The sequence below is a fragment of the Ictalurus furcatus genome, chromosome 15 (genome assembly GCF_023375685.1).
Source record: "Ictalurus furcatus strain D&B chromosome 15, Billie_1.0, whole genome shotgun sequence".
Classification (NCBI taxonomy): domain Eukaryota; kingdom Metazoa; phylum Chordata; class Actinopteri; order Siluriformes; family Ictaluridae; genus Ictalurus; species Ictalurus furcatus.
In genome coordinates this window covers 6658359-6792255 of record NC_071269.1, presented here as the reverse complement: position 1 = coordinate 6792255, position 133897 = coordinate 6658359, and the positions used below count along the sequence as shown (strand labels likewise).

General features: G+C 40.2%; 8 protein-coding genes across 8 annotated transcripts; 5 read left to right on the top strand and 3 right to left on the bottom strand.

The window, feature by feature from the left end:
• Positions 1 to 29758: 29758 nt before the first annotated feature.
• On the top strand, positions 29759 to 35958 carry LOC128619891 (protein-glutamine gamma-glutamyltransferase K-like). The gene is made up of 13 exons (XM_053644390.1): positions 29759 to 29930; positions 30059 to 30250; positions 30337 to 30588; positions 30688 to 30806; positions 31103 to 31210; positions 31415 to 31592; positions 31754 to 31892; positions 32169 to 32361; positions 33157 to 33310; positions 33424 to 33708; positions 33998 to 34158; positions 34988 to 35124; positions 35435 to 35958. The coding sequence occupies exons 1-13, from the start codon at positions 29768 to 29770 to the stop codon at positions 35577 to 35579; spliced, it is 2226 nt and encodes a 741-aa protein (XP_053500365.1). The 5' UTR covers positions 29759 to 29767; the 3' UTR covers positions 35580 to 35958.
• Positions 35959 to 39904: 3946 nt separating this feature from the next.
• Positions 39905 to 45463, bottom strand: LOC128619410 (protein-glutamine gamma-glutamyltransferase K-like). Its single transcript, XM_053643584.1, has 13 exons — positions 45456 to 45463; positions 45105 to 45361; positions 44767 to 45018; positions 44549 to 44667; positions 44145 to 44252; positions 43763 to 43940; positions 43453 to 43591; positions 42984 to 43176; positions 42035 to 42188; positions 41637 to 41921; positions 41239 to 41399; positions 40911 to 41047; positions 39905 to 40624 (listed from the first exon to the last, which is right to left on the bottom strand). The coding sequence occupies exons 1-13, from the start codon at positions 45461 to 45463 to the stop codon at positions 40480 to 40482; spliced, it is 2136 nt and encodes a 711-aa protein (XP_053499559.1). The 3' UTR covers positions 39905 to 40479.
• Positions 45464 to 50558: 5095 nt separating this feature from the next.
• Positions 50559 to 60818, bottom strand: rabggta (Rab geranylgeranyltransferase subunit alpha). The gene is made up of 17 exons (XM_053643186.1): positions 60652 to 60818; positions 60305 to 60328; positions 59656 to 59766; positions 59366 to 59490; positions 59062 to 59249; positions 58008 to 58274; positions 57696 to 57779; positions 55922 to 56004; positions 55709 to 55801; positions 55299 to 55404; positions 55051 to 55102; positions 54785 to 54873; positions 54589 to 54677; positions 54241 to 54357; positions 53335 to 53448; positions 53121 to 53208; positions 50559 to 51706 (listed from the first exon to the last, which is right to left on the bottom strand). Exons 2-17 carry the CDS (start codon positions 60305 to 60307, stop codon positions 51558 to 51560), a joined length of 1758 nt encoding a protein of 585 aa, XP_053499161.1. The 5' UTR covers positions 60308 to 60328; positions 60652 to 60818; the 3' UTR covers positions 50559 to 51557.
• A 1065-nt stretch (positions 60819 to 61883) lies between these two features.
• On the bottom strand, positions 61884 to 76268 carry stxbp3 (syntaxin binding protein 3). The gene is made up of 19 exons (XM_053643185.1): positions 76166 to 76268; positions 73611 to 73660; positions 73289 to 73370; positions 72956 to 73032; positions 72724 to 72796; positions 71576 to 71676; positions 69875 to 70020; positions 69422 to 69515; positions 69202 to 69326; positions 68720 to 68818; positions 68298 to 68355; positions 68134 to 68199; positions 67362 to 67442; positions 66547 to 66682; positions 65779 to 65885; positions 65571 to 65672; positions 65282 to 65367; positions 63946 to 64091; positions 61884 to 63734 (listed from the first exon to the last, which is right to left on the bottom strand). Exons 1-19 carry the CDS (start codon positions 76209 to 76211, stop codon positions 63628 to 63630), a joined length of 1782 nt encoding a protein of 593 aa, XP_053499160.1. The 5' UTR covers positions 76212 to 76268; the 3' UTR covers positions 61884 to 63627.
• A 1634-nt stretch (positions 76269 to 77902) lies between these two features.
• Positions 77903 to 88645, top strand: LOC128619188 (fibronectin type III domain-containing protein 7). Its single transcript, XM_053643184.1, has 14 exons — positions 77903 to 78052; positions 78174 to 78186; positions 79120 to 79380; positions 80316 to 80576; positions 81779 to 82036; positions 82462 to 82716; positions 82921 to 83175; positions 83265 to 83525; positions 83595 to 83852; positions 84573 to 84827; positions 85036 to 85296; positions 86610 to 86639; positions 87044 to 87081; positions 87879 to 88645. The coding sequence occupies exons 1-13, from the start codon at positions 77999 to 78001 to the stop codon at positions 87073 to 87075; spliced, it is 2454 nt and encodes an 817-aa protein (XP_053499159.1). The 5' UTR covers positions 77903 to 77998; the 3' UTR covers positions 87076 to 87081; positions 87879 to 88645.
• Positions 88646 to 93854: 5209 nt separating this feature from the next.
• On the top strand, positions 93855 to 98417 carry LOC128619408 (fibronectin type III domain-containing protein 7-like). The gene is made up of 6 exons (XM_053643583.1): positions 93855 to 94249; positions 94489 to 94510; positions 96282 to 96545; positions 96929 to 97189; positions 98286 to 98373; positions 98411 to 98417. The coding sequence occupies exons 1-6, from the start codon at positions 94172 to 94174 to the stop codon at positions 98415 to 98417; spliced, it is 720 nt and encodes a 239-aa protein (XP_053499558.1). The 5' UTR covers positions 93855 to 94171.
• A 454-nt stretch (positions 98418 to 98871) lies between these two features.
• LOC128619407 (fibronectin type III domain-containing protein 7-like) lies at positions 98872 to 105792 on the top strand. The gene is made up of 10 exons (XM_053643582.1): positions 98872 to 98923; positions 99886 to 100146; positions 100384 to 100659; positions 100897 to 101157; positions 101476 to 101736; positions 102083 to 102346; positions 103179 to 103436; positions 103723 to 103983; positions 104913 to 105173; positions 105524 to 105792. The coding sequence occupies exons 1-10, from the start codon at positions 98872 to 98874 to the stop codon at positions 105790 to 105792; spliced, it is 2424 nt and encodes an 807-aa protein (XP_053499557.1).
• A 4987-nt stretch (positions 105793 to 110779) lies between these two features.
• On the top strand, positions 110780 to 119560 carry LOC128619406 (fibronectin type III domain-containing protein 7). Its single transcript, XM_053643581.1, has 15 exons — positions 110780 to 110941; positions 111123 to 111386; positions 111532 to 111792; positions 111948 to 112208; positions 112454 to 112708; positions 112797 to 113057; positions 113273 to 113539; positions 114679 to 114942; positions 115463 to 115723; positions 116083 to 116346; positions 116509 to 116766; positions 118152 to 118406; positions 118523 to 118789; positions 119154 to 119417; positions 119532 to 119560. Exons 2-15 carry the CDS (start codon positions 111191 to 111193, stop codon positions 119558 to 119560), a joined length of 3363 nt encoding a protein of 1120 aa, XP_053499556.1. The 5' UTR covers positions 110780 to 110941; positions 111123 to 111190.
• Positions 119561 to 133897: the final 14337 nt, after the last annotated feature.

The following is a 133897-nucleotide window of genomic DNA, read 5'->3' as shown; positions in this document are numbered from 1 at the left end:
TTTATCGCTTATTAATATGGCATTGCATCTCCTAACCACACCGCTGTGAGAATGTATTGATCAAATACATCAAGACATCAGGTCTCCTCCAGTGAACAGTGGACTAGTTCAACAAAACAGACTTTATATAAAAACCATAATGAACTTTCTTTTACTTTCACACTATCCGTTGTTACCCAGATGAGGACGGGTTCCCTTCTGAGTCTGGTTCTCTCAAGGTTTCTTCCTCATATCATCTTAGGGAGTTTTTCCTCATCACCATCACTACCGGTTCGCTTAATAGGGAGAAATTCACACACTTAAAATCTCTATCCTGTGTTTATATATTTCTGTAAAGCTGCTTTGAGACAATGTGCATTGCTAAAAGTGCTATACAAATAAAATTGAATTGAATTGAATTGAATCAAAAACAGCATCCAGAGCTGGATAATCCATGTAACCAAATCTCTTTGATGGTTTAATGGTTTAACACTTAAGATGTCTGTCCAATATGATATTTCAGTATTTTCATATTCAATGCCTTAAGTAACCTAGCAACTAAAGGCTTCACCTCTTCTGTTCTAGCCATTATTATCTCAAGCAGCAACTTTGATGAATTACTTTCACATATTGATGTGCGTGCAACTGAAAGCTCTGAGGTTAATTGTGAAATACATTCGCAGGGGTGGAGGGTAATAAATCACACGTATTCTTGTAACTGTACTTAAGAACATGGTTCACCATCATGGTATTTTGTTTGTATAGTTCACAGATTTCAAAACTTTCCTTTATGTCGAAAGTTCTTGCGAAAGCTGTGTTGCTACAGATGCATTGGCATGAAATACGTTGAATGATACATGTCAATCAGGTTTTCGTAATTTAAACAGTACAGAAACCGCATTACTCAAGGTAACAGACGATGTCTTGATGAAGGCTGATGCAGGAGAACGCGCTCGTTATTATTATTATGAGATCTTAGCTCTGCTTTTGATATGATCAAGCATGCCATTCTTTTAACTCACTTTAGGAAAAGGGTTGCGATATCATGCACATTTCTGTTAAAATTGAAGAACGTCTGTCTTCATTTTCTATACAAAAGTTTGGTTTAGACAAGGATCTATTCTTGGCCCAGTTCTGTTTTTTCTGTACATGCTTCCCTGGGGTGAATTGATTCAAGATTTGAAATGTATTTCTTATCATTTTGATGCAGATGTCACGCAGTTTTATCTCTCTTTAAACAAAATGATATCAATAATAATCTTGACATTGTTTTAGATTCTATCGTAGCTATCAAGAACTGGGTGCAGTTGAATTCAGACACTAGATTTGCATGTGAATAAAGTAGTCCAAACTTATTTTTATCAGTTAAGAGATATTTCAGAACGTAGACCGGTTGTGAAATGACTCCAGCCTTGGATGCACTTTGCTTTTTACCAATCAAATACAGAATAGATTTTAAAATCTTACTCATTACTTATCAGCCCGTACAGGATTCCACAGCCCGTACAGGATTCTACAGGTTTTCTTTTGCGATTGCCAAAATAGCTTGATTTTGCTGAGGCTTTGTTAAAAATTTGCGATGCAATTTCTAGAGTTTTTTTTTTTTGCAGAAAGCTACTTGAATTGGTGAAATTTCAATTGCACTAAATTGTTTTGCACGGTCGTTTGCAGTGATGTTCGTTGGTAAATGAGACTTTTTAACTGTACTGGTGTTCGATGCATGTGAACAGAAGAGGGCTTTGGATGAATGCATGTTGTGATGATGTTCTGCACGTGCACCCGTCTCTATGGACTCTCTGAGGTCTCCTTCGTGACAGTATTGCTTTAAACTTATTTTCGCGTGTTTTCAGTGTTTTTGAAACCGATCAAATGTCCCAGTGACAACAAAAAGTATCTTGGTGCCGCTATCAGTTATGTTCATTTGGCGTTGACTGAAAAATGTCAAATATGTCTGATTTCTAGATAACTGGTGAGACATTCCACTCATATCATATAATGACATACAATCCACATGTCTCGTCGATGTTTGCTTTTCTTTTTTCTTTTTTTTTTGCATGTATGTACTATGTATAGACTATCATGTAGGACCAAGGCATTAACTTTACTTGTTTATGAAGTCCATATGTCAGCCAAATGAATGCTTTTAGAATCTAAAACTAAAGTCTGTAATCAAATTTACATTTATAACAGTGATATAAAGCATTGTGTGTACATTGTACAACTTACTCAAACTGTCACGAACGAGCTGTAAGAACAATAAAAAACCTGCAATATAAGAATATTAACACTATTAAAAATTGAATTACAGTAGTAATCTTGATCCATGCGCCTATAACCTCTAATGTCACCTCAGCTGCTTCGACATAAGCCTTTCCTAAATTCGGCAGCATTGGTTTTTAAAAAGATTTATAGAATGCATTTAAACGTGTTATGTGTGTTTGCACGGCAGAAACTGACCGCAGGAAAAGTACGTAATGTCATCATAATTCTTTTGATCATTATTTTGATCAGCAGTGATAGAAGGCAGAGAAGCGTACTGAACAAAAGTGCATTTAAGTATACGTTTAAAAAGTGTACTTAGTATAAAAAGTACACGCTTTTAACATAAACACGTAATACATACTTTAACATATACTAAATGTGTTATTTCGGAACAACGTATGACAAGTGTATTTAAACTGTAATTGATTTATAGTTAAATAAATCTTAAATGCATTTAGTTGTACTTTAGAGTGCTTTTTTCCCCCCATACAACTGAATTTGCACTCAAGTAGATTTAAGTATCATAACTGCATTACACTTGAAGTGTATTATAAATGTATTACATATTGTATTCTACTTATATATATATATATATATATATATATATATATATATATATATATATGTGTTTAATATAATAAACTCTTTGGTGTACTGATACATATATTTGATACATTAACTTGCTACTGAATTTGAGCCATAGTGCAACTAAAATGCACTGAAATGTAATGTATTTTAGTGCATATATATATATATATATATATATATATATATATATATATAAAGATAACTATATATATATATATTGGGTGAAGTGTCCGGCTTGTCACTTACTGAGATAGTAAGTGATTATTATTATTTTGCATTAAACGTGCTAAGGCCATAAGCTAAGCTAAGAACAAAAATGGCCATGATGGCAATGGCAAAGAGCACACAGCGCTTCTCCTTCATCCTGTAGAATATGATGCATATATACACAGGTGAATTTTATATAAGATTGCTCTCCCTCCAGAATGCATCATTGTAGCAGCAAGAAAACTGGTTTTTGTTAAAAGTGGAATGCTACTTGCACCACCCATGTTACTATGGCAACCAGTAGTAGGAATGCCTACCGGCGACTTCATAGTACAGCGACTGGTGACTTGTAGCGATAGAATCGCTGTATGTATGAACGCACCTTGAGTTACACACACCGATGGTTTCTTTTACAATGAACTATTTTTCAAGCGAATAGTGTGTATATAGTGATAACAAACAGCATCGTGACACCCCTTACGATCAGTTCTGTTCATTTGGCTTTGACTGAAAAATTTTAAATATGTTCAGAAAATATGTCATGCGATAAAAGCCAGAGAAGCACGCTACATGTCGCAAAAACATGCAGGGAACATGATATATAACGTCTGAGAAAATCAAATCTGAATACAATCTGAATGCAACTTCTGCTGTATTGCTTTAAACTTACTTTAACTCGGATATTAACTGTTCAGTTTGCATGGTACGTCCAAAACATGTTACGCAAAAGCAAAAATACAATAAGGCACAAGCCTTAACAGTAAATATCTTTTTTTTTTCTTACTTTATCTGTGACCCTTAGCTCAGGCTGTAACCTGACAAAGGTTACGAGCGGTGTAATTAAAAATAATAATCATAATTAAAGATAAAAATAAAAATCTCAGTAAGCTACAAAATAAACAAACAAACAACAAAAAAAGAATATCTGAAACATTTGAATTTATAATGAACCAGAAAAAAGTAAATTTTTTGCATTTTTTCCCAACACGGTTCACCATAACAATAATTGTTTTAGTATAATTAAATCATAAAATAATGGTTTAATATTTACTCAAGTGTTGTAAAAAAAATAATAAAACATTGAACTTACCGCTACCGTTATTCGTTATCACCATGACAGTTGTAAGTGCAGAGCGTTTAATCCCCGGAAGACTGCAAGCCAATTAAAATACAGTATATGCTAATATTTGTTCGCAACCTCTTCTCAAATAGTTTGCTTTGACTTTTATTTGAGTCATTTCTCAATAATTTTTTTTTTACCATTACTCTAAAATAATTACATTAAATTTATTATATGGGGGGGGGGGGGGGTTACAAAGTAAAGTGATAATTATAGAATGATTTATTATTTAATTTTCTATTAGTATTTTCTATGATTTTTTAGATTTTTACACCTTGTTGTTAGGCGTTTGTAGACATGAGGACCTTTCAGGCTGACCACACGTTCACGTTCAGGAGTCATTGACAAAATGATCGAAATCTTATCGTGACTCAGAGACACTTTCATTGCTCTGAGGTTCATTGTGCAACTCAGTACCACAGAATTTTCACAAGCAGGTGAAGATCCGAACATGGCGAGGTGTAAAAAAAAAAATCAGCTGAGCTGACATAACAGAATGATGAAACGAAACACCTGACACAGTGATGCCGTGCAAGGACATGTCCTGAAATCAAGCACATTTCCTGGTGACTACAAAACAGTACCCAGTCTCCCCGCCAATTAGGTTAATTTGGCTGTGGTTGAAATATAATTACAGTGAAATGGGTGCGATTTCTAAATAATTGTTGACACAACCTACTCACGTCATGGAAAGGCTTGTCAATGTCTTATGCCGATGTATCATATTAGAAGACTTGCCAGCATGTGTTTGTAAAAAGTTGTCACCTTTTGTTCGCTTTAAGTTATTCAAAATCTAAGGAATAAAAAAATAAAAATAAAAAAAATAAACGTTTAAAGGATACACACAGAGTCTCCGTAACACATCTCGAAGCCTGAAATAAATCTTGTATAAAGGAATGCTGAGTGATTCATGTGAGGCTTTTGTCAAAACCCATGACATGAAATTAAAGTTCTAGAAAAATGCAGTGTATTGCTTTGTCTTTATGGCAGGGCTTCTCAAACTTCTCTACAAGAAGCAATGGCTAACTAGCTAGCTAGCTAGTATCATAGCTAGCTAGTTAGCCATGGCTACTGGTAGAGTGTTAACCGTAACCATTGAAATCTTCCTTGTGAATTGAGTAAATGTAAGTAGAGCTGAATAACTACATTTACTACCGTGACATATAAAATTGAGTAGATATAATTAGCATCCTAAGTCAATTCAATAGCAACCCTGAGTGAAAACCACTAAAAAAATGAGTAGATATAATTGAAAAGCTATGTAGATGTAACAGAAAATGAAACTATTATTTAACAAAACAAATGTGCTACATGTACTGAATGTTTTTAATTGAATTTAATTCATACTGGACTTTTATATACCAAAAATTATGTTACATTTACTTCTTTTCTTCTTTTTTTTTTTTTAAACCATATTTACCCTTTACTCCAGGAGTACTTTACTTTACATGAGGTCAATCTATCTAATGAAACCAAATAAACATATGTCACAGCTCAGTCAGATCAGAACTCAAATTCCCAAGATGCAACACTCACTTCTCATGCACGCATGCGCTCACCATCCCCGGAGTTCTGATCAGACACACCTGGCACCAATCACACACCCACACTCTCACCGCTAGTACTTAGGGAAGTCATTCACCCAGAATCTATGCGAAGTATACGCTCAGTCAACTCGTTTCTCTGCGTTACCAAGCCGTTCTAGTTAGTTTGTCTTCTTGTGATCCTCGACCCTTGTTTCCGGTTTCAACTACGCTCTCTGCCTGACCCCGTTTGTGTTGTTCGTCCGATCGCTTGACCTTTGCCTGTCTTACGACTATGTTTCTTGTACTTCCCGATACCACGCTCTACACCTGCCACCCGCTCCTGCTTCCGTGCCGATTCGAGGTTCGTGACAGAATACTTTGCCTTCCAATGGAAGCAGCGGGAGATCCCCGTTGGCCGCAAGCCATCGAGGGACATGGCCGGATGATTAGTGACCATGATCACCGTCTTGCAGACTTGACTGAGCAGGTAGCTCGGCTAAACCAAGCCGCGCAGCTTTCTACGGCACCGACCACACGCTTACCTCCCACTCCAGCGCTGGAGAAGTACGACGGAGATCCGGCACGCTGCCGAGGTTTTTTACTCCAGTGCTCCCTGTTTTTTTCCACGTGCCCAGACATGATGGAGAATCGGAAAATAATCCACTTCATGGAACTCTTAACCGGGAGAGCTCTCCTCTGGGCCACCGCGGAATGGGAACAAGAAGGGAACGTCATCAGCACGTATGATCAGCTGACATCACGTTTCCGCACTGTATTCGATCATTCTCCAGACAACCGGGAGACTGGGGAGGAATTATTATCCTTGACGCAAGGATCACGTTGTGTGGCGGATTACGCTCTCGAATTTCGTACTGTGGCCGCTAGGAGTGGATGTAATCAACCAGCTCTAAAGACTATGTTTCGCCGGGGATTAAATGCCGATATCGTAACGGAGCTGGCGTGCCATGATGATCAGCTGACTCTCGATTCACTCATCAACGTAGCTATACGTCTGGATCGTTTACTATGGAGCCGCCGCGCCATACGCAGCGATGTGGAAGCACCAGCGTCTGAGAGCCCTAGTGAACCCATGCAGCTGGGACAGACTCGGGTGAGCATGCAGGAGAGAGAACGACGGCGCCGTGAACATTGTTGTTTCTACTGCGGCGAGAAGGGCCACTTCGTGCACCAATGCCCTCTCAAACAGTGCTCTACCCGAGGGGAAACCAAATCTGCCAAACAACCTCAGCCAGGGGTGAGTTTAGAACCCACTGCCCAGTACTCAGTTCAGTCTGCGTTCGTATTACCAGTTATATTAGAATACTCAAGCATTTCCTGTATTTTAGAGGCGCTGATCGACTCTGGAGCGGCGGGGAACTTCATTGACCAAGAGACCGTACTCCAATATAACATCCCCGTTCGTCCTCTCAGCACCCCCTGCCGTGTCCAAGCCATAGATGGAGCCCCCATTGGAGATGGTTTAATCACCCACTGCACCGAACCCATTAACCTCCGCACCAGCGCTCTTCATCAGGAGAAAATTACGTTCCATGTCATTGTGACGGCACGGCATCCAGTGGTTCTCGGTGTTCCTTGGCTCGAACATCACAACCCACAAATTTCATGGAATCAAAGGGAGATCACTCGCTGGTCAGCTCACTGCATCAATCACTGTCTCCAAGTCCCTGTGATCTCCTTAGCATCCACATCCGTTGAGAGCCCTGACAAGGCGGACAACGTTCTGATCCCCAGTGTTTACCACGACCTCATTGAAGTATTCAGTAAGAAGAAGGCTAGTGGACTACCTCCTCATCGAGATTACGACTGCGCAATCGATTTGCTTCCAGGCACTACACCACCACGAGGGAGAGTCTATCCGTTAACGGTAACTGAACAAAAAGCCATGGAGGAGTACATTCAGGAAACGTTACACCAAGGTTATATACGACCATCTACTTCTCCAGCATCCGCGGGTTTTTCTTCGTAGAGAAGAAGGGAGGAGGTTTACAACCATGTATCGACTACCGAGGACTAAACCGGTGTTGCGTCAAGTACCGTTACCACTACCTCTAGTACCAGCCGCTCTGGAACAATTGCGCACTGCCACCATCTTCACAAAGCTGGACTTACGCAGTGCATACAACTTGGTGCGGATTCGAGAAGGAGATGAATGGAAGACTGGGTTCAGCACAACTTCAGGTCACTATGAGTATCAGGTCATGCCGTATGGGCTTTCTAACGCTCCCTCGGTCTTCCAATGTCTAATCAACGACGTGTTACGTGACATGCCGGGATGCCATGTGATCGCCTACATAGATGACATTCTAATATATTCTGACTCCCGCGAGGAACATGTTTACCACGTCCGCCAAGTTCTACAACGACTGCTCCGTCATCAGTTATATGTCAAAGCTGAGAAATGCGAATTTCATAAAACCACCATTGCGTTTCTGGGATACGTCATCAGCCCCGAGGGGATCTCCATGGACCAAGAAAAGGTCCAAGCAGTAGTAAACTGGCCCCCACCCACGACGATCAAGGAACTACAGAGGTTTCTGGGGTTCGCGAACTTCTACAGAAGGTTTATTAGAAATTTCATTGCCATCGCCAACCCCCTCACGTCCCTGCTAAAGGGGAAACCCAAACGTCTATCATGGAAGCCAACCACCCAAACCGCCTTCGACAAGTTCAAGAAAGCCTTCACTACTGCACCCATCATCAAACATCCGGACCCATCCAGACCGTTTATAGTGGAGGTGGATGCGTCAGAAACCGGAGTAGGAGCCATTTTATCCCAGCAATTCGGAGAGAAGCCAGAGCTCCATCCGCTGGCATTCTTCTCGCGAAAGCTTTCCCCCGCTGAGAGAAACTACGATGTGGGAAATCGTGAACTCTTGCCAATTAAGTTAGTGCTGGAGGAGTGGAGACACTGGTTAGAGGGGGCTACACATCCCTTTGTCATCTTCACAGACCATAAGAACCTGGAGTACCTTCGCACTGCAAAGCCACTCACACCCCGCCAGGCCCGATGGGCCCTGTTCTTCACCAGGTTTCATTTCACGTTATCCTACAGACCAGGGTCCAAGAACATAATAGCTATGCCCTGTCTCGTCTCGACCACACAGAACGTGTCAACGAGCATGAAGAGTATATCATCCATCCTTCATGTATTATCAATGCGCTAGAGTGGGATCTGGACCAGGAGCTAGAGCAGATTCCCCATTCACAAGTGCCCGTAAAGTGTCCCCCGAACAAACTATTTGTACCCACAGAGTACCGCCAAGAACTCATCATCTGGGCACACACGGTACTCGGTACAGGGCATCCAGGGGCACAGCGCACACACCATCTCCTAAAAGAGAAGTACTGGTGGTCCAATATGGAGGGAGATATACACAAGGTGGTGACATCCTGTTCATCTTGCGCACAGAATAAGGTACCTCGGACCCTAACCAGCTGGGAGGCTAAAGCCCTTACCCATACCCGAACGCCCATGGTCCCACATATCCGTAGACTTCACAACGGATTTGCCAAAATCCCAAGGAAATACCACAGATCTAGTCAAAGTGGACCGGTTTTCCAAGTCCGTACGTTTTATTCCATTACCTGCTCTCCCCACCGCCTTCGTGACAGCCAAACTTCTATTCCAGCATGTTTTTAGATATTACGGCATTCCGGAGGAGATTGTCAGTGACAGGGGCCCGCAGTTTACTTCCAGAGTGTGGTCCAGCTTCATGACTAAGATGGGAGTAACAGTGAATCTCACCTCCGGATATCACCCACAAGCCAATGGACAAGTTGAACGAATCAATCTGGAACTAGGGCGATTCCTCCGTACTTTCTGTGCCAATAACCCAGAAGATTGGAGCAAGTTTTTGCCATGGGCCGAGTACGCCCAGAACTCACTACGTCATTCGGCTACCAATCTTACTCCTTTCCAGTGCGTACTAGGTTACCAACCCCCACTGTTCCTGTGGAACGTGACCCCCACCGCAGCTCCTGCCGTTGACCAATGGTTTGAACGTAGCGAGCGTGTCTGGGCTGACACCCACCGACGCCTGAAAGAGACCACAGACACATACAAGCGCAAAGCAGATCGCCACCGCAAAGAACACCCTAATTACCAACCAGGCGATAGGGTGTGGTTGTCCACAAGGGACTTAAGACAAGCTCATAGCTGTAAAAAACTAACGCCAAGATACACAAGATACACAAGATCCTCAAGCGAGTCAATGAAGTCACTTACCGTCTGGAACTGCCACGACACAGCCGCATCTCCCCCTCATTCCACGTATCACGTCTCAAACCTGTTATCAACGGTCAATTAGCCACCGAAGTACCATCTGAAACTCCTCCGACCCCTCTGGAAATTGATGGACAACCGGCTTACCGTGTCAAGAACATCCTCAAATCTAGACACGGGAGAGGCAAGCTGGAGTATTTGGTTGAGTGGGAGGGTTATGGACCTGAGGAACAATGCTGGGTTCCCAAGCAGGATATACTGGATCCACAGCTTACTAAAGACTTTCACGCAACTTATCCTAATCTCCCTGGTCCACGACCCCGGGGGAGGCCAAGAAAGAACTCGGCTCCCGGAGTGAGCCCTTTGGGGGGGGTTCTGTCACAGCTCAGTCAGATCAGAACTCAAATTCCCAAGATGCAACACTCACTTCTCATGCACGCATGCGCTCACCATCCCCGGAGTTCTGATCAGACACACCTGGCACCAATCACACACCCACACTTTCACCGCTAGTACTTAGGGAAGTCATTCACCCAGAATCTATGCGAAGTATACGCTCAGTCAACTCGTTTCTCTGCGTTACCAAGCCGTTCTAGTTAGTTTGTCTTCTTGTGATCCTCGACCCTTGTTTCCGGTTTCGACTACGCTCTCTGCCCGACCCCGTTTGTATTGTTCGTCCGATCGCTTGACCTTTGCCTGTCTTACGACTACGTTTCTTGTACTTCCCGATACCACGCTCTACACCTACCGCCCGCTCCTGCTTCCGTGCCGATTCGAGGTTCGTGACAACATAAAGCAACTGTATACACGCTAACACTTTTTAATTAAGCATTTATATGTCAAATTTCAACCTGGCTTACTTTCAATTCAGTGATCTGAATCGAACAAACCTGTATGGATTGTTCCAAACCTGTATGACTTTTATCTTCATTGGGACACAAAAGGAGATGTGAGGCAGAACGACAGAAGATGCCCTCAGTCACCATTCACTATCACTGCATCTTTTTTCTGTAAAATAAATGAATGTTGAGTGAGACTGAATGCTCGGTCTCCTTTTGTGTTCCATAAAAGAAAGACATACAGGTGTGGACAACATTAGTGATAGTAGATGACAAGTAGATGACAGGATACCTTTATTCGTTATCACCATGACAATAAAAGTGCAGAGCATTTAATCACCGGAAGACTGCAAGCCAATTAAAACACGGTATATGCTAATATTTGTTCACAACCTCTTCTCAAATAGTTTGCTTTGACTTTTATTTGAGTCATTTCTCAATAAGGTTTTCTTTACCATTACTTTAAAATAATTACATTTAATTGATTATATTGGTTGCGGGGGGGGGGGGGGATACAAAGTAAAGTGATAATTATAGAATGATTTATTATTTAATTGTCTATTAGTATTTTCTATGATTATTTCTATTTTTACACCTTGTTGTTAGGTGTTTGTAGACATGAGGACCTTTCAGGCTGACCACACGTTCACGTTGATAAAGCATCGAGTCGTTGACAAAATGATCAAAATCTTATCGTGACTCAGAGGCACTTTCGTTGCTCTGAGGTTCATTGTGCAACTCAGTACCACAGAATTTTCACAAGCAGGTGAAGATCCGAACAGGGCGAGGTGTAAAAAAAATCAGCTGAGCTGATGAATAGAATGATGAAACGAAACACGTGACACAGTGATGCCGTGCAAGGACATGTCCTGAAATCAAGCACATTTCCTGGTGACTACAAAACGGTACCCAGTCTCCCCGCCAGTTAGGTTAATTTGGCTGTGGTTGAAATATAATTACAGTGAAATGGGTGCGATTTCTAAATAATTGTTGACACAACCTACTCACGTCATGCAAAGGCTTGTCAATGTCTTATGCCGATATATCGTATTAGAAGACTTGCCAGCATATGTTTGTAAAAAGTTGTCACCTTTTGTTCGCTTTAAGTTATTCAAAATCTAAGGAATAAAAAAAATAATAAAAAAAAAATTAACGTTTAAAGGATACACACAGAGTCTCCGTAACACATCTCGAAGCCTGAAATAAATCTTGTATAAAGCAATGCTGAGTGATTCATGTGAGGCTTTTGTCAAAACCCATGACATGAAATTAAAGTTCTAGAAAAATACAGTGTATTGCTTTGTCTTTATGGCAGGGCTTCTCAAACTTCTCTACAAGAAGCAATGGCTAACTAGCTAGCTAGCTAGTATCATAACTAGCTAGTTAGCCATGGCTACTGGTAGAGCGTTAACCGTAACCATTGAAATCTTCCTTGTGAATTGAGTAAATGTAAGTAGAGCTGAATAACTACATTTACTACCGTGACATATAAAATTGAGTAGATATAATTAGCATCCTAAGTCAATTCAATAGCAACCCTGAGTGAAAACCACTAAAAAAATGAGTAGATATAATTGAAAAGCTATGTAGATGTAACAGAAAATGAAACTATTATTTAACAAAACAAATGTGCTACATGTACTGAATGTTTTTAATTGAATTTAATTCATACTGGACTTTTAATTACCAAAAATTAATGTTACATTTACTTCTGTTCTTTTTTTTTTTTAAAACCATATTTACCCTTTACTCCAGGAGTACTTTACTTTTCATGAGGTCAATCTATCTAATGAAACCAAATAAACATAAAGCAACTGTATACACGCTAACATTTTTTAAATTAAGCATTTATATGTCAAATTTCACCAGTATAACATGAGCTTGAATCTAAATTCAACCTGGCTTACTTTCAATTCAGTGAGCTGAATCGAACAAACCTGTATGGATTGTTCCAAACCTGTATGACTTTTATCTTCACTGGGACACAAAAGGAGATGTGAGGCAGAACGACAGAAGATGCCCTCAGTCACCATTCACTATCACTGCATCTTTTTTCTGTAAAATAAATGAATGTTGAATGAGACTAAATGCTCGGTGTCCTTTTGTGTTCCATAAAAGAAAGACATACAGGTGTGGACAACATTAGTGATAGTAGATGACAAGTAGATGACAGGATACCGTTATTCGTTATCACCGTGACAATAAAAGTGCAGAGCATTTGATCCCCGGAAGACTGCAAGCCAATTAAAACACAGTATATGCTAATATTTGTTCACAACCTCTTCTCAAATAGTTTGCTTTGACTTTTATTTGAGTCATTTCTCAATAAGGTTTTCTTTACCATTACTCTAAAATAATTAATTTTAATTGATTATATTGGTTGGGGGGGATACAAAGTAAAGTGATAATTATAGAATGATTTATTATTTAATTGTCTATTAGTATTTTCTATGATTATTTCTATTTTTACACCTTGTTGTTAGGCGTTTGTAGACATGAGGACCTTTCAGGCTGACCAAACGTTCACGTTGATAAAGCATCGAGTCGTTGACAAAATGATCAAAATCTTATCGTAACTCAGAGGCACTTTCGTTGCTCTGAGGTTCATTGTGCAACTCAGTACCACAGAATTTTCACAAGCAGGTGAAGAACCGAACATGGCGAGGTGTAAAAAAAAAAAAAAAAAGACAGCTGAACTGACGAATAGAATGATGAAACGAAACACCTGACACACTGATGCCATGCAAGGACGTTAAATTGTTATGGATTGTTCCAAACCTGTATGACTTTTATCTTTACTGGGACACAGAAGGAGATGTGAGGCAGAATGACAGAAGATAACCTCAGTCACCCTTCACTATCACTATCTTTTTTCTGTAAAATAAATGAATGTTGAGTGAGACTGAATGCTCGGTCTCCTTTTGTGTTCCATAAAAGAAAGACATACAGGTGTGGACAACATTAGTGATAGTAGATGACAAGTAGATGCCAGGATTTTTAAAACTTCATAAAGAAATGTTACCCTTGAAAACAGAACACAGAGAAATATAGTGGATAAATAGTTTTCTTTCTCAACACTGTAAACCCGGATAAGTTGAATGTACTTAAAAATTTGAGGAAAGTGGTTAGTAGTTATATCATACACTTTTTGTCAAACTGTCAATCAAAGTAGTGTGTTTGATAATTTATGGCCCCTCTCTTTCCCTGACTGACAGGTCTGTAGGTACACTTTAATTTATGACAGGTCTGGGGGGTAACACTATCCACTGTATCAGTGGGTCAATCTGGCTAATTTGTGTCTGGTAGTGGTGGAGAGGGGTGTGTGTGGGGGGGGAATAGTCCCCCTCAAAACAAAAGGTGTTTTTGTTAATGGGTTTGGTTTTTTTGGTTTGGGTGAAATACGTCTGAAAAGAAATAATGTTTTAATATGGGCATGTGTTTGTGTTACTGTGTGGGGTTATTTCGTTTGTGTAAACACATTGTTAGAAAAGCATTATGATTGAAATGTGTACATATATGAGTAGAATATTTGTTTTGTGAAATAAATGAAAACAAATGTTGATTACGTTTAGGGAGGCTGGTCTGCCTTTGAATAAAAAAGTTTAGGAGGTAAAGCGTTTTTTTAAAAAATAATCTGTTTAAAAGAATCGCGTGAATTACATACCTTATGAAACATAAACCTTTAGGAACTAAAAAGATTAAAAGAGTTGTTTAAAAAGAAATCCGTATTACATGTCTTCCAAAAAAAACCAAAACCACATAAAACCTTTAGGAGGTAAAAATGTTTAAAAGAGTTGTTTAAAAAGAATAGCGCGTATTACATGACTTCTAAACAAAGATCCTTACGAGGTAAAAATGTTAAAGTGCTCGCTAAAAGAATCTTTTGTTTTCAATGTTTTCAACTAGGAGATAAGTTTTTTTGGTTTTTTTCCCAGAGGTGCATTCCATTCGCTGTGTTAAGCGTTAATGAGTTAAACCGAACACACCTCATTCTCTCGCTAAACCCCGCCCACACATAAGTGTTTTCAGACACATCTCTCTCTCTCTCTCTCTCTCTCTCTCTCTCTCTCAACACGCCCATACAAGTGTTTTCATCGTAGACAGTACGTTCTGTCAAGCTGTCAATCGTAGAGGTAGAAGTAGTAGGGCTAATTTATGGTTTGTGTTTTTCCTGACCGACAGTTCTGTAGGTACACCTAATTTATGACCAGGGGTGGTGGGGGTCGTGGGGGTAACCCTATCCACTGTATCAGTGGGTCATTTTGGCACCTGTATGTCTGGGTTGTGTCCTTCCTTTCCTGGGGGTGTGTGTTTTGTGTATTGTGGGGGATCTCCCCCAACAAATGTGTTTATGTTAATGACACTGTTGTGAAACGTGTTTCTCCCTGAATTAATCACACACAATGTATATATGTATACCTTTTTGTGGTATAAGAGAATGTTTCTTCCTGAAATTACTTTTGTGGTATTGTTTTATTTTGAAGCTTAAGGATGGTTTAGGTGAAATATGTCTGAAAAGAATATCAATGTTTAATTTGGGCATGTGTTTTTGTTACTGTGTGGTTTATTTCGTTTGTGTAAACACATTGTTAGAAAAGCATGATGGTTGAATGTGAATATATATGAGCAGAATGTTTGCTTGTGAAATAAATGAAAACAACTGTTGATTACGTGTTTGGGAGAACGGCGTGACTTTGAATAAACATTCACTGAAATAAAACCCCTGAAATAGATAAACCATCGATATGGCCAAAGAAATGTAAAAAATGTTTTTTACATACATTCTAAACATAAACCTTTAGGAGGTAAAACGTTTAAAAGTGCTGTTTAAAAGAATCGTGTGTTTTGTTTCAACTATAAACAAGATTTTGGAAAATGGTTCGCCAACGAGGATACTTATACAGAACTGCCGTTAAATACATACGATTTTGTCTATGCTTTGACATCCCATGTCCCCACTGGCTGACAGTCAAGTCGTGTACATTTAGGCCCTCTGTAACACTGTTTGATCTGAATGTGTGATCTTTCCTGGCGGTTGTCTGTCTGTGTGTGAGAGAGACATGTGATTTCTGGGGGTTTTGCTGACCAGAATGCTTACAAATGGGTTTATGTTAACGAATTAAGGAGAGAGTCGTGCGTCTCAGTGCTTAAATAATGGTTAAGAAGTTGTAGTTAAAACACAGAAGAATCTCTGCAACTTTCTGTTACAATGTCTGCTCCGAGAAATCCTAATACCCCTAGAGGAATGCTGTGTATTCACCAACAAGAGGACCTGTTGAAATGAGAGAGGACCTGACTTCTGTCCAAGAAAAAAAAACAAGATGTTAGTTTGGCTATTTATTCATGAAGATATTGTAAAGACGTTGTTGTTTAACCCTGAGCAGGGCGTCAACAACTCCAAAGATCGTGTCTCAAGGCCGAGGGTTTTTTTAGGAGGTAGAAAGACATTTAAAGATGACGTTTTAAAAGAAATGGGTGTTTCGTCCATAATGGTAAAAAAGAAAAAATGGTTGTACTGCAATGTGAAATAAATCGGTGGAGACACACTGAGTACATTTCTGTTCCACAGTCTATAAGGATCCCCACCATTAATGTAGTGTGAAAAATGTACATACCCCCCGTGACTTCATTAGTTAAGGTTTAAACATTTTTATTTTGTGATGGCAGAAAGACAAAACTGTTGTACATTTGGTATATGGTGATTTTAGAATTAGACCCCAACTGTCAAATATGTTTTGACATAGAATGTGAATTGCTTTGTCAGGCAAAGAGCACGATGGTATGGAAAGAGTATGATGAGGTGATCTAATGCTTAGGAGTTCTACAGTACTTTGACTTGGGAACATTCCAACATGGCCCTCAGAGAGGCATTATCTAAAGTACATATATATATATAATATAGATCAAATCACCAGTATGTCTTTACCCACTCCTGATCTGGAGTCAAAATGATTACTGTTTATTTCCTTGTATGGGTTTATGACAGTGAGCAGTCATATACACTATAAGCCAAAGTTATAGAAACAGGAGAGTTATTTGTAAAGGTTTCAAAATATTTTAACAGTTGAGGCATATTTCAACAGAACAGAATATTAGACATTTTGTGTAAACTAGGGTAAAAAAATTCTCTGAAATATATCGGTGAAAATATTTTACCGTTTTAAAGGCATCATATTAGTAACGATAGTACAGTCTTTGATGATAAGTTACAAACTCATACTTTAAAACAAGTTGTTTAGGAGCATCTCAATCTGGCAAATAACTTTTATTCCATTTAGGCATGCAATAAAAGTTAATAAACAAATTAGGAAGAAATGACTTGTACACTACTGCTGCGGATATTAAGTCAAACCATTTTGTTCAAACTTCAGTGTGATCCATAGAATAGCAGAAACTTATGGCACCTTATGAATACCATGTGAAGGATTAAGTTGACTAGTCACTTACAGTTACAAAGACATATCCTTGTGCAGGATCACTTTCGCACCAGCATTGCCCACTGACACGTCTTCTACCATGTCAACTTATAAGAAAAGGCAAAAAGTAATATGAGATGTATAAGAATATATTTGATCAAATATAAGACATTATAATGAAAAAACATAATAATATTATTTAACAAGGTCTTCCAATCAACCCTCTTAAGTGTAAGAGCATTATCAGTATTGTACGGCAGTTGGGACAGTAGTTAGCTTTCAGATGTCAGATGAAAGACAACTTTTTGAGTCACAGTGCCAAACTACTGGCAGAATATTTTGATCCTTCTTTTTCAGCGTGAAGGACTGGCATTTATTTAATAGACAGATGGCACAGCCGTATACTTGGTCAGAGGATTTTTTAAAAGAAAGGTTCATTGTTTATATACACTAGTAGACTAGGCTTGGTTGTCTAATGGACAAATATCAAGAGCAGCATTATCAACATGGCGTTGAGTATCACCAAAATACTGAACTGTTACTTGATCTTTGTTCATCAGACAACCAAGCCTAGTCTACTAGTGTCCTGGAGGACAATGTTGGAACACTGAATGAGTTTGACAGAACATTCTTTCAACCTCAAATTAGACAGTTTTAAAACATGCAGTTAGAAGTGTCATGCCCTCCTCCAGCAATCTCTAAACTTGTTCTGCTTCCACATCCTTCTGTTTACTGACTCCTGACTATGGCTATCACAGATAGTTGTGTGTTCGTGTAATTTTGTGCAGATGCATGTTGTGGTATTGCGTTTATGTTGTCTAAGAATCTGATTAGTCAGTTATAGGATGCATTTGGGTGTGTTAATTAACTGCAAATAAAGTTTTTTAGTTTACTGATTTTCATTCACTCAGCTCAAGCAGGTCATTCCTGCTGATATCATTATTACTACTTTATATGCCATGTCTTTATCTCCACCATCTCTCAAACAAAGTGATCCCCATGTATTGCCTAACCCTAACCTTAATGAGTGTACCTCCTCAAAATCCTTGTGGCCAGGCTGAACTGCAGGAAGGAATTGTTAACAAGATGAGGTTACGGCCTGAATTACCAAGTGGGGGTAGTGTAGTTACCTGAGCTACTCAGCTACTCTGAGAGCTACAGTACAGTAATGAGTTTATCTATATTTACTCAAACCCCTATACAGGAATAGTAAATTGGTGTGTGATTTCATGAAAAGAAAAGTAGGTTATGTGTGCATAAGAAACAGAGAAAGACCATTTTCTGAAAGGAGTCACATGAAAAGATTGCAAATTGCTAATTGTTTGCCTGTATTTGGACTGCTGGGTGCCAAACCTCATGAAATGTGCCTCTGTTGCTATAAAGTGTCATTATAATGCAAATTAGTTCCATCAATGAATCATCATGCTGTAGAGATTTGTTAAGTCAATTACATCACATACACATCACATGAAGAAAAAACTTAACTCCATACATTAATACATTAGATGTATTGTAGACTAGCATTACTGTCTGAAAATTAAGCTTAATTTCTAAGCAAAATGCTCAGGTACCGGTCTAATACACAACTCCCGAACTATTGTGGATGTTTAAAACTAGTTGTATGTAAAAGCTTGTTCAGAGAACTCCGAGATATAATTCCACAGCCTGTGATGAAAATATGGAAACACATGCCATGTAAAAAGTCATGACAATGAACTCATTAGTCTTATCTGGACTTCTGATACTTTTCTGGTTTAACAGATCATGGCCCTGTATGGTCACATTCTGTGTTTTGTTGTTCATAGATGGAGGAGGGTATGCCCCGGATTATATGGAATCCTTGGTGCCAAGGTTTGTGGCACATTATCTCCAATCATGGGAAACCTTTCATATCACAAATTTGCTCAGATTTTTAAAATAAATTAATTTAGTTATTTATCTATTTTTGCAATGCAGATTTAATGGATATATTTTGTGACATCAATCACACGCAGAACATATTTTTAACATGAATCCACCAAAAGAGTGTTCAAGTTCATTTGAAAAATCATCATCATTACAAATGCAGTAAATTACAAGAATATTGAGTCACCAGCCACTGTTCCACACTGTTTCATCTACTTGGTTTTCATATGGTTCGTATCCATCATTGCAAATATTATAAATTTCATTTCAAATATTCCTGTATGTCTTGCCTCTGCACACAATATCATACCTTCTGTATCTGCATGTGAGTGTTTATTTTAAATGGAGGCATAATGCCTAGGGAATCGGTCATCAATTTCTTCTGAAGACATCTGTGGAAGAAATAGCCTTAACATGAGCTTCATTTCTTAATTGAATGTGAATTTAATCATAGATATAATCTAAATAGGTGATGTGTTTTTATTTTCCTTACTCCGGAACTGCCTGATCTTTGAAGATTTGACATGTTTGACTTGCTTTTCAACTAGGGTGCCGGTGGAGCGCATGGTGAAAATCCATGTTCCTACATTCATACGTTATTATTAGATGACAGACTTTCCTAGGTTGAAGGTACTTCATAAAAAAATCATAATGAAATGAATTTTTTTTAAAAATCTGAATATGAAAATGAATCAAGACAGATCCAAATAAACAATAAAGTTCCAATGAACAGTAAAGCTACATGTTCTCTTCCTCTAACTTGTTCAGTACTCATAATACAGATTAAATACGTGTGAGCAGATGATGTAAATTATGGATCTGGTCCAATGTTATTTTGGAACAAAGAGCAAGCTGAATTTTCTCAGCATAAATTGTGTGTAGTTTGTTATCAGATTGTCTAGATGTACATCACACATCTGATGAACAAAGATTTCCTCTCCTGTGCTGTAATGATGGCTGGAAACTGGGACTTAATGTCATATACTGTAGGAAGGTCATATAGAACATAGAGAAATCTCATTTAGCGCTTTGGGAATTAAGTCACCTTTCACTTTGCTTTTTATTCTGATCACAACCAGACAGTTATATTGCTTCTGTTACGAAACGGGACTGGAGGCGGATGCAGGTGCAGGTCACAGTCTTTATTAGACACAAACTCAGGGTTAAAGTAAACGCGGTCTTCCCCGGGAAACGAGAAGATTCGAGGCATGGGAAAACAACCGCAACTAGTGATCCAAACAATACTCACAAGGCTCAACCAAAGACACGGTATAATACTGAGCGAAGTGCTCAGTCACCCAGGCATTTAAATAAAGAACATCATTAACTCAAAGCATGGACACCTGGGGCAAATCAAAGTCACTTAACACAAAATGCTCAATCAGGAAGCGAGCAAACAAAAACAATGTCACGTGACTCGTCCGGAGCCGAGCCAGTGCCCTCTGCTGGCCGTGGCGTAACAGTTTCTGAGTTTAGTCTTTGTTTAGACTTTGTTGATGCTGAAGAAGCAAAAGTCTAAGGATCCCTTAACCTTCAGACTAATGATTTGCAATTTCTGCACACAGTGCTTGAAAAGAACCACGTATAACGAAGTTGAAAAGGTAGAAAGGGGGTCTATGAATTAGTTAATGGGCTATTAATCGCTATTAAAGTAGTGCTTAAACAGATACATAGCAGACAAATATACATATAGACAGTTTTATTTTGTACATGCATATGAACTTAATCTTCACCTATCATCATTCCCTGTTAACCAAATCTGTCACCACCTAATAAAACAGTTTAAGACACTAACCAAAGTAAGTATACAAACTGAAGCTATGATAAAAGAACAAAAACAACGAACCTTTCTTTAAAAAAAATCCTAAATCCTCTGACCAAGTATATGGCTGTGCCATCTGTCTATTAAATAAATGCCAGTCCTTCACGCTGAAAAAGAAGGATCAAAATATTCTGCCAGTAGTTTGGCACTGTGACTCAAAAAGTTGTCTTTCATCTGACATCTGAAAGCTAACTACTGTCCCAACTGCCGTACAATACTGATAATGCTCTTACACTTAAGAGGGTTGATTGGAAGACCTTGTTAAATAATATTATTATGTTTTTTCATTATAATGTCTTATATTTGATCAAATATATTCTTATACATCTCATATTACTTTTTGCCTTTTCTTATATGTTGACATGGTAGAAGACATGTCAGTGGGCAATGCTGGTGCGAAAGTGATAATGCACAAGGATATGTCTTTGTAACTGTAAGTGACTAGTCAACTTAATCCTTCACATGGTATTCATAAGGTGCCATAAGTTTCTGCTATTCTATGGATCACACTGAAGTTTGAACAAAATGGTTTGACTTAATATCCGCAGCAGTAGTGTACAAGTCATTTCTTCCTAATTTGTTTATTAACTTTTATTGCATGCCTAAATGGAATAAAAGTTATTTGCCAGATTGAGATGCTCCTAAACAACTTGTTTTAAAGTATGAGTTTGTAACTTATCATCAAAGACTGTACTATCGTTACTAATATGATGCCTTTAAAACAGTAAAATATTTTCACCGATATATTTCAGAGAATTTTTTTACCCTAGTTTACACTAAATGTCTAATATTCTGTTCTGTTGAAATATGCCTCAACTGTTAAAATATTTTGAAACCTTTACAAATAACTCTCCTGTTTCTATAACTTTGGCTTATAGTGTATATGACTGCTCACTGTCATAAACCCATACAAGGAAATAAACAGTAATCATTTTGACTCCAGATCAGGAGTGGGTAAAGACATACTGGTGATTTGATCTATATTATATATATATGTACTTTAGATAATGCCTCTCTGAGGGCCATGTTGGAATGTTCCCAAGTCAAAGTACTGTAGAACTCCTAAGCATTAGATCACCTCATCATACTCTTTCCATACCATCGTGCTCTTTGCCTGACAAAGCAATTCACATTCTATGTCAAAACATATTTGACAGTTGGGGTCTAATTCTAAAATCACCATATACCAAATGTACAACAGTTTTGTCTTTCTGCCATCACAAAATAAAAATGTTTAAACCTTAACTAATGAAGTCACGGGGGGTATGTACATTTTTCACACTACATTAATGGTGGGGATCCTTATAGACTGTGGAACAGAAATGTACTCAGTGTGTCTCCACCGATTTATTTCACATTGCAGTACAACCATTTTTTCTTTTTTACCATTATGGACGAAACACCCATTTCTTTTAAAACGTCATCTTTAAATGTCTTTCTACCTCCTAAAAAAACCCTCGGCCTTGAGACACGATCTTTGGAGTTGTTGACGCCCTGCTCAGGGTTAAACAACAACGTCTTTACAATATCTTCATGAATAAATAGCCAAACTAACATCTTGTTTTTTTTCTTGGACAGAAGTCAGGTCCTCTCTCATTTCAACAGGTCCTCTTGTTGGTGAATACACAGCATTCCTCTAGGGGTATTAGGATTTCTCGGAGCAGACATTGTAACAGAAAGTTGCAGAGATTCTTCTGTGTTTTAACTACAACTTCTTAACCATTATTTAAGCACGACTCTCTCCTTAATTCGTTAACATAAACCCATTTGTAAGCATTCTGGTCAGCAAAACCCCCAGAAATAACATGTCTCTCTCACACACAGACAGACAACTGCCAGGAAAGATCACACATTCAGATCAAACAGTGTTACAGAGGGCCTAAATGTACACGACTTGACTGTCAGCCAGTGGGGACATGGGATGTCAAAGCATAGACAAAATCGTATGTATTTAACGGCAGTTCTGTATAAGTATCCTCGTTGGCGAACCATTTTCCAAAATCTTGTTTATAGTTGAAACAAAACGCACGATTCTTTTAAACAGCACTTTTAAACATTTTACCTCCTAAAGGTTTATGTTTAGAATGTATGTAAAAAACATTTTTTACATTTCTTTGGCCATATCGATGGTTTATCTGTTTCAGGGGTTTTATTTCAGTGAATGTTTATTCAAAGTCACGCCGTTCTCCCAAACACGTAATCAACAGTTGTTTTCATTTATTTCACAAGCAAACATTCTGCTCATATATATTCACATTCAACTATCATGCTTTTCTAACAATGTGTTTACACAAACGAAATAAACCACACAGTAACAAAAACACATGCCCATATTAAACATTGATATTCTTTTCAGACATATTTCACCTAAACCATCCTTAAGCTTCAAAATAAAACAATACCACAAAAGTAATTTCAGGAAGAAACATTCTCTTATACCACAAAAAGGTATACATATATACATTGTGTGTGATTAATTCAGGGAGAAACACGTTTCACAACAGTGTCATTAACATAAACACATTTGTTGGGGGAGATCCCCCACAATACACAAAACACACACCCCCAGGAAAGGAAGGACACAACCCAGACATACAGGTGCCAAAATGACCCACTGATACAGTGGATAGGGTTACCCCCACCACCCCTGGTCATAAATTAGGTGTACCTACAGAACTGTCGGTCAGGAAAAACACAAACCATAAATTAGCCCTACTACTTCTACCTCTACGATTGACAGCTTGACAGAACGTACTGTCTACGATGAAAACACTTGTATGGGCGTGTTGAGAGAGAGAGAGAGAGAGAGAGAGAGAGAGAGAGATGTGTCTGAAAACACTTAAGTGTGGGCGGGGTTTAGCGAGAGAGTGAGGTGTGTTCGGTTTAACTCATTAACGCTTAACACAGCGAATGGAATGCACCTCTGGGAAAAAAAACAAAAAAACAAAAAAACTTATCTCCTAGTTTAAAACATTGAAAACAAAAGATTCTTTTAGCCAGCACTTTAACATTTTTACCTCGTAAGGATCTTTGTTTAGAAGTCATGTAATACGCGCTATTCTTTTTAAACAACTCTTTTAAACATTTTTACCTCCTAAAGGTTTTATGTGGTTTTGGTTTTTTTTGGAAGACATGTAATACAGATTTCTTTTTAAACAACTCTTTTAATCTTTTTAGTTCCTAAAGGTTTATGTTTCATAAGGTATGTAATTCACGCGATTCTTTTAAACAGATTATTTTTTAAAAAAACGCTTTACCTCCTAACCTTTTTTATTCAAAGGCAGACCAGCCTCCCTAAACGTAATCAACATTTGTTTTCATTTATTTCACAAAACAAATATTCTACTCATATATGTACACATTTCAATCATAATGCTTTTCTAACAATGTGTTTACACAAACGAAATAACCCCACACAGTAACACAAACACATGCCCATATTAAAACATTATTTCTTTTCAGACGTATTTCACCCAAACCAAAAAACCAAACTCATTAACAAAAACACCTTTTGTTGGGAGGGGGACTATTCCCCCCACACACCCCTCTCCACCACTACCAGACACAAATTAGCCAGATTGACCCACTGATACAGTGGATAGTGTTACCCCCCAGACCTGTCATAAATTAAAGTGTACCTACAGACCTGTCAGTCAGGGAAAGAGAGGGGCCATAAATGATCAAACACACTACTTTGATTGACAGTTTGGCAGAAAGTGTATGATATAACTACTAACCACTTTCCTCAAATTTTTAAGTACATTCAACTTATCCGGGTTTACAGTGTTGAGAAAGAAAACTATTTATCCACTATATTTCTCTGTGTTCTGTTTTCAAGGGTAACATTTCTTTATGAAGTTTTAAAAATCCTGGCATCTACTTGTCATCTACTATCACTAATGTCCACACCTGTATGTCTCTCTTTTATGGAACACAAAAGGAGACCGAGCATTCAGTCTCACTCAACATTCATTTATTTTACAGAAAAAAGATGTAGTGATAGTGAAGGGTGACTGAGGTTATCTTCTGTCGTTCTGCCTCACATCTCCTTCTGTGTCCCAGTGAAGATAAAAGTCATACAGGTTTGGAACAATCCATAACAATTTAACGTCCTTGCATGGCATCAGTGTGTCAGGTGTTTCGTTTCATCATTCTATTCGTCAGTTCAGCTGTCTTTTTTTTTTTTTTTTTTACACCTCGCCATGTTCGGATCTTCACCTGCTTGTGAAAATTCTGTGGTACTGAGTTGCACAATGAACCTCAGAGCAACGAAAGTGCCTCTGAGTTACGATAAGATTTTGATCATTTTGTCAACGACTCGATGCTTTATCAACGTGAACGTGTGGTCAGCCTGAAAGGTCCTCATGTCTACAAACGCCTAACAACAAGGTGTAAAAATAGAAATAATCATAGAAAATACTAATAGACAATTAAATAATAAATCATTCTATAATTATCACTTTACTTTGTATCCCCCCCAACCAATATAATCAATTAAAATTAATTATTTTAAAGTAATGGTAAAGAAAACCTTATTGAGAAATGACTCAAATAAAAGAGAGGGGCCATAAATTATCAAACACACTACTTTGATTGACAGTTTGACAGAAAGTGTATGATATAACTACTGTGGTTGCCTTAAAAAAATTAAGTGATGTTTACTCGATAACTCAAGTGAACTTAACTTAAACATTCCAGCCCTTTCAACAGTTATTTTTAAGTTCAATGCTCCAAATTCCAAGTTGATTTAACTCAAAATCATTTGTAATATCAATTGTTCTGTCCAATTATTCAACTTAGTTTCTTAAGTTAAATCAAGTAAACTTTAAATTCATTAAATTATATAAAAAGGCAAGCAAATACCAAAAGTAAAAAAAAGTTTTATCTCAACTGAAATATTTTCATTTGAAAATACAATACACACAGTCAAAAAAATTCTGTGAAATGATTTGCCAAATTTTACTTTCTAAAGATGTGGTCTTCTGAACTATCGGTGTGAGGAAACTGTCTGTAAACATGTGTAGGGATTTTAGCCAGCGGTGGGCGGAGCACAGACACACAGGAGGCTGTTTCAAGGTTATGGGAGATTTATTGAAGGCAATCGGTGAGCGGGGCTGCGCGTGTGGGTTGAAGGGCGATCGGGCAGTGAAGGGTCTCAGCTGTCGGCGGTTACAGCCAAGGAGGCGGGGCGGAGCAGTCACTCGCGCCAGAGTCACCTGAAACCCGAAAAAACACACAACAGCGGTTAGCAAACAGGCCAGGGAAATGCGTACACGCTCGGCGATACTGTTCTCTCTGCGAGTGGAATATCGCCCGTTTATACTCTCCCCTCGCTAGCTGGATGGTGGAATTCTTCCGTACGGTGCACCATTCACGAGCCGTGAGTGTGTCGGCGGTCCCGCCCCACCGCCACGTGCTCTTTGGATGTCCAAAACATTTGGTGGCGCTGAAGCGGAACTGTCCCTTCTTCGCCACTGCGGCAGTCGCGCGAGGAGCGACTTTTGTTTCCTGTGCGCCGGCTACCGGCCCGGCGCCACACATGTTATTCAAAAAATGTCCACTGAACTCGCTGGGTAGGGGTTCAAGCGGGAGAAAATGTCCAAAATTGTTTCAAACTATATTTTTCTTACTCACAAACAGCCTCTCAATGGAAAATAGAAACAATAAAAACATATTTTCTAACCACTCATCAACAGCTCCTCGAATTCACTTGCAAACACAAGAAAAAATGACTTCCCCTGACTGCAACAGCTAACCAGTGGGGAGGTGTGTTCAGGACAAAAACTTAACAATTTTAATCCATTTAACTTAAAATTATTCATACATTGAAATATGTCTACAAATTAGTAGAATCTACTGATATTTTTTAGTAATGCACTCAAACGTAAATAATTTAAGTATGTTGTAATGAAATTGTTAAGTAGATATGAAATCTGGGCTAAAAGTGAACCCTGCCCCTAATGAACAAAAATGTGGAACCGTCATCAAATATTTCAGGGAGGTTCCTGAAAACTGCTCTTCTCTAGATAATACCTGTGGTTGTTGGCTTTTGGTGTGATTCAGTAAACTATTCCAAATCCCGTAATGTTTCTCCCAGTTTAGAGAGCTTCAAATATGTTGGAAAAATGAAAAAAGTTGATGGTGCAGAAAGACAGATGGGAGGCGAAGGACATGTTTTTTAAACGATAATGTTATACATTTTGTGCAGAGCTGAGGTTTGGGAAACTGCGAGTGGGAATGCCTAAACACCTGAGAACTGGGATTGCGAAATGTACAGAGAGTGAGACAGAACGAGACAAACAGGGATGGAGGCAGACGAATGCAGTTAGAGTGACAATGAGTAATTAAAAAGTCCATAACTAGAAAAAAATGAAGTAAACTGGGTGAAACATTACCGGATTTTGAATCATTTACTGAATCATACCAAAAACCAACAACCACAGGTATCATCTAGGGAAGAGCAGTTTTCAGGAACCTCCCTGAAATATTTTATGACGGTTCTACATGCTTGTTCATTAGGGGCAGGGTTGGGAGTGTTGGGATGTATTGCGAAAAGTTACAAATGACCTCATAATAAAAAATGTCATCAGTAACATAATCCAATGTAATCTGATTATTTTCGGATTGCTTCAGGGTCACATGTGTAAATAAAGTCAAGAGAAAAGCAGTATGACCTAAAATACTTTAATTTAGAGCTTAAAAACATGTCCAATGTTTGAATTTGTTTTAATAAAATAAATCAATAAAAGATTGATTTCCCGGATGCAGGTAACATTACAAAACATCACAAACACTAGGGGGACCATGTTCCCGGCTGAACGCTTTGTTAAGGTCCAAAAAGAGAGGGCATGTCCGGGAAATAGAGGACGAGGACGTATAGTCACCCCAACAAAAGCATTTCAAAGAACAATTTGTGTTCATTTCTACCAAAATGTATTTGCGCATATACCAGGAGATTGCTCATGTGAGAAATGACTGGCAAGAGAGAACCAGAGCTATAATCAAGCAGCTGTCTATATTGTGCAATGTCAAAAGATTTATTTCTTTGGTTTTAAATGGAAAAAAAAAAATTGTAATCCTGATAGTATTCCCATTTTTGTGTGTGTCTGCTTCCAAATTTGTAGCAACAGTTTAGGGAAGAAGCACATGTGTATGACGGTCAGGTGTCCATATAATTTTAGCCATACAGTGTTTTTTGCATGGCAATAAAATGTATTTATTAAGGTGCACTGAATGATTAAAAAGCAAATTTGTGCCATTACAGCTCCTACAACTGCCTGATTTTCATCCAGATTGTTGGAACGCACAAATATTTTATTATGATCTAGAAAGTTGGAACACACGAATAGAAAACAAATCAGTTTAGATTCAGACTCAGAAATCCTAACCCACAATATGAGTTTATTATATTCCCTGTATTTGGACTTGTTTAAAGATGGCAAATAAGGAAGAATTTGAGCTTTACAGGTCAGACTGGGTGGAATATAAATTAAGTGTGTAATTATAAGACAGAATTTTTTTTTAAAGACATCACACCCTGTATTTGAGACACTTGACTGAAAGGGAGTGACAAATTTACAGTGAAAGTGTGAGTGTGTGTGTGTGTGTGTGTGTGTCTGTGTGTGTGTGTGTGTGTGTGTGTGTGTCTGTGTGTGTGGGTGTAGATATATATATAATTCTAGATAGGGATGTGGTAGTGAGAGGAGAATAAAACCCGGGAGAGAAAGGTACCTCGGTCCACTATTCTCTGCAATCCACCCAGACCCAAAGAGTCAGGTAAGAGCAAATCTTTATACCTGTATTTTGAATGGTGAGGAGAAACTTCCTGAGATTGCACAAGGGAGAAATCTTGAAATGAACTAGATTTAAAAAAATAAATAAATAGAAAGGAACAAACCTCATCCATTTCAGAGTGACACCGGATCGTACTCTCGTTGTGAGCATTTATGATTGAACAGTAATAAACAGCCGCCTGTGATTGGGTCATGTTGCTCTGAACGATAGGAGAGAGAAGAAGCTGGAATTACTATAAGTATTAGCTCATTTCGATTTAGTCTGCCTATTTATTTAGCCTTGATGTTACACTTGGTAAAACTACTTAAAACGTTTACTTTCAAGTGCAAGTTTTCCAGTGCAAAACTAACTGCATTAAAATAAATAAATACATCTGAACTATTAAGGTAATATATATATATATATATATATATATATATATATATATATATATATATATATATAATCTTTATATTCTTGCTGAAAGATGTCAGTAATAAATATAACAAGATGGTCAGAACTTAACTGTCACTTCATTTATCAAAGTGCTGACACAGGAGACGTTAAATGAAGGTCCGCTTATGGAAAACAGTTTTTAATTGAGCTTGGGTAAGCTGTTACTATAACGCATATAAGACATTAATAAAAACCTGTAATTTGCAGCCACAGTCCCGTCATAGCTGCTGTTACAGAAATCAGAAACAGTCCCCACTTTTGAAATCTCTGAAAACCTTTGAACAGAAGAAACACAATTTAAAAGTTTTTAAAAGAGTCATTAAACTGGTGAATTAATATACAGTAGTGTATGGTTACCTGTCACTATTTAAGTTTTATTTATGCTGTACTGACCGTGCTGCTTTGCTCCTAACCCTGTACATTTTAATGGCATTTTAATTGTAAAAACATTTTAATAGTAAAATTTGTGGTCTGGGCATGGTTTGGTAATGATCAATTTGGGTAATTATATCCGTACACGCTGTTTCCTTGATCATTAGGTTTCCAGTCATCTGAGAAGGCAATGTTTTACTAATAGATGCTAATGATATAATAAATGTGCAGTGGGATTACTGCGTTGTGATTTTCATACATGAATTTAGAATGCATCTGTGAATTATATTACATTTCCTCTATTCCACACATGAGTTTGTTTTACTTTGTCTTCATTAGAATGTCTGCAAGATCCAGCAATGTTGGCCGCTTCCCCATTGCCACGAGTAATGATGACTTCGTAAAGCCACCACTGTCTACCTGTAAGCAGCAAAGAACTGAGAGATCATTTGTGTACTTAAAATCAAGTCACTTACTGTATGTGCATATTCAAGTAAATATATCTCTTTCTTTTATTCTCTCTCTCTCTCTCTCTCCCTCTCTCTCTCAGATGGTCAGTTATCAGTGCGCTCTATAGACCTCCTCAAGTCCAAATCAGGCCAAAACCGCCTGGAGCATCACACGGACCGTTACCAAAGTGATAACCTCATCATCCGTCGAGGGCAGAGCTTTCAGATGTGGCTCGAGCTCTCACAAGCTTTTGAGCCCAAATCTGACAAACTAACCCTCGAGTTCAAGCTAGGTAAGGTGTACTGAGAGGCCATTTTTCATACATTTATACTTCCTACACTATGACGATGAACATAATTGTTTGTGTGTATGTTACAGGCCTTCTTCCAGCGTTATCAAAAGACACCCTAGTGACTGTTCCTGTGGTCGACAAGTTAGAGAACAATAGCTGGGAGGCCAAGATTATCGAACAGAAAGACACCAGGATAAAACTGTCCGTCAACACCTCTCCAACTGCTCCCATTGGTCGTTATGAGCTCAGTGTGAAAACATGGACCCCAAAAGGAAGTAACACATATCTTCGCAAGCCTGAAAATGATATTTACCTGCTGTTTAACCCCTGGTGTGAAGGTAAGCATGAGCAGAAATATGATAGGATCACGACTTCTATCAATTCCAGTGCACATTTCCAGAGCAACAGCACTATTTCTCCCTGTCTGCTGTGTTCAGATGACTCGGTGTTTATGGATAAAGAGGACGAGAGGAACGAGTATGTTCTGAACGATGTGGGAACACTCTACCTTGGAAGTGACAGTCAGATTTCATCCAGAACCTGGATCTTTGGACAGGTATTACCCGTTTCCCCTACTCATTCTACCACTTCACCTCATTCTCACTTCAGGTTCAGAGTTACTACTACTACTTAGGCAGTATTTACAGACAGAAAGTGTTTGTGATTTTGAGATAAAGTGTATCCTATGCTGTAGGCAGGATAATCCCAACTGTTAGCATTGCTTACTGTGAACTAGTACACGTGTGCTGTAATGCCATCCCATTATTCAAAAATTTATATAGAGGTAATATATGCATTTTTTTTCCATGCTTGTTTGTGTTGGAGTGTAACTGTGTGTCCTCCTGTGTGCAGTTTGCTGATGGGATTCTCGCAGCATGTCTGTTCATACTGGAGAAGAGTCAAGCACGTGCTTCAGGTTGGGGAGATCCCATTAATATTGTCAGACTTGTGTCAGCCATGGTGAGTGTCTTTTACAGCCACAAAAGCCAACATTAGTGAATGTATAATCATTATTACGGCTACATACTGCATTCTTAAATATTACATACACATTCGCGTACACATTTATATTCACGGAAACATACAAGATAGCAATTGAGTTGTTTCTGGAATTTCGAAAAAACCTATGAATGACCCTCAGTGTCTTTGATTTCTTGGTGCCAGGTCAACTCTCCTGATGACCAAGGTGTGTTGGAAGGGAACTGGTCGAGTAATTATGCGAACGGGACGTCGCCAACGTTGTGGAACGGCAGTGTGGAAATTCTGAGGCAGTACCACAGAACTGGAGGAAAGCCTGTTAAATACGGCCAGTGCTGGGTCTTTGCAGGGGTCACCAGCACGGGTATGAGTACATATCTTTTTCGTTTCTCTCTAGTGTTAGTTTCTCTATTCATTATTGTGCTTAAGGACATTTTAAAATGACCTCCACATTGACGCATTTCTCTCTCTCTCTCTATCCCTCTCTCTCTCTATCCCTCTCTCTAACTCTCCCCCCAATCCCAGTTCTCAGGTGTTTAGGCATTCCCACCCGCAGTATCACAAACTTCAGCTCTGCCCACGACACTGACGTTTCCTTGACGACCGATGTGTATCTTGATGAGAAAATGAGGCCCATTGAAAGCCTCAACGATGACTCAATTTGGTACAAGCACACACAATTCTCATTTCCCACATTTCACAGCCATCATGTGCAGGGTGTAGTCCAGTCTGAAAGCAAAAAGAAAGGTTTCTACTCAAACCTGCAGCAGCCCAGATACTGTATGCGGTGGCTGGGGAAAACCCTTCATGGAATGAATTTGAAAATGGTTTTACTAGTTGTGAACACTACATGTTTTCCTGAACTGTAGTATAATTCTCATCTGATTGTATCTCAGCCAGAATTATATTTCTTCAACTAACACTTTCACTCTCTCTGCAGGAATTTTCATGTGTGGAATGAGTCCTGGATGGCCCGGCCTGATCTACCATTAGGCATGGGGGGTTGGCAGGTGGTGGATGCCACACCTCAAGAGACAAGTCAGGGCACATTCTGCTGTGGTCCTGCTCCTGTGGCAGCCATCCGTGATGGACTGGTCTATCTCAAATACGATGCTCCCTTTGTCTTTGCTGAGGTAAGGACAAATCTTTCAATTATAGTAACGGTAGAGCTGTCAGTACTGCCATTGTCAAGTCCAAAGTCCAGGACAACGCAAAATTGAGTCAAAACAGAGTCTGAACTCAGGCCAAGTCTAGATCAAGTCCAGTTAAATCAAGACTGTGTTAAGCTCAATTCCAAAAACCATCAAATCCTTTTTTCAAAGCCTTTTCTTCAACTAGTGGGGTTAATTTGTGCATTGCACCAATGACTAGGCTGTTTTCCAGCAGAAGAACCTTTTGGATAAAACCAAGACCATATTTAGCGAGATCAATACCCAAGACCGTGACAAGTCCAAGTACAAACAGAAAACATCTTGAGGGTAGACCAGAGTCTAAGACCAGACTCGAGAACCAAGAACATGAGAACTCGCGTCAAACAGCTCTAGTTAAAATGCTTTGGTTTTGCCTCTGTGGGAACCCCTTTGCATAGAACCCTGCATCAAAGTATTTTTCTATCACCCTTCCACCTAGAACCCTAAAACAATGAACACTGTTTGGAAGCTAAGAACCCGTAATTATCCAATGAACCTCTAAAGAATCCATGAAGAACTGTTTTTCTCCAAGAGTGTAGGTATTAAGTGGCCAAGTTTGTTGAACTCTAACTCCAATCTCTGACAGCTATAGTGTTTTGGTACTAGGTACACTGTTATAAAAAAGGTTTCCTCAAAGGTTCTTTAAGGGTTCATTGGATAGTGGAAGGTAATATACAACAGTAAGAAACCTCAACATTTGTTTAGTGGGCCATCATCACAGCATTTGTGTGTTTGTAGGTGAATAGTGACAGGATCTTCTGGCAGAGACAAGCTGATGGCACCTTCACTCAGATCTTCTCTGAGAAGAACGTTGTGGGCCGCTACATCAGCACCAAGGCAGTCGGTTCTGACCGCAGAGTGGACATCACACACCTCTACAAACACCCAGAAGGTAAAATCACTCACCACAAACCTTCGATTATTGTCTTTTCTTCACAATCCTTTTTTCTTCTTCTATGGTTATTATCTTTTTTCTGGTCCCACCTTTCTGCTTTTCATCATTAGGATCTGAAGCCGAACGAATTGCTGTGGAAACTGCTTCCCTCTACGGCTCCAAGCCTAAAATCTACTCCCATGCTGTGGTCGAGGATGTCAAATTACAGGTCGCCGTTGAAGGGGAGGGGCCGTGGGTGGGTGAAGATGCTCAGCTGTCCTTCACCGTGAATAATGGAAGCTCTGCAAAGCGCAGTATCGAACTTTACTGCCAGGTGGCAATCATGTACTATACTGGAGTGCTAAAGGGCACAGTGAAGAAGGATGAAATAGCAGTGAAGCTCAAACCCAACGAAGGTGGGAGATTATGTAGTGCTTACTTTACATTAACTAACTAACTAACTAACTAACTAACACACACACACACACACACACACACACACACACACACACACACACACACACACACACACACACACACACACACACACACACACACAGCTTAGTGCTACTCACAGAGAGGTTGTGAGTTCAGATCCCAGGACTGACAATGATCTGTTATGTTCCTGAACAAGGTCTGTAACCCTGAACTGTATAGTATTTGAGCATCTTCAGACTATGTTCCTCTCTCTTGATCCTCTTATAGTCCAGACACTAAAGTGGACCGTTCCATACGACTTGTACAAGGACAAGCTGGTGGACCAGGCGGCGCTGATGCTCACCGTGACTGGACGAGTCAGTGAGACCAAGCAGATTCTGGCTACCAGGTTCAACTTCCGCCTGCGCACGCCCGACATCATCCTCACCGTAAGTCCTCGAGCGACTCCCATTTGAAGCTTTCTACTTACAGATTTCAGGGTTTAAAGCAGGACTTAGCACTATGTGGTACTTTGTAGTCTGCTGTAAGGATTCTCCTAAACGCGTTATTACTATATTGCTTCAGTAAGAAGATCCACATGCAATTTAAAAAGTTCTTCTTTGAGGTGGTATGATGAAGTGGTTAATTATTTTCCAGTAACAGCACATCTTGAAGTGTTTTATTCCTCTTATACCACAGCAACTTGTCAACGATTACATTTTTCCAAAAACAAGTTACTTCCTGTTCTCATGTACATTATAGCAGTTAGAAACAGTCGTTCCCTCACTAGTCTCTCTCTCTCTTGACTTTAATAAGACAAAAAAAATGCAGATTATTATCATGTTATCAAGACACCACAAAGTGTAAAAGTCCTTCATCCTGATGACTTTCCCGTGACGGAAAACATGCTGATTGTTACAAAGCGCTGCCACTGGAGACTCCTTCCACAAATGCTATCTAAACATCTCCTTACAGAAAACTTCACCATATCAACAAGTGCATATTAAAACGAGTGCATTAATAATAGGAATCGGAACTACTGTCCAAACTGGTCTTTATGAACACTTTCTGACCAATCAGATTCAAGAATTCAACAGAGTGGCATTATAAGCTGGAAACAACATCTAGATAATCTAATGCAATATTGTTTCTTCATTGCTTTCCCATTTAGATGCTTGTTTTACGTAAAGGTTTGCAGTTTTATGCAGAACTTGGGTGCTCTTTCTTGGTCAAAAGGATAAAGCTTACTCATGCATTACTTGCAATTTTGCTTTACAGCCTGTAGGAGACGCTGTGGTGGGGAGAGTGATGGAGGCTAAAATCACGTTTAAGAATCCACTGCAACGCGTCCTGAAGAACGTCGTGTTTCGCGTCGAGGGCTTGGGCTTGCTGAACGCAAAAAACATTCTCCTCGGGTAAAACACACTGGCCATTTAACGTCATTTAGAATTCATATCAAATTAATGGTCCAATTTCATTGACTAAGTTATTTATTTATTTTAATAGACCATTTCCTGACCAATAAACATACAAAACTAAAACGTTCGGCTCCTTTTGTTAAGTAATGCGTTCAATGTTCAATGTGTTCCAGTAAAGCTGGAAATTTGACCCCAAATTCTGGCTCTTCTAATCATTTCAATTTTTTATTATTTTTTTGAAATTATAAAAATAAAATCATGCACAGATTTGCACTTGACATTAACACAATTTTTCTTTGTCACCCAGCGACATTGACAGTCAGGTGACCGTCACGCTGCCCGTGAAGTTTACTCCCAGTTTATCTGGTCTGCGGAAGCTTCTCGCCTCTCTGGACTGTCAGCAGATCACACAGGTTCACGGTGTTGCTGAAATCTACGTCAAGGAGAAGTGAAAACGCAGGGGGAGCGTTAACTCGAACTCACAATACACTGATAACTGGTGCTATGCCTAAAAATGCTATGATGGCTTGATTTCTATATATACAATTACAAGAGCTAGCCCTGATTTCTATGTCACCCTGCTTGTTTATATTTATTTATTATTATCTCTTATTAATCACTATTCAACTCACAGAACTATAGTCTGATGCAAATCACAACATTAATACCTAATACTCATGCAATATTCCCATTTTGTTTATTAGAGTATACTGGTTATAAAGTATTATGTGTATATACTGGTGCACTCTGATGTTCTTCCTCCATCCTTGTATTTGCACTGAATCGGTTTGTTAATAAACCAGATTAAAGAAAAGGAACGCCTCATGCTTATTCTGATTGTATGGAGATTTCGGGTGAGGACACATTTTGCTGGCGTAAAAATATATACCAGTTGGAATCCGTTTGGAAAATTTCTCCCAGAGTCCGATTTGCTGAAGTTAGAGTGAATATACGTTTCATATATACATCTCCCTACAAAACTATTGGAACAGCAAGGCTGATTCATTGTGCCTTTTTTGCTGTAGACTGAAGACATTTGGGTTTAAGATCAAAACATGAATACGAGAAGAGAGTTTCGAATTTCAGCTTTTATTTCCTGGTATTTATATGCCGACGTGTTAAATGGAATAGAACACAGCAAATTATGTATCAGACAAGATTTTCTTAGCATTCTTTTTTTTTTTTTATCATAGAATTTTTATAGGAAATTTGCATTTTACACATTATAACACCACACCCAACAACCCCAACAAAACAACCACAGCCAAAACCAAAAGAAAGGGGTTGTTTTGTTGGGGTTGTTGGGTGTGGTGTTATAATGTGTAAAATGCAAATGTGTAAGAAACAAACAATCAAAGAAAAAACACAAAGAAAAAAGACAACAAAAAAAAAAACAAAAAAACAACAAAAAAGGGTAAGATGATTAGTGTTTACCGACTACCTCTCCTCAATCCACCTCCAGGGTGCTTACATCATTGAAGTAGGTAATAAATTGTTGCCATTTTCCCAAAAATGAGTCTTAGAATTCTTTACAATTTTAGCAGTGATGTTTTTTTCCTCAATAGAACAGGTTATAAATGTCAAATTGGGCAGGGGATCTGAATCTGAATGAACTCTTTAGCTGTGATTTTTCTCCTTTAGGCAGATTTTAGCTTTACTTCTGGTGTCAGTGAAGTTACGCCTGTAGTTTACAGAACTATATTATGTAGCATATGTTCAAACTGGGCCGTGCAAAGGGTTTTCCCAGGCCGCCGCACATTTTAAATTTGTGTTAAATGGGTGATATCTGGACTACAGGCACTGTAAGATGATGACTGCTCAAAGTTTGAGTTTGATGGAGTGCACTGTAGAGAGACAGAGAGACAGACATACACATTTATGTGTATTCAGTTTTTTTTATTCTAGTTTTTATTCCTATTTGTATAAAAGATTCGTTCTCATTTCAATGCTTTGCCAATACTGTAACTGCAATTACAGGCATGCTAATCGAAATGAATGAAATGCACTGAACTTAATTGAATTGAACTGAATGAATTGAAATGAACTGAACTGAATTTAACTGAATTAAATTGAACTGAATAGAAATGAATTAAACTGAATGGAATTTAATTGAACGGAATTGAACGGAACTGAAATGAATTGAACTAAACTGAATTAAACTTACTTGAACTGATTTTAATTTAACTGGACTAATTGATTTGAAATGAAATAACTGAACTGACCTGGAATGAACTGAACGGAAATTAACTGAATTGAATTGAACAGAAATGAATTGAACTAAACTGAACTGAAACGAATTGAATTGAACAGAACTGTATTGAACTGAACTGAACTGAATTTTCAAGTTACAGCTTTACCACTGCTACAAAGCATTGACACTAGAGGCTCTAAAAACGCTAAATAAATTAATTTCAGATGTTTTTAACAGTAATCAACGACTTCTGACCTTTTTTTCTTAATGTATGTTTATTCATTTTTTACGTCTACACTCACCAACCATTTTTACAAGAACACCTTCATTCATGTTCATCCAGACAGCCAATCATGTGGCAGAAGAGCAATGCATAAAATCATGCAGGTACGGCTGAAGAGCTTCCGTTAAAGTGAAAGAGAATGTTTCAGCAACAGGTGTTTTAATCCGTGTCACTTAAATATTCTCTTTCACTTTAAAAAAATATATATTTGTTTAGCAAAGGCGTGTCACGTTTTATTTTTTCTTTTTCTTTTTTTACAGGGGATTGTAGTTTCTGGGTGTGATTCTACCTTCTATTAATTCTACATTCAGGAAAGACAAGAAAGACTAAATTACCCTGTCTTTGGATGAGGACCACAATGGAAATACATTTTTTGGATCTTCTGTTCGGACAGCATTCCGAAGCGGTATGGGTTAACAGGCCCTACAGGTTTCACAATCAACCTCAGAGCAGTGTGAGAATATTCTTATGTTTCTCACCTGCTTCTGCTCACCATTCCTTCTCATGGACATTTAAACACTAGAAGTGATGTCTGTAAAAACTACTGTACAGTCCCCCACCAAATCCACTGATTGATGCCATTGCCATACTTCAAAACCAGTAGTGTGATACAATTAGAAAGAAAAAAAAAAGGGGATCTTCATATGAAAATAATCAACAACAAGGTGGTGTGACGTGGCCTGACATTGTTTACAGCTAGAAGTGTGGCAAATACGAAAGCATATAGCCTGTACTTACTTGAAGGAAGTAGTTAATTAAGTAAATGTTTGGTGCAATTATCCAAAGCATCATTTTGTTTAGTTTAAAAAGATCACATGCTCTGTTTGAGATGCATAACTGGGAGGGACAAAAAGGAGTGTGTGTGGATATGATAAGTGGTAGTGAGAGGAGAACGAAAGCAGGCAGTGAACGGTACACACACAGGGCAGCGGCGGGAATCGAACCCCCAGCCCTGGAGTTGTGAGGCAACCATGCTAACCATTAAACCACAGTGCACTCTGATCTAATGACATACATTTAAAATGTAATGTGTTACATTACTGCATTATCAGAAAAAGACATTCAATTACACCCAACTCTGATCATCATGCTACAGAATGACATCGTAGACACAACCCCACCAAGACCTGGGTAGGGATCTTTAGAATGAGCACATTAATGCTGTATTAATCTGTCATTTGCAGCTACATCACTGTTAGAGCTGCAGTAGAAAGTCAGATACGAGAGTTCAGCAGAGTTCTTTAGCTTCTACTTTACTTTGAAATACTCTATTGGAGCGTTCTACATAGAACTTCTAGCAGTTCCCACTGAGGTAGCAGCCATTTCTGTGAATACATAATGGGCTAGAAAGTTCATTTTACAACACTGAAACTGTCTGCAGTTTTCTTGAAAAATCTTGAAAAAGAAGAAACTCGTATTAAAATTCGAATGTGACTTTAACTGTGGCATGGTTGTTGGTTCGGTCTGAAAGTTAGCCAGTGAGGTCGTTTTGTTAAAAATAAATAAATAAATAAATAAATAAATAAATAAATAAATAACCGGCTTCTTACACCAAGACAAGTTTAGAAACTAACCAAAATAAAAATATTTCCGCTTCGTTTTTGTTAAAATAATAGTTCACTCTGAATGTAAGACTGTTTTATGAGGAATATATAACACGTTAACCATCTCTGATGGTGATGGTGAGAGGTGCAGCACATTTCTTGGACATTTCTGTCAAAACGTTGCACACGAAAAGATCAAATTGAGTTTAAAAAAGTTTATATTAATATTTAAGAGCTAAAATGTTAGTAAATGATAAACATTGTTTTTAGACCTCCTATGCTTGCTAACTTTAATTTGAGAATTTCTTTTGACTAAAAAAAAAATAATCTAAATTTATTTGAATTTGAATGCAATTATTGAGCCACTTAAAATCTTCTACATAAAAATAATGAAATAAAGAATAAATTAATTCGAATTAAAAAATGAATTTGAATTATTTATGCACGTTTAATCTTCCTACCGCCATTTCCTGCGGTTTTATCACATGCTGGTTGTTCAATTTCCGGGAAGCACCACCTCAGGTTAACTTCATTTTAACTTCAACATATCACGCCAAAAACCGAATATTAAATATACAGTAAATGTACAGTAAACATAATAGTCTGTACTCGTTTGAACTTAAAGTCGTTAACAATGCACAATGTGGACTTGCTGCTTTGCTTTTTCGACCTTTGTAGCTCAGTACTTGCCATATCATGTCGTTTAAAATATATACAAAAGTATATATACACAATATAAGACTAAAAGTCAAGATATAAATAAGCATTTCACTTCACACCTCCATCGCCCCAACATCCTTATATTTTCATTTCCTTATTATAATCTTATATACATTATATATGAAACTTATATTACCTATAACTTCAGCAAATCAGACTTTGGGAAAGATTTTGCACATGCTTGCAGATCCTTTTTTTTTTGGTTTATTAATTAGCAGAATAATGTATTTCAGTGCCAAACAGATTAGAAGGATGTAGCAAGATAAGTAAAGAAGACCAACATATAAGCATTATACTAAATATAATGCTCAGGATACTCTAATCAACAAAATGTATAACATGGATATTAAGCATTAATGTTATGAATTGCTTCAAAATGGATTTTTAGTCCAGGAAAAAAACATACAGGAAGGCACATAAATGATCTGAATTTATATTCGGTTGCAGTTGATCTGGGCTCTTTTCTGCCAATTGTTCTAACACACCTGATTCAGCTCATCAGCTGGTAATCTTACAGGTTTTACTAGAGAAAACATTCAATTGTGCAAGTGTCCAGGTAGAAAGGGGATGAGTGTGTTGTATTAGTGCATTTGAGTTTGCATTCTTGTGACGTTTCACTTCTCCTTGACGAGGATGTCGGCAACACCGTGAACGTGTGTGAGCTGCTGACAGTCCAGAGAGACGAGAAGCTTCCGCAGACCAGATAAGGTGGGAGTAAACTTCACCGTCAGCGTGATGGTCGCCAGACTGCCCACGTCACTGGGTGAGAAGGAAAGATTGTGTTAATGTCAAACACAATGCCAAATAAAACAAATAATTCATGCCCTTGTTGTGTCATTTCTTTAGCTTAGTTAGAAAACTGTCAAAATTTCCAGCTAGACAAACACAGTACTTAAGAATTCCCAGACAGGAATATTTTGGGTTGTATATTTTTTTGGTCAATAAACGTGTCTCCTGTATATACAAATACTTAACTAGCTCAAAAACATTGCACCGCTAAGTGGATCGATATTTTAAATGACGTTAAATGGTCAGTGTGGTTTACCCGTAGAGGATGTTTTTTGCGTTCAGCAAGCCCAAGCCCTCGATTTGGAACGTGACTTTCGTCAGGACACATGCCAGTGGATTCTTAAATGTGATTTTTGTCTCCATCTCTCTCCCCACCACAGCGTGTCCTGCAGGCTGTAAAGCAGATTTGCAAGTAAAACAAAAGGAAACAGTAGGAAACCCCATTGTGTTTTATTCTGTAAAATGAAAGAACTTTTTAAATGCATGTAGATCTTTTTACATAAGCAACATAATAAAACGCGCTAAGTAGAAATTCAGATGTTTGTAAGCAGAAAGCTTCAAATGGGAGTCACTCGAGGACTTACAGTGAGGATGATGTCGGGCGTCCGCAGGCGGAAGTTGAACCTGGTAGCCAGAACCTGCTTGGTCTCACTGACTCGTCCAGTCACGGTGAGCATCAGCGCCGCCTGGTCCACCAGCTTGTCCTTGTACAAGTTGTAAGGAACGGTCCACTTTAGTGTCTGGACTATAAGAGGATCAAGAGAGAGGAACATAGTCTGAAGATGCTCAAATAGTATACAGTTCAGGGTTACAGACCTTGTTCAGGAACACAACAGATCATTGTCAGTCCTGGGATTTGAACTCACAACCTCTCTGTGACTAGCACAGAAGCTGACGTGAAGCTGTATGGCTCTCTGTGTGTGTGTGTGTGTGTGTGTGTGTGTGTGTGTTAATGCAAAGTAAGAGCTACATAATCTCCCACCTTTGTTGGGTTTGAGCTTCACCGCTATTTCATCCTTCTTCACTGTGTCCTTTAGCACTCCAGTATAGTACATGATCGCCACTTGGCAGTAGAGCTTGATACTGCGCTTTGCAGAGCTTCCATTATTCACGGTGAAGGACAGCTGAGCATCTTCACCCACCCACGGCCCCTCCCCTTCAACGGCAACCTGTAATTTGACATCCTCGACCACAGCATGGGAGTAGATTTTAGGCTTGGAACCGTAGAGGGAAGCAGTTTCCACGGCAATTCGTTCGGCTTCAGATCCTAATGATGAAAAGCAGAAAGGTGGGACCAGAAAAAAGATAATAACCATAGAAGAAGAAAAAAGGATTGTGAAGAAAAGACAATAATCGAAGGTTTGTGGTGAGTGATTTTACCTTCTGGGTGTTTGTAGAGGTGTGTGATGTCCACTCTGCGGTCAGAACCGACTGCCTTGGTGCTGATGTAGCGGCCCACAACGTTCTTCTCAGAGAAGATCTGAGTGAAGGTGCCATCAGCTTGTCTCTGCCAGAAGATCCTGTCACTATTCACCTACAAACACACAAATGCTGTGATGATGGCCCACTAAACAAATGTTGAGGTTTCTTACTCTTGTATATTACCTTCCACTATCCAATGAACCCTTAAAGAACCTTTGAGGAAACCTTTTTTATAACAGTGTACCTAGTACCAAAACACTATAGCTGTCAGAGATTGGAGTTAGAGTTCAACAAACTTGGCCACTTAATACCTACACTCTTGGAGAAAAACAGTTCTTCATGGATTCTTTAGAGGTTCATTGGATAATTACGGGTTCTTAGCTTCCAAACAGTGTTCATTGTTTTAGAGTTCTAGGTGGAAGGGTGATAGAAAAACATTTTGATGCAGGGTTCTATGCAAAGGCGTTCCCGCAGAGGCAAAATCAAGGCATTTTAACTAGAGCTGTTTGACGCGAGTTCTCATGTTCTTGGTTCTCGAGTCTGGTCTTAGACTCTGGTCTACCCTCAAGATGTTTTCTGTTTGTACTTGGACTTGTCACGGTCTTGGGTATTGATCTCGCTAAATATGGTCTTGGTTTCATCCAAAAGTTTCTTCTGCTGGAAAACAGCCTAGTCATTGGTGCAATACACAAATTAACCCCACTAGTTGAAGAAAAGGCTTTGAAAAAAGGATTTGATGGTTTTTGGAATTGAGCTTAACACAGTCTTGATTTAACTGGACTTGATCTAGACTTGGCCTGAGTTCAGACTCTGTTTTGACTCAATTTTGCGTTGTCCTGGACTTTGGACTTGACAATGGCAGTACTGACAGCTCTACCGTTACTATAATTGAAAGATTTGTCCTTACCTCAGCAAAGACAAAGGGAGCATCGTATTTGAGATAGACCAGTCCATCACGGATGGCTGCCACAGGAGCAGGACCACAGCAGAACGTGCCCTGACTTGTCTCTTGAGGTGTGGCATCCACCACCTGCCAACCCCCCATGCCTAATGGTAGATCAGGCCGGGCCATCCAGGACTCATTCCACACATGAAAATTCCTGTAGAGAGAGTGAAAGTGTTAGTCGAAGAAATATAATTCTGGCTAAGATACAATCAGACAAGAATTATACTACAGTTCAGGAAAACATGTAGTGTTCACAACTAGTAAAACCATTTTCAAATTCATTCCATGAAGGGTTTTCCCCAGCCACCGCATACAGTATCTGGGCTGCTGCAGGTTTGAGTAGAAAGCTTTCTTTTTGCTTTCAGACTGGACTATACCCTGCACATGATGGCTGTGAAATGTGGGAAATGAGAATTGTGTGTGCTTGTACCAAATTGAGTCATTATTGAGGCTTTCAATGGGCCTCCATTTCTCATCAAGATACAAATCGGTCGTCAAGGAAACGTCAGTGTCGTGGGCAGAGCTGAAGTTTGTGATACTGCGGGTGGGAATGCCTAAACACCTGAGAACTGGGATTGGAGAGAGAGAGAAAGGTGGGGGGGGGGGGGATAGAGAGATAGAGAGAGAAATGTGTTAATGTGGAGGTCATTTTAAAATGTCCTTAAGCACAATAATGAATAGAGAAACCAACACTAGAGAGAAACTTTCCGTGGAGAATAGAAAAAGATATGTACTCATACCCGTGCTGGTGACCCCTGCAAAGACCCAGCACTGGCCGTATTTAACAGGCTTTCCTTCAGTTCTGTGGTACTCCCTCAGAATTTCCACACTGCCGTTCCACAACGTTGGCGACGTCCCGTTCGCATAGTTACTCGACCAGTTCCCTTCCAACACACCTTGGTCATCAGGAGAGTTGACCTGGCACCAAGAAATCAGAGACACTGAGGGTCATTCATAGGTTTTTTCTAAATTCCAGAAACAACTCAATTGCTGTCTTGTATGTTTCCGTGAATATAAATGTGTACGCGAATGTGTATGTAATGTTTAAGAATGCAGTATGTAGCCATAATAATGATTATACATTCACTAATGTTGGCTTTTGTGGCTGTAAAAGACACTCACCATGGTTGACACAAGTCTGACAATATTAACGGGATCTCCCCAACCTGAAGCACGTGCTTGACTCTTCTCCAGTATGAACAGACATGCTGCGAGAATCCCATCAGCAAACTGCACACAGGAGGACACACAGTTACACTCCAACACAAACAAGCATGGAAAAAAAATGCATATATTACCTCTATATAAATTTTTGAATAATGGGATGGCATTACAGCACACGTGTACTAGTTCACAGTAAGCAATGCTAACAGTTGGGATTATCCTGCCTACAGCATAGGATACACTTTATCTCAAAATCACAAACACTTACTGTCTGTAAATACTGCCTAAGTAGTAGTAGTAACTCTGAACCTGAAGTGAGAATGAGGTGAAGTGGTAGAATGAGTAGGGGAAACAGGTAATACCTGTCCAAAGATCCAGGTTCTGGATGAAATCTGACTGTCACTTCCAAGGTAGAGTGTTCCCACATCGTTCAGAACATACTCGTTCCTCTCGTCCTCTTTATCCATAAACACCGAGTCATCTGAACACGGCAGACAGGGAGAAATAGTGCTGTTGCTCTGGAAATGTGCACTGGAATTGATAGAAGTCGTGATCCTATCATATTTCTGCTCATGCTTACCTTCACACCAGGGGTTAAACAGCAGGTAAATATCATTTTCAGGCTTGCGAAGATATGTGTTACTTCCTTTTGGGGTCCATGTTTTCACACTGAGCTCATAACGACCAATGGGAGCAGTTGGAGAGGTGTTGACGGACAGTTTTATCCTGGTGTCTTTCTGTTCGATAATCTTGGCCTCCCAGCTATTGTTCTCTAACTTGTCGACCACAGGAACAGTCACTAGGGTGTCTTTTGATAACGCTGGAAGAAGGCCTGTAACATACACACAAACAATTATGTTCATCGTCATAGTGTAGGAAGTATAAATGTATGAAAAATGGCCTCTCAGTACACCTTACCTAGCTTGAACTCGAGGGTTAGTTTGTCAGATTTGGGCTCAAAAGCTTGTGAGAGCTCGATCCACATCTGAAAGCTCTGCCCTCGACGGATGATGAGGTTATCACTTTGGTAACGGTCCGTGTGATGCTCCAGGCGGTTTTGGCCTGATTTGGACTTGAGGAGGTCTATGGAGCACACTGATAACTGACCATCTGAGAGAGAGAGAGAGAGAGAGAGAGAGAGAGAGAGAGGAGAATAAAAGAAAGAGATATATTTACTTGAATATGCACATACAGTAAGTGACTTGATTTTAAGTACACAAATGATCTCTCAGTTCTTTGCTGCTTACAGGTAGACAGTGGTGGCTTTACGAAGTCATCATTACTCGTGGCAATGGGGAAGCGGCCAACATTGCTGGATCTTGCAGACATTCTAATGAAGACAAAGTAAAACAAACTCATGTGTGGAATAGAGGAAATGTAATATAATTCACAGATGCATTCTAAATTCATGTATGAAAATCACAACACAGTAATCCCACTGCACATTTATTATATCATTAGCATCTATTAGTAAAACATTGCCTTCTCAGATGACTGGAAACCTAATGATCAAGGAAACAGCGTGTACGGATATAATTACCCAAATTGATCATTACCAAACCATGCCCAGACCACAAATTTTACTATTAAAATGTTTTTACAATTAAAATGCCATTAAAATGTACAGGGTTAGGAGCAAAGCAGCACGGTCAATACAGCATAAATAAAACTTAAATAGTGACAGGTAACCATACACTACTGTATATTAATTCACCAGTTTAATGACTCTTTTAAAAACTTTTAAATTGCGTTTCTTCTGTTCAAAGGTTTTCAGAGATTTCAAAAGTGGGGACTGTTTCTGATTTCTGTAACAGCAGCTATGACGGGACTGTGGCTGCAAATTACAGGTTTTTATTAATGTCTTATATGCGTTATAGTAACAGCTTACCCAAGCTCAATTAAAAACCGTTTTCCGTAAGCAGACCTTCATTTAACGTCTCCTGTGTCAGCACTTTGATAAATGAAGTGACAGTTCAGTTCTGACCATCTTGTTATATTTATTACTGACATCTTTCTGCAAGAATATAAAGATTATATATCTATATATCTATCTAATATCTATAGATCTATCTATTCATCTAAAGATCTATCTATCTATCTATCTATCTATCTATATATATATATATATATATATATATATATATATATATATATATATATATATATATATATATATATATATATATATTTTAATGCAGTCAGTTTTGCACTGGAAAACTTGCACTTGAAAGTAAACGTTTTAAGTAGTTTTACCAAGTGTAACATCAAGGCTAAATAAATAGACAGCCTAAATTGAAATGAGCTAATACTTATACTAATGGTCCGGCTTCTTCTCTCTCCTATTGTTCAGAGCAACATGACCCAATCACAGGCGTCTGTTTATTACCGTTCAATCATAAATTCTCAAAACGAGAGTACGATCCGGTGTCACTCTGAAATGGATGAGGTTTTTTCTCTTTTTTTTGTTGATCTGGTCCATTTCAAGATTTCTCCCTTGTGCCATCTCAGTGAGTTTCTCCTCGCCATTCAGGTAAACATTCACCAAAACAGGTATCAAGATTTGCTCTTACCTGACTCTTTGGGTCTGGGTGGATTGCAGAGAATACACACACACACACACACACACACACACACACATACATATTTCACTGCATGTTTGTCCCTCCCTTCCAGTCTCAAATACAGGGTGTGAACTTTTTAAAAGAAAAAGAAATGATAATTATATAATAATTATAAATGATAATTATTTTCCACCCAGTCTGACCTGTAAAGGTCAAATGCTTCCTTATTTGCCAGCTTTAAACAAGCCCAAATACAGGGAATATAATAAACTCATATTGTGGGTTAGAAATTCTGAGTCTGAATCTAAACTGATTTGTTTTCGATTCGTGAGCTCCAACTTTCTAGATGATAGTGCGTTTCAACTATCTGGATGAAAATAGTAAAACATCCCTTTACGCACCGAGATTTGACCGGATTCCTTGAATCTTTTAATTATATTGTTGACTGTAGAAGGTGAAATGCCCAAAATCCTACCGATTTGTCTTTGGGGAATTTTGTTCTCAAAGTGTTGGATTATTCGCTGACGCATCTGTTGCAGATTGCTGAGCCTCGACCCATCCTTGTTCTTGAAGGACTAGGCCATTTTTGGAGGTTCCTTATATACTATGATTAGATGATTGCCTCACCTGTTTCACATCACCTTTTTATTTCAACTTGTCACATCGCTATTAGTCCTAAATCGCCCCTGTCCCAACTTTTTTGGAACGTGTTGCAGGCATCAATTTCAAAATAAATCTTCAAAAAACTATGCAGTTGATTAGATAAAACAACAAATACAAATGCGGACACTAACCATATATGTATACACACACACTATATATTCACATATAATAATATATTTTATATATATATATATTTATTATACAGTATCTTACAAAAGTGAGTACACCCCTCACATTTTTGTAAATATTTGATTATACCTTTTCATGTGACAACACTGAAGAAATGGTACTTTGCTACAATGTAAAGTAGTGAGTGTACAGCTTGTGTAACAGTGTAAATTTGCTGTCCCCTCAAAATAACTCAACACACAGCCATTAATGTCTAAACCGCTGGCAACAAAAGTGAGTACACCCCTAAGTGAAAATGTCCAAATTGGGCCCAAAGTGTCAATATTTTGTGTGGCCACCATTATTTTCCAGCACTGCCTTAACCCTCTTGGGCATGGAGTTCACCAGAGCTTCACAGGTTGCCACTGGAGTCCTCTTCCACTCCTCCATGACGACATCACGGAGATGGTGGATGTTAGAGACCTTGTGCTCCTCCATCTTCCATTTGAGGATGCCCCACAGATGCTCAATAGGGTTTAGGTCTGGAGACATGCTTGGCCAGTCCATCACCTTCACCCTCAGCTTCTTTAGCAAGGCAGTGGTCGTCTTGGAGGTGTGTTGGGGTCAATATCATGCTGGAATACTGCCCTGCGACCCAGTCTCCGAAGGGAGGGGATCATGCTCTGCTTCAGTATGTCACAGTACATGTTGGCATTCATGGTTCCTTCAATGAACTGTAGCTCCCCAGTGCTGGCAGCACTCATGCAGCCCCAGACCATGACACTCCCACCACCATGCTTGACTGTAGGCAAGACACACTTGTCTTTGTACTCCTCACCTGGTTGCCGCCACACACGCTTGACACCATCTGAAGCAAATAAGTTTATCTTGGTCTCATCACACCACAGGACATGGTTCCAGTAATCCATGTCTTTGCTTGTCTTCAGCAAACTGTTTGCGGCTTTCTTGTGCATCATCTTTAGAAGAGGCATCCTTCTGGGACAACAGCCATGCAGACCAATTTGATGCAGTGTGCGACGTATGGTCTGAGCACTGACAGGCTGACCCCCCCACCCTTCAACCTCTGCAGCAATGCTGGCAGCACTCATATGTCTATTTCCCAAAGACAACCTCTGGATATGACGCTGAGCATGTGCACTCAACTTCTTTGGTCGATCATGGCGAGGCCTGTTCTGAGTGGAACCCGTCCTGTTAAACCGCTGTATGGTCTTGGCCACTGTGCTGCAGCTCAGTGTCAGGGTCTTGGCAATCTTCTTATAGCCTAGGCCATCTTTATGTAGAGCAACAATTCTTTTTTTCAGATCCTCAGAGAGTTCTTTGCCATGAGGTGCCATGTTGAACTTCCAGTGACCAGTATGAGGGCATGTGAGCGCGATGACACCAAATTTAACACACCTGCTCCCCATTCACACCTGAGACCTTGTAACACTAACAAGTCACTTGACACTGGGGAGGGAAAATGGCTAATTGGGCCCAATTTGGACATTTTCACTTAGGGGTGTACTCAGTTTTGTTACCAGCGGTTTAGACATTAATGGCTGTGTGTTGAGATATTTTGAGGGGACAGAAAATTTACACTGTTACACAAGCTGTACACTCACTACTTTACATTGTAGCAAAGTGTCATTGCTTCAGTGTTGTCACATGAAAAGTTATAATCAAAAATTTACAAAAATGTGAGGGGTGTACTCACTTTTGTGAGATACTGTATGTATATGTATATATATATATATATATATATATATGTATATGTATATGTATATGTATATATGTATATGTATAATATGTATATGTATAATATATATATATATATATATATATATATATATATATATACACACAGATTATATATATATATATATATATATATATATATATATATATATATATATATATATATATATATATATATATATATATATATATATATATTTATATATTTTAGTGGTTAGCACGTTTGCCTCTCACCTCCAGGGTCCGGGGTTCGATTCCCGCCGGGGCCCTGTGTGTGCGGAGTTTGCATGTTCTCCCCGTGCTGCGGGGGTTTCTTCCGGGTACTCCGGTTTCCTCCCCCAGTCCAAAGACATGCATGGTAGGCTGATTGGCATGTCCAAAGTGTCCATAGTGTATGAATGGGTGTGTGAATGTGTATGTGTGTGCCCTGTGATTGATTGGCACCCTGTCCAGGGTGTACCCCGCCTTGTGCCCCATGCTACCTGGTATAGGCTCCAGGTTTCCCTGCGACCCTGAAAAGGATAAGCGGTATAGAAGATGGCTGGATGGATACACACACACACACACAGTCTAAGAAATAAATCCATAAAATAACAGTAAAAGTGCTGGCAGTTCATTACACGGATTTTGTCCTGTAATTTAAAAAAAATTGAAGAAAATGTGAACCTATAGTATAAATAAATAAATAAATAAATAAATGAATAAATAAATAAATAAAAATAATAATTAAAAAAACAGTACATTTTCTGCTATCTAATGGTATACCTAAAGGTTAAAAAAAAAAAAAAAAAACTACAAATGTTAAATAAATCCATAAAATAACCACCTAATACATTTAATATATTTGAATAGTTTTTGTTAGTTCTTCTACCTCCTAGTAAAACCAATCTAAAGAAAAAAAATGCTTAAAAATGAAGAGTGCATGATGTGGATGAGGTCATTTGTCCTGAAAATAAGCATGAATTTATGAACGTTGTCTTGAGTGTCACAGCTACATCGGTCTGCAGTTATTCCACTAAAATAAAATTATATTGGTGCTTCAAAATAATATTTTGTTGAACGGCCGTCAGATATTTTGATGTGATCTAATTTGGTCCCCTTGGAGAACAGTTTGGACAACCTCGCCTTGTCTGCAATCTTATCAGCAAAGGATCACGGAGGGACTGCAGAAAAGACTGAAGACTCCTTCATGGAGACATACTGAAGCGGCAGGTAATGGTGTGGAGCTGCATAGCATGATTCTGTAAATAAATACATAAATAAATAAAAGACGCAACATGACGCAGACTATTGAGAGACGCTTTATTCATGGGTTTTACATGTAAATTTTAGTGCGTGCGTGCGTGCGTGCGTGCGCACACACACACACACACGCTCTCTCTTTCACTCGATATTTGTCCCTCCTAGTTAAGCGTCTCAGATACAAGGTGTGAGTACATGTACAATCATGTCTGGCTCAGTCGAGTAGATTCCATTGTGAACTTCCTTTATCATTAGAGAGATTGTTACATCATAGAGCAACCTCTCCTTATTTTCCTAATAAAGAAGGAATGAGGAATGTCACTGGACACAGGCACACACACACACACACACACACACACACACACACACACACACACACGGTAAAGCACATCTTCTCAGCATGCAGAATTTGAAACACATAAGGAATAAAACACTCAGAGGTACGCTCTTACAGGAAAATAATGATGCTACCTGACATGAAGCAGATTTATTGTTGATTATTTTACTAGAACCTCACATCCTGAAGTGTTTCATTCCTCTTATACCACAGCAACTCATCACTGATTACAATAATGTAAATTTTTATCCATTTACAGTTACATTTAATATTGTGGAACATCTAACCAATTTAGTACCTGATATCACTTTCGTTACAGCAGCTGTAAACAATCATTACTTCACCAGCATGTCTCTCTCCCCCTCCTTCTGTCTCTCCCCCCCCCCTTCGCTCTCTCCCTCTCTCTATTAATACGACAAAAAAAATGACTTTTACAAAGCACTGTCACCGGAGACTCCTTCCACGTCCAGGATTACAGACATTTCTAAATCCGTTTATGTGGAGCGTCTACTGTAAGTCCTGTAAGTCCATGTGAACGAGCTGTTACTATAGAAACAATGACATATTACAACAGGCGAATTCGTATAAACCTGTGTGCTGCTGTTACAGAAAATAAATCAACACCCAATCAGAATTTAACAATGCTGTGGTATACATTAATACACACACACACACACACACCCCCCCCCCCCCCACGGGAGTTTATCAGAGTAGAAGGTCAGTAAGTGATGGTAGCAGCTTGGCTAGCTCTGCCTCGATATCGGCGGTCTTGGTGACCAGGTTGCCACGGAGATCTAGCCTGGTGAGCTTCGGACACGTTGCGAGTGGCGATAGGTCAGAGATTTTTGAGATTTCTGTCAGCCAAGTTCAGAAAAAGCTTATCTTGTATAAGAAACGGTCAGACGGAATAATCTTTTCATTAGTTTTAACAGCAAAACACAAAACAAAACCTCGTACTCAGACTAGAGAGTAAATTCGAGTCTAAAATTTAAACGCGAGTGATTTTGTGACCACCAGTGATTTGTAGTTGAATCACAATATTCACTATACAGTAAGGGAGTAGTAATAATAATAATAATAATAATAATAATAATAATAATGTTCATTTACACTGTTATTGATTCCCAAATTAGTACACATTTCATGTAAGTGATATCCAGATTGTTTGGAGTATTACTGTATGTTTCATGTATAAACTGTATCAAGGATATTTCCCAGTCATAGGACTTGGAAGATTGTTACCGTAGTAACGAGAGATATGATAGCCTCCAAACCGGCATTAAAAAGGTGCACTCAAATAAATAAAGAAATAAATAAATATATATATATATATATATATATATATATATATATATATATATATATATATATATATATATATATATACACACATACACACACATACACATACACACACACGTCATACAATTTTATATGCATACGATGGTAAATTGCGTTATGACCCTGACCATGAACCTAACCGTTACTGCTTTCTTTTGAAATATTATTTCAATGCTGTAGCATCATTTTTATAAACCTTTACAGACCGATATTGTGTAACGTCAGTGCATCAACGTGGCATTTGAATTTCCTGAACCTGTCCAGATAAAAAGTACTTAAACAGGTGTTTCAGGGTTTTGTTCCAACCCAACTTGCACCAATTTAACACACCTGACTCACCTAAATATCCCTAAACTTTAATAATCAGACAATAATTATTAGAAATAAGGTGTGTTGGGACGCACGGGTTACCACAGAGCCATTGCCATTACACGCCATTACATAGAGGCGTTCTGACAGCCTAGATTTTTTTATGTCTGTCTTCATCAGCAGGTGTTTTGGTTCCGTTGGGCTTCCTTTTTTTTTTTTAAATAAAGTGGCCGAGGTGCTTTTTGTGAAAAATTGTACTTGTTCATCAACTTTGGAGGCTGTGCCATGACCCAAAAAACAAAACAAACAAACAAAAAACCCCAGACAGCAGCAATGGCAGCACTCCTGTGAGATTAGACGTGCCCTGGCGTGAGACGACAATTCCTCTCATCCAAGTCACACTCCTCTTTTTTAACAATGAGCAGTCATGTCATCCACTTAACTAAAAAGCCATCACACCTAGCATACTTTTGTTCTGTCTGTTGTTGTGTGTCAGTGAAAACCTGTAAAAGTTATGCAAGAGTGTCTGTGTGTGCGTTGTATAGCCCTGCCCCTTGAGACTTGAGAATCCAGGAATCCCATTTAACCTTATCATCACTGGTTTGAGAAAAAGGATACGATTGTTTTTCAAAGACACCTCTTCCAGTTTGGACAGGTGGTACAGTCCCTCCAGATTCTCTATGGCATTATCATCAGCCTCCAGAACCTGAGAGAGACCCCCCCCACACACACCCCACACAAATACAAAACACACACACAAAGAACAAACCATTGTTACACAGCCAGTCCAAAATATTTCCTTTGTAAAAATCTTTAAAAATAGGAAGTTTACCTCGAGACAGTGCAGCATGGCGAACTGCGGCGGCAGCTTCACGAGCTGATTGGAGCACAGGTTGATATGAGTGACCAATAGGAGCTGGTCCAGGTGGCAAAGCATGCTCAGGTTCTTCAGTGTGTGAGAGAGAAAGAGACAGAAAAGTAAACTGTAAAAATGTACAAAATAAAAGATGTTTAATGCGCTCGCACAGTGCAGTACTCAGTTACAGAGCTGGATATTTACGTTTTTAAAAAAAAAAAGGCACACCTTAGGTACCGTTTGTATTTATCTTTAAACATGAAAACGTGAAAACGGCACTTAAACAAGTACACAACTGGACCTTAAAGGATTTGCATAGTGATTCTGGCACCAATTTCTCAGATGTTGCTGTAATTGTGTTAATCCTGTGCGAAGTTAGCGGTCACGTTAACGAGGAACCCGCCGATAGCGGTATGAGCGTAAAAGTTTAGGCTTTTTGAGGAGGCGAGACGGCTGGACGGATTAAAGGACTAAAAGAGCCGCTGCGTCGCTGTCTTTAGGTACAGATGAAGGGAGGGCTAAATCCCACTGCAGAACCATCAACAGGAAGTTGAACAGCGTCGTAGAAACTGAACGTAGAAAACTGTTCACCGAAATGAAAACAGATATTGAAAGATTACAATGGAAAAATAAAAAGGAAAAAAAAAGCTTGATAAAACTTAGAAGACCAAAATGTTAATTGTAAATATGAATATGCGAGTTGTTCAGGGTGGATTTTTTTCCCCTTTAAGGACTACTGTACCTTTAATAAGCTATCTTCCCTGATAAAACAAGCTTATATATATATATATATATATATATATATATATATATATATATATATATATATATATATATATATATATATATGAAAGGAAATCACGACTGCTGCGTGACGGTTACCTTATCCGACAGGCTGAAGACCCGTACCTCGGCGTACTCCATTTTCAGGATAGTGTTCTCGATCAGAAACTTACTGCAGAGATCGCTGTAGTAGGAGCTTCGCATGGGGTCCACTTCCTGTAAGAAAGTTACAGACGTGTTTACTTAAATGATAAATTCTAATAACACGTACGCACAGCAAAAATAAATAAATCACATTACGTACTGGTGTAACACTTAAAAGAAACGTGTTACAGAAAACTAGAAATTCAAGACCGCGACACGTGAGAAAAGGTGCATTATTAACCGTTTTATCACGATATCAACCAGAACCTTGTTTTTAAGATTTTACGTAAAAATACAGTAAACCTTCAGTGTCTGGAAATGAGCGAGTGTCTCTTTCTCGTGACCTAGAGGATCCAGAGCTCTCATCAGGAGGATTATAGTTAAAAGGCACCCTGAGGGAGGCAGAAGGGGGGGGGGGGGGGGTGAGGGCAAGATAGACCAAGAACATTTCTTTTAATTATATATTTAATGTATAATATCGAGCACATCAGGGACTCACATTTATTCTGAGGCTCCAGTTCCAGGAGCTGAGTACAGGACTGGAGCTCAGACTGGAGAACTGACGTCTTCTCTACAGACAGCTCACTCCTAACACACACACACACACACACACACACACACACACACACACACAAAAACACATGCCACTAACTGCAGGACTATCATTTAGGTTACCTCCTCAAAATCATTATTACTATGTGTGACAGCATTTTCGTATTGTTTGGCCTCTAGTGTATACACACGTGTGCGTGTGTGTGTGTGTACCTGAAGAGCTCCTGATCCGTGGCAGAGTCCCTGCACCAACTCTCCGTCCGACCTGATGGGAAAAGAAAGATATAAATGAACGTCTTAAAGAAGACGAATGTCTTCAGTTTCGGGTTGTGTTGTGTTTTTCACATTGAAATAAAGGCATCTTAAAATATAGCCGCTCTTTATTTCTGCTCAACGTAAATAACGTATAGGATGTAATCCAATAAAAGAATTCTTCTTCTCATACACACACACACACACACCTGTATAGAGAGCACAGTCTCGTTGTGTGTGTTTCTCCATCCAGTGCACCGTCAGGTTGTGCTCATTGTTGATGTCGCTGATAGAGCCGGGAGGAAGCTCGCACAACTGTGTGAGTGTGTGAGTGAGTGAGTGAGTGAGAGAGAGAGAGACAGACAGAGAGAGAGAACAGATTTAAAATCATCCACGAATGACTGAATTTAACATTCTGGTGACTTTATTGAACAAAAGCTTTTGTTTTGTTTTTTGTTGAAATGTTCCGTTTGTGTTTTCTGATTTTCAGAAACGCTTCCCTTGCTTAATTACTTTTCTTGGATTATTTTTCTAACCTGTAATTTTAGTATCGTCGTGCTCAAAACAAACAACTGAACTGAAATCAGCTGCTGTGAATACACAGAGGAAGAGAAATTACCCAGACGGGGCTGTGGCGAAATCGAGGGTGAACACTTCTCCACTCCACCTGCTGCTGAGGCTGACCATCTAACACCAACATCAAACTCACAACCTGAGAGAGAGAGAGAGAGAGAGCGAGATTAAGTTTCTACCTCTACTGAAGTGATATTGCATAATAACAAATAACAAATAACATAATAACAAAACTCTAAACTCATTATAAATGTCTCACGTTAACAGGTTTGGAGAAAGCCACAGCGACTCGCTCTCCCTCTCTGCTCACAAACACACAGCTAATCACCTCCTCACGCTCAGCTAGCACAGGGAGGAGGAAGAGGAAAGAAACCACCTCATCATCATCATCAACAATAAGCCAAAAATCTACACCCCCCCCACAACACATACACCCCATACATCCCCTCTACACACACACACACACACACACACACACACACACACACACCCCCATACAACACACACACACAAACTCCCCCTCCACCCCCACACACAGACACACCCCTACAACCCCCTTCCAACCATAGCCCATTCACCCCTCCACACACAAACTCCCCCTCCAACCCCCCCACCCCCTCACAACCATACCACATACACCCCATACATCCCCTCTACACACACACACACACACACACACACACACACACACACACACACCCCCATACAACCCCCTCCACACCCATACCCCATTCACCCCTCCACACACAAACCCCCCTCCACCCCCCCACACAGACACACCCCTCCAACCCCCTCACAACCACACCCCATTCACCCCTCCACACACAAACTCCCCCTCCAACCCCCCCACCCCCTCACAACCATACCCCATACACCCCTCCACACACAAACTTCCCCTCCAACCCCCCCACACCCATACCCCATTCACCCCTCCACACACAAACTCCCCCTCCACCCCCACACACAGACACACCCCTACAACCCCCTTCCAACCATACCCCATTCACCCCTCCACACACAAACTCCCCCTCCAACCCCCCCACCCCCTCACAACCATACCCCATACACCCCTCCACACACAAACTTCCCCTCCAACCCCCCCACACCCATACCCCATTCACCCCTCCACACACAAACTTCCCCTCCAACCCCCCCACACCCATACCCCATTCACCCCTCCACACACAAACCCCCCTCCACCCCCCCACACAGACACACCCCTCCAACCCCCTCACAACCACACCCCATTCACCCCTCCACACACAAACTCCCCCTCCAACCCCCCCACCCCCTCACAACCATACCCCATACACCCCTCCACACACAAACTTCCCCTCCAACCCCCCCACACCCATACCCCATTCACCCCTCCACACACAAACTCCCCCTCCACCCCCACACACAGACACACCCCTACAACCCCCTTCCAACCATACCCCATTCACCCCTCCACACACAAACTCCCCCTCCAACCCCCCCACCCCCTCACAACCATACCCCATACACCCCTCCACACACAAACTTCCCCTCCAACCCCCCCACACCCATACCCCATTCACCCCTCCACACACAAACTTCCCCTCCAACCCCCCCACACCCATACCCCATTCACCCCTCCACACACAAACTCCCCCTCCACCCCCCACACACACAGACACAACCCTGCAACCCCCTTCCAACCATACCCCATTCACCCCTCCACACACAAACTTCCCCTCCAACCCCCCCACACCCATACCCCATTCACCCCCCCACACAAACTCCCCCTCCACCCCCCACACAAACAGATACACCCCTACAACCCCCCCACAACCATACCCCATACAGCCCTTCACACACAAACGTCCCCTCCAACCCCCCTACACACACCCCTCCAACCCCCTCCCAACCATACCCCATTCACCCCTCCACACATAAACTTCCCCCCCAACACCCCGCCCAACACACCCCTACAACCTCCCCAAACACACCCCTACAACCCCCTCCCAACCATACCTCTCCACACATACACCAACACACACACCCACACCCACCTCTCCCCAGGAGCCAGCGGTAGTAGAACCATGCGCTCTGGTCATTTGGGTCGGTGAAGACGGCATTCTGCACCAGTTCATATTCTAGACACAAAAGAAGTGACATTAACACTTAAATGAAACGCCTTATGACAAAAAACAAAAACATTCTCTGAGATATGAATTCATGTCTTACAGAAGCCTACATCTGTTTTTTTTTTTATTCAATCATCAACTTTTTATTCAATAAAAGCTCACAAATGCCCTCTTCTGGACATTGTGTGAAATTGTCACAGTGTATGTGTGTTTATGTATGTGTGTGTGAGCTCTGACCTTTTAGCAGCTGCTCCTCACACACTCGGTGCCCGTGTGTCTGAGGTGAGGCCGTGGGCACTGTGCGAGTGCGTGTGTGTTTTTGGCAGGCTGGCGCCGGATCGGATGCGGGCTGCAGGTGCAGGAGGGGCAGCAGCGTGCTCCGGTAGTGCCAGCTTGAGTAGTTGGAAAAGTTTGAGCCAATCAGACGATCTGTAAACTGGAGCTCCTGTTCCACAGAAACTCCGGACACCTTCACCACCAAGCGGCGGTAATCCCAACAGTGAACTGAGAGAGAGAGAGAGAGAGAGATAAAGTGAGATAAAGTGAGAGAGAGATAAAGAGAGAGATAAAGAGAGAGAGAGATAAATAGAGAACATTAGGACAAGAACGACCAACAAAAAGAGGCACTGGATATTAAAGTGTTTGGATTAACACTGATCCATTAACTAACAACAGATTTATAAATTCTGCCGAAAAAACAAGGTCTTCAAGTTTTTTTTAAATAATTTTAAAACTGCAGTTTATAAAGTTTCAGCATGTTGCTCAACCTTTAATCATCATATATCTGGAAAGGAAATAACTTTATTTAAATAAATAAATAAATAAATAAATAAGCAATACTGCTGAATAATGGACACATTTAAAATGTGATTTCAGTATATTTTTTCTGGCCCTGAAATAAGCTCTGCCCCCCCACCTTGAACAGAGCTCCCCAGCATTACAGCTTTCCTTTAAAATGCAACCTAGGAGGCGTGAATTTTTACTAAGTCTGTGTTTTACATCATGTAAGCACAGTCACAGACAGCAGATGGCTCGAAAAATCATGGATGGCTCCTTTAATTTCACACTCTCGTTGATGAACACATGACAAAGTGAAAGTAAGACGTGACTGTTATGAAAGATGGGATTAGAAATTGAAGTGTTTATGTTCATGCGATAAAAACTTAGCTACATCATGCAAGAAATTAAACACTGAAATTTAATTTCTTAAATTACCACCCCCCCCCTGCCCCCCTCACCCACCTCCGCCCCCCTCATCCACCTGCCCCCCCCCCCCACCTGCCCCCCTCACAGTTTCGGTCGTCCAGGCTGAGGCAGCGGTCACACAGCATGAGCTCTCTCTTCCAGTCGGGTCTCGGGAGGCGGGACGACACCCAGCCACGGTGATGCCAGCTCCCGTACGACTTGGGGTTCACTTTCAGACACGCCTCGATGAAGAGCAGCTCGGCTTCATACAGTTTCTGCATCTCTTCCTCCTCTCTAGAAAGAGAGTGAGACAACAGGGATTTAAAAAAAAAAAAACAACAACAACAACAAAAAAAAACTGCTTACAGAAAAAGACACACAAAGCATGCTGGGAGCTGTAGTTCTCTCACTTGACAGTCTCCAGGTGCAGAAAGATTTCTCTCCTGTAGTTCCACAGCGTGGCAAAGTCTGGGTTAGAAGCCAGGAGCTGCTGCGTGAGCTGGAGAGCTTCTTCATCCAGCTCACTATTACTCCTCTGAGCGAGTGAGAGAGAGAGAGAGAGAGATAAGAATCAGGGTGACAATTGTTACTGCTGCAGCTTGGGCACATTTAATAATAATAATAATAATAATAATAATAGGACTTATCATTATTATTATTCATGATAATGGGAAATCATTTTCCATGCTTCATGACTGACCTTTTTGAAGATGGCATCTCGAACCGTCAGGTACACTTTCAGTTTCTTCTCTCGCTCTTTCCTCTTCTCCTCTTCCTGCTGAGCAGTGGACTTTACCTTCACTCGACCGTGCTGTACAAGACAGAAGGAGTAACAGAGTAAATATGAGAGAACAGGTGGAAGAGAGAGAGAACGATACAGAATGAGAGAAAAAGAGACAGACAGACAGCAAGAGAGAGACAGACAAAGAGAGAGAGACAGAATGAGGAAAAAAAGAGTCAGACAGACAGTAAGAGAGACAGACAAAGAGAGAGAGACAAAGAGAGAGAGACATAATGAGGAAAAAAAAGAGACACACAGACAGCAAGAGAGAAACAGACAAACAGAGAGACAGAATGAGAGAAAAAGAGACAGACAGACAGGGAAACAGAGAGGGTTGCAAAAAGGGAGAGACAAAGATTGAGAAACACACACAGGCGGAGACAGATGGAGCAAGAGAGAGACAGAAAGCGGGAGAGAGAGAGCCAGACAGAAATATAGACAGAGCGAGAGAGAGACAGATAGTGCAAGAGAGTATGAGAAAGACACACAGAGCAGGAGAGACAGACAGATAATCAGACAGACAGAGAGCGATTCCGGCGGGTAAGCGTTTGAGCTCCAGATCACTCACCATGGCGCAACACGAGTTTCACGTCTGAAAAGAGAAAATAAACCAGAATAAATCATCCGTCTGAACTCGGTGCGGCTCGGTGCGCATGCGCGAAACCACCCAGCCGACAGTCTCGTGCAGTATAACACGAACCCATTGAATGCATCGTTTCTCCTTCTTTTCAATGTAAAATGAGATGGCTAAAATAAAGCAAATAGGTTATTAACAGGTCACAAAGAGATGTCACGTAACCAGGCCAGCACTTATTATTACCGTTACTCCGCAGACTGTCACTACTGCCTCAGTTTAGCAGCTGAGAAATCAGGAAACGCGGAAAGAGACAAGAAATAAAGGTGAAAATCACTCACAGTGGAGCTGAAACCGGACTCTTCTAACCCGCTCAGTGACAAACTGCAGGTCAGACCACAGAAATAAACACTCCAACTGTTCTTCCCTCACTGTGTAATGCTGTTCGCTCTCAGAACGATGTACGTTCACGTCGAAGGTAAGTTGACTACAAATTGCACTTACTTCCGTCTCCTTGCAATGACGTCACTTCTGTTTTCTAAAACGGCAGTGATTTTTTATCTTAAATTAAAATTATATTAAACGATTCACCATCCGGTTAGTAGTTTCTATATGTTTGGCTATTTTCTTTATATTCTCAATGTTTAAACATTTGTATGACTTATTTAAAGACCGGAGTCTTTTAATTTTGGACGCCATTTTCTGATGAATACGTCCTTTTATTTTTAATCGAAATATATAAAAGAATTTTTGAAACTTTTTGCAATTTCTACATGGTTTGTCGTCATTTCTTTTACATTTTTTTTTTTACTAAATATACAATTTGTATCATGGATGTAATTTACTTAATTATACAAACAAATTTATATTTAACCAAAGCAGTCACTACTCTCAATATTTCGTTGGGGTTTTTTTTTTTTTAAACAGACTAGCTCTGGCAAGTTTAACCAAATGTTATTTAATTCAATTAATTGCCATTACCATTATAGCCATTACAGTATGGCCAAATGTACTGCAATGACAAAAAAAAAAAAAATATTTTTACATACAATCAGAAAAAACAAAAAGCAAATATCTATAAACAATCACTCTGTACAGCCATGTGTGCGTGTTCACCATTGTAATCTTCATAAGTGGAAACGTTTGAGCATAAGGTGGTGCTCATGTATTCCTAATATATTATTATCTTACAAAGCCTGTAACCCAGACAAGCCCACAGATTTAGCACAAATAAAAGTTCTATATCGTTATAATTAATGTTAAACCAAAATTGGATGGCCAGATTGAGACAGACGTTGCTTAAAACAGACAAATTACAGCATCTCCTTCTCACTTTAATATTCATCAGATGGTTCTGAGTGATTGAACAGGTGAAAGCTAGACACAGGATTAATGAGCTTCGCTTAGTACACCTAGAAACACACACTGACGCTGGAGACTGCTTCCAAAAATTTTTCCTTGCCGACAACATTCAACGATACCGTATTAGAACACGTTGCTGTTGTAATAAATTAAACACCACGCGCTGTGGTATGATTAAATATTTAAAACACAACACCATGTGACACTTGAACCACGTCATTCGTTTACTTGTCAGTTGTTCAATAGAAAGTTGTGTTAATAATTACATTTGTTAAAAAATAAATTCAGTCATGTGCACAACTGCAATGAAACAAAACACAAATATGGTTATTCTTGACAGACATACGTATAAGTATAGTGTATGTACAGTTTGTTATACAATTCAAACAAGGCACACGAATTAAGGCCCAGAGCTGGTTGTGGGAAACGATCCTGTCTTTAATGTGTTATATGTAAAAATAAAATGAAATATCAGCCACTAAAAAAAAAGTATAATTTTGCATAATTAGAGGCACAGTTCTCTTTCCTGGAGGACTAAAGCAGACTCCATGGTACAGCCCCAGAATTCAGTACATATTAGGAATATATTAAATCTGGACTACAGTTACACCGGGTCGTGATGAAACAGCGCTGCTTTTCGATCAAAGTGTGCGTGTAGTTACCCAAAAGTAGTCACACAAAGCAGTGCAGAGATAATTACAGAACAAAAGACGCGAAAGAAACGCAGCAGTAGGAACTCTAACCGCAATTTAATGTAATGTAGAAATACACAAGGAGGTTAATAAGCACAGACGGTGCCATCATTAGCACAATTTGTTGACTAAATACTTACAATAATGATCAGCTTCGACATGACACTAATGTCATGTTAAAGAGTTGCTGAAGTGAAAAGTCAAATTTACACCAAAAATCACACACATCTGGTGTCTGACTCATTTGCTACAAAGCTAATGTAGCGATAGAAACCCTCGCACAGAATCTCTTCTTCAAACATGAATGAATCTGAAAGTGTAACTGAATTCTATAACATTCTAGAGGCAGCCACATTGGACACCGCGAATCACACTTTCGTTTAAATTTTTAAACAGGATTTTCCTCTAACGGCATGTCGAGGTGTTTTATTCCTCTAATGTCGCAGCAATCGACCACGGCTTTTTATCATAAAGATCGTCATCCAGTTATAGAACAATTCGGAAAAACCTGTCGGTTCCGGTTACGTCATAGCAGCTATAATCTGCTGTTCCGCAAAGCATAAACTTACCGCCATTACATAGCACTGACACTGGAGACTCCTTCCATAGAAACGGCAACATAAACCTGCAAATCTCTTCCTCAATCTCTTCCTGATATTTTACAAAAAGAGCACAATTGTGAATATATATGCAGATTTGCACGTGTTTACAAAAACACGTTTCGGGTGAGACCGATTCTACACGATCTCTTTTGCTACGTTATCCTCATAGGAAGCGAAGGTCAGACGCCAAACGTCGAGGAAAATGGTGTACACGTTGGCTTGGTCACTGCAGCATCCCTTTAATGGCCATCTTCACACAACCTGAACAATGTCAACCCAACCCCTCACTTGATGTTTTCTCATATAAACTATCACAGCTCGAATCGTCATCAAACATTTAGAGTCTGACGTTTGTTCAAGCTGTATGAAGAGGCCCGAGTACTCGCGGATCTCCTTCCTGTCCGTCCACGCTCTTCTATTATGCCTGAGGCAGGTAGTCTCATAGCTCGTGATTACCTGTCCCAGGTTTGTAGAGTGGAATGGAACTCGGGGAAGCCCTTAAAAACCGATCACATCTGAATTCCCTTCAATCCTCTAGCAGAGAGACTGAGTGCTGGATGCTTTGGAGAAAGAGAAAGTGTGGGGGGGTGTGTGTGGGGGGAATGTAAAGGTAGGAAGAGGATGAGGAGAGGAAGCATGAGGGTTTCCAACATCCCGACACTCAGCAGCTGGCTTTCTCGTCCACTATTGTGAAAGTCTCCATGGATTTTTTGCTCAGGTCTCGAATGTCCTCCAGCAGTTTGGTGGGAGTCAGGACATGAGTGGAACCTGCAGAAACACACCAAGATGGGAAGAAAATAAACAAAAAAACAACAACTCAGGACTCTTGTAACTATGTATCTTTTCCATTAGTTTGGCATTTAGTACTGAATTATGCACTTTAAGGTGGGTTAAACATGTAAGGACAGAATAAAACACTGCTTACAAATTAAAATAAGAAAAAACACTTCAGAACGGGCTGGGCCTGGTATGTACTCACCGATGATGACCTCGCAGGACTTGGCTTTGGAGACCTCGTAGGCACAGCGCATCTCTGAGTAGCTGACTCCGCCCAGGATGAAGATGATGAGGCGGGAGCCACTCCTGTGGTCATCCGGGGAGCTCGGCTTATGTTTTTGCCGTGCGCTGAGGAAAAAGACGATATAAGGAAGAATCGTGACATTTCAGCTTATTGATAAACCAAACGGAGCCAATCTCTTCTCATGGACACTTAATATACTGTAAATTTTATTAGATGTCGATGGATAGAAGAGTTTACCGATAAACGATTAATCGACCGATAGTTTTTAAAATTGATACTGAATGAAAACACAACAGTCAAAGTAAAATAGTGCTGAACTTTAGTACAAAAATAAACAGTACTGACTGTACCATGACATAAAAATGTATATATATTAACTATTGATAAATATTGATTAATTGAAAATACTGATAAATATAAAAAAAATCCAAACTGAACCAAAACGCAACACTCCAAATAACAAATGAAAATAGAGACGTCCAAAATGAATACAAAAATCACTTCAACTAACGCAGCAAAATTTGTCAGTGAGTTTTTGTTTCGCCTCTAGAGGCTGCTCTCGTACCATATAACAGCAGCGGACCCTTCTCAAACGGTTATCTGTGCCGATTAATCTTATCTGTGCCAATTAATCGGCAAAACTGGTCAATCTGTCGACCTCTAAAATGTTATACAGGTTAAATGTTTACAACACAGAAAAAATTCCACTTGATGACAGACACAGTGGTGGGCTGATAAAACGATTTCAAGATCGTGAAATCGCGCTGATAAAGGAAAACCGTTTTCATCGATACAACGCAGTTGTGAACAATACAGAAACATGCTGTAGGGCGCTGGTGCTAAACACGCACAGATCAGTAAAACTTGCTTCATTTTTGTCCATACAAAATTCTACTCCCTAATAATTATTGAGATTATTATTATTTCTTTTTTTTAAACCAGTATTGGAACAATTGGCCACGGCTGGTTTACATGATTTACTCTGTAAATGAGCTACGAAATGCAAAACTGTCGCCGACCTTACCTCACGACTCTGTGAGCATGAGGGAGAGAACGAGAGATGTACATGAGCACACCTACAGTTTTCTTATCATATATATATAAAAAAATACTGGTTTAAATTTAAGGTCTTTGTGTTGCACTAATGAATATCCCGATAAACATGAATCCAAATCTTAGATCTGAACTTGTATAAAATTTGTATCCGAATCCCCTGTTTTACATTAACGATCAATGCATTTTCACTAGAACGTGTGTGAAAACATGGATTAAAGATGACCGGTCGCTGGCTTACCTCACAGCTCGAGATCCATTCCACGCAGACGGACACTCGGACTGGTGCGGCCAATCTCTCGTGTCCAACTTATTGTCCACCACGTCCTGCCACACACATACACACACGAAAATGAGAGACGCCGTTACTATGATCAAATTTCCTTGTGTGCTTTTTATGTATTACAGTTGCATTGCACCTCTGCTGATTATTTTCCTCTAGCAGCACGCGCCAGGCGTTTATCCCTTTAATGTGCGATTCCAGACTAGCTAATAATAAAAACCAAGGTCGAGAACGTCGTACAGCTCACCTCCATCACATCCTTGATAACCGGTGTCCATCTTGAGAGGTTGTACGTCTCCTCCTGGGACCGATCTCTTCTGGTCGGCTTCCGGAAAGAGAACATACTCTGCTGCGGAAACGCGGAAACGCATACTTAAAGAGAATCTGCAGATCAAGAGCGTTCGAGAAATCCAATTTAACGGACGGTTTGTTAGAATAGAGCGAGAATCTCTCACCGAGCTGATGATAGGCACCCCTAAGTCTTTCCAGTTGGTGATGTACTCTGGCTCTGCCTCAATCTTCACGTGCTGAATTAACTTATTCAGGTTCTCCTCTGTCGTTCCTGCTCTCGGAAATAAATAAATAAATCACAAACACACACACACAAATCACATTTTGTAAACAAAGAGTTCAATGTCCATGAATAAATCATCATCAAAATGTATTTTTAATAACTCCCCCCTTCCCAAAACCACTTCTGAAGCAGTGTGGAGCTCGGCTTATTTGGGAAGATTAAGGAAAGTCTCCTGGGTGAAATGCCCTCATGAAGCTGGTTGACCAAATATAGTGTGTGGACAAAGCTTCATCAGGAACACTTGAATAAATTTATGTATAAAACGATTTTAACTTGTTTTTAAAAAAAGTATAATTCCATTTTCTATAGGGGGTGCACAAACTTTTGAGCGGCAGGTCGGACACGTGTTAGAGGCCCGGCATCGCTTTTCAAAGTTGGATCCTTCGAGACATAAGAGCGATGCCGGGCCTCTAACACGTGTCCGACCTGCCGCTCAAAAGTTTGTGCACCCCCTATAGAAAATGGATTTTTAGTTTTTTTTTTGTTTTGTGTTTTTTTTATAAAGTTAAATACCACTTTAACGTTACGGATGTTGTGAAAGAAACCACACAGTTTTAAGCTTATTCAAGCTGCAGCTTCCTCTACCCTCGTTGGAGGGAAAGAAGGAAATTAAGAGCGAGACCGCGGTGTTCAGGTCGAGGCGGCACACCGTTGAGGCTGAAGATGTAGAGCAGCACGGCACGGATCTTGTCATGGGTGCTGTGGGGGTGCAGCAGGATGGGCAGCAGTGTCCTCATAGGGTCCTTCACCTTCTGACCTTCTACGTCAGCACCGACAGCAAGGTCCTACAGACACAGAAATGTACGGTGAGGACGAACTCAAACAAACAAACTCAGCTGGAGGATTTCATAAGACTGGTTTCAGTTAAAAAAAAAAAAAAAAAAAAAAAAAAAATCACTTATGCTCCCAGCTAGAAAAGTCTGCCGATTCAATCAGACACAAATACCACAGAATACATTAACAAAAGACTATTAAAAAGGTGACACTGGACAAAAGTGTCCACGGAGACAATTACTTCCTTTTCTTTTTGGTTTCTATTGGCTCACAAGACCAAGGTGCATGAAGTCTCAGGCTAAAGCAGGTCAAGACAGCATGAACCAGAAGTAAACGTCACGTCTCCTTTTCCCACGTCTCCTAGATCGATAAAGCAATGAGTATTGCTAAAAGTTGGCACCTCTGCTATAACTAACCACCTGTATGACATATACAGGAGACTTATCATTTAACATTTTTTGTCTGCTGCTCAATCCCGTACAATTTAATCTGCTACCTCACTTTAAAAGCAAACAAATAAATAAATAAATCAGATATTGAAATTACTTCCATACTTCCACGCCATAGCTGTTTCAATGGTTTCTTTGTGACAGGTGGAGTTTGTGTTTCTGCAGCAATATTAAAAATTACTATTATTTTTTGTTGTTTTTTTAAAAGCATGATTTTCCAACGCCGGTATTTCCGCCATACCTGCTCAGCTTTGCACAGCTTCTCCACGGAGTTGTTGAACTTGTCCATGCAGTCCTCTGCTAGAGTGAGATGAACCGTTTTCTGAGAAGAGGAAGAAACAGAGTGAGGATAACTATATACTTTATATTAAGTATATATATATATATATATATATATAAATAAAAGTATATATAAAAATATATATACATATATATATTATATTATATATATATATATATATATATATATATATATATATATATATATATATATATATATATATATATATATAAATAAATACAACAATATTAGTTTCACAGACGAAGCGGTCAATAAATGTCACGGAAACCCATGACAAAGATGGCAAACGTAACTAGCCTAGTTTGTACCACACTGCATACTACACATTATGTACTTGAGAACGAGGTACTTTACATCACTGAACTGCACCAGACGTAAAAGCAGCCGTTTTAAAGTTTCGTGAAAATATACACAACAACGTCTTCGGGTGGCACGTCCTGTTTGGCTGCATAGAGTAAAGGGTGACTACTGAGTGCAATTACTTTTTAGCACAACGAACACACTACACGTACTTTACACTCTGAAAGCATCACGGAGGCAATTAGGTAGAGACTTCGGGGGAAATTGCTTGAGGTCAGGGCATGGCGCTGACTCCACAGATCACATCAGATCACAGCAGTGAAAGGAAACCTTCAAGGAAGTATAATACGAAACCAGGAGTGTGTCGGACGCCAGCCCGCAGAGACAGGGCCAGGCATCAGGTGTTACGTACCTGAGAGACATGTTTACGGAACGAGGGCATCTGCTTCATGAGCTGGGCTAAACCTCCTATCGAAATCTGAAATTGGGAACAAAAGCACACAAAAATCTGAAATGGTAACCGGAGCAGAAAGAATTTAAACCTGAAGGAGATCCTGAATGAGAACAAGTACGCACCTTCCCATCAGACTGCTTCTTGTTAGCAGAGATCTCCTTCACCAGTTTGGGAATTTGCCTAAATTATGTTTTGTTTTTTTTTAAAAAGAAGAAGAGGAAAAAAAATTTATATTATTTGGATGATTTGACAGAATAATCATAGTCACAAGCTATTTCTGTTTTAGAAGCTAAGCTAACATTATGTAATCCATGAGTTCAACAGTGTTGTAATAATCAAAGTCTTCTTATTTGATGATTTACACGTGCAATTTACACTGTGATAAAACGGGGGGCTATAAAACTCCTTAACTCGTTGGGTACATTAGCGTTGTAGCTTTCATACAGGACTAAAGAAGCAAGAAGTTGATGTGCTGTACAATTACTGCAAAAAGCAAAACACTTCTGAAGCATTTGATCATGTGAGTTTGAGTATAGTTACTCACGCGGTGACCTCGGCGATGTGCATGTGTCGCAGCTTCATCCATAGCTCGTCATTATCGTTCAGTAACGCTTCTTTCTCTGGTCCGTCCTTCGCTTTGTACCTGGCACACAAACCACACTTCAACTCACAGATACGTTTCAGTGGTGTGTATGACTGACTGAACGACACTCACTGATTGATTGACTAATTGACTAATTAACCAAACGAATAACTGACTGACTAATCGAGTGAATGACCGACCAACCAATCGAAACAACGAACCGTCTGACCAATCGAACGACTGATTGACTAACTGACCACTCGATTGAATAAATGACTGACCACTCGAAAGACTGACTGACTAACTGACTCTCTGACTGACCACTCGAATGACTGACTAATTGAATGACTCAATGACTGACTAACTGACTGTGAGATAGACAGACAGTCTTTTGGTCAGTCAGTCAGAGTGGAGGCACATAAAATGAAACAGAAGTCTTGTACCTGTAGGTGTCATTGTTGATGGGTATAAGGTCGTAAACCATGGCCTGATAGGTCAGCTCGTGTAGTATCGGGCTCACGGGGTCAAACCCACGGTCGATGATGATTAGCTGAGCTTGGGTCTTTTCCTACAGTGCAGAGGTTACAGATGGTCAAATGACAAAGAGACAGAAATAAAGAGTTAGAAAGATGGAGGATTAAGTAGGAGAGAAATAAAGGCCACCTTCTTCTTGCTGCTGTCGTCCAGCTCATAATGTCGGGCTAGTTTGTTGTCCACTAGCTCAGCCAGCAATTTAGCATAATCCGCCACCGAGTCCCTGCTCAAAAATACCAGATATTATTATCGTTAACCAAATATTACAGAGACAAATCAGTACATACGTTATTACTACATACTGTATAAAGGCTGATACGAGCCAAAACTCAAGCAAAAAAGTGTATCTAGATACACAATATCGATATCATTTTTTAAAAAATCTAACAAATTAAATAAATTACTAAAACACAAAAAAAGCCATGCAATTGATCAGTCACATTTCGTCACTTGAGACTTTTGCGTACTTTTTTACGACCCGTAAATTAGCTCTGCCCCAAACCACAGATGAGGGACTTGTCGATGTTTACGATGCACTCCCGTAATGAGTGTGTGTGTGTGAGAACCTGTGTTTTCACTCACTTCCTGTATCGGACGCCAGGGTACTCATCCAGGGTGGCGCACAGACTGACGACTTGATCTGCGATGGTCTCTAGGGTTAGCCCTCGATCCTGACTGTTACTGCTGTAGATGCTTTTGAAGGCCTTAGGTTTATCACAGGTAAACACCTGCTCGTACACACACACACACACACACACACACACACACACACACACAAATCAACTCCAACCACATCAAACTGAAACAATACAACACAAGCAATGGAATACAAAGACAGCACCTAAACGACTGAACATGTACTGTAAGGAAGCAGATCAGATTAAACAGAGTCCAGATAAACAAATCAACCACAACCTGTATTAGTGTAACTGTCCTATTTCCTCTAGCTCATACACCCCCACGTTACTCAATCGGTTCTCAGAAACACTCCAGTATTACTTGGTGTGATGGAATTTCATAACACCACCCTTTCTGTGGGTTCAAACAGTTCCTTCTTTTTTCTAAGATGTAAACAAAGCTCTAGCTCAATGAACGCATGTCCTTGACACATTTTACAAGCATTTACGTTTCAACAAACCCTGTTCGGGCGGAGCAAACGAGCTTTACTCAGCACCATTGCTCCATCAAACTCATTATTTAAAAAAAATAATAATAATTTTAAAAAAAAACCTACAACACGATACTTTTTATCCATTTGTAGCTACACATCACAGAGTGTAAACTTTGGAAACGGACTTAACCCTCTTACCCCTAAGTTCCCACAGTATTATGTCCCATAACCCTATATTCCCAGAGAAACAGCACGCCAACCCTGAGTTCCTGGGCCAAAATCAACATTTTAATTTTAACATTTTTAGGCCTTGAAACAACTTATAATAATGTATTTGTGTAATATTACTTTGAAAATGAAGCAGTTCAGTGTTTTTACTAAACTTAGAGCACAATTCTTAACTAGAGAAATAACGAAAAAATGCTCGCTAAAATCCTTATACTCATTTAGAAGTACCATACGAGCATCAGCGTGGTCAATGCCTTTATAAATAATAAATAAATAAATGCATTTTAGTACCAAAAGTCAAGTTTATGGTGATAATCAGACCAGCAGGTAGTGTTTTCACGAATGCACAGAGATGGTCAGGTTATGACTCCAGACCCCTGCAGTGTCAGTCGCACTGGTTGATGCTGAAGATGAAGACGGATCAGGGTCTGAATCAGGAGAGACTGCGTCTCTATCAGTTTCGGTTTCTAGAATCCTCGCTCTCGCCTGTGTGACTGTGTATGTTTTCTTTTTTTTTTTTTTTCACTGTTTTAGATGTACCTGTGTTCACTGTAGGTGTAACTTTAGCTGGAACACGATTAGCTTTTTGCTTTGGCATTTTTAGTTCACTTCTACTATTACACCAATATTCACCCTTGGATCAGCTTCATCGTAATGCCGGCGTAATAACGTAATCACGTCGTGACGTCATCAACCTTCCGGGTCAAAAAATAATAATTAAATAAGTAAGGAATCATAGCAGAGGAATGCCGGTACACCGGCCTTATGGGGATAACGTTTACACTGTAAATCCTCTATATCGGCCTTACGGGGATTTGGCATAGACGACCAAGCCGGTCTATCGTCCTTACGGGAATAGATCAAAGACGGGCAAGACGGTTTTTCGGCCATACGGGGTAAGAGGGTTAAAGCCTGCTGTGAGATGCTTAAACAGCAACACGTACCTGAGTCTCTAAGGGAAGGAAGGAGATGTTGATCTCTTTACACACTTTGATGTGTTTTGCACAGAACTGTTTCATTTTGTTGAACAGCTCATCTGGACAATCTTTAAAAAATAAACAGATAAATAAATAAATGAGTACACTGAATGAAATAATTAAATCATGCATTCTAATAATAAAAAAAGGATGTTTTGTAATACAGCAATGACAACAAGTATGGAAAAACTGCTAGCTGAAGCACTTTTTTGTGCCAATATATAAAATAAAATTTTGACAACAACTGCAAAATATGACAAAATTCGCATTCAGAAGAATGAACATACGTGTTCAAAATTTACATGCTCTCTCTCTCTCTCTATTTTCTGTCCAATCAAAACGCTCTCTAGAATCGGAAGTGTCCGACACCCAACGTTATTAAAATTCCACGGAGCTAGCTGTCAAGTATGGCTAAGCCTGGGCTGTGAGGTGAGCTAAACGCTATTGGCTATTTAAAAAGGGGGAGGAGCCACTCGATATTTTCTTATGTTCTGCCCTGACTTCCTGTTTGAGTGGAAATTACATCAATACATCGAATAACGTGGCGCGGTTCATGCCGATTTTAAAATGGTTCACGCGACGAGCGCACTGTAACCATGACAACACTCTTATGAGTCCTAGCTGGTATCAGTTAGCTTGTCTCACTCTCTTGACTACGTTCGTTATTATCATTAATGTAAATGAAATGAGAAGGTCAATTAGTCTGAAACGGCTTAATACCTGCTCGCTAACAAGACTAATTTTTTTTAACCAGGACTTGTGTTTGTTTCAAATGACTCCGTTTTTGGCGCTTGCCAACTAACTTGCAAGCTGATTGGCCAGGAGTTTGAAGAAAGAAAAAAAAGCACTTTCTGAAAAGTTTTAAAGTTTAAAAGGAAGTTAGATTGTATTTAAAATGTGTGCAGAAAGTCGAGAGAAAGGGAAAAAAAAAAACACCCAAAATGGTCATTTTGAAGAATACGGGAATTTATCTCTTTTTTTTTTTTTTATTTGAGGGATTTTGTCATGTCTTCCAATCCGAATCCTACAAATACACATCGAGCTCATCTCAACACTACAGATCATTCCACTCAGGTGTTTCACAGTGAATCTTACCACATACAACAAACACTTACAGTCAGTGAAGTACACGTATGCAGCTTTGTACTTGGGTTTGAGCTTGAAGTCGTTTATGAATGCATCTACGCACTGTTAGAAAAGAAAACACACACATGACGACCCCATGGAAAGGAATTACTTCTCTCGCTTTTTTTTTTTTTTTTTTTTTTTTTTTTAAGACAGGATAAATTACGGTATTTACACAATAAACACACACACAAACTAAGTAGCTGACAGTATAGAACAGACCTCGGCAGTAGGAGACATGAAGTAGATAGCCTTCATCTCCAGGACTGGCTCTCTAGTTTTAAGCAAATCCTCCACAACTGCAAACAGGACACACACCATCATCACTAGACATGCTCAGGAAGCAACTTTATTGTTCAAAGCTCCTCGGTGCAGGTGTGTAACCACTCATGCAAACGATAAGGAATTAGCGCATTAGAGCACGTTCATATATATATATATTATTATTTATAACGATGAAAATTAACCCACACCTTCCAACCAATCAGAGTCGAGAATTTGACAGCGCCAGCATTAGCGCGCATCTCGAACACGTTTTGTCCTTCGTGTACTTACTAGTGATGCCCTCGGACATCAGGTCGGCCATTTTACAGCACGACGACAGGAGCCGTGTGGTGAACCTGTCCAGCATCATTATCTACATGAACCACACACACACACACACACACACACACACACACACACACACACACACACGAACAAACATTTAATCCAATTGCAAGTGTGTTGCGCTTTAACCACCTTTGCTGAGATCCTGGTGTGTGACTTACACATACATATGAGCTGGGGGAACCGTTTACAATTTCCAATGAATTTTTATTGCCCTTAAAATCTATTAGAAGACACGTGCTGCTTAAAACTAGAAAAACACACTCACCTTCCATACTTCTGATTTTCTGCAGTCTGCGATAATAGTGTCCTTGATCCCTGCATGGGCATCCGAAAAGAAATCCATCAATACAGCAAAATCACATGCAAACTAAATCCTTAAGTGAATATAGATAGTGGAGTTTACCGATATCGATGACCACGACGGGCGGTACTTACCTGCCGATAACCGATTAATCGACTGATAGTTTTTAAAACTGATACTGGGGAGATGATGTGGACTGGATGATGTGACGGCAGCCATAGTGCGCCAGAACTCCCACTACACACCAGATATTAGTGGAGAGGAGAGGATAGTGATGTAGCCAACTCAGAGATGGGGATTATTAGGGGGCCATGATAGATAAGGGCCAATGAGGGAATTTCGCCAGGACACCAGGTTTATATCCCTACTCTTTTACGATAAATGTCCTGGGATTTTTTTAATGACCACAGAGAGTCAGGACCTCGGTTTAAAGTCTCATCCGAAAGACGGTGCTGTTTTTACAGTACAGAGTCCCCATCACTAAGCTGGGGCATTAAAGTGCACCTATTATGGTTTTTCAGATATTACCTTTCATGTAATGTGTTATGTACATAGCTGTTTTTGAATGTAAAAAGTCTGCAAAGTTTCAAAAATCAAAGCGCACGACAAACGGGAGTTATTGACTCCCAAATGAAGGAACCGATTCTGAACAACTTAAACGAGTCCTTAGTAATTCCAGACTTACTTCCTGTACTAACTTACGTATGTGTGTAACAAAAAAACCCCGCCTCTGGTCTTTATTGGCTGCTCGCTGACAGGTGGAGCTGAAACTCGTTACAGTAGTGGGTGTTTCCTTTTCGAAACACGCTGACAGTGGTAGACCAATCACAACAGACTGGGACATCTGACCAATCAGAGCAGAGTATGCTCTCTGAAAGGAGGCATTTAGAACGAATCCTTTAGAACATGGGTGTCCAATCTTATCCGGAGAGGGCCAGTGTGGGTGCAGGTTTTCCTCCCAACCTAGCAGAAGCCACACCTGAGTCTATTGAAAGCCAAAATCAACTGATTAAACAGGTGGAATCAGATGTGGCTCCTGCTTGGTTGAAATTAAAACCTGCACCCACACCAGCCCTTTGAGGATAAGATTGGACACCCCTGCTTTAGAACGAATCCTTTAACGAGTTGTTTGTGACACAGAGGGGAAAAAAGGTAATGCTGCAATTTAAATTATGAGCATGCTAAAGTGTTTTTTGACCTCAGATGCACATAAATCTATTGTATGAGCTCTTTAAAACAAAATTAGGTATGTTTCAAAACCATAATTGGTGTGCGTTAAACCCAGTATAGCTGTTGTTCTTTGTCTAATTCTTGCTGAAACTGTTCCATGAAATCTTACTCTGCAAGACTGACAGCATTGCCTATATACACAAAAAAAATGGCTTAATTATGTGAATTGTTTGTCAATGTTCAATTAAAAGAGCTGACTCATTCACAAATGACATCACTAGTACTCACAGCCTGACCTGTACAAAATGAGGCTGAAATTTGTGTTTAATAACCTAAGCGACCATGAAGGTCACTTCTAGGTCTTTTTTTTTCCCCTCCTCCCAACAACACAGCTTGAGTTTATAGTTTTAAATGTTTAATAACAGGCTGCATTCATTTTCAAGTCCAAAGAAACTGTCATCTGTGGGTCAGTGAGCATTAAAGCCTAAGGATAATGTTTAGTAGCCTCAGGTAATTTTTAAAATGATTACAGTAATTTCTGCAGCACTTTCCATTACAAAAACTACAAAATAATAAACAAGTAATAATATAATTAGTTAATGTTTCAGGATCTGTACATAAGTGAGTTATCAAAGTTAAAACAATTCAATTCATCCAGAAACATGTAACAGACTTAAGTTACAGAGCAAAACAAATTATTAACCTGAAATAATATTACTTAAGTTATTAAGATAATTAACGTAATATAATATAAGGCGTGGTTGTGTGTTGGGGGGTGGCATAAATTATTTTTGGTTTTAATGGAGTATGCACATGTATGCATATTTAATTACAAGGTGCCTCATTTGCATAAATAATGCAAATTTATACATAGATGTAAATACTTCGAGTATAGTGGTAAATATTGTTTAGAAAATGACCTTATTCATCTGTGGTGTCTTTCCTTAATGTTTTCCCCAGCATTATTTTTAAAATTATTATTATTATTAAACGTGTTACGCTAACGGACTTCATTAAACATACAGAAAGTGACAGGTTAACATCAGAAAGCTAGGTTAGCCACGTAGCTATGCTAACTGACGTGAAGCTGTGCTACAGCTCAAATTTCACACCTCTGATTTTAAACACACAAATAAACAATGTGAAAATAAAATGTTTTGCAAGGTGGTGTTATAACAACAAGAAACACGGCTGCTGCTTCCGTTACACTCAGGTCCCGAACTTCCGTATTTACGTTTACAGACATTTTATTAGTCTTTTATGAAAATACATATTGCGAACAATATGAACGCGACCCTGTGCGCCATTATACAACCTTTAAAGCACATTTAATAACCAAATAGACTTACTTTGCCAAACTATTTTCTTCAGCCCGTGCTCTGCCCCGGCTGCCATTTTGCTGCTTTTTTTTCTCTTTTTTTTCTTTTCTTAAACGTACAGGCTCCGAATACGTAATTGCGTCACCAGTGACCGCTACGCCAGTTCGTGCGTGTGCGTGCGCGTCCACGTATGAACGGTTTGTATAACCTACAGCAGTGGTTTTCAAAGTGGGGGCCCCCTTGGGGGCTGCCGGGGGGCGCCCGGAGGTCCTCAACAATTTGGCGTGAAAAATAAATAAATACATGATTTTTTCTTTCTCACTCTCAGACAACCACACACACACACACACACACACACACAATCAATTCCTAATGTAATGTAATGTAAAGATGTAAGATGTAATTATTAATAAAAAAAAAGGGTGATATATTCAGAAGTCTGTATTTTTAATGTGTTTTAAAGACATCATGCAAAAGGGGGGCCTCGGTCAAATGTTAATGCCATTTGGGGGGCCTTGCCCTGGAAAAGTTTGGGAACCCCTGGCCTACAGTACAGTATGTGCACACAGTCATCCAGGATTTTATTACATTAGTAACTTCAGAAACAGTTTAGATCAAATAATGATAGAAAGTAGATCAGTAAAATAGAAAGTCTAAGTACAGAATAATGTAACAATAATAATAATAATAATAATCCATCCATCCATCTTCTATACAGCTTATACTACTGGGTCACAGGGATCCTGGACAAATCCCAGGGGGCTTGGGGCGGGGTACACCCTGGACAGGGTGCCAATCCATCACAGGGCACAATCACATCCATTCGTACACTTTGGACATGCCAATCAGCCTACCATGCATGTCTTTGGACTTGGGGAGGAAACTGGAGTACCCGGAGGAAACCCCCGCAGCACTGGGAGAACATGCAAACTCCACACACACAGGGAAGCGGCGGGAATCGAACCCCCAACTACTACTACTACTACTACTACTACTACTACCAACATAAAATTGCAATATGGTATATTGGAAAACAGGAAACTGCAGCTTAGGAAAAATATTTAATACAAATTTAATTAAAGAAAAATAAATAATTGCTCATAAAATGCCAAATGATTATAACAAGTATAAAATTTAAGAAAAAAAGGTATGCTTTATAACACTTACATTTACAACACAATTTACTAAACAATTGTACTTAACTTAATTTTTTTTTAATAAAATGGCTAAGATCCTGATCACTTTATTTAGACACATATAGAATTATTTAGACACATATAGAACACAACATATATTTGTCTTACAATTTCTACTCATATTAATCATCAAATTTTCTTTCAATTCATTAAAATGCAGCACAGAGTGCTTTACAAAGAAATAGTAGAATAAAACAACATAAGGAAAGAAAGTCTAAGAATTAATAATTCTAGAAATAATAATAATAATAATAATAATAATAATAATGTTACTATAAAATACAAATTTAATTAGGGTAAAATAGTAAAAAGCTAATAAAATATCAAATGATACAACAAAAAGTCTTAAAATTGAAAATCTTAATTTTAAAATGTTATATATTGTTGATTTTTTCATTAATACATTTATTTACATAAATTACCTTATTATAGCAACCAAACTGTAGAATTTTCCTCTGTCTTGTCCACCTGCCTATAGGTGTTGAACTCCTTCACCTCTGATTGGTTGGCTTACCCAAGAGGCGGGGCCAAGTTCAGGTATTTCAACAAACGGTCAAGAAAAAGACAATATATGTACTGAGGCGTAAGACGAGAAAAAGAGAAAGAGCAGAATATAACGTGGATAATAAACACAGCTTGATAAGACCCAGGCAGGACTTTGAAGAGAATGGGACTCAGAGGTGTGATGTTGTGGGTGTTTTTACTGGGAATTGTTGCACAGGTATGTTTGCATTTATTAAGAATAATAAATAAGAATACTTCTGTATGAATTGATGCTGGGGTTTTAAAATGATTAATATTTTCCATTTATTTATTTATTTATTTTCATTTTCTGTTTACAGAATGTTGTCCAAGGTAAGTTTCAGTTTTGTGTTTTCTAGTGAGATAAAAAAAAAATCTACACTTTAAATACTGGTTTAATAATAAATGATGAAGGAATACATTTGTGATACTAAATGTAATAAATGAATAAATTCATATTTAAATAAATCAGAAATCAGAGTTGTTATCTTTCATCTTAGTGAATTTGTTGTCTCTGAGTATTAATTCTGTGCTCTGCGTGTCTCTCTCCGTGTCTCTCTCCATGTCTCTCTCCGTATTCCTCTCCTTGTCTCCCCCTCTGTGTTTCTCTCCTGTTTTTCTCGATGTGTCTCTCTCCTGTTTTTCTCTCCGTGTCTCTCTCTGTGTCTCTCCATGTCTCTGAATGTCTTTCTCTGTGTCTCTCTCTCTGTTTTTCTCGATGTGTCTCTCTCCTGTTTTTCTCTCCGTGTCTCTTTCTGTGTCTCTCCATGTCTCTGAATGTCTTTCTCTGTGTCTCTCTCTCTGTTTTTCTCTCCGTGTCTCTCTCCTGTTTTTCTCTCCATGTTTCTCTCTGTGTCTCTCCATGTCTCTGAATGTCTTTTTCTGTGTCTCTCTCTCTCTCTGTTTTTCTCTCCGTGTCTCTCTCCTGTTTTTCTCTCCGTGTGTCTGTCCTGTTTTTCTCTCCGTGTCTCTCCATGTCTTTCAATGTCTTTCTTCATGTCTCTCTCTGTGTCTTTCTCTCCTGTGTTTCTCTCCGTGTCTCTCTCCTGTTTTTCTCTCCATGTGTCTCTCTCTGTGTCTCTCTATTTCTCTCAATGTCTTTCTCCATGTCACTCTCCATGTCTTTCTCTCCTGTTTCTCTCCGTGTGTCTCTCCCGTTTTTCTCTCTGTGTCTCTCTCCTGTTTTCTCTCTGTGTCTCTCATTGTCTCTCAATGTCTCTCTCCGTGTCTCTCTCTCTCTCTCTGTCTCTCTCTCTTCCACCTCAGGTAACCTGACCGTCAGCATGTACACGGTCACCTCTAAATCCGCAGTGCTGAGCTGGAGTAAATACGTGGGCTCGTCTTCATACAGACTCACAGCGTCGCTTCGCAACTCTCCCAACCCGTCCGCCTTCAGCATCTTCAGCCAGAACACCGTCATGGGCACCATCAACACTCTGTCCTCCAACACCAACTACACTTTTAAGCTGGAGGCACTGGACAGCTCCATGACAGTGCTGGCTCAAGCCAGTGTGGACGGATACACTGGTGCGTAAAAGACTTACTCTTTCCAAAAAACAAAAAGAACAGAAAACCCTGTTTACTCGCAGCTCACTCACATTACATCTAAGAGCAGCTGTCAAATACATGATTAAAGTGATTAGAACATATTAAAGGAATACGTCAGTGTTTTGAAATGTTTCCGTATACGAAAAAAAAACCCCAGAAAGAAGTAGTTCACTTAGTAAGTCTAAGGACAGCTGATGAAGGCATTACAAATGTCATTAGAACATGTTAAAAGACTAATCACACACCTGCGTTTATAACAAAAGTCTAAGGGCAGCTGTTGAATGCATTATTTTTGTGAATATCGCTGATTAAAAGAAGTACTCCAGTGTTTTTTAAGCTAATTTCTCACCCTCGCATCTCTAGTTTATGTGTGATTACCACAGACAAGAATTTTGACATGTTCATGTGTACTGAGAAAAGAGAAAACCCTGTTTAGTTACAATAAAAGTCTAAGGGCAATCGTCAAATACTATATGATTGTAATATATGATGTAAAAAATTCTGGTACGTGTTTATCAGGATTATACAAATTTAGACCGTAATTTTGAAAAAGAATCCAAAAAAGTCTTAAAAATATATTTATTGCATAGAGGTTCGTTTACTGCCCATAGAAATCTGTTATAAGCTTGCAAGTTTGGGGGATTTTTAGTTCTTTATTATTACAGGGAAACATGTTGAATTTCTTGTCATGGTAATCAAACATACAGTACAGGTTTTGTATATTAGCGTACTCCTTTAATTAGCTTAGAAGCATCTATTATGTATTATATTTAGTCAGGAAAAAAAACCCCAAAGCGTATTCTTAAACATATTGAATTTTATTAAATCCCCATTTATCCCCAGTGTTTGCTACGTATATTGACTATTTTATCGTCAACACAGTATTAAAGACATTATTGCGTATAATTGTCCAGCTCCTGACGTCCCCACCATCACGGCGGCTTCCTCCAAACAGAGCCAAAGCATCACAGTGGAGTTCACACAAGTCTCAGGTGCCTCCTCGTACATCCTGCGCACCGAGACCAGCAAGGGCGCCTTCGTATCAGAGACGTCTGTGCCTGGCTCTCCAGGGACGGTGTCCGGCTTGCAGCCTTACACTGACTACACTCTGAGCGTCATGTCCGTCAACAGCGGTGGCAGTAGCCAGCCTTCACCCTCGGTCCAAGCAAAGACAGGTATTCTTCCTTCTCTGTCCACACTCCAAAAAACCAGAAAATCCCCCTGTCGTCACAAGAAACAGCCCATTCATGCGCACACACTGTCGGCCATTCTCTAGGCCTCAGGCCACCTGATCTCCTCGCTGAGTTAAAAAGAGGGATCAGGATGTGGCTCATATTTGAACTTCAGTGCAGAATTGTGTGTGTGAGTGTTCCACTTTTTTTTCCTTCTTCACATGGATCCTATAATATGTACCATCAGGTGGTTGATCTTAAATTACAGCATCCGAACTGGTCCTGCAGGTGAACGTTGAGAGAAGCTAAACCTCAGGTTTATGGCAGACTGTCTCCTGGGACTGGGCGGCAGCAGTTATTGTCGTGTTAATGGTGCAGCTCGCATTATGAGAAGGCTGCTTGTAGGAAGCAGTGGCTTCAAACATTAGAAAAGAGTCACAATGGGGTCAGAGTATTATTTACAAACCACACTATTCAAGCATGCTGGGAATAAAGTGGCTTTATGCTGGGGATGGGCAGGACAGAAACCATGTTTAATTAATTCTTTATCAGCATGACCGTCATTATATGACAAAAATGACATTTGTACAATTCTTTCAATAGGAAGTTTTGCTAGATAGATAGTATTTAATAAAGAGGCACTAAAGTGGAATGCTGGTCACAAACAGACACACGAGAAGATGCTTCAATTAGAGAGAACTGAATGTAATGTCTGACGTCATTGCTTAGTTTTGTTTTGGAGTTTTATTTGTTGCACAGTATAGAGACTTCCCACTCCTACCACTTCCTGCACCTGTGGTTACAAACAGATACTATAGACCCCCCCACCACCTTTTTTTTTTTTACTGGGGTTTCCTCCCCCAGTCCAAAGACATGCATGATAGGCTGATTGACATGTCCAAAGTGTCCATAGTGTATGAATGGGTGTGTGAATGTGTATGTGACTGAGCCCGTCCAGGGTGTACCCTGCCTTGTGCCACATGACCCGTGGGATAGGCTCCAGGTTCCTGTGACCCTGAAGGATAAGCGATATAGAAGATGGATGGTGGATGGATGCAACCAATGGAATTTATCTCCTCTGTACATTTAATTTATCCCATTTACTTCAGTGAATCATATCATCAATCTTCTTCTATCTTTCCCCCCTGTGTGTGTGTGTGTGTGTGTGTGTGTGTGTGTGTGTGTGTGTGTGTGTGTGTGATTAGTGTTGGCCGCTCCTCTGCTAAACAGCAGCTCCCCCACTAACAGCAGCATTGTGGTGATCTGGGCTCCGGTACCGAACGCCACACTCTACAGCATCAGCATTATTCGTGACGGCTCATACCAACAGAGTCGCCTGAACACCAGCAACACCAACGTGACCTTCAGCAACCTGGAGGCCGGCACTAACTACTGCATCAAAGCTAATGCCTGGAGTCCACAAAGCGTGCCTGGGGATGACTACACCGTCTGCCAGATCACCCGTAAGTCAGAAGAGGTTTCCAGAACATTCCTTTGCTTTGTTAGTTTCGTACTAGAGTAGGATGAATGAGCAAACAATACGATACAAAGTGCTGACACTGGAGACTCCTTCCATAAATAAATGCTCCATAAATGCTTAACATTTATATGTATCCCTTTCATAAATACGAATATGTTTATTATTAGTTTTAGAATAGGTAGAGCATCTACCTATCAAGTCCCTGTGTAATTTGTTACTATAGAAAAAATAACCTGTTACAAAGAGTGAATTAATAGAAAGCTTACAGCTCTCACTACTGTCAAAGCTGCTGTTACTGTACAGATCCATCAGATGTGGATAATTCAACAGTGCTTATGATTACGTTCAGAAACTCTTTAGATAGTCAGTGTAAATGGACTACGCATTTGAATCAATCTGTGTCCACAGGTCCTCCTACACCTCAGTCCATTGTACTGGTGAGCACGGCGGTGAACGGTGTAGTGGGTCTGTCAGCGTCCTGGGCTCCTGCTCAGGGAGCCAATCGGTACTTAGCCATGAGCTCGGCTGGACTGAACTGCTCGTCTGCATCGACTTCCTGTACTCTGAGTCCACTGAGCTGCGGACAGATCCATTATATCTCTGTAACTGCCTTCAACCAAGCCGGACCGAGCCAATCCTCCGGGTCGCAGCATTACATTTCATGTGAGTGCTTCCAGCTAGAGTGTGACTCTTAAACATGCATTCATGGAGAGACTGGAATACTGAATATTATCGTATCTTTTCACCTCAGTCTGGTATTTTTACATTTCTGGCCAGATGTTGAATGAGCTTTCTGGATTTTCATGAATACTGTACAGGATTTCCTTTCTAAATGCTACTGCTCCTGACGTTCCCTCTGTTTCTCAGTCCCCTGTCCTCCAGAGCCGGTCCATGTGGATGACATCGGACGCGGTAACTGCTCCCTGTCCTGGAACCCCGTGTCCTACGTTGACTATTACACCGCTTTCAGCAAGAGAGACGACGGTATCGAAGAGATGTGTAATTCCACGGGCACTTCCTGTAACTTCAGCTGCCACTGCGGCTACTCCTACATCCTGAGTGTGTTCGCTAACAACCAAGCTGGAGCCAGTCCTCCAGGACCCCTCCTAAATCAAACCACCGGTATGTAGAATCCAACACGCAACTTGCACAGACTTCACACACACACTCAGCTCATTCTCCCATTCCATCCCATCTTTCCTTGCCTGTAGTCCCGTGCTGTCCGACGAATGTGACCGTTTCTAGAATTTCCTGGGAGTCCCTGATGATCACATGGATACCGGTGCGAGGGGCAGACATGTACAAAGTGCAGGCTGTGGACTCTTCTAAAAACACAGTGCTGTGTAATGACACCTCACCTGAGTGTGTGCTCTCTGATCTCAACTGCAACACCAGGTACAATGTCCTCGTCTGTCCCTGCAATGAAGAACAGGGGTGCAATTGCTCCTGCAATACCCCGACACAAGAAACAGGTAAAATACAAACAAACACTCAACATTAATATACGCTGCATTCTCGTTCATAAAATTTCTCTCTCACAGCTCCCTGTATGCCTGAGAGAGTGACTGTAAGTCCGATTAACTCGTCCTCCATCAATGTCACCTGGACGTCCACTAACAACGCTGCCAACTACACCATCAATGTGATTGGATCAGCAGGTGGCCGCCTCACCTGTCAATCAAGCACGACATTCTGTCAGGTGAACGGATTATTATGTGGCTCCTCCTATCAGGTCACCTCCATTGCCTCCACGGCCGCCGGACTGAGCATGCCCAGTTACAGCGTGTACTTCCAGACAGGTGCAGTTCCCTTGTCAGTGGTGATTTGCTAAACCGATTTTCTGAGCAATTGATTAAAAAATTTAAAAAATGATTCATGATAAAACTTCCTGTTGTCATTAAAGAAGCAGTTTGTAATATTTTTCGAGCTTTCTGCCATCATTAAAGAAACGGTTTGCAACTTTAGCACTTTCTGCTACTATTAAAGAAGTGGTTTATACTTTTTAGTGCCTTCTGCTATGATCAAAGAATCAGTTTGTAACTTTTACAGCTTCCTGCTATAATTAAAGAAGCGGTCTGTCATTTTTTTTAAGAGCTTTCTGCTAACATTAAAGAAGCGCTTTGCCATTTTTGGCATCTTCTGCTACCATTAAAGAAGCAGTTTGTAATTTTTATAGAGCTTTCAACTAACATTAAAGAAGGGCTTTGCCATTTAGCATCTTCTGCCACCATTAAAGAAACAGTTTGTAACATTTAGAGCGTTGTGTTGTCATTTAATTTTAGTGCTTTTTTCTGTCATTAAAGAAGCAGTTTGTAATTTCTAGAGCTTTCCGCTACCATTAAAGAGGAGCTTTGTTATTCTTTGCACCTTCTGCTGACATTAAAGAAGGGGTTTGTCATTTTTAAATCTTTTCTTAAATCCTCCTTAGAGTTTTTCTACTATCGTATAAAAAAACAGTGTGTAGTTCTTAGAGCCTTTTGAGATTTTAGCTCTACTGTCTCCCTTTCCTCCATCTCCAGCTCCATGCTGTCCAGCCACTTTGAGCGTCACTCAGGTGAACCAGGCGATGAGTAACGTCACCTGGTCAGCTGCTCAGGGAGCTCAGTCGTTTATAGCGTCGCTGAACTCGTCGCGAGGCAACGCCACATGTCACACCACGCAGACCAACTGCCTGATAGGATGCATCACTTGTGGAACAAACCACACTGTCTCGCTACAGGCCATCAGCTCCGGGGGAAACAAGACAGTATGCACGTACCATGGCTTCTCCACCAGTAAGTTACACAGATTCATTGAGTATTAAAAATGGCCACCGTCAGCCAATCAGCTTTCAGCGGGGTTAGCATGGTCGTAAAAATTAAATGTTATGTACATCTAGCTACACTCTAGCATTCAAAATGACCTTACACAAATTAGCCACTGGAGGGTGATGTTTGCAAATGGGTGCTTGGGCCCCTGTGATCAAAATCACTCTCTGTCCAGGTGTGTGCTGTCCTTCAAGAATCCGTCTTTACACACGCCTCAATAATACCCTGCGTGTTTCATGGTGGTCCTCGAGCTCCTTCAGTAACTTCACAGCCCAGGTGACAGGTGGAGGCCGGGCCCATGCTTGCAGCCCCGCACCGGGACAGAGTATGTGTGACGTCTCAGAGGTCACGTGTGGTGATGTGTACACGGTCATTGTGGCACCTATAAACCCAGACGGAACCGTGGTGCCGTTCTGTCCCAGTAGGATGTACTCCGGTATGATCCCTTCACTCTTCACTCTATGATCAAAAAGTAGCTGGAACTAAAATCTATATAATATTACTTTACTCAGATGTAGTCTGTTACACAAGGCATGTTTGGTGTTTGATTGTGCCTCATTTATCTGGATGCGAACTGGAATTATTTGTAAAAATCATTCATAGTTTGACAAGAAATGTGGTATTAATAAAAATCCTGTAAAATTCCGAAAAAACATTCGTTGCCTACTCATGCTTAAATGAAAATTTAAACTGCTTATTTTGATTACGTTTACAGAATTCAGCATTCACTTATATAAGCACTTCATTCGGAAACACGTCCTCGTGCTTAGCTCACCAGGTCAGGGACTAGCAGCTCCATCGAGAACGTTTTGTTCACGAAAGCCAGCTGTTTTATATCATCGATGTTAATTAAAGAAAACGAACGATAAAGAAAATGAGCCAACGCATTCATACGTTAAGAAGAAAAAAAAAACATAATCGTTCAATTACAACAAACAAAATGGCACCGTATAAACAGAATACGGGTCAGTCTGTCTTCGCAGAGCTGTAAGCCGTAAGCAAACACCTCAGCTGGCGGAAGATTTAACACTCGCTTTTCAATAATTAATAATATTATCCTGTATAATAACTTCCACTTCTGTCTTTCAGCCTTTACCCTGATTGTTCATTTCGTGCTCCCAGCTGTCTGTGCACTTGACCATTTATGGAGTTTTGTGGGCGTCTCTAAATGCAAATGAGCTGCGTCGGGAAGGTTTACAAAGGATCAGCATAGGCTTTCCGGAACTTTTGTAAATCCAATGGAAACGTCTAGGCCCAGTGTTGATGGTATGATAAATGTCAATCAGCCCACAAAACTCCACAAAGGCAAAGCTCACAGAGAGCTGAAAACAACAAAATGACAACTAAATGGTAAAAGAGCTCTCGTCTGTGAGCAAGTTTCCTTATAGAGTACGTAAATTTACACAAACTCAGTAGGATACAAACATTTTCAGAACTGGATTTTGATGTACACCACATTTCAGGATAGATTTACAAAGAAATTTGTTAGTATGCAGCTTGAGAAAATGCGATCCAATGTCTTTGAGGCAAGCGTGCGACGAATATGTGCCAAACTGGTAGCTACAGTGTAAACGTCCCTTACTTTTCAGCCTCAGAGCTTCAACACAGAGCTAAAAAAAAAAGCATTCTTGGCGGATAGACTATATCTGGGATAAAGGAGAATGTGGACTTGAAGCTGCAACAAACCCAGCGTTAGTATTATTTTATACAGATAAGAACTTATGCATCATTTTCTCCCATTTCTTTCAGTTTATTGCTCAGGCAGAGATATCGGAATGGGTAAGTCTCAGAACTCTTTACACTGATCTTAAATCAATTAGTGGGAACAGGAACTAACTTGTTTTGCAGATGTTCCACAACATTACAATACCAGCACAACCGTAAATGGATTTAAAAAAAAACTACCATGTATTGTTGTTTTATATAAAAAAAAATAAAGGTATTTTAGGTATCATCTCTAAAAGCTGTCGATTAAATAAAGTGTTAAAGCAATAAAGTGAAGCTCTTTGATTCATCGACCGGAACAAAATGTGATGCAAATCTATCGTTACAAATAATTTGATATATATAATATCAACATTAGTAAAACATAAATAATGTATTGTAAATAGCTTGTACTTGATCAATTAGTATATATGTACATTGATTTAATTAACTCTCTCTCTCTCTCTCTGCTTTTGCAGTACTCTATCGAGGCAAGAGAAGTCTGGATTAGCAAACGGTATGGACAGATTTATTTATTTATTTATTCAGAGCCATTTTGATCCTCTTTACACATCAAACAATGTCATCAGATGATATCCAATGCATCCTATTGCCTAAGACAAAAAAGCCTTTATAAATAAATAGTGCTGGTTTGTGTGCTGGTGTATCTGATCACATTTGTATTTACACCAGTGAAAGCCTTTGTGAACATGGTAACGATTCGCAAGGGTTGTGTTTCAGTAGTATGAAAAGATGCGCACAAGATCATTGCACCATTCACCGTTACACAATAACTAGTAAAGTGAAAGGTGGATGCTTTATAGTATAAACAAATGTTTTCTGTAAGGAGATGGTTATTTATCATTCGCATTTAGCATTAGCATTGAAGGAGTCTCCAGTGTCAGAAATGTTTTCCGCCACTGGAAAGTCTTCGAGGTCGAGGACTTGTGGTTTTTTTTTTGCCTTATTAACTTTAAGAAAGAGAAAAAAAAGAGAGGTTGGGGATTAAATGTCTTGTTTTATGGACGTTCTATAACACATTGTAGGCAAATTGCTGTGGTATAAGAGGAATAAAACATTTCAGGATATGTTGTTTTAAGAAAATAATTAATTTATTTTCTTAATTCATGGAAACAGTAACTCTGCTTCATCACACCACATAGTCGTTGATGATTTTCCTATAACAGCCTGCCCTTAGGTGTTTAATTCCTTATATATCGTTCAGTTGATGAAAATTTTCCGTACCACGTAGACCTGTATGAATACAGACAGTTTTCAGCCGTCTTGACTGAATTGTGTTTTTCTCCCACACAGCTTCATCTGACATCAGACCAAAGAGCACAACTGCACTCTTCTGCATAACATCCTCAACATCCCCATGTTAACAACTCGTACTAACACACAATCCTCCTGTCGTATCCAAGAGATCAAATAATTACATATATTGATAAGTATTTGTGCCTTAATGCTAGACATAGTGTATTTAAAACCATTCAAAGCCATTAAAAGCATGTATTCAAAAGGTACTTATTAACCCAACTACCCAAGAGCAAGTGAAATCAATGTATTCATGGTATGTACGTAAAATGAGGACTAAAGTATACGGTTTATGCGTTTATGTGTTTGTTGGGCCACACAAATGTAGCTTGAACATTGTATTTACTTTACTTAGGCAAGTAGAAATAATTGACCAGATTTAAATGAAGTGCACATGATTCAGGTATCCCAAAATGTTCTCAGGGTAATGGCCATTTTTTTTTTCTTTCTTTCTTTGTTCTATTAATGCCAGAAATATTATAGTTTATAGTGAAGCAAAGCATGAAAAAAATAAAATAAAATAAGGTTTAAAAAGTAAAAATGATCCAACTAATATGTCAAATGTCAAAGATTTGAGAACTCATTTTGTTTTAAATTTGAATTAACTTCAATTTTATGAACGCTTTTTCCTATGTCTTATGCCTCCAAAGGAAACAATTGTTTTTATTTTATAAATACTATAATCTTTGGATGTAATTAAAAAAAACAGTTTGGAATATATCTGTTAGTATCAAATAAATTCACGAACATTCCTTATTGTGATGTTGTTCCTTTCATTTCTCTCCGGCTGCTTGAAGTGGTGGTTTGTGTAAATATAAAACATATGGCAGATTAAAGGTTGTTTATTTCCATCGAGGGTCAGAAACAACAGAGACAATTTGGGATTAACCAAGATCGATGTTTGCATATATCGAGTACAGTGTGAGGCATAAGCAAGCACTTAGCTTGACGAATGTATGAGGTCGAAGGTTGTACGAAGGTTGTGTTGACAGCACACACACAAATCACATACAGTATACGATTCATATGAAAGAATTTACATCATTACAATACAACATAAATGCTATATTCAGGGCAGAGGTATGACTAGAAATCCTGGCTCCCTGTGAAAAACTCCTCTGGATTTAGATGCATTCCAGATCCCTTGTCTCCCTATAGAGGCTAACTAATTGGAGACTTCTGAATGAACATGATTCTTGGAGAATAGGGTTAGAGGTTTTTGCCCCCAGAGCAAGGAGGTGGTAATAATGACTGTAGATTCAGTCCCCTCTGAAACTATTGGAACGGCAAGGCCAGTTCATGTGTTTGTGTGCTGTACACCATTTGGGTTTGAGATCAAAAGGTGGATATGAGACGAGAGCTTAGGATGGCAAGTTTTACTTCCTGGTATTTACATCTAAATGTGTTCAACAACATAAAACAAGCAGGAACAGATAAGTCTTGAAGTAAATTTAAGTAAACGACACTTTAATATTTGGTTGCATATCCCTTGCTTGCAATAACTGCATTAAGCCTCACTGACATCACCAAATTGGTGGTTTCTTCTTTTGTGGAGCTCTTCCAGGCTTTTACTGCACACTCTTTTAGTTGGGGTTTGTTTCAGAGGGTTCCTCCCTCCTTCAGTCTCCTCTTCAGGAGGTGAAATGCTGCTCAATTGGGTTAAGGTCTGGTGATTGAATTGGGCAGTCTAAAACTTCAACTTTTTTCCCATTGATAAAGTCCTTTGTTGAGTTGGCAGAATGTTTTCAATCATTGTCTTGCTGCATGATGAAGTTCCTCCTGATTAATTTGGATGAATTTCTCTGTAAATTGGCAGACAAAACGTTCCTGTAAACCTCTGCTGCTACCATCATGAGTTTCATCATCAATAAAGATTAGCGAGCCTGATCCAGAAGCAGCCATTCAAGCCCAAACCAAGACACAGGCGCTCAACCACACCCACACTCCCACATGCCACGATCGCTGCTTGTCTTATCAATTTAGGGACGCACCTGCCCATAGCCCAAGTGGGAGCCCAGATACCGTACTTCCACCCATCCAACTGCACACTTCTTTGGGTTTGCTGAGAGTCCTGTCCATCTCAGTGATCTCAGGACATCCATCTGGTAATGAATGTGCCTCTGCCAATCATTACTATAAATAATAATGTCATCTAAATACGCAGCGGCATGGGGATGGAGGATTCTGTCCAAGAGTTACTGGAATGTTGCTGGGGCTCCAAACAGCTCAAACTAACCCAAACAGAGTGGAAAAGACCGCTTTTCTCACGTGATATTGGAATCAAGGGGATCTGCCAATATCTGTTGTCAAATCCAGTGTCAAATAAAAACAAGCTAACCTAACCAATTGAGCAGATCATCAATGAGCCATTGGATATGCGTGAAATTTAGTCCACCCAAAACACTACCGGACTAGACCAGGCACTGTGGGACTCCTCGATTACCCCCATATCGAGCACGGCCCTGAGATTCTCCCACACCGCAATGCCCAGGCAAATGATAGGGGCGGCTGCGTACCACCAACCCTGGTGGTGTCTCAATGTGGTGTGAGATTAGTGTGAGGACACAATTTCTGTTTTACTTTTATCCATACTGTTCTTATACTGAAAGCGCATACCATAAACTAAAAATGTTATGGAGGTTGGATGGTGCATTGTAAAGCCCAAATGGCATTACTTTATACTTGGAATGCTACAAACATGGCCAGAAAACATGTCCTACACTTTTTCCCTTTCATTGTAAGAGGGAAGGATGCACTCTAGCTCTTTCAATCTCTGGACTGCATGAATTGCATAAATTAATGTCTTAGAGGATTTGATGTCCTCCTTCACTTGCATCAACATCTCTTTGGACCGCATATTGAGAGTTCCCATGAACAGCTATCAAATGCAAATTCAATGCATGGAACCAACTCCAGACTTTTTATCTCCTTAATTTGTCATGAAATAACAAGGAAACAGGCCACAGCTGGCCAGGAAAATGCTTTTCAGTCAATGTCCGATTACTTTTGAGCCTGTGAAAATGGAGGGACTCTATAAAAAAATTTTTTGTAATTCCTAAACAGTTAATACAAAAAAATTTTAAACCCCTTGAATTAAAGCTGAAGGTCTCAATCACATCTTGATTGCTTCACTTCATATCCATTGCGGTGGTGTACAGGGGCAAAATTATGAAAATTGTCTCACTGTCCAAATACTTAGAGACCTGACTTTATATATGCAGTTAGAAACGCTATCATTTAATACATTTGGTCACAACCTTTGCATGTTCTATGACAAAGTGCATTTAAGGTAACAGATAACATTATGAAGGCCCTGATACTCAATACATGGTCTGAGACAACCTATAAATGAGAACCTGACTATGGAAGGGGAAGTGGATGTCCAAATATTAACTGTAGGAGTTTCTGAATATATTCATCCATTGCTGCAGTTTTTATGTGCAGAAAGGATATATACCTGGCCCGAAGCTCTGATGCAGGGCTCTCTGAAACCCTGATATTGTTGTAGGATGTGGTGACTGTGGTGGTTTCCGGACTTTTGATGGTCATTGTGTGATCATACACTGAGATACTTTGAATGAAACAAAGCATTAACCACTGTAAACAGATCTTCCAGAGATCACAGATTTGTGGATAAGAAACCAGAACTACCATAGGATAAACTCTGTCTCTGTCAAGGGAATTGCAAGCAAGTACTTTGGTGAGAGGTACTGTAGGCCGCTAAGAGAATAGTCTCAATTTGTATTTCTCCTACTTCAATGGATTTGTGGATAAAGCGCCAACTAAAGGTAAATGTTGTAGTTCTGGAAATAGCATTGAAACATTGCTAAGTGTTATGTAAAAGCGTTGAGAACTTGACGCTGGACTTAACATATTGGGCATTGTATGAACCAATTGTTCTTAAACATTCAGAAGCTGTTTCTGTCAACAGAAACGTCAAAATCATGACATTCTTGGGTAAGGTGCTGCGCTGTAATTGAAATGGAAACCATTTGCATTTACAATTAAGGCATTTGGCAGACGTCCTTATCCAGAGTGACTTACAAATGAGCAGTTTAGGATTAAGGGCATTGTTCAAGGGCTCAGCAATGGCAGTTTGGCAGTGCTGGGATTTGAACTCACGACCTTTCGATGAGAAAGCCAATGGTCAGGACTGTACTTGTAAATGAGATACATAGAAAAGAGAAACATATTTCACTTCAGGAAAGTACTGAAGATTCTCTATAATAAAGGTGCTTGAAATAAATAAAAGCTTTCGAGAAGGAAGTCGTCTCTTCTTTATGTGGTATATAGAGTTTCTACAATATATCCACTTTCCTATTGACTTTCTTTCTCTCCTATTCTGCTGTTACGAACTAGGAACATGAAATTCTCTTATCCCTGAGCCATAAAAAGACCTTTTCATCGGATTAATCAGCTGCCGTAGGGGACGTCACGTAGTGTCGTAGATACCCCTGAAGTATCCTGGGCAAGATGAGCCATCCCTACTTGGAATGTAAATGTTAAATTTTGTTCTGGTTCATATCAGGTTTTTAAAAAGACCAACAAAAAAATGGTCAAATTATGCTTTTCGCGCGAAACGAACATGGGACAGAGCTTAATCATGTTAACAGTCACATGACTGCGGTATAGCGTGTAGCATTTTGGCCAGTTTTACTTAAATGATAAAACATAATAAATCTGTTTTTTGCAGAAAAAAAGAGAGAAAGAACAAGCAAAATGCTATTGTTATTATGTTGTATTATGTCATGTTTTGTAGTGATGTTATTAATGCTGTAGTCTGTGCTATGCTAGTTCATTTGATCATGCTAGCTAGCAATCTAACCTTAGGCTATTTCTTCACTAATGCAGCGATATGAACGCCACTCACTAAATATCCAGCATACGTGATGTTATCAAGATTTTACATGAATTTCACATTGTTTTTGTGGTAGGGTGTCCGTATCCACTTCCATCTCCACTTTCCTGTTGATATCCTTTGTCTCAATGTACTCACATGGATCCCTCTTCTTATATAAAGAGGCATATAAAGTTTTACAATAATGCAGCACATGAAAAGGAAAAGAGACCTACCCACGGTGCAGAGAAACGACCTAGTTAAGAAATAATTTTCATGAACTGGACTGGCACACATTGTGTAAGTATTGATTTGCACTCTGTCTGATATCTTGCCCAGAGTCATATGGTTTCATGGCACAAAAAAAAAGACAAAGGAAATGGAGACAGTTGTGGCTTCATGGTCAGGCATGTACAATTCAGTCCACCCATATTAGGTTCTTTTCAGAGAAATTGAAAGCTCAGGGTAATTAAGTGCTAGTAAGTGATATAATTACGGCAGTTGTTTGGTGTATGTAATCCAGACACAGTGTGTTTTCCTGTATTTGTCTATCCAGAATCATCCTAGATCGCATAGTAATACAGTAACTCCACATCCAACCATATTAGTACCATTTGAGTACATGTCAAAACTACTGATAGCTGTTCTAATTAATTGGGTAATACATAACTTGGATGATGTCATCCATTCCATCTAGGGCTATTTTCTGCTTATTTTATTCCGCTAATAACATCCTATGTTCCTAGCATGCCTTCGGGAAAGATAAGAAAGCAACAAGTGGGAAATTCTAGAGTTTAAAGCCAGATTTACAGTTAAAAGTGGGAAACCTTTGTGATAGACAGTAATTTGTTAATACCCTAAGTAATGGGATACTCTCCATTTAATGTCCCAGACTAGGACTAGCTTTATTTATTCATAAATCAACCCAGAAATCTGCCTTTTTAGCAAGACAGGGCTTTTCTGATGCTTCGGTAGTATGTTAGCAGGATAGACTATTTAAAAAATATTAAATTTTTCATTATCGGGAAATAATCAAACCAAAAATAAAATTTTGAGGAAGTGATTTCCCGACAAAAGTCCCCATATGATTAACCACACACTATGCTCCTAATGTTGTTCCTCTAGGCATGGGAAGCATCACTTTCATCAGAATTACTAAACCAAACCCCTGGTAACATCACAGTGCATGAAACTGAACACCTCCACTATTTAAAAAAAACAAAAAACTGTTATATTATTAAGCAGTGTTTTTACCCTTGCTCTCAACGACCTTCCTTTCATCCGACCTTCTGCGTGTCTCTCTTTCAATCTTCCCATGATATGTTGTACACCCCAGGGCATGATTGGGAGTGATGACCCTGATTCCTGATTGGCTGTCACTTACTTGGTGCAACTTTGCTGCCTCAAAAGAATCCAAAGCACCCTTTGTACTGAACAGGCTTGTATATAGCTAATGGAAATCACAGTGTCATTGTTAAAGATGGGATCATTGAGAGGATTAGGATTTTTTATTTGGATCGCTCTGGCTCAGGTAAATGCAAACTCTGACACATTGTAGAGACCTAAAAAATAAAATTTTTGTCAAAGAAATATATAAAATGCATGTTGATATAATATATATATATATATATATATATATATATATATATATATATATATATATATATACACACACATACATACATACATATATATATATGTGTGTGTGTGTGTGTGTGTGAGTGTGTGTATACTGGAAAATGTATTTTTTTCTGCTTCTGTCTTTCATAGATTAAAACCACTCAGACACAAGGTAGGTCAGCTGCTCCAAATAAATGTATCCCATTAGCCTTTAAATGTATTAACATTTATGTGTCAACACTATTAACTAAATTTGGTCTGTTAGATTATTATGTAGAGTTTAAAATGGCATAGAACATAATTATTGTTGACATCAGTTAAGAAAATGAATTGTAGTGAATTGTAAATTTGTTAACATTTGCATGCATTAGTCTTATAGTCTTATATTAAAAATTACTAAACACACACTAGATACAAATTGCGTTGCTACGTTAAATTCGAACTAGCATTAGTATTAGATCCATTAATTTTCAATTCTGGGATTTCTTTAGGAAGCAAACTAGTTAAATTTCGCAAAAAGTAGAGAGTTTCATGGAAAATCAGTTATAATCGATGCTCAGGTTTTTATACAATGCTAAAACAATGATCTCATTAAGCGGGATTTCCCATTTTTTCTTCTGATTAAATTTCTGATGATTCACCACAATTATGTTTCTTTCTTCATATCTTATCTATAATGGTGGCACAAGTTCAATCAGCTTACTTTATTAAAAAGTTTTCACTTCAGCAGACTTCATTAACATCAAAAGATACAGATTAAAACAGAATATGATTTTTCTGAGAAATGACAGATACGTCAGATACGTTTCTAACTGCAGTGTATGTGTTCAATGATCTCATCAAAACGATCTCGCCAGCTTGACCTGAAACGATCTTAGTTTCTTTGATTAACATACAGATTTCTCTTTTAATACTATATATATATATATATATATATATATATATATATATATATATATATATATATACACACATATATATATATATATATATATATATATATATATATATATATATATATAAATTGGTCACACATGATTGGATTTTACTTTTGATTACCAAACCATTGAAATTGTTCAATGATTTCTTTTTTAATATATACCATTTGCTTAAAAAATTATATACTATAAGAGTCAGGCTCTTAATTCATGTACTTCTAGAAATATCGCATTAAAGACCAGAAACTTATTAGCACATGTCACGCTTAACTTAATTAAATAATTATCTTAATATATTAACAAATTTAATGTGTTAATGTGTTGTTATCTATTACGTATTTTCCTTTTGTTAATTCCATTTTTCCGTTATTAGTTCATCTGCTTTAGTTCTTTTTTTTATTATTAAAGTGTAAGTTAACTTTAGCTAACCAAAAAAGTGTATTCTAATAGTATTTATTATTATTGTATTATAAAATAAACTATACAGTTTTAATGTGTCAATTTGGAAATCTTATAAACATTCTTATGAAGTAAATGATTTTTTTTAAAATAAAGTTTTTGAGGACAAACAAGTACTTTTTCAGTTTGATTTTTTGTATGCTGTATCTTTATGCTAGGCTTTATGTAGATGCCACAGTTCAATGGCCACCTTTATCCAATCATTTCCTTTTAAGCAGTCATTTGGCAGACTTACCATTGTTTAATAGCTGTAATCAATCAACAGTGCCATGAGAAGGCGAAAATTGAGCTAAAATTTCATATGGCTTGTGCCCAACTCAATGCATATAATATCACATTTCGTGCTACTTAAAAAGTTTGGCAATTCACTGACAAATTTGATTATGTTTCATGAAAAAACTTTCACAGTAGATCATTTTGAATTCATGTGCCAAGTTTGCCCACATGTCCCCTAATGGAGACATTATTTGCTAAATAGTGCTTGGATAAAGATGGCTTTAGCTTGCAGATGCATTATTATTACTCTTTTTTTTTTTTCCTTGGCAGATTGCAGCATCATCACATCTGTCTCTTCCCCATCGGCCTCATCACTGCTTGTGCAATGGAACAGCTACCCAGGGGCCACCAACTACATCCTGGACCTGCGTGTGGTGAACATGAGCAGTGTGGCACCTGTGGTGGTCACAGTTTCTGTCTCACCTACACAGAAAGAAGTCTTCGGCCTGAAACCGGGCACTCTGTACACGGTTGTGGTCAAAGTATTCCGCTTCTACCTTGTTGAGTGTTCGGATACAAGAATAGCGAGGACAGGTCAGTTAAGAGCATGTGTGTGTTAGGGATGGCCAAAAGATATCGAATCATAATATTTTCATACGGGCAGCATGGTGGTACAGACAGACAAAATTCAGATCAGACCTTATACTTGCATAATTTACATGAACAAACCAATACTACATTATTTTTAAAACAGAAAAAAAATATGAATAAAAATAGATAGCTAATTATTAGTAATAATCTAGCGGGTTTTTAATTATACCGAAATCTTGATTTGTTTTCTACTTCCTGCAAAAGATTTTACGACTGTAGTATATTTCCGGTGTCAAAAAGGTTCATTTGGCCAAATAACATATTTAAAAAACTTCTGATTAAGTGATAAAAAGTATAACTGAGCTTTATCATTTTTTTTCTTTCAGTCCCAGACACATCTCAGATAAGCTCCTCACGGGCAATATCAAGTACAGCCATCGCGTTAGAGTGGGACCGGGTGTCCTCTGTGGATCAATACTTCATCTTGGTGAACTCCTCGATAACCGGCGAGCGCTACAATCTCTCCTTCACAAACACCAGCGCAATCATCACTAACCTGCGACCCAGCACCTCGTACGACTGCTATGTTTTCACCTCCAACTCAGCCGGCCTGGGTGCGAGGAGCCGAGTGCGCACTGTCACCACACGTGGGTGATCTTCTATACACTGTGCTAAGCTTACTAAACCCTGTAAATTAATGACGTAATTAAATATCATCTGGAAATGTACTGTAGCGGTTGTGTCTTAAAGACCATATATGGGAATGTGGGCATGTATTGAAGTCCAGAAGTCTTCAAGTGTTCAAAATGGCATTCGCATATTATCAACATTTCTATACATACATTTTGTTAGCCATCTAACTAACCTTTCTGAGTCAAATTCCTAAATGTTCACCTGCAATGCTAATTAAACATATTAATGCTAATTAAACATATTAAATATATCATGAGTAAGAGCGTCGCAGGTAATCACAGCCGTGCCAATGTTCAGTATAGCACCACAATTGCGACTGCAATATTGCTTTTATACAACAGCCCTGTTGTTTATAAATGTTCATAAACTGATAATGCTAATGTTATCCAGCTAATTAACATAAGCTAACCTGACAGGATTTCTGGGAGAATTCTTAAGTCATCTTCATAAATGTTCAGAATTTCCACTGGTAATACAGGATAGGTAACTAACATAGGCTTGCCTGACAGGATTTCTGAGGGAAGTTTTAAATCATATTTCTTAAAAAAATCATTATAATCTCCACTGTTAATACAATCCAGCTAACTAACATAAGCTAACCTGACAGGATTTCTGAGAGGATTCTTAAATCATCTTCAAAAATGGTCGTAATTGATACTGCTAATACCAGCCAGCTAATTAGCACAAGATAACCGGACAGGATTTATGAGAGGATTTTTACGTCATATTCATAAATGTTCATAAACTTCATTGCTAATGCTAGCCAGCTGGCTAACAAGATGATTTGACAATCATAAAAGCACTGCTCAGGGCTGGGTGCCTACTCAGAGATTTTTCAAAGGGCTCGTCTTTGGGTCTGTGGTGTCAGAGTGGGAAAATTTTAAACTACAGTTGAGCTGGAAGGAGCTAATACATATATATTCATATATTAACATTATCTGTGTTTATTAGAGCAAAGAAGTCACCAGTAACCCCAAAAGACTGTGACTTGGCCTTCAATCATCAGTGAAAAAGAATAAACATTAACAAATTTTCCTTGTGCTTTCTCAGTGGTTCAGCCACCGGCCGTAGTCACAGTGGCGCCCCTCTTGAATCAGGCCGTGCGTGTCACATGGCAGCATGTGGACAAGGTTCTCATGTACAAGGTAACGGGCACAGATGCTAACGGAACACAGATACTAAGCACCACCACCTCAGCCACCTTCCAGGATGTGCAAAATTTGCTGCCGTGCAAGTTGTACATAATAGGTGTGTCTTCTGTGAATATGTTTCTGGATCCTGGAGAAGCGAAGCTAGTCAACTACACCGCAAACAGTAAGTAGGCTGCCTGCTATGGTGATTATCATGCACAGTGCAAAAATCTGGGAATGTGGACAATAAATTGTGTGTGGTGAGTTCACCTGTCCATGTCTTTCTGGCTCTCTCAGATCTAAGTTCGGTGACAGCAGTTTTGGCAGATTACAGCTGTGTGAGTGCATCTGCCATGGTATCGTGGGCACCTGTGTTCGGTGCTGAGTTTTACCGTGCCACAGCGGTTGATCAGAATGGTAGGACCATGTCCTGCACCTCTACGGGCACAACATGTTCGCTGGCCAAATTGGGTTGTGGCAGGGACTATGTGGTGCGGGTCAGTGCCATGGCCAATAACTGTGAGAGCACAAGCAGCGTCACTGCCTTTTTCCAGACAGGTGAGTGAGGACCCGTGATCTTAATATCAGAGAAGTTCTATTAGACTGCATTGCTGTTTTTGGGGAAGGATGGCCTTCCTTTCGTAACTATTGATCAATGCAAAGCTTTTTAGAAATCTGGATATATGAAACTATAAAACTACAGGTATAAAACTACAGTATCCATGATTTAAACATAATAAGGCAAATAATATTCTCCTTCAAGCTTGTTCAGCTGCCAAAAATCATAAGATATTTTCTGGTCTGAGAGTTTACTGATGCTGATTGAATTTAGAAATATTTAGCAAAGAATTGAGATGCACTTTTGATGACTAGATAAGATACACTCGATTCCTTCTCAACTATCTTCCTTTTGTGAACACCACACTGTAACAATCCCAGATTGTGTAACAGATGCTATCACATAGTCTGTTTGTTGGTGAGACCCACTATTCAGTGTTCCTGTGCTCCTGTTTCTCATGCAAAAGCGTCCCGAACACACCCTCAGCCCTTGAAGACAATGAGGAGGCCCTCGAGGATCAGCTCTGGTTTTCAGTCATGTAGTCTAACTTACACATGCTCTTTCTTCACAGCATCGAGAGCTGGGCTTACAATGCACTGAGACAAGATAAAATCAGAAGCATTGGTGTGGCCAAAGACTCCTGCTAGGATTGCAAGTTCTTTGTATTGTTATCTCAGATGTTTTTTTTTCTCCAACTACCTTTCATTCTGCCTGTAAGCATTAATGTGTATCACCACACACTCTCTCAGACTGTCAAAGGTGTGGGCAGTGATTTTTACATAAGACCCCAGCAGTAAAATTTTAAGGCTCCCAGGCTCTGTATACCACCAACATCCCACCAGTAAGGACATACTTGCCTGTCAATCAAGTTTCTCCACTTGTACTTGACGCATGGAACAAACGAGTTGTAAAAATCACCAAAACGACTGACCATATCATTAATTCTTTGCATGTCTTACAGTACCGTGCTCGCCAGCTAATCTGAACCTGTACCGCGAATGCAGCAGCAACGTAATCGTCTTCTCATGGGCACAGACAAACAACACGGCATTCTACAGGGCACTCTTGGAGGACTCTGCCGGGGGTTCACAGGCTTGCATAACCACAGAGACTTCTTGTTTCTTTACCAACACTATGTGCGGACGTAGGTACACTTTTACTGTCTATGCCGTGAACGGGGAGTGCAATGGTCCAGTCAGCCCGGCAGTAAGCATCCAAACAGGTAAACACACACACACACACACACACACACGAAAAAATCTTTTTCCTACTTGACGAGTCCAAATATGGTTGATGTATTTAGTTATCAGACTAATGGGGTCAACGTTTAATAGCAACTAGGCATCGTACAAAAATGCATGCCTAAATGACATAAACGTTTGGGTGGAAGATGCCTTAAAAACATTACCCATACTAGATGTCAAGCAGAGAAATCATCTGACAATTCTATTTCCGTCAGCACCTTGCAAACCCTCTAACCTGATCACTGTGTCGGATTGTACGACGGACATTTTGAGGAGTTCTTGGGATGCAGGAGATGGGGTGGCACAGTACATTGTGGAAGGCAGAGGAAATCGGGGAAATACCAGTCATGTGAGCTACTACAGATGTAGCTCAAATACAAGCAGTTGTGTCATCCCTGGCATTGCATGCGGAGAAAGCCTGACCATGATGATCACTGCCTTTAATGATGATTGTTACAGCGAGGTGGTACTGGGTCAGGAGACAAATACCGGTAAGTGATGGTGCACTTAACTGGAAATTGTATTCAAAAATTATTTAAGGCTGTTGGGACATTTGTGTATATTCAAAACCTGACAGTACACAATTAGGAACTGAACCACGAAAACTAACCTCTTGAGTGGCTCAACTTAAAAGTTTTCAGCCTATCAACATAAATTAGCGCCATGTGTGTTGCGTGGAGCTTTATAAGCAGTGTTACCAGTGTTAAAATGTGTTTGTGTGTGTTCAGCTCCCTGTGTGCCCCAGAACCTCTTGCCCATTATTGACTGCAGTTCGGACTCCATCACCCTCATGTGGAACATGGCCAATGGAGCATTATTCTACATCGCCACAGTGACAGACTCTTCGGGTAGGATGTACACCTGCAGCACAACGGATATAAACTGCAAGATAACGGGGCTGTACTGTGGAACAAAATACAATGCCTCCATAATCTCCTCTAACTACAAGTGCAACAGCTCTGTCAGTAACCAGATCACCGTGGAAACAGGTAGCTGATGATCAGATCCCACTTGATTAACTCTTTCAGATATGGACATCTACCAATTTTCTGGTTTCAGGTTCTTTTGCACATACTGTAGCCCCAGAAACTGGAATGTTACTGCATAGTGATGAGTTCACTTCTGTCATGAGTTCAGAGCCCCACACAGTATGCAAACGATGATTTCATTCAATTAAATATAACATTTTAAGCATTGCACAGGTTCTAAAGGTGCAATAGAAGGAACTCATTATCAGTTAATCCCAAAATTGACTTTAATTTACCTCCCCTTCATACCTTTGCCTATTTTTCCTTCCTTTTTCCCAGCCCCCTGCCCTCCATCGCAGGTGCAGACCACTCTAGACTGTGATGGGAACCGGGCGCTGGTGAGTTGGCTGAGTTCACGCTTTCCCGGCTCCTACACGGCCAGTATTGTGGACCAAAGCAGAGGCCTGCTGAACTGCAGCACCGTGAACAGCAGCTGCTGGGTTCCCAGCCTCAAATGTGGCCAGGTCTATGACGTCAGTGTCACCTACTACAACGGCCTCTGCCGCAGCAGGCCTTCGTCGCCCATCCAAATGAACTCGGGTGAGACAAGAGCATGTATTTTGTGCTTTGGTTTTAACCAAAACCTTACATTGGCTTGCAAGTTTTCACCAAAATTAAGGTTGTGGTAGCATCATGTTGGGAGTTACCCTTGACTACTTGGTTGCTTCTCTGTCTCAGTGACATTTGGTGGACAGTCTCCTCTAGGCCGATTCATGCTCTTTACATTTTTACTAAGATTTTTTATACCCAAACCCTGATTGATACTTTTCCAGAACCCGGCCTTGTTTTGATAAGTCGATTGTTTTCGTGATGCAGTGTGAATACGCGTGTAAGGCACTGTAAATGACTCAGTTCCATTCTCTCTCCTTGTGGCTCTCTGTGTTAGTTCCATGTGGGCCAGGGAATTTTCAAACCCGGGTGGATTGTAGCTCAGGTTTTCTCCAGTTGACCTGGGACCAGACATATGGTGCTACTGGATACTCCGCCAGTCTGGTCGCTACCAACAGTGGGAGACAGATTTTCTGTAACTCAACCTCTCCCAGTTGCGGCCTCAGCTCTCTAACGTGTGGCGAATCGTACGTGGCGCAGGTCCGATCTTACAATGGCACCTGCTTCAGTATGCTCAGTCAGCCAGTGACATTTAAAGAAGGTCAGTGAACTTTTTGTGTTAGCTGTGAACAATTTTTTTTTTTAAATGTGCTTCCTCTAAAGCCATTTGTGCTATAATCATGTGGGGAACCAGGTTCTTCAACTATATGCTGTATGCACGAGGGTATATGATCTCCACAATTATAAGTAGAAACTTTTCCCCCAAATATGGCAATCCAGTGATGGTGCTGTTAGTGATACCAACAGTAGGCTGGCTACATCAGTGGGGTTTTTTTCTTTCAGAAAAACTTTGAAGTAGTACCTCTTTGGAAAGCTAAAATCGTTCTTTTGTTTGTTTGTTTGTTTGTTTTTTTACTTTTAAGAATATATTTTTAGCATGCACATTTAGTGAAATAAATGATTAATAATTAGAATAAATGGACTAAATCTACTGATATCAAGTAGAATGAAATATTTATCTGATCAGTATAGGTGTATAAGTAAGGAATACAAGAAAACTTGACAAGGTTTGCTGTTATAAGAAAATAATATACAATGTTTTGGGCTTGCAACTAGTCCTCTGTTAAAAAGACTCCAGTAGTGGAAAACTTGATTGTTGAATGGCTAACATGGCTGACTCCTTCCACAAATAAATATAAATATAACTGAAATTGATTTATTCAAATTGGAGAAAATATTTGCATATAAACAGCTGATTTAAGCATGCAGTTTGAATAAGGCTAAACTGGAGGAAGTACACTTCGCTTATTTGCTAGCTACATTACCCGTGTAGCTCCAGTGCTAATCTAAAGAAGCAAACCTCAAACATCAAGCACGGTTCCTTCTTTACACGTTGTCTTTTTGTGTTCTTTGTGACCTCCTGACCTCATCAGTGCCATGTGCGCCCACCAACGTGACAGTTGCAAGGACCTGTAGTAACCGCACCACAGTGATGTGGCAAGCCAGCCTTGGCGCTCAGTCTTATAGGGTCATCGCTGTGGGCAACAAAGGTCACCAGACAACATGCTCATCCAATACCACCACCTGCAGCCTGACCGATCTGCGCTGTGGTCAACTGTACAATGTCAGTGTGGTAGCCATTGATGACGCTTGCTCCAGCCTCCAGAGCCAAAGTGCTACACTGCAGACAGGTGTGTGTGCATGTGTGAGTGTGTGTTTGTGTGTGTGTGTGTGTGTGTGTACAGTCTTGAAGGAATAGTTTATATTATACATTGTATATTATGAGTCTGTAATTAATCACTGTAATGGTAATAAATACTGTAATTCCACAGTAATTAACTATTTATTAATTTATTTGTTTGCTGACTACATTTAAGTCCTTCTCAGATTACAGTTCTGTGATAATAATAATAATAATAATAATAATAATAATAATAGTTTTTCATTAACCATTTGCTCTGCTTTTCTCCCACACAGGTCCTTGTGCACCCTTTAACATCCACAGTACAATTGAGTGCATCACTAACACTGTAACGCTGAGCTGGGACTCGAGCCCTACCAGCGTGTCCTACACAGGGAGGGCTGTAGGATCAGACGGACACACAGTGGGGTGTAACAACACCTCTGCACAGTGTCAGTTCACCGGCCTGCACTGCGGCCAGGATTACGCAATCAGCTTGACGGCCAGTGATGGAGTGTGTGGGAGCATAGACAGTGCGATCTACACACAGTCCACAGGTAAACTTCATAACTTCCACTTTGTCTTATTTAGTCATGTGCTCATGTTACATTGTTGTAATGTCATCTCGTAATTTACTTTTATCACTATGTATATTATCGTATTACTTCTATTCTACTCTGTTCCAGTCTATTCTATTATTACAATGTTTACCATTTGGCTTTGAGGTTTATAATAATTACTTCTCACAGTGAACTTTTAAATAACTGGCTGTCTAATGCCTTTATAAGGACATAAAAGCCTAGAATGCAGGATGATGTTAATGTAAAATGATTAATTTAGCAACTGCAGTATGATTCACCACAGCCTGAATTTCATATAGGATGATTGATGATATTAGGGCAAGTATTAAATTTGCAGAAGTCTGTTTTAGCCACTTGAGTATAACTTAAACCCTTAATAATTAAGTCTTAATAATGTGTAAGTGTGCTGAAATTATGCCTGAAGTAATTTATTAATTATTGTTACTTATGTTGACAATTGTGTAGACTTATTGTCTTATTTGAAGTTCATATATGATTAAAAAATTTTGAGTGTTATATTTGAGAATCACTTTCAGTCCTGTTTTTATTCACTCTCTTCATTGAGGTTTTATTTATATTGGTTTATTATGTTGTAATGTCTTGTGTGGTAATGTACAGTATATGTGTGGCCTTCTTGGCCAGGTCTCACTTGTAAAAGAGATTCTTTGCAACTTCAAATGTATAAATTAGAAATATTTGTTAATTGTAAACATAAGTCATATTTGTCAAAGGTTACATTTAAACATATTTTTTAAAATCACTGTTAATATTATGATATCATCATTTTATTCTAAAAAATAAATTTATTTTGATAATAGAGATGATACTTACAGTGTTCAGGATTTCATATCAACCTCAAAAATTTGAATTGGTCCCGTAATCAATAATATCCCCTTATGCTGCAGCTCCCTGTGCCCCAACGACTGTTTCTAAATTCCTGCATTGTGATACCAACATGCTGAGTGTGTCCTGGACCCCGAGCCCCTTGGTTCTAAGCTACAGCGTCCTCCTCACACCTGTAAGTGGACATGTGCGCGGCTGCACCTCACCTGACAGAAGCTGTGACATCTCAAATTTGCAATGTGGTCTGAGCTACTCACTCACTGTCCTGGCCGCTAACAGACTGTGTAATGGACCGGAGAGCCCAAGTCAGATCATCCAGACAGGTACATAACCCTCAACCCTCAAATATAGTACTTGGAGGTTTATATTAATGTGCTTGTCAATACGTTATCCTTTCTATAGTAACAACTTACTGGTAGACTGTCCACATAAACGGAGAAGAAAACGTATAATCATCGATATTATGATGTTTTCTGTGGGGAGACATTTATTTAACAATTATGAAAGGAGTCTCTAGTGTCAGCATTTATAATTATGTTCTGTGACTGTCTCATCCTCATGTTGTTCTTCTGTCATTTTGTCACTCTTGTTCCTCTGCCTCCCCTGCCACTGTTTCTCTCTCTGTCTCTCTCTCTCACTCTCTCTCTCTGTGTCTCTCTCTCTGTCTCTGCAGCTCCGTGCATACCTACCTCTGTGCATGCCAGTGTGGTGTGTGTCAGTAACACCGTGCAGGCCTCGTGGGGTCAGGCGGTGGGCGCTCTGACCTACACTAGTGTCCTCACTGGCCCAAGTGGCTCCACCCATTCCTGCTCCACCTCTGCCCTATCCTGCGACTTCAGTGGCCTGACCTGTGCTCAGACCTACACACTCAGCATCTTCACAAGCAACAACAACTGTAACAGCACAGCCACTACAGATGTCACCGTTACCACAGGTGTGTGAGTTCACAGGAACTAAAAAAACAAAATAAATATTGCCTTTTTTGTGTTTACTTGATGCTCTGGCTTTTACAGGACCTTGTAACCCAAGTAACGTGGTTGCTGAGTTGCAGTGTGGCTCAGGTGCTGTAAATGTATCATGGCAAGCAAGCGCAGGTGCCAATAGGTACACCGTCCAAGCCTACACGCAGAACCAGACAGTTCCCTCTGCTTCCTGCGTCTCTTCCAACACAACCTGCACACTCACACAGCTGCAATGTGGAACGCTGTTTAATGTGAGCGTGCTTGCTAGTGACGGCACCTGCAGCAGCAATCCCTGGGCACGAACAACCGTGAAAACAGGTATGAAAAGAGACAGGGCAGGATGCGAGGAAAAGGGGAAGCCTTGGAGAAAGTTTTAAAGAGGGGTTGTAGAGATATTGGAGAGAGAGAGAGAGAGAGAGAGAGAGAGAGAGAGAGAGAGAGAGAGAGAGAGAGAGTTAACTAGAATTAAAGGTGGACGCAGAGGTTGAAAATGACTTGAAGGAAGTGATGCAAAAATTCTTTAAGGGATTTACATTGAAATAAGAAAAACACGAATGCATGTATTATTAACCTCTCAAATCCTGTGGTTTCCTCTCTTTGTCCTCTCTCTCAGCCCCCTGCCCGCCTGTGCTGCAGGTTTTCCCTTCCACCTGTATCAGCGATCAGGTCATGGTCTCATGGACCTGGGTACAGGATGCACAGAATGTGATTGTGAATGCCACCTCGGCGCTCGGTCATTCAGTAGGCTGCAAGTCTGCTAATAATAACTGCACCATGCAGGGACTGTGGTGTGGACAGAGGTACACATTGCAAGGGACCTCCCAAGGCCTGTGGTGTAACAGCACTCCTGGCGTTCCTCTCAGCATTGTTACAGGTAAAGACAACATAAATGACATATAGTGGTGACAAATGTATGGGTGATATTACTGATAGAGCATAAATACTACTGACACATAGGGACGCCACGTGTATATTGACACACAGGGACACCACATATATATTCTGACTTGTACAGTATACCAATTGGACGGAGAGGTTATACGAATGACAATTACAGCTGAGGCTACTGACACAATAGTGTGACACTACTGATATATAGGCAGATATGACTAACACATGTGTGATACTACTGATGATTACAGCTAATACTGCTGAAACATAGGGATTACACTACTGATGTATGAGTAATTAGGTGACAATTACAAGTCATTATTAAAGGTCTGTTCAGTCAGTTTTTAATTCATTTAGCCTTAAACTGTAAATCGTGACTCTATTCTGTGTGTGGTCGCCATGCTGTTTTCCGCAGTTCCCTGCACTCCTGCGGCAGTGCGCGTTGACTATACTTGTGGAACGAGCATGGCGGTGCTAAGCTGGAACGAGAGCCTGGGCCGAGAGAACTTCATCGCACGTATTCAGACTCAGGACCACTCAGACTCTTGTAGCAGCAACCAGACACGTTGCTCACTTTCTTCTCTGCTCTGTGGAAGAGTGTACAATGTCAGCGTACGGGCTGTGGCAGGACAATGCAACAGTAGTGATGTAGCCAGGACCCAGATGCAGACCGGTAATAAGATGAATGCTAATGCACTGCCGATTAAACTAAACTTTCAACACTACAGCACACAAACACATGGACTACTTGAGTGGTTCGAGTATCAGCAATAGCAGCATACAAATTACTGCAGACCGATTCTCAGGCTTCCTGTTGTCTTGTGGTTTGCACGTAAAAAATTTCTGCCTTATATTGTATAGAATCCACTTTCATTTTATCCCTCCTTCATTCCACTCTTCTTTTCCAGCTCCATGTGCTTCTCAGAATGTGTCCGTCAGTCTGCAGTGTGCCAGTAACACAGCATCAGTGGCCTGGACACTAAGTCCCGGTGCCATAGGATACAACGTCACTGCCCTAGGACGTGACGGCGATGTCAGATACTGTCGCACCTCAAATACCTACTGCCAAATACCCAACATGCACTGCTCACAGACATACAACTTTGTGGTCACTCCATTTTCAGACATGTGCAATGGGTGGCCAAGTAGTGCTTTTACCTTCACTGCAGGTATGTACACACGTGAGTGAGTTTCCCAACACCACTACAACTTCAGGCTACGATCACAGTAAGATAAGTAACCACATTCCCTCTTGGTATCAGGTCCATGTCCACCCAGTGGAGTCCAGGTGTCCCTGCTCTGTCGAAATAATGCCGGTTCTGTTAGCTGGACTGCTGCCCTCAATGCTGAGAAATACATTGCCACTGCGACAAGCTCAGATGGCTTAAAGCACAACTGCACCACAACTGGAACCAGCTGTGTCCTACTTGACCTCTACTGTGGAAAGAACTACAGTATCACAGTTGTTACTGTACAGCGTGACTGCTGGAGTGACCCGAGCGCACCAGCGCTACTGCGATCAGGTGAATATCTATGTACATCTATGTAAAATGATGGCACATCTTTGGTGGTAGTCAGTCTTGGTGATCGTGCTATCTTTCGCCAGGCTTGTCAAACACAGACCCTCCATCTAAACTGCTCTCTTAAGCCACTCCCTCCAATAAATCCATGTAACAGTAACATCATAACACCCTTTTCCTCCAGCTATCTGCCCTCCTGCCAACCTGGCCGGAGTTACTCAGTGTGGCACCAATGACATCACCATCACATGGGACCCCAGCCCTTGGCCAGGTGTCACCTACTTCCTGTTCTCTCAGCAGGACAGCAGAGCAAATTCCACTTTCAACACCACGGCAACATCCATCACATTAAACCACCTCCTGTGTGGTTGGCTCTTCACAGTGCAGGTGGCAGCACAAGATACCACCTGCACCAGCAGTTACAGTGCACCAGTGCAGATCCGCACAGGTACGCTACATAATACTGGTGGATTATTTTTAGGAAGACTCTAGGCAGTTATTAAATATTGCATCTTCTTTGGTTGTGCTTAGCTCCATGCTCACCATCCAGTCTGGCAGCTACTGCTAATTGTGGTACAAATCAGGGTAACCTTACTTGGCTTGGTGGTGTCGGTGCCCTCTTTTACACTACGACTCTGGTGAGCAGTGATGGTGATTCCATTTCCTGCACATCCAACACTACTTCTTGTGTGGTGAATCTGGACTGTGGCAGCATTTACACAGCTACTGTAATCTCTTCCACTGGACTGTGCAACAGCACTGCAAACAGCAGCACCCAATTTACCTCAGGTAAGCAAGACATACACCAGTTTACAGTCTTGAGAGAGCACATTTGTTCTAGCTTGTTAGATATATCACATGAATAAACGCTTAGGACCGTAGCTGCTTTGTAAGATAGCAACAGTAGGGCTCCACACCAGAAAGTTTGGTATTAAAAGGTAGTATTTTTAAATAAAGCTGTCAACATATTTGCGCTCTTTCTTTTCTCATCTGTCCCTTATTTCTTCCCCTCTCCATCTCTGCAGCACCATGTCTGATCAGTAATGTACAGACTCGGCTTGACTGTAGTGCCAATTCATTGGCAGTGCAGTGGGCTGCTGTTACTGGAAACAAAAATTACACTGCACTGGCTATTGGCACTGATGGCACACGCACTTCCTGTAACACCAATAGCACTTCCTGTACCATCCAGAGCTTAAGATGTGGACGCAAATATGGCATTGCTGTGACCACCTCCAGCATTAGGTGCAGCATCCAGGGTTCTGACCTCCAAGTGCAAACAGGTACAGACTTGCAGAGATGCATAGATACGCTGTAGGTGTGTTGAATCCAGAGAAAGACAGAAAGTGGTCACCTTTAATGTCATTAAAATAGTATGTATGATTAAGGGCTCCTCTTATTCTTTCCCATCAGCCCCCTGTAAAGCAGAGAACCTGTCAGTTTCTCTACAGTGCAATACTAGCATTGCCACAGTATGGTGGAACACCACTGGGGTGGACCAGTCATTCAGTGTGTTGGCAGTGAATAACACAGGTGGAGAAGTGGTCTGTGGCACTGGAGCTTCATACTGCACTTTCACCCAGTTTCACTGCGGAGAGACATACACAATCACTGTTACCGGGCTTATGCAAAATTGTACCAGCCAACCTAGCACCTCTGTGGATCTCAGCACAGGTAAGGTCAATACAGGTAAACAGGTGAGAGATAGAAATACCTTCCCCCACAGGTGAAAGACAATATTATTTATGCAGTGGTAACAGACAGTGATACCTTCTCAAAGGTGAGACAGTGATACCTACATACAGGTAAGAGACAGAGGTACCTGCCCACTAGTGAGAGATAGGGATACATGTTCAGAGTTGAAAGACAGATAGATACCTACAAACATGAGACTCAGAGTTGCTTATACAGTGGTGAGAGGCAGTGATACACAGGTGAGAGATCGAGATACCTGCCCAAAGGAAAGACACAAAGGTACCCGCACACAGTTAAGAGACAGGGGTACCTCACAGAGGTGAGAATTAACTATTAACTACTGCACACAGGTGAGACATAGATATACTTGCACACAGGTGACAAATAGAAATACCTACGCAAAGGTGTGAGGCAGGGATATCCGTACACAGGTGAGACATAGAGATATCTTTACACATTTGAGAGACATAGGTGAGAGATAGAGGTACTGTACCTGGATACAGGTGAGAGATAGAGTTGCTTATACAATTGTCAGAGACAGAGATACCTGCACAAAGGTAAGAGATATGGAAACCTGTTCAAACGTGACAGACAGGGATACCTGGATACATGTGAGAGGCAGAGTTGCTTATAATATGGTGAGACACAGTGATACCTGACAAAAGGTGAGAGAAAGTGATAGTTGCAAACAGTTGAGAGACAGAGATACCTTGTGAGAGAGTGAGACTGTTACTTCTTAACCCACTACTTTGTCTCTTTCAGCTCCTTGCATCCCTACCAATGTCATAGCACGCTACAATTGTGACACTTCGATCATCTCAGTAACTTGGGACACAGCCCGTGGAGCTGACAGTTACGTGGTGTACGCAGTGAGTAGTCAAGGATACAAGTCCAACTGCAGCACCATAGACACCGGCTGCGATATCAGTGATCTCCGCTGTGGTCAGGACTACAACATCACAGTTGTTGCAGAGCATGGTGGTTGCAGGTCTCAGCCCAGCCAACCTTTCACCGTGTCAACAGGTAGTGACTATGAAAATTGGGCAACAAAGTAAAAAATTTCTCAGCAGTTTCTGTGAATTTGTTTTTCCTCTTATTTAGAAGACTAAGAATATGTGTGCTTTGAGGAAAGATGGTTGGATTATATATTGAGATGACAGAGGGATATTTAGCTCTTTTTCTTTCTTATTGACTCTCAATCTAGGGGCATGTCCTCACTCAAGTCCTCGTGTCTTATTGGACTGCAGCAGTAACTCTGCTCTTGTTTCATGGATGCCGGGTTATCGCATTCTATATTACAATGTCTCTGCTAATGCTTCGGCTGTGGTTGACCATGTGACTTGCAGCACAACGGGAGTTTCCTGTAATGTGACTAACTTGCAATGCGCACAGACTTACCAGATTAGCGTCAGTGGTCAAGGGTACACCTGCTCTAGCCCTGCCAAGGATTGGGTGTCCATTACCTCAGGTAACAAGTCCTTAAAATATCAAAATTAAATATCAATATTCAACACTTTTACCTTCTTTTTTTAGTGCAAGAGATCACACTTCTGCACTTTTTTTATACAAACTTTTTATGTATAAAACCTCTTCTTCTATTCCTATTATTGCAGGCCCATGTCCCCCAAATCAGGTGTCTGTCCAGATTCCTTGCGAGTCAAAAGTTATGTCCGTCTCCTGGCAGATCTCTCCTGGTTCCGTCTCTTACCTGGCTGTTGCTCAGAGCAGTGGGGGACAAAGATTCAATTGCAGCAGCAACTGGACAACATGTGACATTCCTGGACTCCAGTGTGGACAGACATATGAGGTTTATGTGTCAGGAGTGGTTGGAACGTGTATAGGACCAAAGAGCCAGAGCCAGATTGTCAAAACCGGTGAGATAGGTCACCCTCTTCACTCTACCAGGGTTTTTGAGATAGCACCTACTTTCTCAAATCATGAATGTGTCTCATTCAACTCAGAATATTTATGACCACATTCTTGAGGACTGATTCATTAACTTGACCTCTATTTGACCTCATAAATACAGCTCCCTGCGTGCCTCAGAACATCCAGGTGATATTGGCGTGTCAATCAACGGTGCTTAACGTTACCTGGCAGCAGAGCGGTGAAGCCACACTCTACAGAGCCGTGGTGCAGACCAGTGCTGGTCAAGCAATGTTTCCTGTTACAGACAAGCCTTTCTTTACAGTTCCCAACATTCTCTGCGGCCTGACGTACAACGTGTCGGTGGTGGCCCAGAACGATAAGTGCAACAGCAGCCGCAGTTCTGTACAAAGTGCCATCTCAGGTGAATATACAGCCATGATTACGGTACTCCTTCTTCAGTGAGGATACTTCTGCTGGCTTAGGGTGCAAATTCTCCTAGAATGTCTCTTCTCAGTGTTTGTATTTTAGATAGCGACATACATTACTGATCTTCATTGATATTTTATGGGAAAAGGAGTCTGTGTCTTTGCAGTTGTTGCACTTTACCATGTGCACATAGTCCAGAGTGTAGCACCTCTGTAAGTTGACTGTGGTGTGTGTCTCCAGCCCCATGTCCTCCTCAGGCCATCAGTGCAAATATAAGCTGCACATCCAACATTATCTCAGTGAACTGGTCCTCCAGCATGGCCGGTGTCAGCTACATGGCACAGGCCGTTTCTTCCAATGGCTATTACATGTGCAACACCACAAACACGTTCTGCAGCATCAGTGTGCCATGTGGCAGAACCTACAACATTTCTGTTATACCGAGTCAAAACGGCTGCAATGGTGTCAGTTCGCCTTATAAAATTATCCAAGCAGGTCAGTGTGGATTTCAATGTTAGTAAAAACTCACTGTTAATGAATGACAGTTTTTTCATGCAGTACGTTTGCGCTTCTGTATGTGTAGCACCATGTGTCCCAACCTTGAAGAGCGTGGAGATGGACTGCCTGTCCAACTCAGCCTGGGTGTTGTGGAACACATCTGCGGGGGCAGAGTCTTACACTGCTGTGGCAAAGGACAGTGATGGACGCCAGTATCAGTGCAACTCTAGTGGCAGCATGTGTCCCATCCCTGGGTTACAATGTGGGAGGAATTACAGTTTCAGCCTCACAGCCAACAATGCACAGTGCAGCAGTGGAGTCAGCAACACCATGCAGTCCGAGACAGGTAAGAGATACGGAGAGGAGAAGAAAGAGAGAGAGAGAGAGAGAGAGAGAGAGAGAGACAAAAAGGAGAATGAGAGTTACTGTATATCAGATTACAGCTGGTTTTATCTGTAGAACTGGATATATTTAAAAATATATACTATTACTGATGCATGTACTTATGTGTATACATATATTTTCACAGTAGTGCCTATATATTATTCTCTTTTTCTTTAGTACCATGTGCTCCTGAGGGTGTGAACGTGTCGGTAGTTTGTAACACTGGGACAGTAAGTGTGCAGTGGTTGCGCAGTGTTGGAGCTCTCGCATACACAGCCACGCTTGAGCTGCCCGGGGGCATGGCTCCCTGCTGCACTACTCTTAATGGTAGCACTTCCTGTAATGTAACATCCCTTCCCTGTGGTCAGTCGTACATGGTGACTGTCACTGCAGCAGGACGAACCTGTAATAGCTCGCAGAGCAAGGCCATAACGGTACAGACAGGTAACACCCTCGCACAGACATCTACACTTCTCCTCTATCATGCACCAACCACTTTCTATACATTACAAAGGATGCATCAAAAACTGACTAAAATGTTTTTGATGTCTAGCAAAATTAATATACAATATGTAAGTAATAAAACACTTCATTATTTATTAGTAAATAACACATTATATTTTTGTCACTCACATGTCATGTACGTATGCTAGCTATCACTTGTTCCCTCTCCAGATTCTCTTTTTTCTCTCTTAAAGTTAATAAGACAGAAAAAACTTGCCAAGCTTGTCATTTTACCAAGAAACTACAGTAATGGCATTTACTGATTGTTACAAAGTGCTGACACTTCCTTTCTCACAGTACGCTGGTCTTCCATTCACCCGTCGAAATGGAAATCGACTTATTGGGCATTTTCAATCAGTATAAACAAACGAATTATCACCGCGAGTCTGTTATAAAATGAATCAGGACGCTGTTGGGTTTCTGTGTGTAGAGTATCATGACTCTGTGTTTAGCTGCTGGTGAGCAGGGGGATGGGAAATGCAAGGGGTGTGAGCCTGCTGCTGGGTAAACAATTCACACATCTCCACAATAACACAGGTATTGATAGTAAAACACCGTATACAACTGCCACAGTCAAAGTAAAATATTTAAACCTAGTAGGATAGGTAAAAAAGAAAGAAATACTTAAGAAAATCTGCAAATTCTTAAAGCCCAGAGTATCTACTTTCATATGAGTTGTTAAGCACTACTGTAGAGTGTGACATCACAAACACGGCCACGCCCAAAACAACTGCAAATTTGTTAAATAACACATTTAAATAGCATATTATTAGGCATAGATTATGTAGCGCATCCTCAATATAAGTCCCTGTGTAAATTGTTACTATAGGAACATATTGCATCATATTAGAAGGAGAATTAGCATATTAATATAAACCTGTCATTTATTGCTGCGCTACTGTCAGAGCTGCTGTTATAGAAACACCTTCCGACCAACCATATTTAAGAATTCTGTGGTATAATCTGCTATATCCTTTCCATGTTACACAGTATATCCTATATTGTAATATATCAAGTGTTACTATGAATGTTTCCGGTTTCTCATTGTCCTAATCATGTTTTTTTTTTTGCATATGCAGCACCGTGCCAGCCACCACGCCCCAATGCCACTGTGAGCTGCACTGATAACGTGGCGAGTGTGAGGTGGATGAACAGCGCGGGCGGTCAGCTCTATACAGTAAATGCAGTAGGCATGAATGGAACTTTCATAGACAGCTGCAATGGCTTTGACGGATCTTGCGACCTCAGAGGCCTAGTGTGTGGCCTGCAGTACATGGCCACTGTGGTGGCGCAACACAGCTCCTGCCTTAGCCTGCCGAGTCCTCCAACACTCATCAAGACAGGTGAGAAGAGTCCTAGCATCCCACCAGACCCACTTGTTAAACTTGCTCAAAAGATTCATGGAAATGACAGTGTATTTTTCATCTCCCTCACAACTACGTAAACAAACTAACCTTTAAGATCTAATCACCTTAAGTCTTTTTTTTTTTTGTTTAAATTATATAAACATACTCAGTCAATAAGACTGAATGGCACCCAAGCCATGCCTCCTTTGCTAGGAGTGTCAGGTATAGAAGCCAAACCTCATTCACTGAGACTGACATGCACAGAAGCCACACCCCTTAACTAGGATCGACAATTAGAGAGACCACACCTCCTTCTTTGATACAGAGATGCACAGAGGCTACACCTCTTCATTAGGACCAACCGGTAGAAAGTCCATGCCTTCTTCAATTGAACTGAGAGATATTGAAGCCATGCCCCCTTCAGTGGGACTGACAGCCACACAACCCTTACTACTCTCAGCTTCTTGATGTCCTGTAATAAAACTACTCAGAAATTCTATATTTTTCTCTGCTTTAGTACCGTGTGTTCCTCAAAACGTCATGCTGAATTTGGATTGCAATGCCCGCAACTTGACCGTGTCCTGGAACAAGAGCTTGGGGGCACAATTTTACACAGCAACGGTCATGGACAGCTCTCGGCACTCCACTAACTGCCAGACCCTTTCTGACCGCTGCACCATTAGTGGCCTGGCATGTGGAAATATCTACCATGCAAGCGTGGTCGCCTCTGACACGTACTGCAGCAGCCAGCCCAGCAACATCCAAGACACAGAATCAGGTAATAAACACACCCACACACCAAATGGATGAAAAGTAACCATGTTGTTCAACAAATTCTAAAAAAGACAATTGTTGATGCAATTGATGTTGTATAAGAGGAACAAAACACATAAAAGTGATGTCATGACAGTCCTTGCTAATGGTAATTTTAGTTGGCGTGCTAACTCTAGTTGAACCACCATAAGCCACTGTTTTGGGGAGCGGACTTGGTGTACATGGTTGGGAATGGGGGATCAATGAGTAACACCTATTTAAACAAACCTTATCTAATGCACATTTAACAGTATGCTTTGTCACCAAGTAACTCCAATCTCTCTTGATTAATTATCGTCTCCATTTTTGTCTGCTCTCTCGCAGTTCCATGTGCTCCCAGTAATCTCCGGGCTCAGATGGACATTCTGACCGGCACGGCCGTGCTCTCGTGGTATTTAAGTGCCGGTGCATTGAGGTACAAGGCCTTGGCGGTGAGCAGCATTTCAGTAACCAATGTCTCCTGTGACACTAATCAGACGAACTGCAACCTGATCAATCTGTTGTGTGGAGACAAGTACAATGTCACGGTGCAGGCTAAGGGAAGCGTCTGCAATAGCTCCGCCTCCATGGGTCAATACCTTCAGACAGGTGACGTTTTACCCCTTCTAAATAATTATACTGTTCGTATTCACGTATAAATTGTTAGAACTTATTCTTCAGCTGTTACAGCACGAAACACAGCTTTTTTTCCCCACTGTAATAATGGCTATGCAAATTAGAAATCATAAAACATTTCTCTTGTAATCTCAGGGCCATGTGTTCCGGTGCTGGTGAGTGTGAGCTACCTGCCACCTGTTGCTCTGCTCATGTGGGAAATGACCCGAGGCGCTGACAGCTATATCGCTCGGGCCGTGTCACAGCAGGGCTTCCAGAAATCCTGCTCGACCCGTGACACCTCGTGTGCACTCTACAATCTCAACTGCAGCCAGATCTACAACATCTCTCTGACAGCCTACAGCGACCTCTACCAGGATGGTGTCAAGTCCAACTCTCTTACACTAAACACAGGTGAGAGAGAGCCAACCAACTCATATTAGACAGATTAGAATGCAAAAAGAGCTAACTGCTAACTGTAAAATTATATCTAAGTAGTTGGACATGCCTGTAAGCACTGTTTGATCAGTAGTGAAGAAGTGAAAGCTGCATCACACCACCCAAGCACTACCTATACAAGGCCATTACTCAAAACTCAAAAACAAAACAAGACAGAGGTGAGGGAAGTCACAGCAAGACCAACAGTCACTCCGAAGGAGTTGCAGAGAACAGTGACTGGGAGTGGAGTAAAGGTGCACCAGACCATAGAGCGATTGATCTATCTATCTATCTATCTATGTGCAGTTCAAACCTAACACTGGCCATACTTTAATTAACACCATACTTACAGTGAAATAGGCTGGTGGCAGCATCATGCTCTAAGGATGCTCAGAACCTGGGATTCTTGTCAAAATTGAAGGGAGACTGAATGGTGCAAAAGAAATGGGGGAATATTACAATAGAATCTGCTTCAGTATGCTAAAAAAACAAACAAAAAAAAACTGCAATAGGACAATGGTCCTAACCTCAAGGCGAAAGCACCCCAAGAGTGATTAAAAACAAAAAGTTGAATGTTCTACAGTGACCAAGTCAAAGTAAAGTTCTGAATCCCATCGAGAATCTGTGGCACTGTTTGAAAATTGCAGTCAGCAAACAACAGCCAATGAACCTGAAGAACCTGGAGCAAATCTGCCAGTAGGAATGAGTGAAAATCACGCCCAAGCAATATGCAGTTATTGCAGTAAAAATTGGTTCTATCAAGTACTAGTCTGAAGGAGTTATACATACAGAATATATGCAATCAGCACTTTTTAGTTATTGTTTTTTTGTTTTTTAAAGATGTGCTTACATATAAAAGAAAACTATAAGAGCATTTACTATGATAGCATAGTGGTTTGCAATAGAAATACTGACTGGAACAATCTCTGGAAGTGTAATTTGTAACCTAGATGAATCTGATGACTTTTAAGGGGGTTGAATATTTTTGCAAGGCACTGTAAAGAGAATAAAGCAGTATGGTAAGTAAATTTTAAAGAAAGGAAGGAAGGAAGGAGGATGGAGAGGATGGATGGATGGATGGATGGTTAATAATTAAAAGTGAGTTATGAATGTTGTAAATGTTTACCTTTATACCTAATATACACAAAACGAGATTGTAAAGTTAGAATGTTCTACTTAAATAGACTTTATACTTAAAAAAACAACAACATTTTGTCACACACTGTATTGCCCAATTTTTCCATGATATCACCTAACAAAAAGGTCAAAATTTTATTGCTCAACCTCTTAAAATTGATCAGTTATAATTAGAGATCTCAAATTCAGCCTGACTAAACAGAAACACACAATGTGTTTTGCAGAGCCCTGTCCTCCTGTCATCCTGTCAACCCGATTGATGAGTGACCACAGTGAGGTGACATGGGAGTCGAGTTTCGGGGCTGTGGGATACATGGTCGTGCTCGAGGGACAGCAGGGGGACACCCTTTACTGCCAGACCACCAAGACCTCATGCAGCGTGCCAGGATTGCTGTGTGGGACGGTTTACGTCACCCATGTCATAGCCATCGGCACCAGCCTCAACAGCTCGAGGAGTGAAGGGGCTCTGCTCACTACAGGTTAGTGACAAGATGTATATTCGTATAAAATGTTTGAAGAAACATTTTTAATAAAACAAAACGTGTCCGTTGTTGCTCCTCAAGTTACTGATTAGCTGACATTTCATTATGTCCAGTCCCCTGCCTGCCGGACCCAAGCAGTTTTGCAGTAGCAGTGCAGTGTGCAAATGATTCAGCACCCGTCAGCTGGGCCTTGAGTACAGGAGCAACGTCCTATGAACTCACTGCTACTAGCAACAGTTCGGACCAATTAAAATGTGTCACAGTGCAGAACAGCTGTAATATTACGTACCTGAAGTGTGGGCAGACGTACAGTCTCAGCCTGACAGCCTTCAGCAGTGCGGGTTCTGCTAGCCTGGAAACCAACATCACCTTCCAAAGCCGTGAGTCTTAACCAGCTTAAGTCAGGAATAAAACACTTGGAAGTGTGCTGTTATAGGAAAATAATCAATGGTAGGACAGCATGGTGGGAAGGAACCCCCATCGAATGCAGGGTTACTGTTATTACCCTGAAGTTGATTATTTTCCAATAACAGTTGTGTCTTTTCTTCTTATACAATTGCAAAAATTGTATTAAAAAACTTTTCAATCATTGAAGATGTTTACTTTTTTTTCCATTTATAGTCATATTTAATGTTAAAGAATCATCAACACCTTCAACACACACACAATCAACACCTTCTTACTGATCAAAATCAAGAAGTCTATACTGTATATAATGTTAATAAGACTGCCCTCGACCTCTAGGACCCTGCGTGCCCCGTTATGTGGCAGCGAACCTGCAGTGTGGCACTCGTACGGCCGTGCTGACCTGGGAAAAGAGACCGGGAGTCCTGTACTACTTGGGTAGCGCCACTTTCACACCTGGAGTAGCCGCTGTAGTGTGTAACTCGAGTGCAGACAGCTGCAGCTTCAGTGGGCTGCAGTGCGGAGTGCAGTACTCCCTGCGGGTTAGAGCTTACACCAGACAGTGCTGGAGTGATTTCAGCGCACCTGTCAACATCACTACAGGTCTCTCTTTCTCTTTCTCTCTCTCTTTCTCTCTTGACTACATTCTTTTTTCCTTTTCTGACACTCTGTTTATATTTTGCTTGTTCTCATTCTTGTCTTCACATTATATTTAAGCATGGCTTAAGTCCATCAAGGGGATTTAATCATCTAACCTTTGTTCAGAACCCTGCCAGGTACAGAACCTCACCGTGACCGGTTCATGCACCACCAATACACTCCAGTTGAACTGGTCCAATGCCTCTGGTGCGCTCCTTTACACCATCTCAGTCACAGGAAACCTGGGCTACACCGGCTCCTTCCAGAGCCCAGTGTCCAATATGCATACGGCGGTTCCCTGTGGCCAGAGCTACAGTTTCAGTGTGTTGGGGCAGAATGATCAGTGTCACAGCCTCACAAGCACCACTACCAAGTTTTCAACCGGTACTGTCATGACTGCCTTGTGCATATTATATCTCTCCATGTACAATTTTCTACTCTGAAATGTAATGATCAGGCTAATGTATGTAACAAATAATGGAAATCCGTCTCAACCAAAACCTTTGTGTAAATTTCATCCTTAACGAGATGAGCACAAGACAACCTTTTGTGATTACATTAGCAGGTTTTAGATACAGATTTACAGTATCCAAGTGAGATTATTTACTGATGCAAGGGTGAGACTGTTTTTAGGAAATCCTTAATGTATTGCTCCAGTAAAAAAAAACAAAAAAACCTCTTTAACCCTTTCTCTGTAGCCCCATGTGTGCCGACTGGTGTGCAGACGTTCATTCAGTGTGAGGACAGTACTGCCTCTGTCAGCTGGGCTGGAAGTGATGGGGCAGTAAATTATACTGCAGTTGCTCAGGGACAGACATTAGGCCACACCCACATGTGCACCACCAATACAACAGTATGTACCTGGAGTGACCTGTTGTGTGGAGAGACCTATGTAGTCCGTGTCATCGCCAGCAACCTGCAATGCAGCAGCACCCCTAGTGACAACACCACCATCCGCATGGGTGAGACAACGTCCAACCATCTGTAAGAGCTTCAGCATACTTAATAAGGAGATGATGTTTGTGTGAGTTGTAGGAAGAGAAAAAATACACCTTAACAAGTTTACATACTCTCTGCAGTTTTGTATTGGCTGTTGTGTCCTTCACTCCTGCAGATGACACTAATAAAATAATAAAATAGAAGAAGAAGAATATTACTGCTTCCCAGAGTCACCCATCTTGGACGGAATCGACTCGGGTATGCCTTGGGTAGAACAGCCAACCACAGACTTGGCTGCATAGTGTGATTGTTTGAGGAGTTTGCCTAGCTGCCGTGTTTACGCCACAACTTCCACATGACTTCCGTTTGCTCAACAATTAAATCATGTTGTTTGTGGTAGTCTGCCAAACATCTTCTCTGCATGAACTATGCTGAAGCCTTTACACTGTAGCTATAAGCCTAATGAGATCACAGTGAAGGGAAGCGTATGAATATCAATAAATATCAAAGGTCTGCTTTATGAATATTAATGACAATTGGGTGGTGTCACTATCAGGATTGTTCTAATCAAATGTTTGGTTGTCCTGTGTAGCTCCATGTATACCCCAGAATTTAAGTGCCACTATGGACTGTGGCCTGAGGGTCGCGTCTCTGACCTGGCAATCCAGCCGGGCCGCTCAGACATACGTGATGACTGTTGAAAACAACATCAGCCAACAGTTGGCGCTAACCACCAATAACACCAGTGCTCAGGTCTCAGAGCTCCAGTGTGGACAGAAGTACTATTTCAAGGTGTCAAGTGTGGGGCAAGGGTGCAGGAGCAGCCCGAGCAACACCTCCGTCCTGCAGACAGGTGTGCATACACACACACATATATATATATATATATGGCCATAGACATCAATAGACCAAGATTTGCCAAACTAGCCCCTGGGTACCCCAGATCTGTCCACATTTTTGCTCTCTCCCAGGTGCCACCTCAGGTGTGCCAGGCGTTCAGGGGATTTAATTGCCTGGTTTAGGTGTGTTGAGAGCATATAGATTTGACAAGGACTCAAATTTTGTACAATTATAACTTGGAAAATGGATACAAAGAGACAAGGGGCGCAAAATATTTTTTTTCTGCTTGATACGGAATGGAATAATGGTGTTCTTACACCTGTTTTCATCAGACGAACCAGGGTTTAGTTTCATGGCTGTAGTTATGGGATTCCATTTAGTTCCTGCTCTAAATTTGGCCATCTTTTGGCACCCCAGGAATTATTATGGTGGAGCTTTTTGTATTGAAAGCCACTAATTGGTCAAACACAAGGACTTGAAAGGTGTGTAACGGAGTTATTAACTTAACTTGTGTCCTCCTGCAGATCCATGTCCCCCCACTGCTGTCTCCACTTCTGTGGACTGTCTTTCCAACATCGCTACATTCACCTGGGGCATATCTAACACTTCTGATCACTATACGGCCAACGCAGTGGGCCTGGATGGCATGGTCACAACATGCATGTCCTCGACTACTAGCTGTGGCATTGCAACGCTGCAATGTGGTCAGAAATACAACATCAGTGTAACTGCGTCCCGTCTCCTGTGCAATTCAAAACCCAGCGGGCAGACATACCTCAACACAGGTAAGACACATGTCGATTACTGTAAGCCATTGTGAATATTGCTCAGGGGTCGAGCATTTGAAGATCTTTCAAGTACACATCATATTTAATGCCATATTAAGCTACAGAGACGCAGGTATTTATTCATTTTCTCCAAAGCTCAAGCTTTCTGAACCCACCTCATGTTTATTTTCTGCATCTAGCTCCCTGTGTCCCAGACGGTGTCTCCGTAGTGATGGACTGCATCAAAAATGAAGCGCGTGTGTCATGGAATGCCAGCCGTGGTGCAGTGTCCTACCGTGCCATCGCTACAAGCAGATACAATGACTATGCTTCCTGTAATAGCTCTGGTGTCAACACGTACTGCGTTCTGAAGGCTCTCACCTGTGGGGCGGTATATACGGTCCAGGTGGTGTCCATTGGGAATGAGTGCTCGAGTTTACCGAGTCTGGCAGTGGACTTCCGTTCAGGTATGAGAAAGGTTCAAGCCATCTGGAATTGTGAGGTAGAAACTACAACGATTTTAAGGTGGTATTGTCAGATAAATAGAAGAACAACCATTTTAAGGTGGTATTGTAAGATAGAGTCTATGTGCACATTAAGGTGGTTTATGAGATAGAGTCTATGTGCACATTAAGGTGGTATTGTGAGATAGAGACTACAGACAGCTTAAGGCTGAGATAGAGATAACATCTTAAGGTGCCATTGAGCCGTGGTCGTAAAAGGTGGTATTTAAGGTGGTATAGTCAAAGAATTTATAGCTATCTAAAGGTGGTATTTATGGTGGTGTCATAGAATTTATAACTATCTAAAGGTGGTATTTAAGGTGGTATTGTCAGAGAATTTTAGTCATCTAACGGTGGTATTTAAGGTGGTATTGTCAGAGAATTTAGAGCCATCTGAAGGTTGTATTTAAGGTGGTATTGTAAGAAAGAGACCACAGCCATTTTAAGCTGGTAATAAGAGATATAGGTAAGTCGTCTTAAGATGTTATAGTGAGATAGAGACAACAACTGGCTAAGGAAGTTTTTTTAAAAACAAATAAGACTACAGTCATTTTAAGGACGCATTATGTGTCAGAGAGGTCTACAGCCACTATACTATATGATTAGTCAATAATCAATATATTATGTACACAAACAGAGTATTTTGACAGGGTTGTTAATGCTTCATGACATGATGAAGGATAGCTCAAAAGAGAAAGGGTTTATAAGTATAAGTTTTTGACGAATGCCGTAGCACAACATTTTAAGGAAATGTTTACATTTTATTTTCCTAGTGGTGTACGCATTATTTGAATATCTTCAGATAGTCTGCAAGATGAATGATTAACGAATTTATGTCCTGACTCCTTCCATATTCAGCCGTGTGCACACCTGGTAATGTCTCAGTGTACCTGAACTGTAACTCCAGCTCGTTCTCATTGAGCTGGACTTCTGTCATGGGCGCCGTCTCTTACACTGCTGTTGCAAGAGCTCCAGGTGGACAAAACTCATCCTGCATCACAAACACCACTAGCTGTTATCTGAGCCAACTGGCATGTGCTCAGATATACAGCATAACTGTGACAGCATCAAACGGTCAATGCAGCAGCAATCAGAGCACCGCCCTGCAGGTTGCATCAGGTAATACAGAGATCACAGTTTACTAATCAAGCATGTGCGTGTTAAATGTTCACGGGAAATGTTTAATATAAATCTCTCTCTTTCACTGTTTTTTCCCACAGTGCCATGTCCTCCTGTCCCCCTGAACCTCACTTTAGACTGTGTGTCTGGTTCTGTCACCATGGCCTGGCAGCCCAGCAGTGGGGCTATTTCCTACAGAGCACTTGCTCAGGGAAATGGAGGTTATCCATCATTGTGCAACAGCAGCAGCACAACGTGTGTGTTCACCGGGTTGCTGTGTGGACTGACCTACAGCTTCACAGTCTCGGCTTCTGACAGCACGTGCACCAGCATGTACAGCAGCAGTGTTCAGCTGAACACAGGTACAACACACATGCCTATAATAAGTTATGAGAATGCTTTCTTTCTGGTTTTGATCTTCAACTGGATGGATCATACGAGAACTGAAAGTAGTGCTAGTGCTAAATTGGGGTGATATGACAACATGATATAATTATGACATAAATTAGGGCATGCCCATTTTTTTTAGAGTATCATGTGCTTCTAAATTGTCAGTAATTCTAAAACATTGAGTAATTGCATTATTACTCAAAGTAGCAAAGAGCTGTTTGGGTGCCAAGCACTGCCATTTTTCTAGCATGGTGAGATGACAACCGTCTTAAGGTAGATTGTGAAGTAGAGAAGACTGCAACCATTATTATGTGGTGTTGTAAGATTTTTAAAAAAGAGTCATTTTAATTGTGATTGTGATATAAATAAGACTTTTGTCATTTTAAGGTCGTATAGTAAGATAAATAAGACTAAAGTTATTTTAAGGGGGTATTGTGAGATATATATATATATATATATATATATATATATATATATATATATATATATATATATATATATATATTTTAAGGTAGTATTTCGAGATCAATAAGACTGCACTTATTTTAAGGTGGTCTGCAGTAATTCTAAGGAAGCATTATGAGACCAAGAGGACTACAGCCATTAGTGTACAGTTGTTTCAAGGGTTTCAACTTTAGAAATTATAATGTAAGCATAAATATTGTGATCTGTATCATGAAAATCTGTACATATCATATGATATTTTTGTTATACTGCCCTCACCTACATAGCACAGCATTTTCTTTCTATCATGTCGTTTATTACAAGTAGCAGTTCAAAACCGAATCTCACTTGTGATTGGTCAGTTCCATGTAAACTGCAGAGATTCAGAGCCTACATGGACTGCGGGACCAGTACAGGACTCGTGTCATGGGAAGCGGGACAGGGTGCTTTATTCTACCTGGTCCAAGCAATGGGAGCTGACGGATACCAGACGCAATGTAGCAGCACCAACACGAGCTGTTCGTTACCCAATTTGCGCTGTGGCCAACTCTATAACATCACTTCAATCGGACAGGATGGCCACTGTAACAGCAGCGCTGCTCAAGTAAATCTGCAGTCAGGTATACCACTACAGCGTATTTGCATCCATCCATCCATCCATTTTCTATACCTTTTATCCTACTGGGTCCAGAGAACCTGGAGCCTATCCCAGGGAAGATGGGGCACAAGGCGGGGTACACCCTGAACAGGGTGCCAATCCATGGCAGGGCACAATCACATACACATTTACACATCATACACTATGGACACTTTGGACATGCGAATCCCCAACCCTGGAGGTCTGAGGCGAACGTGCTGACCACTAAGCCACCGTGTCCCTTCGAAGTATTTGCATGGAAAGTCATTGCAGTTTCTGAAATCACAATTTTCCGAACTGTCACTCAAATACTCATTTTATGTCTCAATTTATGTCTCAAATTAATAGGTAAAATTTACAGTTATCCATGCAGTGTACTGACAGTTTTCTGCCGTAAATTATTGTTTAAGCCATCCACCTGGCTCCACCCCTGCTACCTTAGCCTCTCAAATTGCGGCATGTTTCAGTTATCATCTTGTGCCTCTGTTTTAAATAGCTTTTGCTCAATATCAGCAAATGTCACTGGAAAAAAATTCTCAAATGGTTACATGACTCCAAAAATCAACCCACTAATATGGTTCCTATTTTACTATCCCTCACCGTCCTCTTCCTCAGTCCCCTGTGTGCCCTCCGGGGTTCAGGCCTCCCTGCTCTGCAGCTCTAACTCAGCAGCTGTGTCATGGCTGTCATCCAGTGGAGCACTAAGATATCGGGCTAATGCTGTGAACATCAACGGGTCTCAAACCGTCTCCTGTAACTCCAGCCTGCCTTCCTGCACCGTTGGACCGCTGCTCTGTGGAACGTCCTACAACGTTAATGTGGTCGCTCTGGATGACGTGTGCACTAGTGGCAGCAGTGTCTCCATGCAAGTGCGCTCAGGTGAGGGAACTGATCTGATCGTCACACACATATACGTACAGTAGGATTATATAGTACAAAGTGTGACAATGATTATTTACATCAAGATGCCAGTTTGCTAATGATTTGCTGCCTCTGACCTAATTTGACATGCCTGATTTCCCCCTCTTTCCAGCTCCCTGTGCTCCCTTGAATGTGCAAGTCCAGATGAACTGTACAGCCGGTGACATGACCGTATCCTGGGCAGCCAATCCGGACGCAGACTCTTTTGTTGTGAATGCAGTGGGCAGCAACATCAGCCTGTCTTGTAGCACATCGGGCACAAACTGCTCAATCAAAGCCCTGGTCTGTGGTTTGTCCTTGTCTGTAACAGTGCGGGCTGTTCGGGGCGGCTGTCAGAGTGTACCTAGTGCAGCGATACGAGTTTTATCAGGTAACCGTGCTGAAACAGCTACACCACACCAAATCCCACAATAGCATCCAGTAGATAAGATAGGGAGGTTTATAGCCCCCAGTTTAGCATTGTGCTGACTTTGTGTCTTTTTTTAGTATCTTTAGCAAAGGTACTATATGACATGAAAGGATACAAAGAGACAACTATTTAAAGTTTGTTAAACAACTAGATTAAACTAATCAAGGGCGAGACATAAAACAGATGAACACAGTTAGGTAACAAAGAGTAATCAAATGTTCAAACCTACATATAGCCAGGAACAATTTTTACAAAAATCCCAGTCATTTTTAAAACAAATCAACATAATTGGTTTGTGCATTGTTTTTTATAACTCTGTGTGTGTGTGTGTGTGTGTGTGTGTGTGTGTGTGTGTGTGAGTAGCTCCATGCATACCTCAGGGTCAGAGCGGCAACCTCGACTGTGTGACCAACTCGGTCTGGGTGTCATGGCAACAAGCACCCGGGGCGGAGTCTTACCAGGTGTTAGCAGTGTCAGGGGGCGGGGCTAATTCCACCTGCAGCACCTCAAATCTTTTCTGTAACGTTCCCAGCCTGCTATGTGGCACACAGTACACCTTGCATGTTACCGCCATAAACTCCTGGTGTGTCAGCGACTACAACAACTCCTTCCAAATTGAGACAGGTAAACACACACACACACACACACACACACACAACTAGCTTGGTCATTCTATAAAATGCAGAACTAAGTAATATAATTAAATTGATAGCCTAGCAAGCTTACTTTGATAGCTTCACTTCATAACTTTAATTATGTGTTTATGCATCCATGTGTGATCACTACTATCACAACACTGGTATTGTTATGTGGAAAAAAATACAATTCATTCCTCTATAATGAACAGATATACCAGGCAAAAATCAGATTTTTATACATTGTTTTGATGGACTAACTAAGGTCCTAAAAAGTTCTTGACATGTCCACAGCATTTGTACAGGTATGTCCAGGTTAAAGTGAGAGTTATCCCGTCTGTTATCCCTCTTCCATCTGCCCTCAGGGCCCTGCTCTCTGACTGGCATCAGCGCATGGACGCAGTGTCGCAGCAGCTCCATAAGAGTCAGCTGGCTCACCCAGGCAAGCTCATCTATCTTCGTTGTCACAGCAGAGGGGCAGGACCGCAGCTACCTGGGGTGTAACAGCACCGGTACTTCCTGTGTGCTTAACGGCGCTCGTTGTGGCATGCAGTATGCTGTCATAGTCTCCACTGGCTCGAATAAGTGCAACAGTCTCCACAGTCCTCCATACTACATCAGCACGGGTACTGTGTACACACACACACACACACACACACACACACACACACACACATACATGTACATACACAAAGAAACAGAATGATAAACAAACACATCAATGTTTCACCGAATGAGAAAGAAAGATGTGAATCACAAACATGTCCAAAAGATTCAGTGAGTCAAACACTGAAAGGTGCGAATCTTTGTCATGACTGAAAAGCTTCACTGACTCAAATAGCGCGGGTCAGGATCGGCCTTACGCTTATCTTTTCATTTTGTGGTGTGCAATTGTGAAGGCTGTACTGAATGAAAGGAATGAGTCGGTGTTGAAAGACTCGTACAAAAAGAGTGAATCTTTTCACAAATGAAACGAAATAGTGTGCATTATTTTGAATCACAATATTGAAGATAAACACGGGTAGACAGATGTTACTTGAACTCAGATGCAATTGAACTCACGCAGAAAATTAATTCAATATCATTTACACACTGCGTCTTGGTGCTCTTTTTCCTCCGCAGCCCCGTGCGCTCCTCAGGCACTGAGTGTGAAGCGGATGTGTGATATAGAAGGCGTGTTGGTGTCCTGGGCCCGCTCTAACCTTGCTCAGTCCTACTATCTAACAGCCACTGGTTGGGACGGTGACGTCCAAAGCTGCAGCGGCACCACAGAGAACTGCACCCTGAGCCGTCTGCACTGTGGCCAGCCATACACACTCAACGTGAGCGCTTCAGATGGGAACTGCACCAGCCCCGCCAGCCAGGCCCTCACCGTCAACGCAAGTGAGACACACACAATCATATACTCAGTGTACACAATTTCCTCTCAAAGTACAGATTACACAGAACGACAGAGGACAAAGGGTTACAACTTTTCTGTGTACTGTATTTCATACTGTATTCAGAGGAAACACGGCATGAACTTAGACATGTTTAGATCTTGACCATGTAATATCATGACCATCTGTCACTCCTGTAATCTATTACCTGTCTCATTTTTCTCTAACACCAGTGTGTGTGCTGCTCTGTCCTCAGCTCCATGTGTACCTCTGAGCCTCAATGTGTCCATGTCATGTGGAAACAATTCAGCCACACTATCCTGGTCCTCCAGCAATGGCTCGGTGTCATACTACGCCTCAGCCGTCAACGCACAAGGAAACAAAAGTCAATGCAACACCACAAACACTTCCTGTACCATAGCAGGGCTTCAGTGTGGGACATCATATAACTTCAGTGTGCAGGCCTCAGATGCAATATGCAACAGCTCCAGCAGTCCAGTAGTACAGAAAGGAATAGGTAACTAACCTCCATAGGAACACAGAAGAAGAACATTTTCACATACATAGCATTTAGCATGTTAAAATCAAACCCTCACAATTTTTTTATATACAAATATAATTTTGTCTAAGAAATTTTCATGAAAGAATGTCTCTAACATTCTCCCTGTCCTGTCCCACATACTGTAGTGCCGTGTCCCCCGACCTCAGTAACTATAGTCACACGTAATATGCAAAATGCCTCTTTGGTAAGAGTGAGCTGGAGCTCTGTGACCTGCCCGGCCGTCCAGTACCTGGCACAGCTCAACGGCCAGTTCCTCAACGACCCCTTCGCTCTCGTGCAGTTGGCATCCTACTGGACAGACCAGACATATTTTGAGTTCCTGGTGCCCTGTGAAATCTTCTACTCAGTGGTGGTCAGTGCCGGAAGTGGAGCAGGGAATGGATCTCCATCCATCGCTGTCAATGGATCTACAGGTACCATTTTAACGCCACATCTGAGGAAATGAGCAGAAAAAAAAATACTGTAGGAACGTGAATGTATTGTACCATTACACATCATTTAAGGTACATATGTAGAGCTTAACTACTATAAATATACAAAATATACCTTAAAATGGTTTATAACAGTATACTGCATGCATTTTTTTCAGGGAAGAGGTATACATTAACAATACAAATGATATATCAAGCATAGGTACAGCTTAATACCTTTTTCTTCCTGATTTAAAAAAATATGGAACTGCCCAACGTTTCCAACGGACAAACATTATTTGAAATTCAGTAATGTAACTTTATGCAAATATTCCAAATATATGCAAATTACCACTCATGGCCAAAGTTAGTTATCGCAGTGTCTAGATTTTCTGAACCAAGATCTTTCATGACTGAAAGATAGCCAGATGTACAATGACTTTATTACTGTACATGGTGTATATGTAAGTATCTGTACTTTATTAGAGTTTTTTTCATATAAACTTAATATGTTTAACTTTGACTTCCTACATTTCAAAAAGAAAAAAAAAAAACAACTTTCTATACTCACTACCTGAAGTGGTATCACAATGTCATGAAAATGTTGAGCACAGTTGTGATATGATTAACTGCACATGCCCTTTCTAGTTGTTGTTCACAGGTGGAGAATTAACTGCTTTCTAATTGAGATTTTCATGCAATACAAGGAAGAATATCATTTCCCTGAATCTATTCTTCTTCTTCTTCTTCTTCTTCTTCTTCTCTCTCTCGCTTGCTCTCTCTCTCTCTCTCTCTCTCTCTCTCTCTCTCTCTGTTTCCCAGGTCTCTGCCCACAGTACAGTACTAACACCACAGGTCCTTCATTCACCCATACAATTACATGAGCAATGATTATTTTATTTAATCCATGGAATATTGTATCTTTGCTTTTATTTACTGTCTTTCTTGTGTACATGCCTGGTGTTTTGCAGGCTCAGCGTCAGGTCGTCGTAGGAGAGACATTCTGGCTGGACAAGAGGACCAAGGTGAGAACATACTTCACAAGTGATATCTATGCCATTATACCACAGAGCTGTTGAGCACTTGATTCCGATTGGTCAGAAGGTGTTTGTTCATTTTCTATAACAGCAGCTTTGACAATAGTGCCAGCTGCATGTTTATATTAATGCCGTCGTTGTAATATGTTACTGGTTCTTTAGTAACAAATTACAGAAGAGCTTGTATTGTTTAACAAAGACTTCTAATCAGTGATATGGTGAAGTTTTCTGTAAGGAGGTGTTTAACAATTTGTCAATGAAATCGGTTATTGTTATTAGAACAGGGAATAATCGTTAGTTTACTTATTAGATTATTTGTAATGATGAGGAGTTAGTTCTGTCAGTTTTTGATATTTAAAAATGCCGCAAGTGAAATTGAAATAATAAAATTGAATATGATATAGCTGCAAGCTGCGATCTGTGGGGTCCAAGCACGCTTTGCAAATAATGAGTGATGAGTCTTTTATTGAACACATATACATTATAGCACAATGAAATTCTTTTCTTTGCATACCCCAGCACGTCAGGAACTTCGGGTCAGAGTGCAGGGTCGGCTATGATACAGCGCCCCTGGCGCAGAGAGGGTTAAGGGCCTTGCTCAAGGGCCAAACAGTGGCAGCTTGGCAGTGCTGGGGCTTGAACCCCTGACCTTCCGATCAGTAACCCAAGAGCCTGGCAGTGCCTTGGCTCTGAGCGCAGATCCTTAACCGCCAAGTCACCACTGCCCCCTTTAGAACACTAAAGAGACCAAGGATGGTCGTATTGTTTAGGTTTTGTCACGATAGGTCAATTCTAAACATACCAAATGCTTTCTGACAGCTGATTGGCTGACAGAAGCAATGTTATGTTTAATTGTAATGTTTAAGTAATCAGTTCATTATTAGAGATCCATTTAGATGTCTACAGGGAATGATCATTACATTAGATTAGGGCTGCAACAAACAACTGGAAAAAAAATAATAATAATTGTTTATTGAAAAAGTGTCTCAGAGAGCAAATTTCTATCAAAACAATTTAACAATAATCCCTGTTGCAGATGTGCTGCTGGTGCTGGAAGTCAAGGTCGTGCGAGTGGACAATGTGACCCTGCACGTTAAGTGGGCTCCAGTCACTTGTGCAAATAATTACAACCTGACTGTGTGGGAAGACACTGAATCTCATCCCTTCAAGGTAGAACTGACCGTTCAAGGCGAGGCCTTGGATGTCCCTGACCTTAAACCGGACACACACTACTGCTTCACCCTGTCAGCCAAGTGCTCCATTACCCAACATACCTACTCCACAACAGAGTGCATCACCACTGATGTTCCTATGTGAATCACAAGAACCTACATGTCTGCGTGGGAAAAGCAATATGGCTACCTGTTCATCCCCGCTTTTAGAATATCTGCTGTCATTAGCTACTTAGGAGAAATATAATGAAACCAAATAAACCATGAAAATATTGCAAGAATTTTTTTTTTCTAGCACTACCATGGTTCGTCTAGATGCAACACTGTATTTCACATTCAAAAACTGTGATTGTCATTATAGAAGCAAGACTTAAACACCAAAATATACCTATCCACACATTTCTAATGAAAAGGGCTGATTAGATGGTTTGATTTGAATTCTTTAAGTCTTCAGTAGAACATATAACCTAAAGCCTCTATTAAAATAGATTTTATTTCAGCCATGTCCAGTGGAAATTTTGTAAACTATTATATTATTAATATAAGCGTAGTCACTTTGTTTAATAAGAACATTTCAATTAATAATGTACGAATACTGCATATATAGAAAGAGCAAATAAAATACTGTTTATCAAGTAATGTTTTTAAGCTACATATTGTATTGTCTTGTAGATGCCCTATACAGTTTACTGACTTTTCATTAAGTCAGAAGTGAATGACTAAAGGAATATTAATATTTCCTGTTATATAAAATAGTCCTTTCTCTATAATGAGCCAGTCTGTGTTGTATGTGCAAAGTTTCTTCATGTATAACCGAATTCCACAGAGAGACGTTCAATTATACTGCCAGTTTTTTGGATACATTGTATGAAAATAATATTAATATTAAAGGTCTAGAAATACATTTAAATGTATATTATACTGGAACGGTTTCCAATCTGTCCAATGTAGGTGAGCATTCTTAGCAGTGAAACATACCAAGAATGTTTTAGATCAGAAGTCGGGAACCTTTTCAGCTGGCAGAGCCAAAAAAAGTTATGATTTTTTTCTTTAAAGAGCCAGAGAAAAGTTAATGTATCTTCTGGACGTTTTTATATGCTTCTTCTTATTATTATAGTTATTATCTTTACTATTAATGCATAATTATCAAAAGTGGTAATGTAATAAAAGCCATTTCACATTTTTGCGTGTCCTTGACCTAACAGGTACACTACACCTAATAGGCCTGTAGGTGGCACTTGGACATAATTTAACCAACTATGATAGCTTCATCAAATGGTAGCTCAATACAAAATGCAGTACGTAAGTAAGAGTAAATTGAACACTACTGACCATTAATGTGACTTCCACAAATTCAAATTTGACTGTCTGTTCGGACTGGAAAGATCGATACTCATCATCTTTTTGATTTTTAGCCATTTTACCTTTGTTAAAAAACTGAAAACAGACAGTGGATATGTAGTTTTCAACCAATTTATGAATTAGACTGGCTTCCCAACCCCTGTTTTAGACAGTGCTTGACTTGCTCCAACTTTGCATTCTACACTATCCACCTTTTTCCCAAAGAAACCAATGAGTGCCGCAATGATGGACTCTAACACCCGTTGTACTGTAATCCTGTTCTGGTCTCTATTTCAACCCTTGTTAAAACTGGCTAAAGAGAAAGACTGAATTAATTAAACAGAAACTTTTTGAGTGTTAGTAAGAATAAAAATTAGCTCAGGATCAAGCTCTGCTGTCATTGGCTGCCACAACAACATGAATAAACTTTAGAAATTCTTGGAAAATACTTGTTTTGAGCACCAGCAAACCAAAAAGAACGTCCGTGTATGGCGACGTATGCCTTGCTTTCTATGCTAAAGTTTGACAAGTGGAAACGAGCATGGCTTGCAGCATTTAACTTAAAATACCCCCCAAAGAAGGTATATGGGTGCTCTTATCATTCTGTGGAGAAAAAGTCCTCAGAACTTCACCCCGATACAGAGCTGCATCTAGGATAGGAACACCCACCTGTTACCAAGTGGCGGAAGCTAGTTAACCAAGCTGCATGTTTAACCTGGCTAGCTTTCTGACTCGGCTCTACATCTGCTTTCAAAAAAAATAATAAAGTCACAGTGTTTCCTGTACCAAACCTGGTCTGTTTTATTGCTGTGCAGGTCATTATATAATTCTGTGCTTTTGTAATTTTGGAGTTCTTCGCCATCAACACCTTCAGAGGAAACTATCAATATCAATATTATATCAATACAGCTAACTTCGGGACATCGCTTCATGTTATTT

Bases quoted from the DNA above. Each gene is read 5' to 3' on its own strand.
- LOC128619891 (XM_053644390.1), top strand. From the start codon at position 29,768: ATGAATTTAGAATGCATCTGTGAATTATATTACATTTCCTCTATTCCA. The intron at 33,311-33,423 runs GTAAAATCACTC...TTTCATCATTAG, and splicing joins CCTCTACAAACACCCAGAAG to GATCTGAAGCCGAACGAATT. The intron at 34,159-34,987 runs GTAAGTCCTCGA...TTTGCTTTACAG, and splicing joins CGCCCGACATCATCCTCACC to CCTGTAGGAGACGCTGTGGT.
- LOC128619410 (XM_053643584.1), bottom strand. The intron at 41,400-41,636 runs GTGGGAGATTAT...ATCCTCTTATAG, and splicing joins GAAGCTCAAACCCAACAAAG to TCCAGACACTAAAGTGGACC. The intron at 41,048-41,238 runs GTAAGTCCTCGA...TCTGCTTTACAG, and splicing joins CGCCCGACATCATCCTCACT to CCTGCAGGACACGCTGTGGT.
- rabggta (XM_053643186.1), bottom strand. The intron at 59,491-59,655 runs GTCAGTCATGAA...TCACTCGCTCAG, and splicing joins GAGATGCCATCTTCAAAAAG to AGGAGTAATAGTGAGCTGGA. The intron at 54,678-54,784 runs GTGAGTCCCTGA...TGCCTCCCTCAG, and splicing joins ACTGGAGCCTCAGAATAAAT to GGTGCCTTTTAACTATAATC.
- stxbp3 (XM_053643185.1), bottom strand. From the start codon at position 76,211: ATGGCAGCCGGGGCAGAGCACGGGCTGAAGAAAATAGTTTGGCAAA. The intron at 73,033-73,288 runs GTAAGTACACGA...TCCTGTTTGCAG, and splicing joins GATGTCCGAGGGCATCACTA to TTGTGGAGGATTTGCTTAAA. The intron at 64,092-65,281 runs GTAAGCCAGCGA...CTTTTTCCTCAG, and splicing joins AATGGATCTCGAGCTGTGAG to CGCACGGCAAAAACATAAGC.
- LOC128619188 (XM_053643184.1), top strand. From the start codon at position 77,999: ATGGGACTCAGAGGTGTGATGTTGTGGGTGTTTTTACTGGGAATTGTT. The intron at 80,577-81,778 runs GTATTCTTCCTT...GTGTGTGATTAG, and splicing joins CTCGGTCCAAGCAAAGACAG to TGTTGGCCGCTCCTCTGCTA. The intron at 85,297-86,609 runs GTATGATCCCTT...CATTTCTTTCAG, and splicing joins TCCCAGTAGGATGTACTCCG to TTTATTGCTCAGGCAGAGAT.
- LOC128619408 (XM_053643583.1), top strand. From the start codon at position 94,172: ATGGAAATCACAGTGTCATTGTTAAAGATGGGATCATTGAGAGGATTA. The intron at 94,250-94,488 runs GTAAATGCAAAC...TGTCTTTCATAG, and splicing joins TTTGGATCGCTCTGGCTCAG to ATTAAAACCACTCAGACACA. The intron at 96,546-96,928 runs GTCAGTTAAGAG...TTTTTCTTTCAG, and splicing joins TACAAGAATAGCGAGGACAG to TCCCAGACACATCTCAGATA.
- LOC128619407 (XM_053643582.1), top strand. From the start codon at position 98,872: ATGGCCAATAACTGTGAGAGCACAAGCAGCGTCACTGCCTTTTTCCAG. The intron at 100,147-100,383 runs GTAAACACACAC...TATTTCCGTCAG, and splicing joins GGCAGTAAGCATCCAAACAG to CACCTTGCAAACCCTCTAAC. The intron at 101,158-101,475 runs GTAGCTGATGAT...CCTTTTTCCCAG, and splicing joins CCAGATCACCGTGGAAACAG to CCCCCTGCCCTCCATCGCAG.
- LOC128619406 (XM_053643581.1), top strand. From the start codon at position 111,191: ATGCCGGGTTATCGCATTCTATATTACAATGTCTCTGCTAATGCTTCG. The intron at 111,387-111,531 runs GTAACAAGTCCT...CTATTATTGCAG, and splicing joins TTGGGTGTCCATTACCTCAG to GCCCATGTCCCCCAAATCAG. The intron at 118,790-119,153 runs GTGAGTCTTAAC...CTCGACCTCTAG, and splicing joins CAACATCACCTTCCAAAGCC to GACCCTGCGTGCCCCGTTAT.